Source organism: Cervus elaphus, chromosome 13 (genome assembly GCF_910594005.1).
Source record: "Cervus elaphus chromosome 13, mCerEla1.1, whole genome shotgun sequence".
NCBI classification, from domain to species: Eukaryota; Metazoa; Chordata; class Mammalia; order Artiodactyla; family Cervidae; genus Cervus; species Cervus elaphus.
The window spans coordinates 36466768-36609361 of record NC_057827.1 but is presented as its reverse complement, the minus strand read 5'-3'; the positions used below and the strand labels follow the sequence as shown (position 1 = coordinate 36609361).

Genomic DNA, 142594 nt, shown 5'->3' with positions numbered 1-142594 from the left:
GCCCCCTTCCCAGGCACCCTTAGGACCAGGAAGGTTTGGTTTCTGATGGCTCCAGTCCAAGAGTGAAGGCCATTCACACCCCAGGCCAGGCTGGACTAGACTCTCTCAGCACAGAGGCTGGCTTAGCAGTGATGGTCAAAGCAGGAGCTCCCAGGGACAGGAGAGGGGTGAGGGACAGAAATGCACCTGAGGAGCACTCCACAGCACTGGGCAAGGGCTCTGGGCTCAGGCTCCAGAGGTGGGAGATGAGGACATGCTCTCTCTCCCCATTAAGCCCCTGCTGATCGAGAACAATCTCACAGAGAAAGCTCAATCAAGAACTAGAGATCGGGGCTCAGGGCTATGTTTAGAATCAGGGTTTAGGATATGCACAGGGATGGGGCTCAATATGCATCAGCATCGGTGCTGGAACTTGCACTAGAGCTGGGCTAGACCTGGGCTGTCTCTGCTCTTTCCCTGCATTCCAACAGGAAGGCCATCCCAATACCTGAAATAACTTGTCTTCATCCTTGAAATAAACTGAGTGGGAATCAGCCCCAGCTCAAGGATTTCAAAAAAAGAACTTTGAGAAGATTCACAACCTCTGGGGCAGGATCTGGAGCCAAGGGCTGGGTAATACTCCTCTTCTCGTGGGCCAGCTCAGGCCCCTCCATCAGGACCTCCCCTCCTCCTCCCAGCTCCACAGCCCTGAGCGGACCATAGTCTTGCCCGGTTACGTAGTCTGCTGTTCCGTCTAAGAGCTCTGCCACCCTCTCCATGTCCTGCTCCCTAACACAGCTGAGTACAGAGGGGAGCCCTCTCTCTGTGATCACTGGGGGCAGTGGCTTCCTGGGGGTCATCCCATGACGCTAGTCCAGCACCAAAAGAGAGGGTGTGTGGAGACCTAGAGAGTCCTGGAGATCCGTACAGCAGTGAGCAAGAGGGGGAACCCAAGAGGAGAAACAGGACGGGTCATCCCAGGACTGACCAGGCAGACATTTGCCTAGACACACCGGCAGTGCGGCCAGCGGATGCTCAGCTTTGCCTGTGTACCTTCCGGAGGCAAGGCCTCTCTGGCTTCAAAGGTGGGTGTGAAGCTGGTCCTCCCCTTCCTGGCTGTCTCTTCTGGGTTCCCAATCCCCTAGTTGAGGAGTAAGGGTGGGGTGGGGACCAGCTTGCATGACTCATGTGCCCTTTGGCAGGTGCCTGCCCATCCAGACCTTAATCCCCTGTTACTTTGCTCTTCAGAGAAGGGCTGCTATGATGGCCTGAGAGCTCTGGCCACTTGACCAGGACAGAACAGGAGGCTAATGGGAGGAACAGGGAGAAGGGTGGGAGAAGGCTGGGCCCCTGCATCCTCTGCTGAATTCTCAATTCTCCATGAGCCTCTGGCTCTCCTGCCTGGCTGACTTTCGTCCTGGCCCACTCCCCAGCCCAGCTCCAGCCCATGCCCCTCTCCACTCCCACCCCTGCCCATGGCTGCTGAGGTGGCCACGTGCTAGCTCTGGGAAGGGACAGGAGAGGCGGCATGAGAGAAGTGGCACCTTCCACTTCATTGTGCTTCCAGGGACGGTGTCCAGGCCGAGAGCGCAGCCTTAGCAAAGCTCTGCAGCTAACTCAGTTCATGCACAGGAGGGAGGGCAGACCCCTCCCCACCGTCCAGCCACTTTCCAGAGCCTCCACTTCCCCAGCTCCCTCTGGGACCCAGCCCAGGCTCCCCCAGGGTCTTGGTTTACAGCCCTGCCCATCACTGCATCACTCAGGTACCCAGGATGTCAACCCACCTATTCCAAGCATGTTGACAGGGTCAGAATCACTCTGTGAGCCCCTGTCAGGAGCAAGTGACAAGTAGAAATCCCAGCTGAATCAGGCCAACTGACTGCCTTCCTGCCTCTGGCCTGCCTCTCCCATGCTTGCCTCACCTGCTACCTGTCCTTCTGCCCTAGGAAATAACAGTGCCCATGTAGAAAACCTGGTCCCAGACCTGCTCTTTATCTCCAAAGGTGCATCCTCTAAGGAAGGTCAGGGGTCTGACACCTAATGCCATTTTTCCTGGGTTTTTCTACCCAGACTGGCCTCTCTCCTGCTGGAACCTCTGCCTGGATTCCCCCGCTTACCAAGTCAGGCTGTGTGTGGTGTTGAAAGTTGAATGAAAGGAAAATCATGGCTCTCATACAGATGGAAAAATGTTAAAGATTGTGTTTAATTCAGTATTAATGAGGGAACCAGGCAGACATTACGACCAGTTCAGAGGAGAATTCAAAGAAGCCTTAATTTATATGGAATAAAGAAATGTTTAAGTAGATTTATAAATACTTGTAAAACTGACTTTTTCTTATTTGCTTGATTATAAACAATTATTTTGCATTGCTATCAGTCATCCTCAATGTGAGATTGTAAAAAAATGTTTAAAACATACACACGCACACACACACAGTTTCAGAAGAATGGTTTTAATCAAAACAGTGCATAGTTTCCATTGGAAACATCTAGTAATTTTTTTTCTTATTCAAAATTTCCTTACAGTGGTCAGACTCTGAGCTGTGCAGCAGAGGAAGTGGGGCTTAGTAAGTGTTGGAGTTGTCAGGGAAGGCTTCCTGGAGGAGAGGGCCTGGACAGGATAGGAAAGGGGAGGGCACTGGCACAGACCACTAGTTGTCCCCAAATACTTCTCCTCCTATTTTTCATTACTAATACTATCCCTTCTTCTTTTTCTTCTTTTTTGGTCATACTGCATGGCATGTGGGATCTTAGCTCCCCAACCAGGGATTGAACCTGCATCCCCTCATTGGAAGCCAGAGTCTTAACCACTGGACTGCCAGGGAAGTTCCCAACTATCCCTTATTCTTAGCTGGGCATGCGGTGGTCCAGAATAAAGACTACATATCCCAGCCTCTCTTGTAGTAGGTGTGACCATGTGATCTGGTTCTGGCCAATAGGATAAGAGCACTATGATTTCCATTCAGTTTAGTTGCTCAGTCCAACTCTTTGCAACCCCATGGACTGCAGAGCACCATGAGGGATGTCCCCAAAAGGAAAAGGTGTTACTCTTTGTCATTCTCCTTCTTGCTGACTGAAATGTGAAACTCAAACTCTTGAACCATGAAGTAGGGACTGTAAATGCAAGATGGTGAAGCAAACAGGAAGGTCCTAGACATCCTTGAAGTCACCTGACCAGTTGTGGATTATCCACCTCCAAACTTGTTTGGTATGAGAGGGAAATAGATATCTATGTTATTCAAGCCACTGTTATTTGGGGTTTTCTATTTTTCATTGACCTAGCCCTGACTTTACACCTGTATTGGATAGAAACTATGCCTGGCCTCCCTTCTCTGACTTGGCAGCACCCGACTCAGCTGACATGAACAGAGCTCACTCAGTGGGAGCAGTGGGCAGTCTTTGGGGGCACACATCCCTTCCAGGCAACCCACAATTTTAGGCACTCTTAGCCCTTCATGATTTTGCTTTCTTCATACTTCTCTATGTCTCCCCAACAAGCACCCTCCACTTGGGCTAAATGGGAACACTCATTCTTTCCAGGTACATTTCCAACTCCATGCTTTTGCTCCTGACTCAAGGGGTAGGTACTATGAACTGCCCATTGAAGTGAAGTGAAAGTTGCTCAGTCGTGTCCGACTCTGAGATCCCATGGACTATACAGTCCAGAATATTGGAGTGGGTAGCCTTTCTCTTCTCCAGGTGATCTTCCAAACCCAGGGATTGAACCCAGGTCTCCCGCATTGCAGGCGGATTCTTTACTGGCTGAACCACAAGGGAATCCCATTAACCAAGGAAAAAATTAGAAAACCAGCACAATGTCTACCTTTAATAAAAATGCTGGCTGCAGAGAAATAGAAATCTGCATGAAGGCATCAGAGAGTCAACACAACAATGAAGAATTCCTAGACCAAGATACAAGGAGGAGACAAAAAAGGTTCAGCATTCGGAGCTGCATTTCCCATGGGGGTGTTTGTCGATCCTAAAAAAGGTAGCTGAGAAGCTGATCAGTACTTTGAAGAGCTTCTAGGTTACTATAGAGACAAAAGTTGAAGTCCAGGACCTGCCAAAGTTTGGGGTAAGGTTTGCATATGTTCTTATAAACCCATAGACCATTGGTTTGGAACACTGGACGGCTATACCCTTGGAGTAAGGGTGATCTGGAAGTAAGCCAAATCTCACATAAACTGCAGCCCAGTTTTCAGTCTCAATTCATAAAATTGGATTAAAGTGATCTTGAATTGCTCATGAATTCAGGCACTGGGATAGGAAAACAGAATTGTCTCTGGTGGAAGATAACATTATCTTAATCCTCAAAACATTTTACAAGCTAATGTTTTCAAAATGTTTGGCACACAGCTAAGGCAACTAGGCCCAGAAGGAGACAAGAAAACATGAACCAAGAATGAATGAAAGCAGCAGACAATAGAAACCCCCTCAGAGGATGGCTGCAAAACTCTCAACTTCAAGCCTGATTGGGGCAAGGACTATTCATGAAAACTAGAGGCTCTTGAGTTCTCAAACGAATTTGAAGAAGCCAAGCAAACCTCTGAGGAGGGTTTAAAGCATAAGGCAAACATTCACATAACGCAAACATTCCTCAGCTCAAAGAAGGTTTACAGATCATGGAGGCTTGGTTGGCAGAGAAGAAATGCATGAACCCTTTCAATACCCTCAATCTGTCCTGGAAGCTGGAGAGTGATCCCAGGACAAGGACACAGCTCACTGACCCTACCTACCAGGAACTAACAGAACAACTATGAAACAAGCCATTCAACCTGGACACAAAACTGCAAAATCCCTGATCATGACTACCCTACTCTCAGTGTCCTCCTCAGAGTCCGTGTGGGCAGTATGCCTGAGGAGGAGGAAGTTGTGACATCTGCACCACCACCTCCTCCCCAAAAGCAGATCAAGCCAGAGTCCAAGGAAGAAGACTTCTCCAGAGAAGCAGCAGGCACTGAAAGATAAAGAACCAGGGGCTGATAAGGAGAAAGGTTTTGACACAGCCTTGAAGTTCCATGACAGAGCCACGGGCCTGGACTCCACCAACATGATTTACGTGACCAATCAAGCAGCCATGTTCTTTGCAAAGGGTGACTCCGGTGAATGCCGGGAGCTTTGTGAGACCACTAAAGTGGGCCAGAAGGACTATCAACAGATGGCCAGAGCTTATGCTTGAATTGGCAACTCATTTCAAAAAAGAGAAGTACCAGGACACCATCCATTTTCACAACAAGTCTCCAGCAGAGCGCTGAATCCTAGGTGTGCTCCAAAAATGCCAACGGAGCACTGAACTGAGTTCCCTCTGCTACCCAGCAGCTTTCTGCTCGCTAGTTTACACATCGTAGGGCATGTATGTCAATACGACTCAGCTTGGGGCTCTGTGATGATCTAGACAGGTGGAATGGGGAGTGGGGTGGGAGGGAGGCTCTGGAGGGAGGGGATATATGTAAACACACGGCTGATTCATAGTGTTGTACAGCAGAAACTAACACACATTGTAAAGCAATTACACTCCAATTAAAACAAGAGTGTCAACAGAAAGAGAAAATCCTGAAGGAGCAAGAGCCTCCATAAGCTCTGAGTTGGCTTCAGAGAAGAACAACAGCAGTGAATATTTTCAGGACAGGGACTCTCCCCAGCCCAGGAAGCATTTAGACAGAATCCATCAAACAGAACCCAAACGATGCCAAATTGTACAGTGATTGTACAGTGTACAAATTGTACAGTGATCCAGCCTGCTATAGCAAACTCCTGTGGTTTTAGGTGGCACTCAAGAACTGTGAAGACTGTCTTCAGCCAGAACCAACCTTCATCAAGGGTTTTCCATGGAAAGTGGTTGCCCTTAAAGTGATGAAAGACTACCCACAGGTCACAAATGTCCAACCAGAAGGCACCAAACCTGCACTTCAATTGTAAAGGAGGTGATAGATGGTTACCAATGCTACATGATGGTCCAGGACAACTGACATGACAGCCTGAAAGTGTGAAGAGAGGGGCCACGGCCACCTTAAGGTGCAGCAGATAACAGGTGACCCTGCATCATCCTGGAACAGAAGCAGAAGTGCCTCTAGGAATGTAAGGTGGTGCAGCCACAATTCACAGTGGGAAACACTATGGAGGTGCCTCAAAACAAAAAAAAAACAAAAGAGTTGCCATATGACCCAGCAATCCCACTCCTGGGCATGTACCCTGACAAAACTATAATTAGAAAAGATACATGCATAGGAATTCCCTGGTGGTCCAGTGGTGAGGACTCCATGCTTCCACTGCAGGGGGTACGGGTTTGATCTCTAGTCAGGGAACTACAACCTCACATGCCACACAGCATGTCCAAAAAAAAAAGGATAGACACACCCCTATGTTCATAAGCAGAACTGTTCACAATAGCCAAGACATGGAGACAACCTAAATGTCCATCAACAGATGAATGGATAAAGATGTGGTATATGTGTGTGTGTGTGTGTATGTATATATTACATACATATAATGAAATTTTAATCAGTCATCAAAAAATGCCATTTACAGCAACATGGATGGACCTACAGATGATCATACTAAGCAAAGTAAGTCAGAAAGAGAAAGACATTTATAATAGCCAGGACATGGAAGCAACCTAGATGCCCATCAGCAGATGAATGGATAAGGAAGCTGTGGTACATATACACCATGGAATATTACTCAGCTGTCAAAAAGAATTCATTTGAATCTGTCCTAATGAGATGGATGAAACTGGAGCCCATTATACAGAGTGAAGTAAGCCAGAAAGATAAAGAACATTACAGCATACTAACACATATATATGGAATTTAGAAAGATGGTAATGATAACCCTATATGCAAAACAGAAAAAGAGACACAGAAATACAGAACAGACTTTTGAACTCTGTGGGAGAATGTGAGGGTGGGATGTTTCAAAAGAACAGCATGTATACTATCTATGGTGAAACAGATCACCAGCCCAGGTGGGATGCATGAGACAAGTGCTTGGGCCTGGTGCACTGGGAAGACCCAGAGGAGTCGGGTGAAGAGGGAGGTGGGAGGGGGGATCGGGATGGGGAATAAGTGTAAATCTATGGCTGATTCATATCAATGTATGACAAAACCCACTGAAATGTTGTGAAGTAATTAGCCTCCAACTAATAAAAAAATTAAAAAAAAAAAAAGAAAGAGAAAGACAAATACCATATGATATCACTTATATGCTCCTTGGAAGAAAAGCTATGACAAACCTAGACAGCATATTTAAAAGCAGAGATATTACTTTGCCAACAAAGGTCCATATAGTCAAAGTGATGGTTTTTCCAGTAGTCATGTATGGATGTAAGAGTTGAACCATAAATAGGCTGAGTGCTGAAGAATTGATGCTTTTGAACTGGGGTGCTAGAGAAGACTGTTGAGAGTCACTTGGACTATAAGGAGATCAAACCAGTCAATCCTAAAGGAAATAAATCCTGAATATTCATTAAAAGGACTGATGCGGAAGCTGAGGCTCCAATACTTTGGACACCTGATGTGAAGAGCCAACTCATTAGAAAAAAACGCTGATGCTGGGAAAGATTGAAGGCAGAAGGAGAAGGGGACGACAGAGGATGAGATGGTTGGATGGCATCACTGACTCAATGGACATGAGTTTGAGCAAGCTCTGGGAGATGGGGAAGGACAGGGAAGTCTGGTATGCTGCAGTCCATGGGTTTGCAAAGAGTTGGACATGACTGAGCAATTGAACAAAAACAATATGTGGAATCTAATATACGATATAAATCAACATATCTGTGAAACAAAAACAGACTCACAGATACAGAGTACAGATTTTTGGTTGCCAAGAGGAAGGTAGGTGAGGAAAGGATTGGCAGTTTGGGTTAGCAGAGGCAAATTCTAATATATAAGATGGATTAACAACAAGGTCCTACTGTACCATACAGGGAACTATATTCAATATCCTGTGACAAACCATAATGGAAAAGCATATGAAAAGAATACACACACACACACACACACACACACACACACACGTATGTGAGATAGATCTAAGACCTGGGACCCTTTGCTGAAGTGCTACAATGCTTGCCCCTGAACACACATCTCCTAGAGCAACAAGATACAAGGAAACTATAAGGGACTAAAAATAACTTATTTTTAGCAAGTTTGCATGCCCTGTTGGGGCAAATTCTGGACAAGACACAAAAAGACCAACTGCCAATTCTGAAGAGCTGGGGGAAAACATAGGGGCTCAGGAGCAAAAGCAGGGTACTGTGCATGCCCCCTGCACACGCCACCACCTGAAGGGTGGGTAAACCACCTAAGCCACCCTTGGACACACCCCTACCCTCACCTCACATAAGGAACCAGCTTGCCCACTCCCCAGCGAGTGAGAAAGCAAGGGAATCTGTTACTTGTTCTTGCTCCTCCCTGCTATAGCAGGGGCCCCAATAAAGCCTTGCCTGAATTTTTTGTCTGGCCTCTGATCAATTTCTGTTGATTAAGGAGACCAAGAACTCTGGTTGGTAACATATGTATAACTGAGTCACTTTATTGTACATAAGAAGTTAACACAGCATTTTAAATCAACTATGCTTCAATCAACACTGAATATTCATTGGAAGTACTGATGCTGAAGCTGAAGCTCCAATACTTTGGCCAGCTGATGTGAAGAGCTGACTCATTAGAAAAGACCCTGATGCTGGGAAAGATTGAAGGCAGGAGGAGAAGGGGACGACAGAGGATGAGATGGTTGGATGACATCACTGACTCAATGGACATGAGTTTGAGCAGGCTCTGGGACATGGTGAAGGACAGGGAAGTCTGGTGTGCTGCAGTCCATGGGGTTGCAAAGAGCTGGACACGACTGAGTGACTGAACAACAGTGCTTCAACAACATTAAAGAAGTACATTTAGGCGGCGCTAGTGGTAAAGAACCCGCCTGCCAATGCAGGAGGCACTAAGGGGAACATTCAAGAATATTGTCATGGCACAGAAGATTCAGAAACTGATGGATATGTATCTGATTGAAGCTTAGGGATGATGTACTCAGGATCCCCCATCCTTTCACCCTCATGTGGAAAAAGGAGCCGGGATTGCAGTAACCCACATGAAGCAGAAGGGAGAGAGGGCAGGTGGGGAGTGCCAACTTACCTTTAAATATTTATACAGATCTATGTGGAAGACACAGAGATGTGTACTCGTGTTATTCATGGAGCTACTGCCTCTGGGCCCTCCCAGCACATGCATGGTCTCTTCTGCTGCCCTGGAGTTCCGTGTCTCTTTCCCCTGACTCCCAGTCACTGCCTCAACTGCTCCTTCAAAGTTGGTTATTTTTCACTCGTGCCAGTGGGCATGTATAGGGAGGGGAGGATGTTTTTCCTAACCTCAGATACTGAGGTAGGAAACAGATGCGCCCCTAGGCTGGAGAGCTGGTATTTGTCAAGTGGAGTAAAATTGAAGCTTTGTTCTCACCCAGACAGTCCAAGGACAAAGCTAGTGGCAGAAGCTGAACTTTGTTGAAGTAAAGAGATAAGATGACCACTCCTGAGGTCAAGGAAAACTTCCCTGTCTGCATATACACAGGGAGACTCCTTGGGTGTCAAAAATGGAGGGGACACCACCCCGTAATAAGTGTACCCCCATAATAATAATATCCCCACAGCCTTCTGCGGTGGAATCATATTAGCAAAATGTTGTGCATGCATGTTGGGGAGAATCCTAGAACAGGTCAAGGGTAGGAAAAGAAAAAGAATGGCCAAAGATAAACAAAAACCCTGAAGAACTGTCCTATATAAGGGATTTAAATCACCCCTTTACTGCACTCTTTCACATTAGGAAGGACACCCATACCCTTCCTCTCTAGGTGTGTACTTCTGCCTAGCTTCTGTCTTAAATAAACAAACTTTCTCTGTGTGCTCTTCCACTTGTGCTCTGTCTCTAACAAACTTTTTGTACCTATTACAGTTTTTGCCTCCTTGAAATATTTTTGCTTTCAGTGGGGCTAAGAGCCAGGGCAACTTTGCTTCCAGCTTCTAGCCTCTGGTGTCTAGTGACTAGAAGTCCTGATTTTCATCCAGGTTACTCAGGTCCAATTCCTGGGCAGGGAACTAAAATCTCTCTTCAAGACTGCTCATTGCTGTCTCTCTGAAATAAGAACCAACTGTCTTCATATTGTTAATTCTCTGTTCTCTTCCAACAAAATAAGCCAGTCAGGATTGGTTATTTAAGAGAGAGAGAGAGAGAAGAAAAAATAAACACCCCCAGAGAGACCAGATATTGGAATTATCAGACACAGACTAAAAAATAACCATGCTTACTATGTTAAAGACTGAGAAAAACTTTAAAACTACCAAACTATTAAAAAAAAAAAAGAAGGCACATCAGGTTAGAAAAAACTCTAAGTACAATAATTAATGGTTTTCACAGTCAATTAGACAAAACTGAAGAGAGAATTAGTGAGTTTGTAGATAGGTCAGAAGAAAATATTCTGAATTAAACATGCAGACTAAAGAATAAAACATGTGGAAGACAGAATAGGAGATATGGAGGCTACACTAAGTAAATCAAATATGCCTTCAATTAGAGTCAAAGAGGGGAAAGAGATCATGAGGTTGAAGCAGTATTTTAAAAAATGACAGGATTTTTTTAAAATAATGAAGCTTTATAAATTCCAAGCAAGATAAATAAAATTAATTATACTCCTAGCTACATTATGGTAAAATATCAGAAAACCAAAGACAATTCTTTTAATCTTAACAGAATTTGAGAGGAAAAGTCAACTTGCCTTCAAAGGAGCAAGAATTAGGTTGAAAGCTGACTTCTCAACAGAAACAGCTGGAAACAGAAGACCATCAATGGCCTTCAATGAGCTAAAAGAAAATAGCTGCAGTGTCAAGTTCAAGACATAGCAAAAACGTATGTCAGAAAAGGAGACAAGGAAAGAAGATATTGAAGCAGTCTGAGCACAGGTTGGAAAAGAATTTGCAGACACAAAGTATTTCCGAAGGGAGTGAGTTTATTAAGAGCAAGGAGCAGAGATAACAAAGGAGCTACTAGCACAGCATGCCAACCTCCTGACAGACCCGGGAAGGCCAACCGTTTTTGTGGGTTAGTAGCCAATTTTTATAGCCCCAAGGCAAAGAAAATTCCTGATGGGACATTGGCATTAGGTAATTGGTTAGGGTGCTATAGGGTGAGCATTTTTGCCTAATATGGATCAGGAAGCCTGCTGGTGATGATCAGGAGGCTTTTGGCAATGGTTACAAAGGGGCTCAGTCAGCTTCAGAGGTGACCTGGGTTCTGAGCTCCGCTTCTGCAGCCTTGGTGCAGGACTCAACAGAAGATACTTGTAGATATATAAAAACTGAATTTGTCATTAGCAGGCATAAGAGGTACTTTCAGGCAGAGGTCAGATATGCAATAGGGAATAAAGATTAGATAGGCAGATGTAGAGAAAGATTTGTTTACAAATTAACACACATGTGCATCTAAGTGAATATTTTAACCCTGCTTTAATGAAAATTTTCTACCTATATAGAAGAAAATAATACAATAATCCCATTACACATCTTTAATAATTATCAACATGGGATCCTCCAAAAGCTTATCCACAGATTTCTCTTCAGAAGATTTGGAACCAAAGAAGACAGTGGGCTGTTATACTCAAAGAAAAAGGCAAACTGTCAATGGAAAGTCCTATGTCCACAAAAATGGTACTTAAAAAGAGAGGGAGAGGAAGTCCCCTGGTAGCCTAATGGTTAGGATCCCAGGCTTTCACTAGGATGGTCTGGGTTCAATCCCTGGTTAGGGAATTGAAATCCTGTAAGCTGCACAGTACAGCAAAAACAAGAAAGGAAAAAAATGGAGGGGGAGGCAAGAAATCAAGACATTCCCAGATAAACAAAAGCAGAGGGAGTTGGTGACCACTAGACCTGACCTGATCAAGAAATGCTCAAGAGAGTCCTGCAAGGTGAAATGAAAGGAAACTAGACAGTAACTCAAAGCCATGCAAATAAAGATCACAATGTAAGTAAATACATGGTGGTGGTGGTTTAGTCGCTAAGTTGTGTCTGACTCTTGCAACCCCATGGACTGAACCCTGCCGGGCTCCTCTGTCCATAGGATTTCCCAGGCAAGAATACTGGAGTGGGTTGTCATTGCTTTCTCCAGGGAATCTTCCTGACCCAGAGATCGAACCCAGGTCTCCTGCATTGCAGGTGGATTCTTTACTATCTGAGCCACCTGGGAAGCCCATAAGTAAATATATAGGCAATTATAAACCTAGTATTATTGTAACAGTGGTTTGCAGCTATACTTTTTGTTTTCTACATGATTTAAAAGACTAATACATTTAAGAGAATTATTAGCTTTTTGCTTAGGGGCTGAGCGCCAAAGGATTGATTCTTTTGAAATGTGATGCTGGAGAAGGCTTTTGGGAGTCCCTTGGACTACAAGGAGATCAAACGAGTCAATCCTAAAGGCAATCAATCCTGAATATTCATTGGAAAGACTGATGCTGAGGCTCCAATACTTTGGCTACCTGATGTGAAGAGTTGACTCATTAAAGAAGACCCTGATGCTTGGAAAGATTGAAGGCAGGAAGAGAAGGACGACAGAGGACAAGATGGTTTGAGGGCATCACTGACTCAATGGACATGAGTTTGAGCAAACTCCAGGAGATAGTGAAGGACAGGGAAGCCTGGCATGCTACAGTCCATGGGGTCACAAAGAGTCAGACACGACTGAATGACTGAACAACAACAACAATACTATGTATATAGATTCATTTTGAGACAAAAACTAAAAGAGTTAGGACAGAACTGTAAAATAACAGAGATTCTGCATGTTATTGAGGTTCAGTTCAATTTAGTCACTCAGTCGTGTCCAACTCTCTGCGACCCCATGAACCGCAGCATGCCAGGCCTCCCTGGCCATCACCAACTCCCAGAGTTTGCCTAAACTCATGTCCACTGAGTCGGTGATGCCATCCAACCATCTCATCCTCTGTCATCCCCTTCTCCTCCTGCCTTCAATCTTTCCTAGCATCAGTGTCTTTACAAATGAGTTAGCTCTTCAAATCAGGTGGCCAGAGTTTTGGAGTTCCAGCTTCAACATCAGTCCTTCCAATGAACACCCAGGACTGATCTCCTTTAGGATGGACTGGTTGGATCTCCTTGCAGTCCAAGGGACTCTCAAGAGTCTTCTCCAACACCACAGTTCAAAAGCATCAATTTTTCAGCACTCAGCTTTCTTTACAGTCCAACTCTCACATCCATACGTGACTACTGGAAAATCCATAGTTTTGACTAGACGGACCTTTGTTGGCAAAGTAATGTCTCTGCTTTTTAATATACTGTCTAGGTTGGTCATAACTTTCCTTCCAAGGAGTAAGTGTCCTTTAATTTTATGGCTGCAATCATCATCTGCAGTGATTTTGGAGCCCCCAAAAATAAAGTCTGCCACTGTCTCCCCATCTATTTGCCATGGAGTGATGGGATTGGATGCCATGATCTTAGTTTTCTGAATGTTGAGTTTTGAGCCAACTTTTTCACTCTCCTCAAGAGGCTCTTTAGTTACTTCACTTTCTGCCATAAGGGTGGTGTCATCTGCATATCTGAGGTTATTGGTATTTCTCCCAACAATCTTTTCTTGATTCCAGATTATTGAGGTTAAACTTGTATAAATTTAAGTTAGAGTGTTATAACTTTAAGATGTTAAATATAATCCCCACAGTAGTTAAAAGAAAATAGCTGAAGAACATACACAAAAGAAAACGAGAAAGGAATTTAAACATTTCACTATAGAAAAAGTTGACTGAAAAACAAAAGACAGGAATGCAGGAAATGAGAGACAAAAAACATATAGAAAACAAATAATACAGTGACAGAAGTAAGTCCCTTTTATCAGTAATTACTTCAAATGTAAGTAGATTCAGTTCTCCAGTCAAAAGACAGGATGGAAGAAGGGAAAAAATACATGGCCCAACTATATACTGTCTATAAGAGACTCACTTGAGAATCAAAGACACAAACACGTTGAAAGTGAAAGGATGGAAAAAGATATTCCCTGTGAATAGTAAAAAAAAGAGAGCAAGACTGGCTATACTAATATCAGACAAAATAGACTTTAAATCAAGCAGTTTACAAGAGACAAAGAACAACATTATATATTAATAAAATGTTCAATACATAAAAATATATAACAATTATAAAATTTATGCATCTAATGACAAGTCAAATATGTGAAGCAAAACTGTCAGAACTAAAGGGCAAAATAGACAGTTCTACAATAACAGTTGGAGACTTCAATACCTCTCTCTCAGTAATAGAACAACCAGACAAAGGATAAGTAAAGAAATCAAGCGTTTAAACAACATAATAAACCAACCAAGTGTTCAACCTGTTATAACTGAACACCCCACCCAACAACAGCATACACATTCTTTTCAAGTGCATATGAGATATTTTCCAGGATAGATCACATGCTAGGCCAAAAATTAAGTCTCATTAGGCTCTAAAGGATATAATACAGTGTATCTTGTCTGACCAAAAATGGGATGAAGTTAGAAATCAAAAATATAAAGAAAACTGGAAAATTCACAAAATTGTAGAAATTAAACAATACACTTTTAAGCAAGCAACAGATCAAAGAAGAAATCAGAAGGTTTTCCATTCCATTCTAAGTTTTTAGAAAATACTGAGTCAAATGAATATGAAAACACAATAACCCACACTTATCATGATAGATTTCTAATTTTAAAAATAGATATGCAACAAGCAACAAAGGTTTACTGTATAGCACAGGGAAAAACAGCCAAGATTTTGTAATAACCTATAATGGAAAACAATTTGAAAAATAATATATGTGTGTATATATATATAACTGAATCACTATGCTATGCACCTGAAACTTTGTAAGTCAACTATACTTCAATAAAATATACATATTAAGAAAAAAAACAATAACCAACACTTATGGGACTCAGCAAAAATGGATACAAAGGGGGGAATTTATAGCTATAATTGCTTACATTAGAAAACAAAGAGGGAGACTTCTCTGGAGGTCCAATAGTTAAGACTCCAAGCTTCCAGGATAGGGGCCGAGTGTTTGATCTCTGGTCAGGGAATTATAATCCCACATGCAGCATGGCCAAAAAAGAGATCAAACAAACCAAACAAAACAATAATGATCTCAAATCAATAACCTAACTTTACAATGTAAGAAACTAGAAAAACAAACTAAATAGAAGAAAGGAACAGAAGGAAAAGAAAATAAAAATAAAGGTGAAGTAGAAATAGCTAATACAGATTAGAAAAGCAATACAGAAAAATCAGTGAAACCAAAAAAATTGATTCCTCAAAATAATCAACAAAATTGACAAAAATTTAGCTAGCAGACTAAGAAAAAAAAAAGACTCAGATTACTAAAATTGGAAATGAAAGTGGTGACATTACTAACTCTACAGAAATAAGAAGGGTTATAAAGGTACTGTGGACAATTGTACGCCAATAAATTGGATAACCTAGATGAAATGGAAAATTTCCTATAACAAAATCTACCAAGATTAAATCATTAAGAAACTTAAAAATCTGAGCAGGTCTACAAATAGTAAGGGGATTGAATGAGGAATCAAAAGTCTATTAACAAAGAAAAGCCCTGGACCTGATGGACTCACTGGTGAAAGTTCCCAAATGTATAAAGAACTAATACCAATCTTCCTCAAATTAAAAAAAAAAAAAAAATTGAACAGGAGGGATATTTCCTAACTTATTCTGAGGTCAGCATTACCCTGATAAAAAAGACACTATTAGAAAACCACAGAAGTGGAATTGCTTATGAACATTGATGCAAAAATTCACAACAAAATAGAATTCAGCAGCATATTGAAAGAATGATACACCAAGACCCCATAGGGTTTATTCATGGAAGTCAAGGATGATTCAACATATGAAAAATCAATCATTAAGCCACATCAACAGAATGAAGGGAGAAAAACCACACAATCATTTTCATTGATGCAAAAAAAAAAAAAAAAGCATTTGACAAAGTTCAAACATGCTTTCATAATAAAAACACTCAACAAAATGGGAATAGAAAGGCAAGGATGACCACTTTCACTACTTCTATTCAACATAGTACTAGAAGTTCTAGGCAGAGCAGTTTAGCAAGAAAAAGAAATAAAAGGACTTCCCTGGCAGTCCAGTGGTTAAGACTCTAAGCTTCCACCACAAGGGGTACAGTTTCAACCCCTGCCCAGAGAACTAAGATCCCCCATCCCAGGCAGCACAGCCAGGACATTTTTTTTTTTAATGCAAAAGAAAGAAAGAAAAAAAGAAAAGGCATCCAAGTTGGAAAGAAAGCAGTACCATTATCTCTATTTCTAGATAAGCTTATAAGTTTAAAATCATAAAGATTCCACAAAAAATCTGGTAGAACTAATAAATGAATTCAGCAAAGTAGAGGGATACTAAGTCAATGAACAAAATCAGTTGCATTTCTATATGCAATGAGTAATCTGAAAAGAAAATCATAAAAGCAATCCCATTTACAGTGGCATTGAAAAGAATAAAATACTTAGAAATTGATTTAACCAAGGAGGTGAAAGAATTATACAGTAAAACATACAAAGCATTGTTGAAAGAAATTACAGAGATATAAATAAAAACACATTCCATATTTATGGATTGGAAGACTTCATATTGTTATAATGTCAATACTACCCAAAGTGATCTATAGATTCAATGCAATCCCTATTAAAAATTTCAATGACTTTTTTTGAGAGATAGAAAATCCCATCCTAAAATTCATATGGAATCTCAAGGGGCCCCAAATAATGAAAACAATCTTTAAAAAGAAGAACAAAGTTGGAATACTCACACTCTGATTTCAAAATCTACTATAAAGCTACAGTAATCAAAACAGGGTAGTATTGGCATAAAGACAGACATTTAGACTACTCAAATAGAAAAGAAAACCCAGAAATAGACCCTTGCATGGTAAAATGATTTTTTAAAGGGTGCCAAGATTACTCAATGGGGAAAGGATTGTCTTTTCAACAAATGGTGCTGAGAAAATTAGATATCCATATACAAACAAGTGAAGTTAGATACTTATCTAACACCATATAAAAATAGTTAAAAATAGATTAAAGACATAAATCTAAGACCTAGTGCAATAAATTCTTAAAGACAACATAGAAGTGTCATAGCACTGGATTTGACAATGATTTCTTAGATATGACACCAATGGTACAAGTTTAAAAAAATAAAAAATAGGCAAGTTGAAATTCACAAAAATTTAAAGTATCAGAACACACTATCCGTGGAGTAAAAATGCAAAAGCCACAGAATGGGAGAAAACATTTGCAAATCATTTATCTGATAAGGGATTAATATCCAGAATATACAGAAAACTCCCCAAACTCAACAAAAACCAGATTCAGAAATAGGCAAAGGAACTGAATAGAAATTTCTCCAAAGAACATATACAATTGGCCAACAAACATATGAAAGATACTCAACCTCACTAATCATTAGTGAAACACAAATCAAAACTATAATAAGATAACTAACTCACACCCATTAGGGTGGCTGTTATTAAAAAACAAACAAACAAAACCCCAAATACAGCAAGCATTGGCAAGGATGTGGAGAATTTTTTTTCTTTTACTGAAGTAGATATACAAAGTTGTGTTAGTTTCTGATGTACAGCAAAGTAATTCAGTTATATATACATATATATTCTTTTCCATTATGGCTTATTACAGGATACTGAATATAGTTCCCTGTGCTATCCTCTTGTTTATCTATTTTATATATGGTCATTTGTATCCGCTAATCCCAACTCCTAATTTATCCCTACCCACCTTTCCCTGCTCTGGTAGCCGCAAGTTTGCTTTCTATGTTTATGAACCTGTTTCTGTTTTGTAAATAAGTTTATTTGTATCATATTTTAGATTCCACTGTAAGTAATATCATATGACATTTGTCTTTCTCTTTCTGACTTACTTCACTTACTATGATAACCTCTAGTCCATCCATGTTGTTGCAAATGGCATTATTTCTCTTTTATGGGTGAGTAGTATTCTATCACATGTATATACCACATCTTCTTTACCTGTTCATCTGTTGATGAACATTTAGGTTGCTTCCATGTCTTGGCTATTGCAAATAGTGCTGCTGTGAACTCTGGTGGTGGGGGGGCATGCATCTTTTCAAATTAATTTTTTTTCTGGATATATGCCCAGGAGTGGGGCTGATGGATCATATGGCAACTCTTCTTTTAGGTTTTTTTTTTTTTTTTTTTTTTTAGCAAACTCCATACTGTTTCCCATAGTGGCTGCACTAATTTACAGTTTCCACTGACAATCTAGGAGAGTTCCCTTTTAGGATGTGAAGAAGTTGGTGTCCTTGTTCACTGTGCGTGGGAATGTAAAGTGGTACAGCCACTGTGGAAAATGGTATGGTGGCTCCTCAAAACCCTGTTCTCTCGCCCCTGGAGAGTAGAATAGCTAGAAAATCAGACACGGAATTGAATCATAAGGGTGGCAGAACTGCAAAGGAGGCTGTATGATCAACCACAATTGATCTCCTGTCCTAAAGACAGGGTCCCTGATAGAAAACTAATGGGATTCAGATTACTGCTATGGGAAAATTTGTATGGATTCACCCAAGAAACTTGAACCTCCAGTTTTCCCTGGAGGCTAGGCTATAAAAAACCCCTCATCTCAAACCTTAGTAAGCAAAGCAGCCTCCTGCTGCCTGCAGACTAGGCAAAGAACTTCCCCGAGGTAGAATCTTCCCTTGAAGAATGATAATGTGTCCCCTCTTCATTGCTGCCCCGCACTGCCACCAGACCAATACCTAGAGTTAGTCCTCATCATGGTCCAAGATCAAATGTACAGTCCTGCTCTGGATGAAACCATTTATTTCCCAAAAGAGTTGCAGGAGCTATTATGTACTGGAAGAATCTGGGAGAGGAAGTATAAGAGAAGACATGAGAATTTATTTACCTGGGAGCACTCTCCCGTGAATTTAATATCTGTCAACAACATCTGGAGCTCCAACATCCTGCTAGAATGACTCCTTGAAGCCTGAACATGACATTTGCTACAGTAAATTAAGTGGAGATCATATAACTACTTTCTGAAAGTATCAAGGAAGGACATTCCCATAAACTGACATGAGAGACTTGAAGGCTATGCTTTGGGAGTAAGGAAGATTCCCTAGGAACAAGGACAAAATAGGAAAAGACACACCCTAACAAAACCTAAAGCCAAGCCATGACATACACGGTCAAGTTAATTCATTAACTGCTGACCAGAACAAAACTCAACATATTTAGAGTGAGATAACACAAGCCAAATCTCTACAGTGTATGTTCAAAGTCCAGCATATAGAGAAATATTTACTAAATATATGAAGCAGCAAGAAAATGTATCCTAAAATTAAGAAAAAAACCAGTCAACACAAGCAGACTCACAGATGGCTGAGATATGACAATTAGAAGACAGGATTTAAACAAAAATCTCTGGAATTAACCAAGTCCCATAGCAACTACATTCCACTAGTCATGTACAGATGTGAGAGCTGGACCATAAAGAAGGTTGAGTACTGAAGAATTGATGCTTTCAAACTGTGGTACTGGTGAAGACACTTGAGAGTCCCAGCAAGAAGATCAAACCAGTCAAGCCTAAAGGAAATCAACCCTGAATATTCATTGAAAGGACTGACGCTGAAGCTACACTACTTTGGCCACCTGATGAGAAGAGCCAACTCATTGGAAAAGACCCTGATGTTGGGAAAGATTGAGGACAAGAGGAGAAGGGGGTGACAAGAGGAAAAATGGTTGGATGACATCTTTGACTCAATGGACATGAGTTTGAGCAAGCTCCAGGAGATAGTGAGGGGCAGGGAAGCCTGGCGTGCTGCAGTCCATGGGATGGTGAGAGGGTAACAGGCAGGAAGGCCAGGGGTCTCCAAAGGAGGAAACAGGCTACAACTGTCAGACATTTTTTATCTCTCCCTTAAGCGGTAGGAGGAAACAAACTACAAGTGTCAGATTTTTTTTCTCCCAGTGTATGCTTCATGAAGAGGCAACAGCTTGTGTGGCTGTTGCTCAGCCTCTCTGGCTGTTTGGCGCATATGATCCCAGGGATAGATTGGAGAAACCTGTTTTTCTTTATCTCTTTGTCTCCTGTCCTCCATCTCACCCTGTTTTTAATCACCCTTAGTTTTTGCTCTCTGAGCTTCTCTTACTTCGATTGCCTGGATTTCTCTTGAAACCAGAGTAGTCTGAGGTCGTGCTGAGACAGGGGTTGTTTGGCCCTCTACTTGGGCACTCTGAATCTCAGTTTGGATTTTTACTGAGATCAAGGCAACCCTTCTGGTGGGGGGGGGGGGTTCCCCTGACTTTCAGTTTGGAGCTCCAGATATGGGGGCAAAGTAGGAGGACAGAAGGGAGCTGAAGGTTTCATGCCCAAATCTATACCTGAGGAAATAAATCTGGCATGTCTTGCAGAAAGAAAAAGGGCAACACATATGCTACTTCTACCCATTTCCCATGTTTTCTATAGAACCACTCTAATTGTAAAATGGTATTAAAATTAAGAGACCCTCCAACCGGTCACGGTTCGCCATCCTCCAATGGATACCATGGCCATGGTATCACATAGGAAGATCAGGCATGTCTTCTTTAAGCCCTGGGGATCAAATCTACCCCAGTTTTTCAGAATACAGTTCAAAGGCATGAAGCTGGAATTGTTAGCTCCCATCTGTAAGAGAGGGAAAAAAGCGATCGGCGCCATCTTTCTACCAGAGGCGTCCCTCCCCGCTCTGGATGGGGGTATAGACAGACTTTATACTGAAGCTTTCCTTCCTGCTCGAACTTAGTCTGTCCCTTACCGGCGCAAGCGTCTTACTCATCCCTCCCAGCTCTACCACCAAGGCGGGGTGGAGAGGCACCAGGGGGACCTGATGGCATCCCAGACTAATGTCCAGCTCCTCACCATTAAAACCTTGCGTGCCTCTGATGCCACCCGGGGTGCAATCGGAGTAACCTTCTGGAATGCCTCCCAAGCTAAGACCACTGGGGGAAACATTCATCTCCTGAGTGCTTCTGCACGACCCTGAATATATTTCTGACCACACTAAGATGGGTACAAACATAAAACCAATATGTTCCTTCTGAGCGTCACTACACCAGTATTCCTACAGATTCCACGGAAAGAATATCCACGGAGTTGGGACAAAAGCCACTGGAGAGTCTCCTCTGGTCCACTAAGAGCTAGCGTTACCAAAGGAAGAAGCCCGCTGCACTTCCTGAGTAACCTTTAACCTGAGAGATGCTCTTGGAGCTAGAGCTCCATCTATCTTCTGAACTTTCAACTCCTAGTGAGGCTAGGCGCTTCCTGATTACCAGTCTAAATTTGGGACCTAAGTAAGAGTACACAGTAACAGCATAGATCCCAAGTCCCTTGAAAGTCTATAATCCAACAGAGTAGCTTAGTAGTTCCTTCTAATTCCCAGAAGTTATGAAATGGTCAAAGAGACCAGAAAGTTTGACCAAGAAAGGAGAGTTTGGCCCACACACTTCGTCCATCTCTGGCCGTTCCCTGAAGGAGACATTGGGTGCCTCTTGACATTAGCAGGTCAGTATAATCCCCTGACAGGGTTTCTGCCATAAGCCATATGAGGTCACCTCAGAATCGCAGATTAGGACACAGCCCTTGGTTCACATTTGTGTCTCTTTTAATTGATCACACACACAAGCACACCGTAGAGTTAGTAAAATACAGCAGAAAACGTGTTTGCCAGGAGAACAAAGGACTAGAGCTCGAAGCGTCCTTAACTTGTCCTGAAGAATCCCGGGCGAGCCCCCAAGATGAAAGGTTGTTGTTGAGCCATGAAAGACGCCTCCGGGATTCTTGGCCTCCGGAGGAGAGGAATTCAATACAGGGCCAGTGACAAGGCTTGATCGCGCAGAGCTTTTGTGTAATAAAGTTTTATTCAAGTATAAAAGAGATAGAGTGCCGGGAGCCATTATGGGAGATCCCACCCATGACAAGGTCATGAGGAGAAGACCTGAAATGCAAGGCTATTCAGGCTACAAGGGACCCTCCAGGTTGACCCCGGCCTCTACCCCACCCTGTTTCCACCCCCTCTTGCTGTTGTCCTTGTTCGTCCTGTTGCGGATCTTTGCGTTGCCTGCTGAGAGCTCTCCTGCTCCTCTTTCACTAAATAAAGACCAACATAGAACCCTAATTAATAAATCTCCTGGACGCTGGTTCCCTATGAAGGGGCCAGGGATGAAGGAAATGTTTCAAGTAAAAAACCCTTTTGCTGGCAGTCTGGCTTGTTTGGCAAATGCGTACTAATGCGCATGACTGCTCACAACACCTTAATCATAAAACAGCATAAAGAACCTGATCACAAAAGGCCCTGATAGGCACAGAGCCCTTCGGGGGGTGAGAAAGCCCTATTGGAAAACACAAAAAATATTATTCTAAAAGTGGTTATTGGATCAATGTTTGATTGCTGTTATTGTGCTGAGGTTGTGCAGTAAAAACTATTGTTAATATAGTTACGGATTTAGAAAAATAAGAGTTTAGCCCTAGTGTGGAAACAATAAGATAATTGTTAATTTTAATCAAGAGTGCTAAGACAGGCTGCCTCACCAGAACCAGAGTCTTTGCAAACTTTTTAGATAAATTTAGCTGAGAACTTTTGCAAAAAAGGCTGACATTTGCGTTAACAGGATTATATTTCTATTATGTTGCAACCTGCTGTACCATGAGACTGCAACTTTTCTGTTTTCTGCTAAAGTCAAGGCAAAATAGAACAATAAAGAATAGACTACAGAAAACAGTTTTGCCTTCTCCTAGGTCATAAAATGTTAATAGGCCCCAAGGCCAGAAGATAATGTACAAAGATCCACTATGAAAGAAGATTCTCATGAACAAAGAAATATGCAGAAAACACCCTGGTTTCATGAAGGACAAAACTGACATAATGTTAAACTAAACTTTGTATACTTATCTTTCACCTCCCCTTAGAAATGTACTAACTTAGAGTATAAAAGCTATGGTGAAAAATAAAACACTGCCTGACTCTGCTGCACACCCAGGTCTGGTCTCTCTCTCTCTCTCTCACTCGCCAACGCCGTTCATCCTGAGAGTACCCCTGGATCCTGCTGGGGCTGGACCCCGGCAATAGAGAAAGCTTCCAACATAGACATCAGAAGGGGGCAGAAAGAGTGCCCCCTTGCTAGTCTTTAGCCGGATGTTTTATGTCTGTTAGGAAGCTATCAATCAGATAAGAGACACATCTCAAGGCTGAGGGAGGTTCACCAGGCCCCTCTCCCACAACTTGCATTTTTGAGATAGGATGGTACAAGATGTGTCATCCCCCAGCCATAAAACAATTGATATGAATACTGGTTTGTTGAGCTATTATCAGCCCAAGGTTTGAGAAAAGAAAAAAAGTTAGTCTTAGGTAGAACCATTTTGAAGAAAAGCAAATTCCAAAGCAAATACATAGTTTCATTAACAGAGCTTAAGAAAAACATTTCCAAAAGAAAAACCCATCGGTTAGCTCAAGTTTTGAGAAAAGTTAAGTTCGGGTGGAACCAGGTGTCGTCATGGCAACAAAGAAATTTAAGAGAAAAAAATCTGACACGTGTAGTTTGTTTCCTCCTGCCGCTTAAGGGAGAAATAAAAAATGTCTGACACTTGCAGCCTATTTCCTCCATTTGGAGACCCCTGGCCTTCCTGCCTGTTACCCTCTCAGTGGCAAAGAGTTGGACATGACTTAGCGACTGACCAACAACATAGCAACTACTGCCATGAGCCTTCTGATCTAAACCAGCCAGCTCCCTGACTCCACATTAAACATAATATCCCCCCTATAGCATCATAACTAATCACCTACTGCCACCCTTCCAGCATGATTTTTCTGTCTTGAGGCCATAAGAATTGGCTTCTAGCCTGCAAAAGGGCTCTCCATTGAGCCAACACACTGTTCTAACAGCATCTCCAGCTCTAATAAACTCCAGTCGCTCTCATTCTGCCTTGCGTCTCCAATCCACACAGAGACCATGACAAATCCTTTTTCATTTTTTAAAAACTCATTTGAAATCATTATAGATTCAAAGATTTCAAAGATAGTGCAGAGAGGTTCTGAGTACCCTTCACTGTGTCCTCCAGCGATTACATATAATACAATATCCAAACAATGTCAAAGGTATAGTTCTATCATTTTATCCCATATAGATTCATGTAACCACCTATGATCAAGATTCAGAACTACTCCACCACTATAAAAAGCTCCTCTGCCAATCCTTTTTTTTTTTTTTGGCCAATCCTTTATAGTCACACTTTATCTCTCCTCTCCCACCATCCCTGTCCCCTGGCAGCCACTGATCTTTTTTCCACCTCTATAATTCTGTCATTTCAAGACTGTTATATAAAAACGTATGTGATGTGACTTTTTGAGATTGGCTTTTTTTTCTCCTATTCAGAACAATACCCTTGAGACCCATCCATGTTGTTGCATGTACCAGTAGCTTGTCCCTTTTTACTGCTGAATAGTGTAAAAAAGGGATTTCCAGGTGGTGCAGTGGTAAAGAAGCCATCTGTCAATGTAGGAGGTGGAAGGGATGTGGGTTCGATCCCTGGGTCGGGAAGATCCCCTGGAGGAGGAAACAGCAACCCAGTCCAGTATTCTTGCCTGGAAAATTCCATGAATACAAGAGCCTAACAGGCTACAGTCCACAGAGTTGCAAAGAATTGGACATGACTGAGCAACTCCCGGCAGTCTTGACTCCAGTTTGTGCTTCCTCCAGCCCAGCGTTTCTCATGATGTACTCTGCACATAAGTTAAATAAGCAGAGTGACAATATACAGCCTTGACGTACTCTTTTTCCTATTTGGAACCAGTCTGTTGTTCCATGTCCAGTTCTAACTGTTGCTTCCTGACCTGCATACAGGTTTCTCAAGAGGCCGGTCAGGTGGTCTGGTATTCCCATCTCCTTCAGAATTTTCCACAGTTTATTGTGATCTACACAGTCAAAGGCTTTGGCATAGTCAATAAAGCAGAAATAGATGTTTTTCTGGAACTCTCTTGCTTTTTCGATGATTGAATGGATGTTGGCAATTTGATCTCTGGTTCCTCTGCCTTTTCTAAAATCAGCTTGAACTTCTGGAAGTTCACAGTTCATGTATTGCTGAAGCCTGGCTTGGAGAATTTTGAGCATTACTTTACTAACATGTGAGATGAGTGCAATTGTGCAGTAGTTTGAACATTCTTTGGCATTGGAATGAAAACTGACCTTTTCCAGTCCTGTGGCCACTCCTGAGTTTTCCATATTTACTGGCATATTGAGTGCAGCTCTTTCACAGCGTCATCTTTCAGGATTTGAAATAGCTCAACTGGAATTCCATCACCTCCACTAGCTTTGTTCGTAGTGATGGTTCCTAAGGCCCACTTGACTTCACATTCCAGGATGTCTGGCTCTAGGTGAGTGATCACACCACTGTGATTATCTGAGTTGTGAAGATCTTTTTTGTACAGTTCTTCTGTGTATTCTTGCCACTTCTTCTTAATATCTTCTGCTTCTGTTAGGTCCCTACCATTTCTGTCCCTTATTGAGCCCATCTTTGCATGAAATGTTCCCTTGGTATCTCTAATTTTCTTGAAGAGATCTCTAGTCTTTCCCATTCTATTGTTTTCCTCTATTTCTTTGCATTGATCGCTGAGGAAGGCTTTCTTATCTCTCCTTGCTATTCTTTGGAACTCTGCATTCAAATAGGTATATCGTTCCTTTTCTCCTTTGCTTTTCACTTCCCTTCTTTTCACAGCTATTTGTAAGGCCTCCTCAGACAGCCATTTTGCTTTTTTGTATTTTTCTAGGGGATGGTCTTGAATCCTGTCTCCTGTACAATGTCACGAACCTCTGTCCATAGTTCCTCAGGCACTCTATCAGATCTAGTCCCTTAAATCTATTTCTCACTTCCACTGTATAGTAATAAGGGATTTGATTTAGGTTATACCTGAATGGTCTAGTGGTTTTCTCCACTTTCTTCAATTTCAGTCTGAATTTGGCAAAAAGGAGTTCATGACCCAAGCCACAATCAGAGTAAGCACAAGCTGGAATCAAGATTGCCCAGAGAAATATCAATAACCTCAGTTTTGGAGATGACAGCACCCTTATGGCGGAAAGTGAAGATGAACTGAAGAGTCTCTTGATAAAAGTGAAAGAGGAGAGTGAAAAAGTTGGCTTAAAGCTCAACATTCAGAAAACTAAGATCATGGCATCCGGTCCCATCACTTCATGGCAAATAGATGCAGAAACAGTGGCTTTTTTTTTTCTGGGCTCCAAAATCACTGCAGATGGTGACTGCAGCCATGAAATTAAAAGACACTTACTCCTTGGAAGGAAAGTTATGACCAACCTAGATAGCATATTAAAAAGCAGAGACATTACTTTGCCAACAAAGGTCCATCTAGTTAAGGCTATGGTTTTTCCAGTGGTCCTGTATGGATGTGAGAGTTGGACTATAAAGAAAGCTGAGCACAGAATTGATGCTTTTGAACCGTGGTGTTGGAGAAGACTCTTGAGAGTCCCTTGGACTGCAAGGAGATCCAACCAGTCCATCCTAAAGGAGATCAGTCCTGGGTGTTCATTGGAAGGACTGATGTTGAAGCTGAAACTCCAATACTTTGGCCACCTGATGCGAAGAGCTGACTCCTTGGAAAAGACCCTGATGCTGGGAGGGATTGGGGGCAGGAGGAGAAGGGGACGACAGAGGATGAGATGGTTGGATGGCATCACCAACTCGATGGACATGGGTTTGGGTGGACTCCGGGAGTTGGTGATGGACAGGGAGGCCTGGCATGCTGCAGTTCATGGGGTCGCAAAGAGTCAGACAAGACTGAGCGACTGAACTGAACTGAGCTGAGCTGAGCAACTGAGCCTGCAAACCTCACTAAAATGGAGTCTAGAGGCCAGAAGAGGGAGCTGTTGCCCAGTACCACTCTGGGTCAATTACAGAACTTGGGTGAATTTGACCCCAATGGGAAAGATATATATTGCATCTTCTACAAGAAATTTACTACCTCAGCAACAGCCAGCAGAAAACCATCATCAACCCTGAACCCCCATTTTTCTCCAGTGGACTTTTTTTTTTTCTAGTTATCAACATCTTTATTTTTTTTTTCAATTATTTTTATTAGTTGGAGGCTAATTACTTCGCAACATTGCAGTGGGTTTTGTCATACATTGACATGAATCAGCCTCCAGTGGACTTTCATTCAAAACAAATCCTCTCAACTTCTCCTCTTTCTCTATAAAATAACATTTCTCTTCTTTCTTTGTTGGACTTGGTTATGCCTTTTGATGTAGCTTGCTTATCCAGAATTTCAGTTCCTTTGCCATTTCCGAAGAAACATATTTTCTGCTAGTAAAATAACTTTTATTTTTAAGGTGAATAATAGTAGTTTGTAATATGGTTGTAAAACACTTTTCTTAGCCATCATTTGAGGGATATTTGGCTGTTTCCAGCTTGGGGCTTTTACAAATAAATCTGCCATGAACACTCATATAGATTTTTGTGTAGATGTAAGTTTCTATCTTTCTGGGATAAATGCCCAGGAGTACAATTGCTAGGTCATATTAAGATGTATGTTTAGTTTTTAAAAGAAACTGCCAAACTGTTTTCCAGAATGTTTGGACCACATTATATTTCCACCAGACGCATATGACAGAGTTTTATTCGTATTTATATGGTCACTACTTTTCAGTTCCCCTCGTTTTAGTTCAGTTGTTCTAGTAAGTATGTCGTGTTCTCTTACCATGGTCTGAATTTGCATTTCCTTAATGGTTAGTGATGTTGAACATGTACTCATTTTTAAAAGCTAAACAACTGTATTACAAAGAAAACAATTTGGTAAGTGGTTCTCAAAGTGTGGTCCCTGAACCAGCAGCAAAGCATCACTTGGGAACTTGCTCGAAATTCAAATCATCAGGCTCCACCTCTGATCTACTGATCAGAAACTCTGGGGAGGAAATTCCCTGGTGGTCCAGCAGTTATGGAGTTTCCCAGGTGGCACTAGTGGTAAAGAACCTGCCTTCCAATGCAGGAGATGTAAGAGATGTGGGTTCAATCCCTGGGTCGGGAAGATCCCCTGGTGGAGGGCATGGCAACCCACTCCAGTATTCTTGCCCGGAGAAGCCCATGGACAGAGGAGCCTGGTGGGCTATGGTCCATGGGGTCGCAAAGAGTTGGACATGATCGAACGGGCTCAGCACACACACCAGAGGTTAGGACTCAGTGCTCTTACTACTGAGGGCCCAGGGTTCAATCCCTAGTTGGGGAATTAAGATCTCTCAAGCCGCACGGCAAGGCCAAAACAAACAAAATTGTGGTTTAACAAGCTTTTCAAGTGGAAAGTCGGTATCGTTCACTACAAATAGAAAGTAACTATAAGAAGGAATGCATTTGCATACCACCTAATATCATCTTGTGTACCAACAGGTTAACACACCACACTTTGGGCAGGGCCCATTTATTCCTCAGCTCTGGGGGCTCCCTTCGCACATATTATGACAAGAATACCCCCCCTTCTCCCCCTAAAAATGTGCAGTGCACAGCCTGCCCAGCTTTACACGGAGTTCTGCCTTTCAGACACTGACCTTGTACTACCCACACTTTTAATCTGACTAAGAAAATGGAGGCTCTGAGGATGGTAGAGGCTTACCCAAGGTCACCCAGCAGCATGGCCAGATTCCTGTTATAGCGCTCTTATCCCTGCTGGAACCCAGGGCAAGGCCCGCACAATTCCTAGTCTGTTCAAAGCCTGCCACTAGTCACTGCTGGGTGAAAACTTGGATTCCAAAATAGACTATGGTATACCATTTCATGAAGTTCATATTTATAGCCAGTAAAAGGAAAAACTATTCCTCCACACACTGAATACCCCGACATCAAAAGTGTGGTTTTCTCCCCTCACCAACCCACTCTCTGGCTGAAAGTCCTACAATCCTGTTCTGACACTATCTACCTGCGGATAGCATCAAACCACGCAGGAGAAGGGCTCAGTCCCCAAGATTTCCCCTTACCCCATACACCAGTCCCAAAGAGTTTCCCCCACCACCCCCAGTAAGTCCAGGTTGGCTACAAATCAGGATTCTCACAATTGCCTCCTCAGGTGAAATAATTTGTCATAATGGTTCACAGAAGTTAGGCAAACACTTATGCTCACCAATTTGCTATATAATAAAGAACATGATAAAGGATACAGTTAAACAGTAAGATGAAGAGACACATTGGGCAAGGCCTGGAAAGTTCCAAGGACGGGAGCTTCTGTCCCAGTGGAGTTGGGGTGTGCCACCTCCCAGCACACCAACCTGGAAGCCCTTTGGTTCACAGATCATTATGGAGGCTTCATCACAAAGGCATAATCAACGGTTAATTCACTCATCGGCCCCTCTCCAAGCTTCTCTTTTTAAAAAATTAATTTATTTGGCTGCACTTGGGTGTCAGTTGTGGCAGGCGAACTCTCAGCTGTAGCATGTGGGATCTAGTTCCTTGACCAGGGATCGAACCTGGGCTTCCTGTATTGGGAAGTGCAGAGTCTTAGCCACTGGGGGAAGTTCCATCCAAGTTTCTAATCATGGCCCGGTCTTCCTGGTGACCAGATGCCATGCTGAAGCTATCCAGGACTCCACCCAGAGTCACCTCATTAGAGCAAAAGAATCTGCTACTGCCCAGGAAACATCAAGGGATTTAGGAGCTCTGTGTCAGGAACCCATGGTAAAGACCAAATGTATATTTCTTATTAGGTCACAGTTACACATGTGTGGGGAAAAGTTGGAACAGGCTGTTAGAGCAGTTTTTTGGGGGGAAAGAAAGGGTTTACAGATTTTTGTTTAACTTCTCTGTATTTTAGAATTTTTTAAAAAATCTTTTGGCCGCACCACATGGCGTATGGGATCTTAGTTTACTGACCAGGAATCGAACATGTGCCCCCTGCATTGGTAGTGTGGAGTCTTAACCACTGGACCACCACAGAAGTCCTGTATTTTGTGATTTTTTTGTTAAAATTATCATGTTTAGTTATGTAATTCGAATGTACTAAATATTACTTCCCAGGTGGCACTCATGGTGAAGAATCCCCCTGCCAATGCAGGAGACACAAGAGAAGTGGGCTTGATCCCTGGGTCAGGAAGATCCCCTGGAATCGGAAATGGCACCCCACTCCAGTATTCTTGCCTGGAAAATTTCATGGACAGAGGAGCCTGGTGAGCTACGGTCCATGGGGTCATACAGAGTTGGGCACGACTGAACACAAAAAAATCAACATGAAGCCTTTACCTGTGATCCAGCCAGGGCCAACTGTTGGCAAGTTCAGGAGGCCTTCCAGACAGAGCAGCGCCTGCCCCCACCCCAGTTTCACAAGCTGAGCTCTGCCTGGACACCCTTGGCCTGTGATCGCCCTCACACCCTCCATATTCACACCCACCATCAGCTCTTGTGGGTGAGGCCCTCCCCTTCCCAATCCTGGGCGCCCACACAACCGAAGCCTGAGAGTCTGCCTGTCTGTCTCTAAAGAGGGGAACTCTTTAGGGCATGCACCCTGCTCGACCTATCACCCTAGAGCTTGGCATAGAGAAAAAGAGTATTTGGTAAGTGAATGAATGAAGGTGGAACTAATCCTAAAGAAGCGGATTTCCTAAGGCCTTTCTCCAGCAGGTGCAACCAGTTCCCCTTTCAGCCATCTCCTGGGCAGAGAACCTGGTGTGAGGAGTAGGGGGTACAAAACCGAGTGTTTCTGAGGTCAGGAGAAGCAGACTGGATGGACACGGGGCTTGTGTGGGACTTGGAGAGGGAGTGCATAGCTGCTTTGGGGCTGCAAGGGAGTGGGCAGCCTCAGTGTGGGGGACCCCCTGGCCCCCAGCGGTGGCTGTGTGTGGGGCAGGAGGCCCGGCTGAGGGTGACAGTGCACAGAGACAGGTCTGGGACTGGCCCCCGATCCAGCCCAAGCCACTGACCCTGGGCCTGCACCCCTAGCCCCTCAGACCACCTCAGAGAGACACTCACCTTCAATGCGGGGCTGCACGAGAGTGGCAGGTGAGAGAGAAAGGGAAGGTGAGCCTCGGCGTTAGAAGTCAAAGAATCGCCTCATGGCCAGAGGCTGGACAGGACTCCCATGATGGTCTGTGGGGCAAAAGGCGGGGGTCTTCAACTAGCCAGAGTTCCAGAGTTCTGGCCAGGACCATCCCCTACTTGCTCAGGACCATCCCCTACTTGCTCAGGACCATCCCCTACTTGCTCAGGAACGCGGGCTGACCCTCCCACTGCTGACCTGGGGCTTTCTCTCAGGCAGACAGATGAGATCCACGCTTGTCTGCTTGCCTCCACCTCCTTATAAAGCCTTCTTCTCTCCACCTGTGGGGTGTGTGGGGCTGGGATGAGCAGGTGCTCACCTGTGGGCCTCTGACTCCACTACCCCAGGTGGGTCTGGAGAGCCTGGTCTATACGCAATGTTCCAGCATCCTCCCCTAGCCACCTGGCCATCTTTTCTTTGTTACTGGGGACTATCTCATGCCTTGCAGGCTGTTTAGCAGTGTTCCTGCCCTCTGTCCTCTGGATGCCAGAATTCTATAGTTATGACAACTAAAAATATCTCCAGACATTATCAAATATCCCCTCGGAAGGCGAAATCACCCCAGTTGAGAAGCCCAGGCCATAGCACCTCTAGGATAATGTTGGGTCATAATGAGAGTGCATTACTGCTCCTGACTTTAAGGGGAATACATCTAGTATTAAAATATAGTATCTATATACTCCTGTCCAGGGCTAGTATACGAGTATACTGTATCAAAGTTTAATTTGCAAAAAAATGAAAAACAAGACTTTCATACAAGTGGAGGGAAGCATGTCAAATATTTAATTAATGAGGGAACAGTAAGATGGTAAAGCTAATTCAAAGAACTTTTTTAAAAAATCTTTTGGCCACACGGCATGTGGAACTTTAGTTCCCAACCAGGGATCCAACCCATGCCCCCTGCATTGGCAGCACAGAGTCTTAAACATTGGATCACCGGGAAAGTCCCCATGGAACATTTTGAGAAGTTTTGTTTTTTTTTAATTGAAGGATAATTACTTTACAGAATTTTGTTGGTTTCTGCCATACATCAACATGAATCAGTCATAGGGATACATATTTCCCCTCCCTCTGAACCTCCTTCCCATCTCCCTCCCCACCCTACCCCTCTTGGTTGATACAGAGCCCCTGTCTGAGTTTCCTGAGTCATACAGATAATTCCCATTGGCTAATTTATTTTACATACGGTAATGTAAGTTTCCATGTTACTGTCTCCATACATCTCACCCTCTCCTTCCTCCCCCACCCTCGTGTCCTTAAGTCTGTTCTCTATGTCTGTGTTGAGAAATATTTCTAGTGCACAGGCAGAGGCATTTCAAAGTGTGTGCTGAGAGACAAAAACCTGATAATTACATATGGGGCAATGAAATTGTAATCTTTGGGGTTATCTTTTCTAACAGACAGAAAATCATGAGTTAACATATAATTTTCAGATACATTTTCCTACATTAGTGGCTTTCAAAGTATAGTCCCCAAACTGGATTTCTCAGTAGACCAGGGAACCTGTTGGAAATGCAAATTTTCAGGTCTCATTCCAGAGCTAATTAATTACAAAAATTCTGGGGGTGGAGCCCAGTACTGTTGTAACAAGCCCAGCAGGTGATTCTTAAACACTCTAAAAGTTTGATAACTACTGGTCTAAATAGTCAAATAATCTTTATTTGTAAAACAAATCTGTGAGACAATGCTCCAGTATGACATTAAAAGGACATGCCACCTGCCTTTTGCCTTATTTCCAAATTTAAATAAATTGTCTGTTTGATGTTTGCTGTTTTGTCTTTCAAATACCCTATCAACTTAGGGCAGTTTTCACCTATTTCTAATTTTTTTCTTTTTTTAAATAATGATTTCCTAAATGCATCAATTCATTTCTTCTTTTGGAACTATTCTTGTCCTCTTTAAAGAAAAAAAATTTTGATATGGTATATTGCAACACTATTGATTTCATTGTACTGAAATTGATTTTTAAAAAGATCTTTTTAAGTGTGATCAATTTTAGCAAAAATTAACTTTCTATCTCTTTGTATTTATGGAGTGGTTTAATTGTCATGGGCTCTATCTGTCCTTTGAAAGCTTGAAAGTCTGCAACAATAAAACAATCAGGGTCTACTGTATAGGTGAGAGGCATGGAACTAAAGAGAGAAATCAAACTGTTCAATTTCTTTTTTGGTCATTAGTTTATACTCTAGTGTATTTTTGTTGTTGCTATCTTTTGTTTGTTTTTATCTATTTAAGCGAATACTGGAAACTTAGTTTTCCTGGCCTATTCACTACTTCAAGCTCACCAGTAAGCAGACTATTGTATACAACTTAAAGCAACCTTTTTTCTCTCCCACTAGATTGAGAAAAATTAAAATAAACAGCTGATGTTGGTGAAGCTGCAAAAGCATTCTGAGCATATCAACTGTTACAGGCTTTTTGCTATGCAACTAAAGGGATTCATCAAAATGAAATAAAATACCCAGGCACTACCAGGCACTTGAAGGCAGTATCTGGGGTACTGGTAATGTTTCCTTATTTGGGTGTCGGTTACATGGGGCGTACGGTTTACGAATTCATTAAGCTCTGTACTTGTACTATGTACAATTTCCTGTATGGGCATTCTATTCCAGTAAGGTTTTAAATTTTTATCTGTTGTCACAACCCACACCTGTTAGGGATTCCCTGATGGCTCCTGATGGCTCAGAGGTTAAAGCGTCTGCCTCCAATGCAGGAGACCCAGGTTCGATCCCTGGGTTGGGAAGATTCCCTGGAGAAGGAAATGGTAACCCACTCCAGTATTCTTGCCTGGAGAATCCCATTGACGGAGAAGCCTGGTAGGCTACAGTCCACGGGGTCGCCAAGAGTCGAACACGACTGAGCGACTTCACTTCACACCTGTATAGTAAGGGAGCTGTTTACTGATGCAAAACACGGAAACGACCTGAATACGACTGCAGAAAGGAAGACCTCCCCTGCCTTAAAGAGAACAAATTAAACGGCTTCCACTCCCTCTTCCTGCTGCTTTGGTTCTGCTTTCAGTTAACCTGGGGGTTGGCGCTGGTCCTTTCCGGAGAAAGGTTCTGGGGACTGACAAAGGGACCCCGTGTCTCGCTCCAGCAACTCGGGGTTGGGCGACTCGTGATCCGAGGAAGCCCCGCCCCAGCGCCACGTGACCGCTGCATCAGCTGACCCGGCGCGACAGGAAGGTGAAAGTCCTGGGCGCGGGCTTCCTGGAGCAATGGTGAGGGATGAGGGTTGATATGAGGCTGTGGTTGCTGGGGGCGGGCACGGTAGGAACCCCCAAATCCCCCCGCCGCTGCTGCGGGAAGGGTGGGGCGCTGGACGCGAGGAGATGGGGAATCTGCCCGGGCCGCGGAGCAGACACTTGGGTGCGGTCGTTAAAGCCGAGGGTCTGGTAAAGAAAAGCCTCGCTCCGTCCTCCTCCAGCAGGGCGGGACGGCAGGCTTGGAGTGTCTTGACTGGAAGGAAGGGCCCAAACTCCCAGGGGCAGGAGCTGGGTCTTGTCTCTCCAGGCCTTTTTCTGCCCTACTAGGACGTCCCAAAGGCGCCCACCTCCCAGCCTTCCTGTGGAACTTGGAGAAACACTTATGACAATTTGGCTCAATCTCCTGCACTGTTAGGAAATCCCTTTGTTCTTCCCAGAGGCACAGAGGAGTATATACGGGGTGGAAACTTCTCAACTTATCCATTCATTGATTCCTTTAACAGATTGTGAGTGTCTCTGTATATCAGGCACTGTGCCAGGCATTAGGACTTGGGCTGCAGGGGGGAAGGGCAGAGTTGGAGGCTTGAATGGGCAGTCATAATTAAGACCTGAGCCGGGAGGGACTAAACTCACCTTGTGCATAATGCCTGAAGGCTTCCCAAGGATGACATCGCCTGAGGGCCTGGGAGCCGGGAAGAAAGCTTGCTGGGGCAGAAAGAAAGCAGCTAGTGTACCAGGAATTGGGAGGCATGGAAGAGGGCTGGTGGGAGGCTGTTATCTTCAGAAAGGGGACAGTATTCAAAGACTTAAGGTGAGTGAGAGCTCGGAACCCTAGGAATGAATACATTTCATCACCTGGAAGAGTAGAAACTAGAGGCTAGTGAACGACTGATAGGCAAAGACCACAGCTTGCTGGGTCTTCAGAGAGTTTCGACTTTTAAGAAAGGACAGCAGGGAAAGGAGGAAGAGCCTGGGGCAGCAGACACTCCCCCACCCAGGAGATGGTAGTGACTTGAGAGAGCGCGGAGATAGAGGTGGACGAGATCAGCGGGGCTCAGAGGCTAAATGCTTGAGGGAGAAGGGGGAGGGAGGGAGCTGGGCTTGGTTCCCAGGTGCTGGTGCTCAGTGGTGGCGGGGCAGGTTTCAGAGGGAAGAGAACCAGTCACTGTGATACATGCTGAGTGAGGCCTCTAAGCCTCCAGGTGCACCTGGGTAGGAGACAGTCTGGAATTTAGGGTATGGAGCTCAGAAGAGAATCTACAATACGATGGCAGTTATAAATTTGGGAGTCATCTGCAGAAAGATGATCTGTCTCAGCCACAGTGTGAGTTCAGAAGAGAGGGCCTAGGACAGAACCTAGAGAAATGCCGGTATTTTAAGAAGTTAACACAAGGCGTCTACGGCCATACCACCCTGAACGCGCCCGATCTCGTCTGATCTTGGAAGCTAAGCAGGGTCGGGCCTGGTTAGTACTTGGATGGGAGAAGTTACACAAAGAACACATTCTTATAGTAGAAATGTAAATAATATAGAGATGGTAGAAGTCAGAGAAAGTCCAGAGATGATAAAATAGTCCAATGGGTAGAAGTCAGGGGCCCATGAACTTAGGAAAAATACTATATCTCAACTTTCACTAACTTCAAACTGAAATTTAATATTTCCTCCAGTTATGATTGTTGGCAACGGACCTCAGTATTATTAGCAGCACCTCTGACTTTGTCACTAATGGAAATCAGATATTTTCATGTCACAGCTGTTGGGATTATTTACATATTTATGCTCATTTCCAAATTACTGTCATCACTTGAATTAAAACATATGTCACATCACCAATTGGTTTTGAATATTTTGATAACTTTTTTTTCCCGCCACACCATGTGGCTTGAGGGATCTCTGTTCCCCGATCAGGGATTGAACCGAGGGCCACAGCAGTGAAAGCCCAGGATCCTAACCACTAGGCCACCAGGGAACTACCTATTTTGATAACTTTTAATTAGTGTCTTTTACTATGTAGTTTTCCCTGTGTACTTTATTCATTTGAAAACATTGTTTTGAGAGAGGCCTGTAGACTTCACCAGATGCCTGATGAGTCCTTGCCACAAAACAATTAAAAATCCCTGAAGTAGGGAAAGAAGCCCCAGACTTTGCTTAACACCCCACCACCTCACCAGCGGTCCCAGTGCCTTGCCTCAGAGTAATGACAGCAGGCAGTCTGCAGAGATCACCATTTGGGGGCTGCGGTTCAGGAGGGGTGGACCAGCAAATGAGACAGAGGCCAGGCCAGAGGGAGAAATCTAGAAGAGTGTGTGGCTTCAAGAAGAAGGATGGGTTTGTGTCCGCTGTTGTTGATGAACTAAGGAAGGAAGACTAGGTTTAGTGACAAAAGTCATTTGTGACCATGGCTAGAGGACTTCACTGGGGTCACGTGTGATCAAGGGGGTGGCAGGCCAGAAAGGTTTGGAGGTGGAAGGGTCTGGAGCAGGTCTGAAGTGACTGATAAGGTGAACAGTGGGGCAAAGTGGAAGACATGGAGTTAATGGGGCTGCCTTGAGGGCCCGACAGAATCAGGAGAACGTGGATTCACGGTGTCTCCAGTTTGCGGGTTTTGATCCCAATATCTGAAAGCAATGCAGGTGGAGGCGTGGAGAGATGAGCATGTACATTGCGTGCATTAGAGCTTTGCTTCAGAAACAGGGCAAAGGACAGTGGATCAGGCAGGTGGAGGATATTATCAATATGTGGTTGACTGGGTGGGTTTGCATTCTAACAGAAGACAGACCTTGAATAAATAATAAAATGTGATATGTGGTGTGATAAACGCTGTGGAGATCAAAAAGGAAGAGAAGGAGCTAGAACATGATGGTGAAGAACGGCTTCTTTGAGATAAAATTAACATAAATCATACATGTGTAAATGTATGGTTCAGTAAGTTTTGATGTGTATGCTCATGAAAACATTATCACGATCAAGATAATGAATACATTTGCTGACCTTCCCAAATTACCTTGTGTGAGGGGCTATTTAAGAAAGCAAATAGAGAAAGCCCATCAGAAGAGGTGTCATTTGGGCAGAGACCTGAGTGAAATGAGAGAGCAAGCCACGTTTAATTTGCAACAGAAGCAACAGGGAGGCCAGTGTAGCTGGAGCTGGAGAGGGAAAGAGGAGGAGGTGAGAGGGTCATGTGTTCCATGTGGCACCCCCAAGCGCTTACAGTGGGTTCTCCCACAGAGCAGGCACCCAGGCTTGTCCACAGAGCAGGTGAATGCCTGGGACACGCATCAGAACAAGGTTTGGTGGCAGGAAGAATCAGGGAGAGTGTTCTCTAAACAGCCTGGTAGTAGGGGAGAACAAGTGGCCAGAGCTCGTCCATCTTGGACAGGGAGCAGGAAGCCGGAGGAGCAGTAGCTCAGGAGACACCTGGGCATGTGTCGGCCTGCCCTCCAGCCTGACCACCTACCTCACTCTCTTGCAGAGGTTCCGATTCTGTGGTGACCTGGACTGTCCTGACTGGGTCCTGGCAGAGATCAGCACGCTGGCCAAGATTGTTGAGTGCAGGGGCTCTTGGGGGTGGGGGCAGGGAGGGATTGCAGCTGGGGGCTCTTGCGGGGGGCGTGGAGGGTGGTGAGGTCACTCTTGAGTTGGGACCTCAGCCCTCTTGGGCCATTCTCACACGCTGTGTGACTGATCATGCGGCCAGCCCTTTCTGAGCCAGGCCGTCAGCGTGCCTGTGTAAGGTGGGTCAGTCCGGCTGATACAAGGCTTCCCCCTCCAGTCCTCTGTGAAGCTGAGGCTGCTGTGTGGCCAGGTGCTGAAGGACCTTCTGGGAGACGGGCTTGACGTGAGTACAGGCCCCTGCCCGCCGTGGTCCCATGACCTGGGGACCCCACTGCCCTGAAAGTGCACCAGACCGAGGGGGGTGGGTGATCAGCTCCCACCCTCCCTGGATACCTCGTGTCCTTACCACAGGGTCCAGGCCAGGGGGCTGGTGAGCAGGGGACCAGCCCCGCCCTGAGGGCCTCCTTTCTTCACAGTACGAGAAGATCCTGAAGCTCACTGCGGACGCCAGGTTTGGTGAGCACCCCACTGGCTCCACAGACCTTTGGGTGACCCTGGGTATTCGGCCTGGGGCCTGGCACAGGGGCCCCTCCTCCCGGCCCTCTCTGACCCGCTGGCCTCGGCGGAGGAGATAAGGAAGGAAAGCCCTGCCACCCCAGGGCCTCCACCAGCTCCCGGCGGCGCAGTGGCAGTGCTCGTGGCTTTAGGAGGCCTGGGGACTCTGAGCTGAAGATAGTGGGGCCACAAGGAGGTGTTTGGGGCCGCAGTGACACCCCCACTCCACCCACGGCTCCCCCCAGAGTCAGGCGATGTGAAGGCCACGGTGGCGGTGCTGAGTTTCATCCTCTCCAGTGCAGCCAAGCACAGCGTGGATGGCGAGTCCTTGTCCAGCGAGCTGCAGCAGCTGGGGCTGCCCAAAGGTATGGGGACGACCTACAGGTGGGTGACCCCTGGGCCGAGGGGTGCTGGGCAGAGGTCAGGCTGTGTGACCCTGGGACGCACCTTGCCTTCTCTGGGCCAGGAGCCTGAGACCTGCGCTCTGAGCCACCTAAGCCCGAGCCCCCACCTGCTCGCTCAGGGGACCTCCTTTCGTCCCCAGAGCACGCGGCCAGCCTCTGTCGCTGCTACGAGGAGAAGCAGAGCCCCCTGCAGGAGCGCCTGCGGGCCTGCAGCTTGCGGGGTGAGTGCAGGGTGGGCCCGGGTGGGGGCTGGGCTCCATTCTGGAAGGTGCCTGTGGCTTGGGAGGTGTTTGTCCTCAGAAAGGATACTTAACCGCATCACGTCAAGCAGTCACATGGCTGGGATTCCTGGCTCCAGCCAGTGTCTCTCCTCTGAGACCTGCTCTGGGTAATCTCTGAGTTCCTGGGTCAGCGGGATGAGAGCCTCTCAAAGGCCACAGAGCCCTGGAGGGTTCAGGGCTGAGCCAGGGTGAGGGCTCGGGTTGCCTGGCTCCCTGGCCTGTGACCTCAAGCCCCTCTTGGTCTCGCAGTGAACAGGCTGGTCGGCGTGGGCTGGCGGGTGGACTACACCCTGAGCTCTAGCCTGCTGCGTGCGGTGGAGGAGCCTTTGGTACACCTGCGGCTGGAGGTTGCAGCTGCCCCAGGTGCCCCGACCCAACCTGTCGCCATGTCCCTCTCAGCAGACAAGTTCCAGGTCCTCCTGGCAGGTGAGGCTCAGCTGTATCAGGAGGGTAAGGGGCGCCCTGAGATCCCGCCTAACTGCCGCCTGCCTGCCCGCCTCTCCCCTCTGCAGAGTTAAAGCAGGCCCAGGCCCTGATGAACAACCTGGGCTGAGAAGAAAAGCACAGGGCCCCATGTGGAGCTGCCCTTGAACTTCTCATTAGGGGGCATCCCCAGCTCCAGGACCCTGAGGGCCTGGTCTCCTGGATCTCTGGCTTCCTAGGTTACCACCTGAGAATCCAGCCTGGGATCCTGAGAACACTTCCAGCATTGCCTTCCCTCCCCCGTGAAAGGCACTTATCAATGGTTTTCCTGAGAAGGAACAATAAACAGAAATGTGAAAAGTGTAAAGCAGTGTGTGCGTGGTTTCTTTAGGGTTCAGATCAGAGGTTTTCGTGACAGAGACAAAGTGATACACTGACCTATGGTACATTTTCTTTTCTCAGCTGCTGATTGAGGCAGGTCAGGGGTAAGGCAGAATGAGGACCAAAACAGGACAGCTTGTCTGTAGACAGGAGAAGCAGGGCTCCAGCTCCCAGTCCTGGGATGCTCTTGGCTCTGCCCTGTCTGTGCTGGCCTTGTCTTGAAGCTGGCAGCAAGTAAGTGGCCCCAACACCAGATGCCCCAAGTAGAGAAAGGAGGGAGCCCGTGACTCCCTGTCATCTTCTCTAGGAAGAGAGAAGGCCCGTGCCTGAACCACTCATTGGCAAGGGGAATGGGATATGGGCTGCATGATTGTGAGCCCACCCCTAAATTCCTATGTCCAAGCCCCAACCCCAGACTCTCTCCCTACAAACATGTACTGAGGAAAGGCCATATAAGAACATAGCAAGAAGACAGCTGTCCAACAAAGCAGGAAAGAGCCCTCACCAAGAACTGACTCTGACTTGAATGTGGACTTCCCAGTCTCTAGAACTGTGAGAAATATGTCTATTGTTTAGGTCACCTAATCCATGGTATTTTGTTATCACAGCCTGAACAGACTAAGATAAAGGGCTTCCCAGGACTCTTAGGCCATCCAGGGCTGCTTGTAGAAGAGACTGATCCTGGGTCTGGGGCAGGGAGAGCACAGGGGGAGCCTAGAACATCTCAGGGTCCAAAAGTGAAAGTGAAGTCATTCAGTCATGTCCGACTCTTTGCGACCCCATGGACTGTAGGCTCCTCCGTCCATGGAATTTTCCAGGCAAGAGTACTGGAGTGGGGTGCCATTTCCTTCTCCAGGGGATCTTCCTGACCCAGGGATCAAACCTGGTTTCTCCCACACTGTAGGCAGATGCTTTTACCATCTGAGCCACCAGGGAAGTCTCAGGGTTCAAGGAAACTGTCAAAAATGAGTCATGTCAACAGGCGCAAGCTTGACCCACTGGCTAAAGATGGGACAATTTAAAGAGATAAGGCCTGACTCCCCTCCTGGCTTCTGGAGAAATGGAACAGATGGGCTTTTCTCTGTTCCTCCTCCTAAGTGCGGCTAGAAACCTTGGACATTTTTTATAAAACAAGCATGAGACTACAAAAGGTGATGAGATGGCAGACTGGCTAGGATCCTCAAGACCTGAAGAACAATACAGCAAAAAACTCCTTAGATTTTCTTTTTGTTTCATGTATCCCAAGCTGAGGGATAGAGAAGCTTACCGCCTAGAAACACCAACACACAAAGGAAGCCCCAACAAAAGCCTGCTTTCTCTAAGCAGTGGACGAGGAAAAGGACAGTCCAGCAGCACAGAAAAGTTAGAGACAGTAAGGGCTGTCCTCCAGCCACACCCTGCAGAACCGCAGCCCCCCTTCCACCCCTGCCTACAAAGGCTGAATAGGAGCTTAGACCCTACCCCAGCTCGCAGGAGGTGGCATAGCCCTTCCCCAACTAGCCGCATGTCAGAGAAGGCCTGCTAAAAGAGAAGATTTAAATACGGTCCAGTCTCATAATACCCAAAATATTTAGAATTCAATTTTTAAAAATCATTGTACCCCCATCAGCAGACGAATGGATAAGGAAGCTGTGGTACATATACACCATGGAATATTACTCAGCTGTTAAAAAGAATTCATTTGAACCAGTCCTAATGAGATGGATGAAACTGGAGCCCCTTATACAGAGTGAAGTAAGCCAGAAAGATAAAGAACATTACAGCCTACTAACACATATATATGGAATTTAGAAAGATGGTAACGATAACCCTATATGCAAAACAGAAAAAGAGACACAGAAATACAGAACAGACTTTTGAACTCTGTGGGAGAATGTGAGGGTGGGATATTTCAAAAGAACAGCATGTATACTATCTGTGGTGAAACAGATCACCAGCCCAGGTGGGATGCATGAGACAAGTGCTCGGGCCTGGTGCACTGGGAAGACCCAGAGGAATCGGGTGGAGAGGGAGGTGGGAGGGGGGATCGGGATGGGGAATACGTGTAAATCTATGGCTGATTCATATCAATGTATGACAAAACCCACTGAAAAAAAAAAAATCATTGTACCAAGAACTGACAAAATTTCAACTCAAATGAAAAAAGACAAATGCCAACACTAGAATGTCTCAGATGTTACAAGTCTATGCTAAGGATTTTAAAGCAGCCATCCTAGAAATGCCTCAAGTCTCAGCAGAGAAATAGAAGATATAAAGAACAAGAGAAACATTTTGGAACCGAAAACTACAATAGCCCAAGTAAAAATCTCAATGGGTGAACTTAACAACAGAAGAATGAATCAGTGGATTTGAAGATAAACCAATAGAAATTACCCAGTCTAAACAACAGAGGGAAGATAACTTGGAAAACAACAAGAACAAAAAAATAAATAAAATAGAGCCTCAAGGACCTGTAGGAATGTTAACAAAAGATCTAGTACGTGTGGTGTCAGAGTCCCAGAAGATATGGAGAAGGAGGGTAGAACAGAGAAATACTCAAAGAAATAATGACCAAAACTTTTCCAGAATATGGCAAAGGACACAAATGTATAGAGTCAAGAAGCTGAATGAACTTCACATACATTGAATCTAAAGAAATTTATGTCAAGATACATCATAATCAAACTTATGAGAATTAAAGAAAAGAAAAAAAATCCCGAAAGCAGCAAGACAGAGATGACACCTTACATATAGGTGGAAAACAATTTGAATGACTGAATATCTCATCAGAAACCAGAGAGGCCAAAGACAACAAACACAACACGTTTCAGGCCCTGAAAGAAGTGTCAACCCAGAATTCTATATTCAGAGAAAGTCACCTCAAGAGTAAAGGACAAGGGACTTCCCTGGGGGTCCAGTGGCTAAGACTCCACACTCCCAAAGCAGGGGGCCCGAGTTCCATCCCTGGTCAGGAAACTAGACCCCACGTGCTGCAACTAAGAGTTCACATGATACAACTAAAGATCCCACATGGGGACTTCCCTGGTGGTCCAGTAGTTGAGAGTCCACCTGCCAATGCAGGGGACATGGGTTTGATTCCAGGTCCAGGAAGTTCCCACATGTTGCAGGAAAATTGGGCCTGTGTGTCACAATTACTGTGTCCGCAAGTTGCAACTACTGAAGTCCACCATCTACAGCCCGTGCTCCACAACAAGAGAAGCCATTGCAATGAGAAGCCTGCACACTAAAAAGAAAGCCCATGCAGCAATGAAGACCCAGCACAGCCAAAAATAGATAAATAATAAAAATTAAAGATCCTACATGCCCCAGCTAAAGATCCCACATGGGACAACTAAAGATCCTGCGTGCTGCAAGTAAGACCTAGCACAGCCAAAGAAATATATATATATTTTTAAGAGTAAAGGGCGAGTAAAAGAATGAAATTAGAACATTTCTCATACCATAAAAAAAAAATGGATTAAAGACCTAAATGTAAGACCAGATATGATAAAACTTGAAGAAAACATAGGTAGAATACTCTGACATATATTGTAGCAATTTGGGGGAGGGATTTTTTTTCTTCCTAAGGCAAAGGAAACAAAAGCAAAAATAAACAAATGGCATGTAATTAAACTTAAGAGCTTTGGCACAGCAAAGGAAACTACTGACAAAAAAAAGTGTACAGAATGGGAGAAAATAATTGCAAATGATATGACTGGTAAGGGATTAATATCCAAAATATATAAATAGCCCACAGAACTCAATATCAAAAAAGGAAACAACCCGATTGAAAAATGGGCAGAAAACTTGAATAATCATTTTTCCAAAGAAGACATAGGAATGGCCAACTGGCAATGAAAAGATGCTCAGCATCGCTAATTATTAAAGAAATGCAAATCACAACCGCAATGAGATATCACCTCCCACCTGTCGGAATGGCTATCACCAAAAAGACTACAAATAACAAATGTTGGCAAGGATGTGGAGAAAAGGGAACCCTTGCTCATTGTTGGTGGGAATATAAATTGGTACAGCCACTGTGGAAGCTATATTGAGTTTCCTCAAAAAAAAATAGCAAAAAAAAAAAAAAAAGCAATAGAACTATCATATAATCCAGCAATCCGACTTCTGGGTATTTGTCTGCAGGAAATAAAGACACTAATTCAAAGAGATACACGCACTCCAATGTTCATAATATATTATACATATCACTCACTCATTCATAAAAAATAATGAAATTTTGCTTTGTACAAAAATATAGATGGACCTAGGAGAGTATTATGCTTAGTAAAATAAATCAGAGAAAGACAAAACAGCATATGATATCACTTACATGTAGAATCCAAGAAATGAATGAATAGAAGAAAACAAACAGATCCATAGATATAGAGAATAAACTAATAGTTACCAGTGGAAAGACAGAAGAGGGGAGGAATAAGACAGGAGTAGGGGATTAAGAGGTACAAACCTCTTTATTTTATGTGTAAAATAAATAAGCTTCAGGGACACATGTACAGCACAGAGTATATAGTCAATATCTTATAATAACTTTAAGTGGAATATAACTATAAAAATATTGAATCACTATGTTGCACACCTGAAACTAATATAATATAAATTAACTATATTTCAATGTTTAAAAATGACAAAATTGTAAGACATTTTAAAGAGTAAAGGGGGAGATCAAGACATTTGCAGATGAGGAATAACTAATAAAATTGTCACTAGCAAATCTAATATAAAAATAAAAAGGCTAAAAGGAAACCATAAATAAAAAGACAAGAGAAAATATTTGCAAATGATGTGACCAACAGATTCATTTGGATGAATCTCCAAAATACATAAACAACTCATGCAGCTCAATAGCAAATAAACAACCGAATCAAAAAATGGGCAAAAGATCTAAACAGACATTTTCCCAAAGACATACAGATGGCCAAAAACCACATGGAAAGCTATGCTCAACATTGCTAATTATTAGAGAAATGCAAATCAAAACTACAATGAGGTAGTCAAAATGGCCACCATCAAAAACTCTATAAACAATAAATGCAAACAAAAAAGAAAAAGGAACCCTCATGCACTGTTGGTGGGAAAGTAAATTGGTACAAACACTATGGAGAACAGCATGGAATTTCTTTTTAAAATTAAAAACAGAGCTACAATATGATCCAGTAATCCCATTCCTGGGTATATATCTGGAAGGAAGCATGATTTGAAAATATACATGCACTCCAGTGTACATGGCAGCACTATTTACAATAGCCAAGATAGTAAGCAACCTAAATGTCCATCGACAGATGAATGGATAAAGAAGATGTGGTATATATACACAGTGGAATATTACTCAGCCATAAAAAATGAAATAATGCCATTGCAGCAACATGGATGGACCTAGATATTATTATACTAAATGAAGTAAGTTAGACAAAGACAAGTGTCATATGATATTACTTATATGCAGAATCTAAAAAAAGTGATACAAATGAATTTATTTACAAAACAGAAACAGATTCACAAACATAGAAAATACACTTTTGGTTACCAAAGGGGAAAGGCTAGGAGGCAGGGATAGATTAAGAGGTTGGGATTACCATATAAACACTACTATATAAAATAAATAGTCAACAAGGACCTACTGTATAGCATAGGGAACTCCATTCAATACTCTGTAATAACCTATGTTGAAAAAGAATCTGAAAAAAAATGGATATATATATATATATACACATATGTATATGTGTATATATGTGTATATGTATATGTGTATATATGTGTATATGTATATGTGTATGTGTATATATAAAACTGAATCACTTTGCTGCATACGTGAAACTAATACAACATTGTAAATCAACTATATTCCAGTATAAAATTAAAAACATTTTTAAGTCTAAAGGAGGATCTCTAAACAGAAAGAACATGATAGAAGAAATCTTGAAACATTAGGAATGAAGAATAATGGAAAGAATAAAAACATGGATGCAGTAGGCTTTCCTTCTCTTGAGTATTCTGAAATATGTGCAATATATTTGAAGCAAAATATACTGTTAGATGTGGTTCTCAATGTATGTAAAGGAGATATTTAAGGTTGTTATAAACTAGTGAGGGAAAAAGGAGATAAGGTTTCTACACTTTACTCAAATTGATAAAATGTCAATATCAGTGAACTGTGACAAGTATATACACACATAGAGTCCATAAAAGATAAACCCCCTCCCCGTAAAAAATCAGCCCTAATTTGTCACCATTGGACTTTATTGCACCAAATTCTTAGTCTAAAAATTGATAATTGAAGAGAAGTGTTTCAGAATTTATCCTGTCTTTTTAGTATTTCAGAATAACCCTAATCAATGAAATAAAGCTCTTCTTTACAGAAGAATTCAAGTTAATGTAGAGGGAATGACAGCATTAGAAAATCACCATTTTGTAACTCCCGATTAAGTACTTGATTGAGGCAAGAATCATCAGTGATAAGAAAGCCGTTAGGTGAAAGGCTGATGTGATGTGAAATTGGGTATTTGCATGGTGCTAAAGAATAACCTCACGTAATGAACTCAGTGTCCCTCAGCTGGTAAGTGGATAAACGTGCTGGTATGTCTACACAGTGGAACACTACTCAGCAATAAGAAGGATTGATAAGCATCACAACATAGATGGATCTCAAATGCATTATGCTATGAGGACAAAAGCAAACACAAAGGCTACATACTAGAGATTCTGTGTACAGGCACACCTTGGAGATACTGCAGATTCAGTTCCAGAACACTGCAGCACAGCGAGGATGGCCATAAAGCAAGTCACATGAACTTTTTGGTTTCCCAGTGCATAGAAAAGCTTGTTTACACCTTACTGTAGTTTATTAAGTGTGCAATACATTGTGTTTAAGGGCTTCCCTGGTGGCTCAGATGGTGAAGAATACGCCTGCAATGCAGGAGACCTGGGTTCAATCCCTGGGTCCGGAAGATCCCCTGGAGAAACTCCAGTATTCTTGCCTGGAGGATCCCAAAGAATTCCATGGACAGAGGAGCCTGATGGGCTATAGTCCCTGGGGTCGCAAAGAGTTGGACATGACAAGCAACTACACTACTACTACATTGTGTTTCAAAGCAATGTACAAGCTTTTTTGTACATTGTGAAAACTCTTTTGTAATTAAAAAATACTTTATTGCTGGGGGTGGTGGGGAAGATGGATTGGGAGTTTGGGATTGGCAGGTGCAAACCATCATATACAGAATGAGTAAACAAGGGCCTACTGTATGGCACAGGAAAATATTCAATATCCTGTAATAAACCACAATGGAAAAGAATATGAAAAATAATATATGTAAATATATAACTGAATCATTTTACTATGCAGCAGAAACTAATACAACACTGTAAACCAATTATATTTTATAAAATAAATTTTAAAAATTCTTTCTTGCCAAAAAATGCTAACCATCATCTCGACAAAGCAGGATTGCCTCAGACCTTCAATTTGTTTAGAAAAAATGCAATTATCTGTGATGTGCAACAAAGTGGAGTGCAGTAAAACAAGATATGCCTGTGTATGACGTTGGCAAAAACTATATGGGCAGAAAACAGATCAGTGGTTGTCAACAGGTACAGTGTAAATATTGACTAAAAATGCATGGGCAAATTTTGGGGTGGGGGGGTGATAGAAATGTATTATCTCTTGATGGTGGTGATGATTAAGTGTATGAATTTGTCAAAAGTCACAGTCTAGGGACTTCCCTGGTGGTCCAGCAGTTAGGGCTCTATACTTCCAATGCAGGGGGCACAGGTTTGATCCCTGGTTGGGGAACTAAGATCCAGTATGCCTTGTCATGGCAAAAAAAAAAAAAAAAAGAGAGAGACAACAACAACAAAAAAGCCCTCACACTCTCAAACGGATGAATTTTACTGTATAACTTCATTAAACAAACAGAACTAAGGAAACAGAAACCGCCCATAGATTACTCAGTGGTCCCAGGGTATGAAACATACCTTTACAACACGGAAGTCTGGCTGTCACAGCCTCACCGGTGATCAATTTCATCCCCACTAAAGTGAGACAACCAGAGGCTGGGTGTCTCCTGGTGTCATGCAATTTGGAGTACAGAACAGCATCTAGGAGATACTGGGGCTTCCTTGATAGCTCAGTTGGTAAAGAATCCACCTGCAATGCAGGAGACCCTGGTTCGATTCCTGGGTTGGGAAGATCTCCTGGAGGGGGATAGGCTACCTACTCCAGTATTCTTGGGTTTTCCTTATGGCTTAGCTGGTAAAGAATCTGCCTGCAATGCGGGAGACCTGGGTTCAATCCCTGGGTTGAGAAGATCCCCTGGAGAAGGAAAAGGCTACCTACTCCAGTATTCTGGCCTGGAGAATTCCATGGACAGTCCATGGGATCGCAAAGATTTGGACATGATTGAGTGACTTTCACTTCCACTTCCAAGCTTTTAGATCTAATTTCTGGGATGCAGGGAGAACTAGAGACAGAGGAACAAGTTAACAACACCCAAGGAAACAGCAAACAAATCCAGAATGTTGATGGGGCATCTCAAAGAACTCTTCAGAAAGGTAAGTATCATGAAGACCAAAAAAAAGGCAAGTGAGGTGGGTAGGAGGTGGGAAGGGTGGTTCCATCTAGATTGGAAATGATTGAACAGACATACAATCCTCGTTTGGTCTCTGCTTTGAACAAACTAGCTATAAAAGACATTTTGAGGACAACTAGGGAAATTTGAATGTGGGATGTATTAGATAATATTAAGACATTATGTTGGGGACTTTTCTGGTGGTCCAGAGGCTAAGACTCTGTGCTCCTAAATGCAGCAGGGGCCTGGGTTCCATACCTGATGAGGGAACTAGATCAGGGAATTAGATCCTGCATGCTGCAACTAAAGAGTCACATGCCACAACTAAGACTCCCTGCAGCCAAATAAACAAATACATATTTTTTTAAAGTTATTGTTAACTTTACTAGGTTTGGTAAAAAGTATTATCTAATGAGGGCTCCCTGGTGGCTCAGAGGTTAAAGCAGCTGCCTGCAATGTGGGAGACCTGGGTTCCATCCCTGGGGTCAGGAAGATCCCCTGGAGAAGGAAATGGCAACCCACTCCAGTGTTTCTGCTTGGAGAATTCCATGGACGGAGGAGCCTGGTAGGCTACAGTCCACGGGGTCGCAAAGAGTCAGATATGACTGAGCGACTTCACTCACTCACTCACTATCTAATGAGTTTCCCAGGTGGCGCTAGTAGTAAAGAACCCGCCTGCCAATGCAGGAGATATAAGAGAGGCAGGTTCTGTCCCTGGGTTGGGAATCCCTGAAGAAGGGTACGGCAACCCACTCCAATATTCTTGTCTGGAGAATCCCATGGACAGAGGAGCCTGGCAGGCTACAGTCCATAGGGTCACACAGAGTCGGACACAACTTAAGTGACTTAGCATTCCTGCATGCATTGTTTAATTTACTTTAAAGTACTTTTGGCAAGATACACGAATAAATAGATGAAGGGAGAGGAAGGAGAAGTAGTATGAAGGGGGAGAATCGGCTGTGGGTCAGGCACCGAGCCTGCTGCACTTAGAATGAAATGCCAGCTCCTTATGGAGGCCTCCAGAGGTTGGAGGGGACTGGCTCGTGTGTCGGTCCTCCCCTCTCAGCACTCCCCCTAACCACTCCCTAGCAGTTCCTTCCACCTGCCCTATAGACTGGTCCCCTCTCTTCTCCGGATGACTCCTTCTGAGGTTTCAGCCTAAACGTCACCACAGAGAGACCTTTCCCCACATCGGAAGTAGGTTCCGCTTCTCCGCCCCTGCTTTTGGTTGTCGGGCTGCACTCTACCACCCGCGGTGACGGTGTTTATGTGTTCTGTCTGACTAGCGCTGAAACGTAAGGCCACCACCGGGTCCCCAGAGCCCGCACTGATCGCGCACCTGTTCGCGCCCTGCGCACAGCTGCAAGGGTCTCTGTTTCGGGAAGTTGCTGCTGTTTACCGCTGGGATTGCCCACCAGGTCCTGGACTTAGCCGCGGGGCTTCTCACAGACAGAGTCGGCTGCAACCCAGGACCTCACACCTGACCCCGGAACCCGCCGGCGCCAGGCAGCGGGAACCAGGTTCTTCCGCCACCTCCCAGCCAGGTGACTGACCGAAGCCTTTCCCACACCCCAGGGCCGCCTACTCTGGAACTCCACCCCGTACAGGCTTTACCACCTACAAGAGGAACTACACTTCCCAGCAGCGCCCGCAGCTCCCAGCATGCTCTTAGGCGCCGCTCCGCCTCCAGCATTAACCTCTTGGTGGCTGCAGGCTTGCGGGAGCGGCGCTGGGCGCAGGTAGCCTGCGGCGGGACGGGGGACGGGGTTTGTGTGTGTGTGCAGCAGAACTGAGAAGAGGACTGGAATGGGGGCCTTGGGGAGGAAGGGAGCCAGGGTTAACCGAGGGCAGGCAGCGGGAGCTGGAGGAGGGGGATGGGTAGGAGGCAAGACATTGAGTGTCCGCCCCTCGCGAAATTAGGAACCTGGAAGTTCACCTTTTCCCGCAAAACGAACCCTTTCGGGTGCCAGGCCTGGAGCGGCGCCGAGGTTGCGGGTGGGGAGGGCAAAGGAATCCGCCCTGGCCAAATGCTTCCCCCTGCCCAACACCTACCTTGGCCTCGGATCTCCAGACACTGGCTTGAGGAAATTGGCAAACACCCTGCCTCGGCCAGATGGGAACCCATGAGGGTGAGGAAGGGGGACACCCCTCTTGGCCCGAGACGCTGACCCGGGCATTTCCTATGTCCCCCTGGACCATGGCCTGGAGCTTCGGGAGCCCTTCCTGGCGCCCCATCCTTCTCCCTCAAAGTCGTGTGTCCCTGACTCTAGCTCTAATGTACCTGAAGACAACTACATTCCCTCTTACTTGGCCTCGGCCTCGGTCCTGACCAGTGGGTGATGGGCAGGCTCCTCCACCTTGTCTGCCGGCAGAGCCTGTGAGCCACCGTTATCCCAGCTCTTATCTTCCAGGCTCATTCCCTCAATCATTGTGGCAACGGAGGTGTTGCCTGATTCTTGGGGAGATGAGCGTGCACAGTTCCCATTCTGGGGTGGGAGTGGAGCCAGAGGCAGACAGGAGCTAATAATTTCAGGCTCTGGGAGTGCCATGAAGGGGGTCAGGGAATGGAGGATGCTGCCTCCGATATAGCGGTCAGGAGGGGCCTCTCTTAAATGTTTCTAGACGGAGGGGGACGGCAAGGGCCGGGGATGGGGGTGGGGGGCAGGGAGAGCTGTGTGCTTGGAGCAAGGGGTTTGGCGCACAAGGGAGGAAATGAGATGACAGCCTGGGCCCAGGAAGGATATGGACTTTATTCTAAAATCAGAAAGTGTTCCTGGAAACCCATGGAAGGTGTTAATGAACAAGGCAGTCATGTTTCCCTAGTCAGAGCTCTCCAGTGTCCTGGGCTTTCTCAGCATTTTCAGGGATGGGAAGGGGGTGGGGCGGGGGAGGGACAGAGCAGGGGCTGTGGCCAAGCCAGCTGATTTCCTGCCAATTCCCATGACCATGCCCTCCTCTGACCCTCTGGGTTCTCCTTTGAAAACTGGGAGTGATATTGCCACCTCACTGGATGCACACCTGGCCCAACCTGCTGTCATCCTCCCCACAGGGCCTGGCCGCCCCTCCCACAGAATGCCCGAGGGCCCTGAGCTGCATCTGGCCAGCCAGTTTGTGAACGAGGCTTGCAGAGAGCTGGTGTTTGGTGGGTGTGTGGAGAAGTCACCCGTCAGTCGCAACCCTGAGGTGCCCTTTGAGAGCAGTGCCTACAGCATCTCGGCGTTGGCCCGCGGCAAGGAGCTGCGCCTGACCCTGAGCCCTCTGCCTGGGGCCCGGCCCCCACGGGAGCCACTGGCCCTTGTCTTCCGCTTTGGCATGACTGGCTCCTTCCAGCTGGTGCCCAGCGATGCGCTGCCACCCCACGCCCACCTGCGCTTTTACACAGCTCCACCTGGCCCCCGACTTGCCCTCTGCTTTGTGGACATCCGCCGATTCGGCCGCTGGGACCTCGGGGGCGAGTGGCAGCCAGGCCGCGGGCCGTGTGTCTTGCTGGAGTACGAGCAGTTCAGGTGGGGCCAGCACCAGGTGGGAGAAATACAGTCCGGGCTCCAGATGGGGCTCGTTGGTCCTTGTTGGCCAATGAGAAGCGAGTTCCAGCCCCTCTGGGCTTCAGTCCTTTCATCTGTAGACCAAGGCAGTGTCCTTTTCTGGGGACAACTCCCTGAGCTAATGGATGTGGAAACCCAAAACCTGTAAGAGGAGGTGGGGCAAGAGGTGGAGGACATGGCCGATTGTGTCAGAGCTGGGGCTCTCATCAGCATCCCACACTGCTTGGTGCCCGCACAAGGCTAAGAAAAGTAGAGAGGCTTTAACAACCCAAGAAGGGAGGCTGAACAGGAAGGAACTGCTTCAAGGCGGTGGGGAGAGGACCACTAATGACACGGCTTCTGAATCAGGTTGTGGTTTTCCACATCGTGCCAGCCCACTGGTCTGTCTCCCCTGGTCTCTCTGCCTGTCTTCTGCCTGAGGCGGGGTAAGACCCCACCTGGGGTGGGATGCAGGTCACATAAGATGGCCCAGTGTCAGCCACTTCCTTTCCTCTAAAGATAAAATATGCATGTGTCTGCTTGGTGCCAGGCCAGTTCTAAGTGTTGAGGGTTCAGCAGTGATCAAGAGGGATGTGGTCCCTGCTCCCACAGAGCTATTTCAGGTAGGGCAGGGGGAAGGGAAAGTGAAAATGAAGTGAAAGTCACTCAGTCATGTCTGACTCTGTGACCCCATGAACTGGGGCCCGCCATGCTCCTCTGTCCATGGAATTCTCCAAGCAAGAATACTGGAGTGGGTAGCTGTTCCCTTCTCCAGGGGATCCTCCCAACCTAGGAATCAAACTGAGGTCTCCTCCATTGCAGGTGAATTCTTTACCAGCTGAGCTACCAGGGAAGTGCAAAGCTCTAAAGTACAAGCATTCTGACAAGACTCACAAACAGGAAGGCATGGAGTGGGACTTGACAAATCCTTTCTTGGGGAAGGCATGCCTTCGGCTGCCCATTGGGGTGGGTCAGGGCATCTCTGGCCCACAGAAGGCAGCAGACTCCTGGCCTTCCCAGGCATGACCCCAAGTGCACCCCCAGGGAAGTATCTGTGTTTTAGATTTCTCCCACTTCACCTTTCCTAGGGGGTCAGGCCACAAGTTAACTCTTTGCCAGCCAGTTCTGAAGTTTCTCTCGCGTGATGGGCATTTTGGCTTGTTCGGTCCTCCAGCTGCAAAGCCTGTGGGGATATGCCTCCCTCTGGGAGCTGACCACCCAGACTGACCTTCCACTTTACTTTTACCCCCAAACTGTCTTCTGGCCCCTATATCATTTGCTTCTCATGCCCATCACTGAGTCAGTCTCGTCATGACCCTTTTCTCAAAGGAGCAAGATTCATTTCCTCTTCATGGTGGCGAGGAGATACCCATGGGGGTGCTGGGGGCACTCACCAGCCAGGACTTGCCCCCCTTCACTCCTGCTAAACAGAGCCAGTGCCAGCTTCCTGGAAGACATTCAGCATCTTGAAAAGAGCTGACCCCACCAATGTCGAATCTTCATGTCTAAGCAACTGGAAGTCCTAGACAGGGAGTTCCAGACTGCAGGCCCACCTGAGGTCCTGTGATCACCTTGTTCCCAAAAGTATCTTGAATCTGAGCCACTCTGGTGACATGCAAATCACATACATAGATTCAAGTGTTTTCTTGAGCATGTTCCTTTAGATTGGCATTTTTAACCTTTTGTAATGAATTGAAATCCCACATTGTTGTTCCCATTTAACAGAAAATGGAGGTTCCTGCTGCCAAATACCACAGAGGCTAGGATAATGGGAAATTGGGACTTCTTGTTTCCTTCCCTTGCACCCAGAAATTTCTTCCCCCAGCTCCTCTCCCCTACCCCACTGAGAGGCAGGGAGGCGCGGGGGTGGGGGGCAGGCAGACAGAATGGGTCTTATGTGCCCGGGCTGTGTCCCTCCAGGGAGAATGTGTTACGAAACCTAGCAGACAAGGCCTTTGACCAGCCCATCTGTGAGGCCCTGCTGGACCAGAGGTTCTTTAATGGCATTGGCAACTATCTGCGGGCGGAGATCCTGTACCGGTCAGCAGGCAGGCCTCGGGCATGAGGGCGGGGGTGGCTGGGTATGCTCACATTCCCCTCTGCTTAGCACCCCTCTCCACCTCCCTGCAGGCTGAGGATCCCCCCCTTCGAGAAGGCCCGCACAGTTCTGGAGGCCCTGCAGCAGCGCAGGCCGGTGAGGGTGCCAGGAGGGATGTGCCTGAACCTGTCAGGCAGGCGGACAAGGGTCGGGGCTGGGTCAGGTGTCTGTGGCTCAGCTTGAGCAGGTCCCTTCTCAGTTCCAGCCTGTGTCTACAATGTGTGTGTGTGTGTGCGTGTGTGCGTGCAGGTGATAGGGGCTGCTGATGAACTGTCCGTGTCCTGCCAAGCCCAGAAGGGGCCTGTTCCTTGAGGGATCAACTGCCTTCTGAGCAGCCTTGCTTCATGCTGACATCCAGGTCCTACCCCTGCCCCTTCTCCAGAGCCCGGAGCTGACCCTGAGCCAGAAGATCAGGGCCAAGCTGCAGAACCCCGACCTGCTGGAGCTGTGCCACTCGGTGCCCAAGGAAGTGGTCCAGCTGGGTGAGGCCTGGGAGGCAAAGATGGCTGGCTAACTCTGCTTTGGCATATCATGTAACCCAGGACAGTTCCTGCCCCTCTCTGGGCCTGGTTCCCTACCTGGAGAATGGAAGTTTGTCGACCTAGTCGTTTCTAAATGGACTACACCTCCTTCACAGATCTTCACTTGTTGGGTGTCTATGTCTCCTGAGCTGCCCATGAGGCAGGCAGGGCAAGGATTCTTAATCCGACTTCAGGATGGGAAAGCCATGGCCCAGAGTGGGGAAGACACCAGCTTGAGGTCACACAGCTGGAGGAGGGAGAGCCTTGGCCCCCTGACTCGTTCCATCAGCTTTGAAGCTGATGTCTGAGCCAGGTCTAACTAGGCTCCCCCTCCTCCCAGCCTAAGTCAGCCCTCTGATCTCCGCCTGGTTCCTCTGTCCGACAGGGGGCAAAGGCTACGGGTCGGAGAGCGGGGAGGAGGACTTTGCTGCCTTCCGAGCCTGGCTGCGGTGTTACAGTGCACCAGGCATGAGCTCCCTGCGGGACCGGCATGGCCGCACCATCTGGTTCCAGGTTTGGGCTCTAATGCTTGTACAGGCAGAGACCCAAGGAAGCTGGTGGGATGGAAAGACCTGGGGTCACACTGGTCCTGAGGGTCTAAGCCTTCCCTGTGCTATGCTCCGCCCCTCCTCTGAGTCCTAGGGTCCCCACTAGTGGCGCAGCCCCAGAGCAGGGGGACCTTGCTGCTGGCGCTGACCTGGGGGGTGGGGAAGGGACAGTCAGGCTTCCTTGGGGAACGGCTTCACTGATCTGGAAGGACAGGTATGATTCTGCCTCTCCAAGGAAACTACCCCTGCCAGGCTGACTCCTGAATTCTCCTGATTCCATTTTAGGGGGATCCTGGACCCCTGGCACCCAAAGGTAAACTCCTAATGTAACGAGAGCAGAGAGAACTAGTTGTGCAAGGGCCAGAGCACCCTTCTCCATCCCAGTCCCCTGCTCTGATCCTGGCAGTCACTCCAGAGTGGGAGCGTGGGAGTCTAGACAAAGGGGGCCGAGGCCACAAGACCCTCCAAGCCCATCAGCATCAATGTCCTGCAGGGGGCAAGTCCCGCAAGAAGAAGTCATCCCAGGGAGCACAGCAGGGTCCTGAGGACAGAGCAGAGGTATGGCTCCCTGCTCCTCCCTGTCCCTGCGCTCTCTCCTAGTCCAGCCACACCTCCCAGGCCAGGCTCTCAGGCAGCTCCTTTCCTTGACAATGGAGGGCAAAGGTGGGTCCTCACCCACCTGACCTGCTGGGCTCCTCGGGGACCTGTCTTCTCCACCCAGGACCCTCCATCTCCAAACAAGGCCCCTTCAAGGACACGAAGGGCACAGAGAGGCCTTCCTAAACAGACTACAGCCCAGGTGCCCAAGGGGACCAGCCTCCACCAGGACCCAGAAGCTCCCCCAGTCCCTGACACAGGGAAGAGGAGGCGGCGACCAGCACCCTCAGGTGGGCTTTCCTCAGCAGCTTCATCTGGGGAGGGACGGACCACCACAGCGAGCGCCCCAGGAGAAGAAGGGATGGCAGTGTGGGTGGGAGGAATACATGGACAAAGGCAGGAGGGGGGCTCTTGGGGAGTCCTCGGCCAGGGACTGCCATCTCACCTGTCCTTCCCCAGGCCGCCGCAGAACCCGAAAGACCAAGGCTGACACCCCATCCTTGGAGCCTGAGGGGACCTTAGCCTCCTAGCAAGAGGCTCTTCTTGCTTGTATCCACCCTTCCTCCTGGCACCCTGGATCTGGGCCTGTGTGGCTTCCTAGAAGTTGCAGGGAACTGGATGCTCCAACCCTATGGCCATTCCCTACACAATTACGTTTTTAATTGTACCCCACTATCCTCATTTTTTAAGCCTATGTGACAAATGCTAATTTTTAGTAAACGCATAAACTTGAACCTCTTGGCACTTCTTGGGCTGACTGCAGAAGGTCTGCGAAGGCTGAATGTGAAGGGCCTGCTGCCCAGTCCTGAGGACAGGAGGTCACGGCCTCTGCAGGGACGGCCCCTCACAGGTGGTGCAGAGGCCCCCCTGCCCAGCTAGCCCAGACTCTACAGCTCCTCCAGTCCAGGACTCCTCAGGGCCTGTGGCTGCTCCCCTAGCCTGGTCCAGACTAGTCAATGCTTCCCTCCTAGTCAGGGTCAGTCAGAACCCACCCACCAGGCCTTCTCCTCAGCCCCAAGCCCTCTATCTGTGGGTACAGGGGGAAGTGCTTCTTTTTTTTTCCCCCCATGTGGGATCTAAGTTCCCTGACAAGGGGTTGAACCCACGCCTCCTGCATTGGAAGCTCATAGTCTTAACCGCTGGACTACCATGAAGTCCCAGAACACCATCTTGCATCATGGTCTTTCAGTCAGCTTATGATCACCAATATCCCGGGTCTCTCTCATGGGGGCTGCAATCCAGGCGCTGCATGCACAGATAACCTTAGGTCGTGCCCCTGCCCCCAAATGCCTGGGGTAAAAACTGTCCCCTCAAAGCCTAAGGATGGGCCCTGAGGGGACTGAGCAGGGGCTACCAGCAGGGTCCTGAGCCAAGGGTTTATTGTTCAAGAGGTAACTGACCCTTGCTTCAGGCTCAGGAGGCAGAACTGAGGCGCTGCCAAAGCCTTCCACAGACAAAACCCCACCCTCAGGAACTCAGTTCGGTGGGGGCTGCAGAACGAGCAACAGGGACTGCACTTGGAAGGGAGTAAAGGTGAGCTTCAGGCGGTTGTCCCGGAGGAGTAGGGGGCCAGTAGGGTCGCGGCGCTCCAGGAGGTCACAGCTGGAGAACAGGAGGTGACCATGAGGGCCCCGCGAGGGCAAGACCCCCACTGCTACCCTGCACCCCCACTCACAGGACGGCCTCCTGAACCGGCAGCGACGTGTGCAGCCAGCAGTCGGTGTGACTGCCATGGGCCTCGTAGAGCCGCAGCAGGAGTGTGCGGCCCTGGGGGCTGGTCTCCGCCTGCGGAGGGAGGTGTGGTGGTGGGCGGGGTCTATGGCAGGCCCCGCCCCGAACGCGCCCCTGCCCCGCCCCGCCCCCGCCCCTTGCCTGCTTGACAGTCTCCAGCACGACCGCGGGCGAGGACACTGAGAAGGCGCTCCAGGCAGCGGCGGGCGCCGGGCCCGGGGCCGGCAGCGCCAGCAGTGGGAAGTTGAGGCTGTAAGCAGCGGGGATAACGCCAGCGTCCTGGAATGAGCCTGGACGCAGACCGGAAAAGGGACGTGTGGTGGAACATGGGGTCAGGGCGCGGGACTACGGGCGTTTTCCCCCCTTACCGTAGGGGCAGCGGAGGCCAAGAAGGGCAGAGGAGTATGGGGCGCAGCACTCACCCTTGTGCGGCATCAGCGCGTAGGTGAACTCGTGGCGTCCCATGTCCACGGTGGCGTCAGGGGACTTAGGCGCTCGCAAGCTGCGGTGGGGAGGGTGGGAAAGGACAGGCCGGAGCTGCTGCAGTTCTGTCCTGGCAAGACCGGGATCCCATAGCAGTCCCTGGGGGGCACCCCACTCACAGCGAGAGGCTGAGGACGTTGCCCCGTACTGACGCGCCATACTTGCAGTCATTGAGCAGAGCCAGCCCAAAGCCGTGCTCTGACAGATCCATCCAGCGGTGGGCCCACACCTGCAGCGCAGATCAGAGACCCGCCTGGTGGCCCCCCTCCTCCATGTGCTCCAGAGCTCCCTGTCCTAGGCTGAGGGATGCTTTGGGACCTCACGACTGATTGAATTCCAGCTCTCACCTCGGGAGGCCCTAGGCACACCACATAGCCTGTCTAAGCCTTAGTCCCTCATCTGGGAAAGGTGGATTAAGAATCCTTACCCCATCAAATGGGCATGAATATCAAACTGAACATAAAGCGTTTGGCACAATGCCTGGCATACATGCCAGGAACCATCATGTTCCTCCTCACCCCATACCACACAACGAGTCGTTCCCCAGCCAGGGAGGAGCCAAACCTTCCACCCCACACCACCCCATGGCAGACCTCAAATTGAGCCCAGTCCCAAGAGGTGTTGTAGTGGGTGGGCCGCTGCAGATGTCCAAATTGGACCTCATAGGTGGCCTGGGGGCTGCGCACACGGGCAGGGAACTCCACCTTCAGGAACTTGTGGGCCTCGTGCCAGTGCACCTGTGGGGGGTGGGGGACAAGGGGCTGGCCCCTCCTCACCAGCCACACCCAGGGAAGATACCCACCACCCTGCCCCCTGCTACCTCAGTGTGGAAGCGGACATAGGGGCAGCCAACATCCAACACAACCTCCTGGCTGAGCCGACTATTAGGGCTGATCTGCAGCAGGAACCAGGCGCTGCCCCGCACACCACCCTCAGTGCCCACTGCCAGGGTCCCTGCCTGGCCCAGCACTGGCTTCCTGTGGAATAGGGGGGAGAAGCGCTGAGCCAGGACAGCCTGGCAGAGTGGGCCCAGTACACTTGTTCATATTCCCACTACCACTACCCTGAGTCCTGCCCACCCCTCACCGTGTTTCTAGGTGGTAGTCCATGACGTCCCATGCATCCCAGTACAGGGGGACATCGTCAAACAGCACAAACTGGTTCCCCATGGCACCCTCAGCAATGGCCTCCCTGGAAACACATGGACATCAATACTTTATAACCGAATGACCTTGGTCTCCCAGCTGTTTGAGGTGGGTGGGGTGGAGAGTAGGGTGAGTAGGCCCTGCTCCATGTGTGGGTCCCAGTCCAGAGCCACTCATGGGCTACTGTGGTCAGCTGTGGCCAGGGGACAGAGGGAACGAGAGGTCTGGGGTCCACCTGCCAGGCACTGGGAGAGGGCAAGGGGTGAGCACCTGCCAGAGGCCACCAGCACCAGGGATGTCAGGCGGCCAGTTGGGTCCAGCCTCACTCGGATGATGCCGTTGTCCAGAGTCACAGAACTGTCAGTCTTGGTGGGAGGGGGCCTTGAGGCTAGGTCTGCAGGGGCTTCCCGCAACCAACAGCCCACCTGACCTCCAGCCTCAGCCCTGCCTCGCCACTTGCTCCAGATTGGGGAGCTCAGAACTTCCACGTTGTTAGGGACAGCCAGGACAGCCCCTGCCCCACCGCCACGTGCCAGCACTCACCTCTTGCACTACGAACACAGGCTGCTGGGGCAGCAGGGGCTGCAGTGAGGTGGGGGTGGGAGCAGGAGCAAAGCCCATGCTGGGGACGGTGACCAGGGCTGGGGAGGAGGCTGGGCGTCAGGGCAGCCTCCTTGACCTTTCAGGAACCATACTTGGGGCAGGGTAGGGTGGGGTGGAGGGGGTAAATACTACTCCTCCTCTCTAGCCTGGGGCACCCTGGGGCAGAGACCCCCAGGCGAATGTCCCTGACTCTCAATTTGGCCTTGATCTCTCCTGCCACAGTAGACACCCTTCTCCCCAGCTCATACCTAAGGAGTGGGCCCCGCCAGACCGGGGCAGGGCCAAAACTTCGGTGCGCTTCCAGGGCAGCGTGTTGACAATGAGAAGGCCCTCGGGACCTGGCTCCCCAGCACACAGGGCTGCAGCTGCAGCGCTGAGCAGTGTGTTGCCATGGGAACGGATGTCTGGGGAGAGACTGGTTGGTTATGGGTGGGCAGGCGGTCGGGGTGACCCCTGAATGTCCCATGGGGGACACTCTGGGCGCTGCACTGGGTGCTGGAAAGCTATGGAAATGTTATCAGCCTCACCTTCGTAGTGACATATGGCTTCCTCTGCCACCAGCTGGATGCAGCTCCCAGTCACCACATCATGGAACTGGGTCAGGAGCAGGAGTCTGCGGGGGCCAAGGGCAGGGCTGAGAAGGATGGGAGGCTGGGGAAGGCTGGGAGGCTGGGGCAGCCACAGAGGCGTCTAGGTGAGGTTAGCAGGTGGCAGAAGATGTGCCGACCTCCAGAGATCCTGCAGCAGGGCAGCCGGGTAGAGGAACTGGGCACTGCGGGCCAAGGCCAGGCTGCTGAGCAGCTCCACGTCATGCAGGATCCGCTCACACTCCCGGTTCCCCTTCTTGATCTGAGCCCAAGGGAGGGGGACTCAGTCTAGAGCCTGGGCAAGCATCCCAGGGCCCCCCTGCCAAAGCCTTCTCTTGCTCAGAACCCCTGATGCTCTCCAGGAACTCCTGGATGAAGCCTTGTGTGTTATCTGCCCCAAAAGCCTGCCTCCTCTCCCCTCTGCCCAAGACCCTCCCCGCTAAGAGATGCTGAGTCCTGCCACCTCCAGGCTCCTGAGCACCCAGCTCTTACATTCCTCTCAGCTCTTCCATGGAACACAAGCCTCTTCCCCCAGGTCTGGGCCACTCGAGGGCACCCCCCCTTCGCTGGTTCAGCAGCCAGTTCCTGACCTGGGCATGCGTGGTATAGGTGCCGTTGTGTAGCTCCAGGAAGAGCTCCCCAACCCAGGTGCACAGCTGCTCCGAGTGGCCCTCCAGCGCCGAGAAGAGTCGCTCCGGAGAAGACAGCTGCACCCTGAGGGAGACTGCAAACCTGGGTTTCCCAGCCTGGGCCATGTGACTCACCCTTCTTCCATGCAAGTGTGACAAGAGGTCCAGCCCCAACAGAATGGAGCCACCCCCAGAAGACTCCCTGTCCAGACAAGGCCAGGTCTGGACACCCCCCCAGGAGAGTTCTGTTTCAGTGGCTTTAAGCTCCTTCCCACCTTCGGCTTTTCTCCTACCCCACCTCCAGGGTAGAAGTTGGGAGGTGCCCCATGGTCTGGGATCGGAGGGAACAAGGTTGAGGGGAGGCACTGGGTCCAATGTTTGAGCAGAGGCAGGGCTCAGGGCAAGGGCAGAGGGTGGGGTGGAGTGAATCCAGGCCTGACCTGGGCAGCCCATCGGTATTGCACAGCCGCTTCAAGCGGTCCACCATGGTCTGGGTGGGGCCTCCACCTCCATCCCCAAAGCCAAAGAGGAAGGCACTGTGGTTGGTCCGTCCCTTGTCCCGGTTTTTGGCCACCGTCTTCAGCACCTGGACAGGTGGGGGCAGGTCCACACTGGTCAGCTTAGGCTGGATGCCCGGCCCCCTCCAGCCTGCCTCCCTTCCCAACCTTGGCCACGAGATGCCTCTCACCTCCTCCACACTGCCCTGCATCCCATAGGAGTCACCAGGCGGGAAGTGGGCCAGCACCTGGGAGCCATCCAGCCCCTCCCAGAAAAAGGTATGGTGCTGCAGGCAGGGAGACAGGTGGAAGAGTGAGGCCAGAGTCAGGGCTGAGGCAGAGCCGGGCCTCCCTCACCTGTCCCTCCTGTTGTGTGACCCTGGGAGAGGCATGTCTTCCCTGGGTGGGGGCTGGGTGGTTTGTCCAGGACCCCTCAATAAGCCTGGACGAGATGTTCAGGCCAGGAGGGACCCAGGCCCGCTCCAAGCCTGGCCCCCTGGGCCTGCTCACCGGGAAGGAGTTCACCAAGTTCCAGCTCAGCTTTTGGGTGAGGAAGCGCTTGATACCACAGCTACGCATGATCTGGGGCAGCTGCGCAGAGTAGCCGAATGTGTCTGGCAGCCAGAACTGCAGGGAGAAGGCCTCTGGGGCATGGGGACCCAGGAGCTCGGCAGAGCAGCCCAGTCGCAGCCCCTCCTCACTCAAGGGCGAGCTCCAGCCCCCTCTGCCTGCCGGTGTAGCAGCTCCCCGCCTACCTCCGAGCACATCTTCCCGAACTCCTGACGGAAGAAGTTCTGACCCTGCAGGAACTGCCTCACCATGGACTCTCCACTGGGAAGGTTCCCATCCTGGCCATGAGGGAAGAAGAGGGCCGCTGGGGTCAGCACCAGACAAGACGGGCAGGGACTCAGGCAACCACCCCATCCTGAGAAGCCAGGGCTCTGACACTGGGGAAAGCCAGTGCCCCGGAAGCGTCCATCTCCTCACTTCAGCCTAACCATCTGTCTGCCAGACAGGAGGTATCCGGGGCCGGGTCACACAGATGGCCCGTCACAGTGCTTGAGACCCCCACCCCCTGGGAGTCCTGAACCCTAGGATTCCAGGGACTGATAAGAAGGCATAAAGGACCTGCAGAAAGTCACCAGCACAGCCGAGGGCAGAATACTTGATGGTAAGGCCTGAGGCTGAGGGGCTGCAGAAGGCACTCACCATTTCCACCCAGGTGCCCCCCACGGGCACAAACTGCCCACGGCAGGCGAACTCCTGGAGCCGGGCATGCAGGCCAGGGTAGTAGCTCCTCACCCACTCAAGCTGCTGTGCCTGTGGGGCAGATGGGGTGGGGGCTGGCCAGGAGCAACATGAACCCCACCCAGGGCTGAGCGCCTGGGGCTCAGTAGGTGGGCTGCGAAGCCCTGGGAACCCCACACTAGCACCCCCTGGGGTCCAGGTACCACTCACACAGCCGTCCCTCTGACCTGGGAGCAGGCAAAGATGAACTCGGGGTTCCGCTCCATGAGCTGAACGACTGTCACCCAGCTCCGGGCACATTTCCGCACGGTCTCCTTGAAGGGCCAGAGCCAGGCTAGGCGGGGAGGAGGGTGGAGATAGAGGAGAGCAGCCAGACCCTCACAGACCTCCAGCTGCACCACTGTCCCCTAGCACCCAACCAGGCCCCTCCTGGGCCACCAGAGGGTCACCGTAGCCTTCCTCCCATCCCATCCCATTCCCTGCTGAGTCCTGTGGCATCTCTCCTGAGCTGTCACTTTTACATGGCTGCGGCTAGTGAGGCAGTTTTATAGTCAGGAAGTGGGGACCCCAGTCCCTGGATTGGCCTTATTCTGCGGTTTAGAGAGGATCCTTTAGGAAGCAGCAGGGGTGGCCCCTCCCCTACACACACGGAAGACATCCAGGAACAGAGGGCACCGCTTCCCTGGATGGACCCGCCTGGGCCAGCTGTCCTGCCTGAGGCACTGCTGCCTCTCATAACCTCTAGGCCTCCTCAGTTCCTTCTTTACCAGCCCAGAACGCCACATCCCATGCTTTGGCACAGCAGAGAAAGCCCCGGTTCTTTGGCTCAGAAACTTCAGCTGCATCAGAATCAATACCTTGGGAAGTTTGTTTAAAATGTCATTTCCTGTAAGCCTCAGACACTGGAGACTCATCAGGTTCCGAAATGAACTCCTGATCCTCCCCAGGAAGCCTCCCCCTGTGCTTGCGTCCCCATCTCAACTACTTCCACACATCACTCCTGTCTGAGGATTCGGGCACCCTTGTCAAATTCTTACTCATCCTCATTCTGTTCAAAGGTCACCTCCTCTAAGAAGCCCTTCTTGAATCTGCCAGACCCAGCTGGGTTAAGTGCCTCTTTTGGGCTCCCCATCTCCCCATACTTCCCTCCATCATGGCAGCAACTGTCTCTGCCTATTTTGTGATCATCAGCCTCAATAATCCTACCCCCTTCCCCCAATATCTAGCATGATGCCATCAAGGACATCAGATTTTGCTGAAAGAATAAATGAAGCCACATTTAGCAAAAGCTACAGTCCATTCCCCTTTCCCCATTTTACACATGGGAAAAACTGAGGTCCAAGAACCTGAAGTGCTTCCAGGGTGCAACAAGGTCTTCAAGACCACTCCTGACCCCCCATGCCGAGCCAACCCGGCCAACTGCTGCCCTACCTGTGTCAATGTGGCAGTGCCCCATGGCGTGGATGGTATGCTGGCTTTCACCCCCACGTTGGCCAAAAAACTTGGAGGCCAGGGCCTGGGCCACTGGGAAGGTCTCAGGCTGGGCAGGGTCACATACGTTCACCATCTGGTTGGCAGTGTATAGGGCCTGGAAGCTGCGCTGGTTGTCCTCCCCGAGGCCCTGCAGCAGGGTTCTGCCACTTAATCCCCATCTCAAGCAAGCAGAAGCTCCAAAATTAGACCCCAGTTGATCTCCCCGGGGTTCTCAGCAGAGTTCCTCCCTACCACCAACCCTGAGCTCCTGCTGGTCCCCCTGCTCAGCACTGTCTCCCTCTTCCCCTTTACACAGGGAAGTCCTCCCAACACTCAGGCAGGCACAAAACTCTCTCTATTCTGGATTCCTGGAGCCCCAGCTATCTGACCCAAGAAACAGCCTGCCTGAAACAGGGCTCGAGAGAGTATACAGGTGGGGTGGGGGTGTTGAGTACCTTGGCGATGCCCAGCAGGAGCTCCAGGTCCACCAGGAGCTTGTAGACATCCCGGTGGAACACGGCCAGCTCAGCCCGGCTCACCTGGAACATCTTCTCTGGATCAGGGGCTGCGATCATGGATCCCTTTCCGGCCCCCAGGAGCCCATTGCAGGCTACTTCCACATAGAGGGTCAGGCTACAAATGTGGGGAGGCAGCCTCAGGCCAAGGGACTGGCAGAGGACTCTGGGGCTTGGGCAGGGAGGACCAAGGAGGCATCTGACAGACCCCTCCTCATGTGCCTGCAGGATCTACCACCCAGAGGATCTCACAGTTATGTCAGGTACGTTTGACAGAGGGTCATGGTGGAAACAACAGACTAAACCCACATTCTGCCTCGGCTGGGGAGGATAAGTAGCCAAGTTTGGAACTGTGTGAATTATGTTGTTTAGACTTCTGTTTCCAAAGCTGTCTATACAAAGCACTGCCTGGGTCTCAGAACCCTCTTTGCACATTAAAAACATGTTTGGATCTCCCAGGTCCAGGTTTCAGAGCAACGATCTGTCAGCCAACAGATGCAGGCCATTGTTCGGAGCAATGTGATAGGCTGTGGTGCTGTTATGCTCAATCTTCAGAGAGCAAACATGACTTCCTTCGGGAAGTCTTCTGGGACTCTTCCCCTAGTGCTCTCCTTAGTCTAGAACAGATTTCTCCCATTCAGAGTGCTTTCTTTCAGAGCCCTCATCAGTTTTGTAATTGTATATGTAAGTCTCCCTTGCTGTCAAAGATCACATCATTCACCATCATAGTCCCCATGTCTGGAAACATCACATACACAATGTTTAATAAATACTGAATATAATAAAATATAACATCTAAGCAGAGTTTTTTGATGGTGTCATAAAATGCACATGTTACAATATGGAATTTTAAAAAGTCAGGATGCAAAATATCAAAGAAATACCACCTCAACTAATAAATGCCACCTCTGAAAAAATTCCTGGGAAGAATGCTGAGCTGTTAATAATGGATATCTCTAGGTGACGGGGTAATAGGAATTACTAATATTTACTTCTTAGTGCTTTTCTGCATTTAATGTAGGAACTAAAATGCTATCTTTTTGGTCAGAAAAATCCTGCTTTTTAAAAACAAACTATGAGGGTTGAAGATGGTGGTATTGAAAGTGGGTGTGTTTCTGAGATCACTCTGGACCTTGGCACCTCCTCACCCTCTGGTGCCCCCTTCCCCTACAGCACTGGTCAGCCATAGTCCAGGGACTCACTCACCTGCGGGGGTCTTTCTCCCCCAGCTTGTCAGTCAGAATGTAGCTGGTTTTCTCTCCCTCTTTGGTCAAACCCTGGTGGGGAGCGGAGTGAAAGAGACAGGGCCTGAGGCTTGTGGACGGTTCTGGTGAAGTATAAGCTGAAGGGGGCCAGGCCCCTCTACTGGACCTCTAGCACTAACTCCTCTCTCCCAAGGCCAAGACTGACAAATCAGGGACCTCTGGTAGCAAGTGCCCCTCACCCCCCACGGCAGTCAGCACCATAACCACCAAATGGAGCCTGTTGACCAGCAGAAAAGCCACTGGTCTTGTGGGGTCTTAGGTAGGTGTCAGGTCCTTGGTGGCTTCTGATGGCCTCTGTACGCCGAATAAGCATCTGAAGGGAAATGCTATGAGGTCAGGGAAAGGTTTGCTTCATTCTCCACTACATCCCAGTGCTTAGCACAGGGACCTGTGCAGAGACGGCACTCAGGAGACATCCACTGAGCCAAGGAAGGGAGGGAGGAAGGGAGGGGTAACAGTCCTAACCCGAGACTGAGGATTAGTCAAACTGAAATGGAAGCTGTGTGAACCCAAGCAAGTGTGCTAACCTCTACATATCTGTTTCTGTCTGTGAAAAGTGAAAGTGTTAGTTGCTTAGTGGTGTTTGACTCTGCAATTCCATGGACTGTAGCCCGCCAGGCTCCTCTGTCCATGGAATTCTCCAAGCAAGAATACTGGAGTGGGTAGCTTCCCTTCTCTGGGGATCTTCCTGACTCAGGGATCAAACCCAGGTCTCCTGCACTGCAGGCAGATTCTTTACTGTCTGAGCCACTGGCCATAAAAACCTATCACATAGGATTATAAAGGTTAAACCTGATAAAGTTGGATGCATAAACAAGGTACTTAATAGTGGCTCTATCTGAGGAACTGAGGGTGAGGTGGTAGGGAGAGACCCATTATTTCAGGTAAAGAGGACTTTGTAAACTTTATACTATCCACAAAACAGAAAAAGAGACACAGAAATACAGAACAGACTTTTGAACTCTGTGGGAGAAGGTGAGGGTGGGATGTTTCAAAAGAACAGCATGTATACTATCTATGGTGAAACAGATCCCCAGCCCAGGTGGGATGCATGAGACAAGTGCTCGGGCCTGGTGCACTGGGAAGACCCAGAGGAATCGGGTGGAGAGGGAGGTGGGAGGGGGGATCGGGATGGGGAATACGTGTAAATCTATGGCTGATTCATATCAATGTATGACAAAACCCACTGAAATGTGGTGAAGTAATTAGCCTCCAACTAATAAAATAAATAAATAGAAACAAAAAAATGTAATACCTATTAATAAATCTCAATTTGGGAATACAAAAAAAAAAAAAGTGATATAGTCTGCAAAGCCACTAGTCTGGCACCTAGCATCTAGTAAAGGCTTAGTAAGTCCATCTGCTGTACATATTATTGTATTTGATTAGTAACTAGTTTCATTCTAGAATGGGAGGGTGACCAGTCAGTGGCAGAGTTGGCTTAGCATTAATTAGCTAAGAGACCTTATTATGTTGAGACCTTAAGTGATCTGCTTAAATGTAAGAAGGAACAGTTACACAGGGGCCTAAGCAAAAACTCATCCAGTCCTGAAATCCTGATACCACCCTGCAGGCATAGCCACTCAGCTGTCGTTTCGCCAGAGACCAGGGCTGAAATGTGGCCATACCTGACCCAGGACGGGGCTCCTCACCTGGACAGGTTCCCCATCACGCCACACCAGGCCTTCTCCATCACTTTCCCAGCGAAGGTGAACTTCCTGACCCACCCATGCCTCTGGGATGGTCAGCTCTACGCGGAACCAACAGGTCCACCATCTGCAACAGAACCACTAAGATGAGCCTAGGGGTCAAAGCCCTGTCCTTTCGACATACTTCCTATGATTAAGGGTCAGCAAAGGCTTGAGACTTTCTGCCAGAATCTGCAGCACCACAAGATACTCAGCTTTGATCCACAAGAAAGAAGCAATGGGGTGTGCAGCAAGGTGAGAGAAGGAGGCAGAGAGTCAGCGGTCTGTGATCTGTCCTAGAGTGCCCTTCCCAAGGGATGTCACTGAGCAGGAAGGAGTGAAGTGGAAGTCACTCAGTCGTGTCCGACTCTTTGTGACCCCATGGACTGTAGCCCGCCCTCTGTCCGTGGAATTCTCCAGGCAAGAATACTGGAGTGGGTTGCCGTTCCCTTCTCTAGGGGATCTTCCCAACCCAGGGATCGAACCCAAGTCTCTCGCATTGCAGACGGATTCTTTAACATCTGAGCCACAGGGAAGCTCGTGGGGAGTAGTGGGGAAGAGAAAATTCTTCCACGAAGGCTTGAGGAACCAGGGAGCTATCTCCAGCAGAGGGTGCTGCTCTGCCCCAAGTGACTGTCTAGGGCAGAAAGCCGACAATGGAGGCTTATAGGGGAGTCAAACAAGCTGGGAGGCGGGGCCCAGGGACTCCGCCCTCTCTGGAGCGTTACGCACGTGGGTCCGAAGCTGTCGCCGACCTGCGCGGGGCGGAAGTCCTGCTGGACTGCCTCCTCGTAGGGAAGTCTTTCGGGCGTCAAGAAGCTGGAGAGCTCGGCCACTGGGCAGCTGTCTCCAAAGAGCCTGGGCGGGAGGGGCAGGTGGCGCGCGCTCGTGGGCCAGCCGGCGGGTGGGGATGCGCGTTCCCTCCATCCACCGCCGGGAGGGCTGCCCCATGACACAGTCTCTCCCCACTCCCTCCTCCCGGGCCCCAGCACTATCTGAGGCGGACACTTTGTCCCTCGGCCCACGTGGCCGAAGCTTGGGTTTCCCCCCGGAAGGGAAGACGCGTGGATGCGGCCGGCGGGTGCCCTGGGCGAGGGGGCCACACCTGCCGCGGAGATTACAATCGGTAAAGTAGAGCGGCGACACGAATTTCTCCACCCGCTCCAGAGTAGTGCGCCAGTGCTTCAGGGCCGGCGCCGCCGCCGCCATCGCCTCGCGCTCGCTCCTCTCTCCTCTCCCCGGAAGGCCCCAGGCGCTGCCGGCGCGGTCCTCGGCCTGGAACCAAAGGTTCCGGCGCCTTCCAGGCCCGGGCAACTTTCCGTGGAACACCAGCGGCTCAGGGAAGCCCCGCTGCTGCGAACTTTGAGCAGCGAGCTGAAAGCTAAAAGCTGCGCTTCTGAGGCTTTACTCTTATCTCGGTCCGAGCTGGTCGCCACTGGGCAAATCCTTAAGTAAAATAGGAAGTCTGACGTTTCGATTCTGAGAAAAGCCTAGGACAGAGATAGACCGAAGGCGCGACTGGTGGGAGCTTGGGTTGCTGCAGATCCAGGTCACTTAAGTCTCAGAAGCTACAAGAGGAACCTCCTTGCCTATGGTCCTGTGTCTGCTTAAGGTGGCGCCAGGGACCGGCGCTTTCAAGCCGTTCGGCGGACGTGTGTTAAATAGGGAGTGCTTTATATCCCAGTAACCTCAGCTCCCTCTACTACGTGTTCTATTTTATGTATATGGCTAATTGCTGCCCATTGCCAGAAACTTAAGACTTTGAGACGGCAGATCAGACATAGAATTTATGAGCCTAACAGAATAATGCATTTCTCTATAGGGACTGATGAGTTCAGAGAAGCCATAATACCAGAAACACCTCCAATTTCATCCTCATGTTACTCTGGTAGTCTATTGGCAGCTTTCCCCCACCTCCCTCCTGGGAATGGGATGAAATCTTCCTCTATAAAATCATTAGGAAGAAAAGTATATACACAACATAACGGACCCCTGATGTTTTAATAGAAATACTGACCAAGTTTACAACATTTCAAATGCAAATGGTAGGGAAAGGTGACTTAAGTACAGAATACCAAACATGACTTAAAATATAACTTGCTGCTGTAAGATAGGCTGAGCTGAGCTTGGAGCTCAGATGTCAGAAGGCAGGAGACATAAAAATGCTGTTTGTAAATCCTGGCTGTAGGTGAAGCTCCCTTCTTTTGGTTGCACTAGTAGGATTGGTCCTGAAACCCTATCCTGACCAGCAGGCAGCTGCTCTGGACATAACCCTCTGCAGACACAGCAATAGCTGGGGCTGCCTGGGTCACGTTCAGTCAGTTCCCCCTATTAACTCCAAGTCAACAGGATCTTTCTTAAGCAAGCAGATGGGGATGGGTTGAGTTACTGGTGGAAAACCTGAAGATCCTACCCAACCCATCAGTATCACTCCACCTTCCAAGTGAGGCAGTGCTGCAGCTTCACCAGAATCTCCTCCCACAGCCTTTGCTGCCACCTCACACACGTGAGCTGAGTCTCCCCTAACTGTCCCGTCCCTCCACTGCCCCCCTCAACAAAAAAGTCAAAATCAGATAACCTTACCATTCGTAAGGAAAGTCCAGAGCAAAAAAATTTGTGGTTTTGTGGTGGTGATATTAGGGATTTTTAATTAAAAAGCAAACAAAACCACACAGGAACACTGTTGTTTACTTTGACTAGAGTAATGGTTGCTGGAGAAAAATTCACCAAAGTCCTGGGAGATGCTCAGTTGGTGTTTGTTCAGAAAAGCCAGGCTGCCCACATATAAAAATCCTAATCACTCATGTTTAAATATCTGCTGCTTTAAATTTACGTAATTAAAAAATATATATATGTATATATTCCATTTGCAGTTGCTAATGTATCAAGTCTTCTCCCTCCTAACCCCATTTATGTCACACACTGTGTACACACTTCTTTCAAACACTAGTTTGGTATTTAAGCTGTTCACTCCCATTTCCAATAAAGGTTAAGAAAAAATAGAGAAGCACAAACTATACAGCTGCACAACATACCCATATGTAAAATATTTCCAAACAGCTGAAGTAAGGGGGTATAATATGTACCAAAAGAATGAATAACTCTATTTTAAAAATGTGAGATATTTTGATTTGGGACAAGCACAACTGACTGCTAACTATTTAAAGCAAAATCCTGTTTTTGTACTGTATGTATATAAGGAACCAAAGCCCAAATCCCTGCTTCACAGTATTCTCTGGTGAGGACAAGGGACTTGTGTTGAGAGTTTATTCCTTAAGTAAGAACCAAGCTTTATTTATTTACAAAAAAAAAAAAAAGTTGGGGCAAGAAGGAAGACAAGTTTTACACAAAAGTACTACAACGGTAACTCCCTTTGGTAAAAAGTGTAATAAATGTCTTGTACATCTGTTCATAGGTACTAAATCTGAAGCCACATAGAACTATGGTACACAAGAAGCTAGAGCAGTTATGCTAGCACATCAAAGCATATTTCTTTTAATAAAAAATTGACAGTATGTACATTATTTACAAAAAAAAAAAAAGAAAAACCAAGTTAAAATTGTGTGTGTGTGTGTGTGTGTGTGTGAGTAAAGCTGGTGGATGGCACTAGGGTAGACTAGTAAAGAAGCAGGTACAAAACAGTTCCACGGGAGCTAAAAAGGACGACTGATTTGAACTTGTTGAGGCTAAGAACCAGAGGAGAGAAGAAAGGGTGGGCAGCAAGGTATTCATCAGGAATCAAATCCACAAGATGATCAATCCCAAAGCCAAACTGCAGGTCCCAGAGAAAACCTAATGGGTGATCTAGATGTGCTCAAGTGACCAGGAAAAAAAAATCCAATCCAGTTTGTTTTTTTTTTTTCCTTTTTGGGGGGAAGAGGAAAGGAGCAGTGACCATCAGAGTTACAATCCATCTAAGCGATGACTCTTCTCGGGTCTGTCAGTCGATGCTTGCCCATTCAGTCCAGGTGTGAACAGCATCTGGTTCCCTCACCGAAGGTCGCCCCAGGAGGCTCCAGTCTCCACTCTGCTGGTGTGTGCAAGCTGCGTGTCCCTGTGCTTGCGTGGGTTTCCTCCCCTCCAGGGCAGGCTAATACCCAAAACCCCTGGGAAAAGTTCCAACTCCGGCTTTGTAAGGGATCACACGTTCCTTGTATGTAGCCCACTTGGTGCCAGGTTGCACCAGCCACGCACAGATCAGGTGGCCATGTCCCCGAGAGGCCCAGTGAGGCTTGAAAGGCATCTTCCTTATTTCTTCAGTGTGTGTGAGTACACGCGCCCCCCCACACACACCACCCCCCTCCAGTTATCTGCTCTGGCTTTGCAGTTATGGGGTTTTGAACACTGTGCCATATTTGACACGGTACTTGTTAATGCTCACGAAGTGCAGGGTCTCTGTGTCACAGGTGGTGGTGCAGGGCACCAGGCCCTCCAGCCCCTCACCCATAAGCCACTTGCTGGTCTCCGCTGCCATTTCACGGGGCACATGCTCCTTGGTCCATTTATCTACCCAGGCCTGGAACCTCTGATGTAGCCGCTTGCTTACACGCTCATGGGACTGCAAGATAGAACAAAGAAGAAACCACCCATGAACTAGGACTAAAAAACCCTTCAAATACAAAATCCAATGTTCTTCTAAAGTAGCAGAGGAAAGATGTGGGCTCAAGTTGAAGATCATTAAGCCCCCAGAGAAATGCCAACCCAAGGTCTGGTCAGAATTAGCTCAGTGCTTCTCAATTTTAGTCTGCAGCATCACCATGTGGTGGCGTGTTGGGGAAGAAGGTCTTGGAAAAAACGTGTACAGAGTTTCTTGTTTCCATCCATCTGTATTTATAAATCAGCAACTCAGCCGATTCTAATGTACCCTGAGTGAGACAATGAGCTGAGGCTGTTGGTCATTTCTGTCACAGCGCAAGGCAAAGGGTTTAAAACCCACTATCCCTTCCTGCTATTATCCCCCTCTGTCCAGCAGATTGTTGGGCACAGCAGATCTTCAGTGGAGGTTTTTTGTTCCTACCTCCAACATACTTGTTGGTGCCCATAAGCAAGGAAGGGAAGGTGATACAAAGATGAATTAGGTGTTTCCCAGCTCCCTACATCATTTGAATCAGACATGCAGACATATAGCATACAGCACTGAGAGAGAAGTAGATTAAATTGCCCACCCTGTGCTTCCCACTTGAATGTTCTGTAGTCCTTTGATCTGCCTCCCAAACCTGGTAATAACCCTTTCCTTAATGTTCTCCTTTCTCTTAACCTCCCCACATCCAATCATTAGCACATCCGAACAATTGTATCTCCAATCCTTTTTTGGCACACAGCATGGCATATGGGATCCTAGCTCCCTGACCAGGGATCCTAGCTCCCTGACCAGGGATCAAACCCAGGCCTCTTGCATTGGAAGCTCCAGGGTCTTAACCACTGGACCACCAGGGAAGTCCCTCCAATCTAATTAAAATCCCTCTACAACCCTGGTAGTCTGGGCAGTTATCATATCTCATATGGATTAGAGCAGTCTTTTGAGTGGTCTCTGCCCGTCCAACTTGGTGCGCTCACTCACTCCCATCAGTCTACATCTTGGTCAACAAAGTCTCAATGTATCTCAAAATCCAAACCACAGCCTGTGAGAATAAGTAATGTGGCCTCTGCCCACCTTTCCAACTTCATGCATCCCACTTTCCCTATGGCTCAAAACACAATGATGTTTATTTTTTAAAGGCCCTGCCATGTGGCATTTGGGATTCTAGTTCCCTGACCAGAGACCGAACTTGCACCCCCTGCATTGGAAGTGTGGAGCCTCAACTACTGGATCACTAAGCAAGTCCCCCACAACTGATGTTAGTTTTTTGAACACGTGAAGTCCTTTCCTCCCTCCTAGCCTTGCACTTGCTTGTTTCCTTTGCCTAAAAAGTACTAACCCAACTCTGCACCAGGCTGGATCCTCATCATTGTACAGGCCTCAGGGTCACCTCCTTAGAGAGGTCTTCCCAACAAAAGCAGGGCCCTGTGTGCCAGTCACCCCTGATCACCTCACCTCGATACTTTCCTTGGAAATGCACATCATCACACTACCTTACATGCTCTATCTCGTGGCTGGCTGTAGTCTCGGGGCCTGGCACAATACCTGGTACATGACAGCACTAGGACTTTCACATGTGAACACAGACAGGATTCACACAAGCAATACTATCGGAAATGTGAATGCTGGGAGTAGCTTCACTAGAAGGTGCCACCAGCTGTTACTAAGTTGTCCCCCGACAAATTCACAAGTGGAAATCCTAACTTCCACTCCTCAGAATGTGACCTTATTTGGAAATAAGGTTGTTGTAGACACAATTAGTTAAGATGAGCTCATACTGTCGGAGGGTGGACCCATAATCCAGTATGGCTGGCGTTCTTTAAAAAGGGGGAAATTTGGACAGACGTGCACTTAGGGAGAATACCATGTAAAAACGAAGGCAAAAATATGCAAGCCCCCCAATGCCAGTGATTGCTGGAAAACCATCAGAGGCTAGAAAAGGCAAGAGATTTTCCCTCACAGTCCTCAGAAGTTTCAAAGCAACTCTGCCAACACTTCAACTTTGGACTTCCAGCCTCTACAAGTGTTAAGATAATAAGTTTTTGATGTTAAGTTACACAATCTGTGGTACTTTGTTACAGCATCCCGGTATTGGTTAAGGAGGGAGACGTGCAGAAAAATTCCAAATACTGGTTCTCACCTGATGAGCCCGCAGCAAGGCGGTCCTCCGATACATGTAGTCCTCTGACTTGATCACATATACCATCTTGTAGGAATTCAGCTTGAATCTACACTCCAGTTTATCCAGGCTGTCTGCATTCTCCATGGTCTTCTTGCTGTTTCCTTCCTTCCCTTCCTTTTCCTGCTGCTCTCGACCACGCTGACACTTCCGGATCCGCCGCAGATTCCTACAAAGCAGCAAAGCCCTGCAGCGTAAGAGTTCCTCCAGATGCAGATTCCTATGACTGCCCCCCAATTTTTCCTTATTATACGCCTTTATGAAGCTGATCACAACTACATATATCTAAAAAAATGTTCAATGGTTTCATTGTTAAAAAAATCTTTTTTCAACTGCAGAGATATATGGAATAAAAAGTAGAAATTGCCAACTACCCCCAATTCTGAAAATCCCACTTGCCTTGGCAGGGGTAGCCACTGTTGGCAGTTTGGGTTTTTTAAAATCTATTTATTTTTGGCTGTGCTAGGTCTTCGTTACTCCACGTGGGCTTTCTCTAGTTGCAGCCAGTGGGGTCTGCTCTCTAGTTGTGGTGCGCCGGCTTCTCATTGTGGAGGCTTCTTTTGCTGTGGAGCATGGGCTCAGTATTGGTGGCACATGGGCTTAGTTGCCCCTTGGCATGTGGGATCTTCCTGGACCAGGGATCGAACTACTGTTCCCTGCATTGGCAGGCGGATTCTTAACCACTGGACCACCAAGGAAGTCCCGCTGTTAGCAGTTTTGGCTTAAAATCTTCTAGGTCTCTCTCAATTTTTCACTTAATGCCATAAAGATTTTTTTTTTTCATTTCATTAAACATAGATTTGTGTCATTCTCTTTTAACTGCTATAGAGAAATATGTCTTAATTTAACATTTCCTTAACAGGAATCAATCAGGGCTCTTCACCTGAACCACAGAGCACAAAAAATTATTCAAATGTCTATTTTTTCAGTTCTCTCAAAGACGGTAATCAGTGCCATTCTACATATGAAAAAAGATAATTCACATCAGTGGATGCCTTGGCAGGTATTTAGAGCTTAATCTTCTCAACAACAAGCAGAGAAAGGTTGTCAGCTTGACAATTCTATTGTTTCCTATACTTTGCTATTAAAAACTGCTTCAGTGAATATCTTTGTTCATGTACATTTCCGTAGGACAGCAGTTCTTTGGTCCAAGGACTGTCAGAGGGTCCAGGACCTTTTTGAGGAAGTTGAGATCAAAACTATTTTCATAATACTAAAACATTGTCTTTCTTTCTAAAAAAACAAAACAAAATACAAAGTACTAACATTAGCATTCGCGGTATAAAAATAATGGTGATTAAAAAAAAGCTGATGGTGGCACCAACCTCCTCAGGTATCCTTGTACTCTTCTCTGGCCACACACCAGCAGTTAAACAAAAAGGAAAGCTGGTCTGACTTAAGAATGTCCTTGTGAAGCAGTAACATTTCTTATGACACTAAAGCCCCTTATTTCACATCTTTTTAATATGCTGGGTGATGAAATGGAACTACATATAAAGCACCTCTGTGTGCTAAAGTACAATGGACTCATGAAGGAAAGCACTTGAGCACCACTTGAACTGCACTTTTTACCCGAAAGAATAGCTGACTAGCCAGTCTGGGATGTTTGGCAGATATATTCTCAAAAATGAACAACAGAGCCTAGTACCTCAAGGAAAAACAACTGAATGTATTTGTTGTTAAAGATAAAATTTAAGATTTCAAGTAAAATTACGAATTTTGATAAACTGGTACTGGCCAGCATGACAAGTGACAACTTCCCACTACTTAAAGATGTGACTGATGAAGTCAACGGCAATATTAGTAAATGTGGCTTTTTTCAGGGGTGGTATGGAGGTAGGGGTGGGAATATTGTAAAAAGAAAACATGTCAACATTTGGTAGGTCTGCATACCTCAGTGAATTCACATTTTCCAAATAACTGACTGTATGAAGTTATAAAACCATGCAAGAAAAAATTCAAAGTATAAGATAAGCCAATGGATTTTGATAAGCTCGTTGATATTTTCATTGATACTGCAACTAACCTTTAAGAAACTACTACTTGGAGAGTTTTGTTGTCATATCAAATATCTATAATTATCTGAAAGGATATGAAAATACTTCCTTTTCTAGCCAGATTTTCTTCACATAGTACAATCAAACAAAACAGTGCAACAGACAGACTGAATATAGGAGCAGCTATGAGAATCCAGTTGTTATACTAAGCCAGACATGAAACAGATTCACAAAAATGTAGAGCAATGCCACTCTTTTCACTAATTTGAAGTAGTGTTTCATTAAAACACTATTTATGATAATAACATGGAATGCATCTAGTGTTTTTTTAATGAATTCATAAATATTTTGCAGTTTTAATTTCTAAATGTGATAAATATTACTAAGAGCTTTGGGGGGTATTCAATCTCTTAAGAATTTAAGGGTTTCAAAGAAAAAGACTGAAAAATAACCCCAGCTGTAATAATAACTGTAAGGCAAATTATTAAAAACCAAAGGTCCAGGGTAAAGTCTTCTGCATTTTAATTGCTCTGACCTCAGAATGATTGTATCAATGTTTCCCCTTAAAGTATGTGAAGGTCGCTCCCCTCGTTCCCACACCTGCTAAAATACAGTTTACAAATCTTTTAAGAATTTTGCCAATCTGGTGAGAAATATACAATCTTATGTTTATTCGTACTGTTTCATAAGCATGGAGACTAAATCTGTTTTGTTGAGAAAGGGGCCTGGCACAGAGCAGCTGCTTGAAGTCTGCTAAATGACTCAATGAGTAGAAGAAGCTGGCAGCGTCCTTCTGTTCACACCTCTTTCCATGTTCCAATCAGGAAAGAGTCTAATCACACTATGATAATACCTTTCTGGGAATGTAAGACATGAGATTTCAATTCCCAAACTTTGGGAAGGGAAGAAAGCCGCTCAACTGTAGCAAAACCTGTTTTCTACTTCTGAAACTTTGTTTTCATCTTCAGATAGAGGTCGTCCAACATACACAATTTCCCCATATACAGGGAGGAAATTTCAAAAATTCTGCTAACCCTGTGCTAACAGTGTCCTGTGCTAACAGTGTCCAAATTTACCCTAAACATGAACTTTCTGGTCTACCTGCTGGTCCAAAATCATAGCAGGTTTTATTATTTAAACTTTGGCATAGATTGTATAATATTATACAGTTTAATATAATTCGTTTGTTTTTAATTAAAATTAAAAAAAAAAAAAAAATTCTGCTAAGAGTAACACAGCCAGCCTAAGACTGCCATCCTTTGGAAACCTTGCTTACAAGGTTGTCCCCTGGGTGGGTTCTGGGACTGTGGATCGTGGGAAAGTTTCCACCATTCTCTAAATGCTAAGAGTGCCTCACTTGTACAAAGTAAATGGAAAGCTGAAAACCTGCTTTCCTTCTGGAAGTCAAGAATTTTGGTACAAGTTAGGCAGAGGGTACCCACAGGACTAGCAACCAATAAAAAAAAACTCACAGCACCAAGTCTCCAGCAAGCTTCTCTGACAGGCAGCATTTCAAACATACTGTAATTTGTCCTTGTGACTCCGATGGAAGCCACAGACTCTCTAGAAGCTTGCGCTTGCCTTCCTCTGATTTTTGTCACAGGTACCTTCTGACTTTGCTGATTTAGCTGTGTATCCTTTCATTACGGTAAATCATCACTGTAGGTATGACTGCATCCTGTGAGTCCTCCCAGTGAATCATCAAACCCTGGAGACTCTGACACATATTCCTAAAGGGAAGTTATTACTGATTCCTAAAATTCTCACCTCCCTGATGCTTGGGCATACGCTCCAGGTAAGAGCATGGTGTAAAAGCCACACAAACCTCAAATTACTGTCTTCGGTAAACAGAACCATAGATAAAATGAAAACCAAGACCCTGAAAGTGAGCTGACCCCTCGTTCCCGGACACGCAGAAGTGCCCTGTTGCCGCCACAGGACGCGGTTCACTCACCGTGGGAGAAACACTGGCTTCCGTGCCAGGTGCTCACGAAGCTCAGGAGAGGTAGTATCAGAATTCATGTATCGCTCCACGTAGTCTGACCAGCGCTAGAATTGTAAACACAACATGGGTGTGGGGAAGGAACCAAAAACTGAACTCCAACCTCAACAGGTGGGTTAGCAAATTCTGACTGAAATGTCTGAAATACTTAAAATTTCAAGATAAAAAAAAAAAAAAATCTCTTCCCATAATGACATGCTTGCTAAGTGGTACTGAAACACAGCTTAAAAAAAACTGTGAGAATGCAAAACTTAAAGCTTCTCTGAGATACTTTAGAGTTATCAGAAGTCATAAATGGTTAGAAGGTAGCTCACTGACAAGTTTTATTTCCCCACAGAGGGTTCTGTTAAAGAACAAAGTGTATAGTGGCAAATGTTTGAAAGTCAGTACCTTTCACATCAAAATCTGAATTTCTGGAACCTTTTTTTTAAAAAAATTAAAGATTCGGCAACCATATTCCCATAAAACAACAGTCTCCTCCCCTCCATATGCCATCAATGTCATACACGATGCTTGCCTCTCTCATTAATATTATCTGCTAGACCCAGCTGTGATAACCAACTCACTCTCTATCTACTCTGTGGGGTTGAACTCCTGGCTCCATCTATCCCAAAAGAAAGTAAACATGACACAAAGAATCAAGATGATACTGGGCAGAGGGCACCTCATTGTTGTTTCTTATGCTTTAGGAGAAAAACAAAGCTGCCAACCATGAGTTTCCTCTGAGGAGACGGCTTTACTGAACGCTAGATGAGACTGCCATTAACTCTAAATATCTACCACTAGGCAGTCTCCACTAGGCAGCTGAAGACATGGCTGACATGACCTATACTTTAAGCATCAGGTCTTGACCCTTAAACAGGCTAACGCTGGCTGGGCTTCTAGTAGACAGTTCCTACGCAGACTCAGCACAACACACTCTCAGCACAGTTTCTGCAGTATGTTCATCCATACCTCTGCTTCTACAGGGTCATCCGAGTTCTCCTCTTCTGTGTCCAGAAGCTCAATGGTCAGCTGAACCTGGCCTTGGCTCTGAATGAACATAAGCTGCAAATAAGAAACCTGAGTGTAAACCAAAGACCATCTCCAAAGCTGTAATTAGATTCTCAAGGGTTGAGAGGTGTGGGGAGGCAACAGAGTTGTAAAAAAAATTTGCTCCAGTTGAAGAGATGAGAAAGATACTCAAAAGCTTAAGAGGTGATTAAAAGGCAAAGGTTGTTCATCTTGCTACCAGCAAAATGAAATGTAAGAGCTTCTTGCTGACATTTCATGTTTCATACTTCTTGAATTAGCTAAAACAGTAATCAATATCAGAAAGAGTGCTCAAAAGTCAGAACCATAAAATGTCAATGCCATTTCACTTGATAATCTCATTTATGGGACTTAATGCAAAGATGTAAACAAGTCTACAATGCTTTCTTGTATTTTTTTTTTTTTAAAGAAACTTCCCAAACCAAACTGAAGTGGAAAACATCAGAGAGCAGCAGTCACATTTTCACCACAATAAAGACTACCCAAGAAATCACACATACCATGGGGTAAGGAACACAAATCATCAACATTAAGAAGTGATCTGTTGCAATGAAACCAATGATATTTGAAATTCTGAGTTTTGTTAATATTATTTGTGTGATTTTTTTAAAAATTCATATTTAAAAGCAATACACTGATAGGGGCAAAACCAAGTCATGTTTTGCACAAAAGAAGTATCAAGTGGTGATGGCACACAGAGCTCCCCGTTGGGAATCCCAGGACTCTCAATGCCCTTATCCTGAGGAATTGCTGCAGATAAATCACTATCAGATTGATCTCTTACCTAACTCCACAGTGATAAGAGAACAGACTCCATGCTTTCACTGCCTTTAGACCATCAAAGCTTTGCACCTTGTTTTATGTCCCTGGATATACTTCAGTGTCTCCAAGATTACAGTCTGTGGGAACCTGAATAGAATTTGTATCCTACTACGTGAAAATTGTATAAATTTTAATTATGTTGAATTGGTTCACAGTGCTTTTCAGGTTTACTATATCCTTCTACTTCTCTGTATACTCATTCTATTAATTTTTGAGAGTTTGACACTGAACTTATCTACTTAAAAAATAATTATATAGTGGAACTATATGTAACCTTGTCCTGTATTTTCCAAGCTTCCTGTAAATGTGTTATCATACTTTCATAATTCAAAAAAGTTAAAATTAATTGTAAAGAAATTAGCCTCCCAACTAACAAAAATAACTGAAAAAAAAAAATTTAAAAAGTAAAAAACATCACTATCAGAATTACATGGTAAAGAATCAGAGATTAAAGAAAGCTTGAGAATCATTTATTTCAACATTCTTCATTTTACATAGGGAAAAACCTAAAACTCAGAGTTCTGATTTCTCAAGGCCACATAGCTAGTCAATAAGCAAACAGAACCAGAAACCAGTTCTGGTTCACAGTTCTTCTAGAGCAGCCTTTAAAAACTCCTATTAGCTAAGAAATTTTTAAAAATGACAAAAATATTACACACACACATATAAACACAAACATAGTTACTTTCAAAATAGATTTGAAAACACCTGTTCCGAGGAGTGTGCTAAAACCTCCTGGAATTTAGGATGAATGACCTACAGTGTTAAGATCTGTCCTATGGCTGTAAGGAAGCCACCCTTCAAAGCAATACTGAGCAGAGCGTCCTCTGCACGCCTAAAGCTGACCTCGCTGTCACCCGAGGCTCCTCACCCGTCTGACACGTACCTCGCTAGGTCTTTTACCATGTGCTCACCCCAACTCCGACCTCTGCAACCACTCCACGCCTTGACTAGCTGTATTATTAGACTGCCCACATCCATCACCCCAATTTGGTAACTGCCTCCAGTTGGAAATATGCCTCGATTCCTCCCCTTCTCCTTACTCAGTGCTACTAAACTGATCTTCCTGAAAGCTCCAATCCAGTGGGCTATTTAGTCCTTAAAAATGCCTCACTGCTCACCAACCACAGCAAAATTCACACCTCGTCCTTACTATGGCTATGAAGATCCTCTGCCATTTGGACACAACCCTCCTCTCCTTTTTCTACATACCTCTTTTGCTTCATTCAACTAACACGAAGTCAAGTCACTGGAAGTTTGTCATTTATCTGTCAGGGGTACACTCACAAGAGAGTACGGTTTCTTGCCTGTGTGTGCATGCATGTGCGCATGTGCAGTCAATTGTGCTGACTCTGCGACCCCATGGACTGCAGCCCACCAGGCTCCTCTGTCCGTGGAATTCTCCAGGAAAGAATGTTGGAGTGGGGTGCCATGCCCTCCTCCAGGGGATCTTTCCAACCCAGGGATCGAATGTGCGTCTCTTACATCCCCTGCATTGGCAGGTTGGTGCTTTACCAGCTGAGCCACTGGGAAGCCCCCGTTTCTGCCTGGAGAAGCTTAATTCAGTAAAGGAAAAGGAATACATACAAACAGCTATATTTACATTACAACAAAATAACTACAAAGGTACTATTCTAGAAACATGAGCAATATGCTATTCCCCGCTCAGTGAATTGAGAAAGATTCCACTTCACTGAAGTGACACCTAGCTGGGCCCTGAGAAACATGACAAAGGGGAAGACCAACTGATTTCAGAGAAATCATAACAAAGAAAATCAAACAAATAAATCATAACAAAAATATTTGAAAAAGTACATAAAAAGAACTACAATCCTAAAAAAAAAAAAAAAAAAAAAAAGAACTACAATCCTGCTCCCCCAGAAACACTGAAGGATGCGAATGCGAGTACGCAATACACAGAAGAGGAAAAATGGGTGACAGTAGGAAACAGGGAAATATAAATTAAAATATTTTTCTAATCATCTAATTGTCAAAAATGAGCTTGATAATACTAAGTGTTATGGAGAAATAAATGCTCTTATCAAAGTACATACTGGTATACCCTGTCACTTTGGGAGAGAAATGAGAAAGTTTAAATTTTAAAACATGCATGGGCGTGCATGCTCAGTTGTGTCTGACTCTTTGCGACCCAGTAGAGTGAAGTCCACCAGACTCTTCTGTCCATGGAATTTTTCAGGAAAGAATACTGGAATCGGTTGCCATCTCTTCCTCCAGGGAATCTTCCCAACCCAGGAACTAAACCTGTCTCCTGCAACTTCTGCACTGTTGGGCGGATTCTTCACCACTGCACCAGGCTTCCCTGAGAGCTCAGTTGGGAAAGAATCCGCCTGCAATGCATGAGACTCTGGTTTGATTCCCGAGTTGGGAAGATCCCCTGGAGAAGGGACAGGTTACCCACTCCGGTAGCCTAGTATTCTGGCCTAGAGAATTCTATGAACTGTATAGTCCAAAGAGTCGGACGCACCTGAGGGATTTTCACTTCACTTACCACTGCACCACCTGGGAAGCCCTAAAATATGCATACCTGACCCTTTTAACTCAGTAATTTCATTTCTATGTCTCTACCCTTAACACTACCACATGCACACAAGAATATAAATTGTAAATGCTGTTCAATGAAGCACTATTTGAGATAGTAAAAACGGAAATAGCTTAAAACGTTCACCCACAGGGGAATGGTATTAAAAACACACACACACTACGGCACAGGAAACTCCCTGGTGGTCCAGTGGTTAGGACTCTGTGCTTTCACTGTCGGGGGCTCAAGTTTGAGCCGTGGTAAGGGAGCTAATACCCTAAAAAAACAAACAAACCACAAAAAACTATGGTACATTCATAGTATTAAGTATGACACAGCAGCTAAAAAACATGAGCTATGTCTATATAAACCAAAATAGAGCAAATTCTAAGACATATTAAGTGGAAAAAAGTAAGATGTAAAGTACATAGTTTAATTCAAAAATTTTATTTCTACATAAACACATATGTATGTGTAAGTGCATAGAAAAGGGTTTGAGTGGTTATACGGAGAGTTAAACATGCCTAATTTTTAAAAAGCACTAGAGAATATGCCTAGAAAAAAATGAAGGGAGAGGAGGCTGGAGGTGGGACTGGGTAGGGGATTTGAAGGGCTACTTATGCTTAGCTTAATGCTTATACTATGGACTTTCATTCTCTATGTAAAACATTTTAAAGAAAAAGGTCACTGTGATGACCCACTATTCCTGGTTACCAAACCTTCTGTCCCCTCTGCTATTCTGACCAATGTGTTATCTGCAGGGTGAGCCTACCCATTCCTTCATAGGCCCTCACCACACAATCTATTAACTCACTGTAGGTGGGGGTGGTAATTCTGTCACCATGAAATAAGCACACATTAAACTCAAGATAAACATGTATAGATTTAAAACTATGAAAAGCTTAGGAACTCTCCTCTGTAGTGGGAAAGTCCTCAGGTAGTAGAGCATCACAACCTGTGACTGAACTAGAAAACGCGTTTCCAGGTCTTTGATTCTAAATTAAGCCTACAGTAGGCTGAAAGTAGAAGCACACACAGCTAAGCAAACAGTTTGAGGGTCAGATCATTAAAGTACACGGGACATGCTCACTGAGGTTAAACTTTTGTTTGGCTTAGCTCTCTCTGCTTGGCCAACTACAAACCATACTCTGGGCCACCTAAACCTGTCCTTACATTAATACATACAGGCTTTGTTCAACTATACATATTACACAGCTGCAATAGTAATACACATCATTTTGTGTCCTTTTATTTGCTTCATTATTTTTATTAACATATAATTAACTTTTAAAGAGCTGCAAAATATGCCATCTAGCAGTCACACAATAGGCTGCCATTAACCATTCCCATTAAGGGTTGGACATCTAGATTGTTCCCAGTTTCCAGCTATTTGCTTTTCTAATTAGCTATTATAATGGTGGAAAACTGGAAGCAACCTAAATGTCCAAATAGACGGGCATAATTTTCTATAAAATACTGAACAGTCAAAAAAAAAAATGCTCAAGACCCAGAGGTGTTGCTAATTGAGCAAAATAAGTTACACAGAATGCTTTGCCCAGTATAATCTCTTTCAAAATATATACAAACACAGAAAAGTTTAGAAATGCCATCAACAATTATTTCTGGGGAAAACTGTAGACAACTAGTTTTTCTTTTCTCTACATTTCCTATCTTTTCTACAATGACTATGGATTACATTTTTAAACAATATTCACAAAGCATTTAATACCAAAAAAAAAAAAGTTCAGAGAAAATGAAAATCATATATAAGAACTGATTTTTTTTTTAAAGGCAAGAAACAGACTGCCTACAAGACTTTACTTTTCCATGTTTTTTATATTTCTTCTAATGAGTTCAAAGGAACTCCAAGGCATTCTAGGAGTGGAGACACTGGGTCGAAGCACCCTGGTACGGCTCTGACTTCTGCGGGGTAGAGTCCCAACAGTTTACACTGTCATCAGCATGTTCCCTGACTGACTGAGTAACTCTCACCTTAAAGCAATTTTCATCTGACATGAGCTGCTCAGCTTTCCGCTGATATGTTGACTCCAGGAGGCTCCTTGAAGTCTGTGTGTTCAGCTGGCCTCCTGTGGCCCCATTATTGTTTTCTGCCAGGTACAGGTCAGTCACTTGTACACAGATCTCATCACTCACGATATGCTGCAGCTGGAATCAAGCAAAGGCAAGTCATCAGGAACCAAAAATACAGTTTTACCCGTCATACACTCAGCCTTCCTTTGGTGATTCCAATCATTCAGTTAAAAAAAGGGTTTTTTTGTTGTTGAAAACTTTAGAAAATTAATCATATAAAATCACTATCTTATTATCTTAGAGAATAGCCAAGACAAAATCTTCAACCATATCATTGGTCCACGAGTAAAATGTTCATATATATTTAAGAGCAAAACCATGGGTAACTCAGGTTAATGTGCTACTTATTTAAAGTTCTAGCACTGGTCACTCGGTCGTGTCTGACTCTTTGTGACCCCATGGACTGGAGCCCACCAGGCTCCTCTGTCCATGGAGTTCTCCATGCAAGAATACTAGAGTGGGTTGTCATTTCCTTCTCCAGGGGGATCTTCCCCACCCAGGAACTGAACCTGGGTCTGCTGCATTGCAGACAGATTCTTTACCAACTGAACCACCAGGGAAGCCATTTAAAGTTCTAAGGTACTTAAAAAAGCTTTTTTTTAAATTTTTTTTTTTTTTTAAAAACTTTTTACATGAAAGAAAATTTCTATGGCTTGCTAACCTTTATGGCACTTCTTTACCATTTATAATTTGCTTTCACACATATTCTCATTTGATCCACACCACTACCCTGGGAAGCAGTCTGGACAGGGGTGCCCTGTTATATATAAGAAAAATTTACATTTTAGACAAATTTACACCTGTGTGCTAAGGTGAGGAGAGGGAACTTAGAGAACCATGAAAACAAGATCCATTCCTATACTCAAAGCCCTGGTACAAAGTGAAATTCAATAGGCACTGAAGAAGCTGTTGCTGAATTAATCTGTCACTGGCACTCAGCTGAAGGAGCTGAGTCAGAACGAATATTCAAGTTTCTGGACCCCAGGCCAATATTCTTTCTAACACACTCCCTATTTTTCCACATCTGACAATAAAAGCATGGTATGTAAATTTTATGCAAATGAACTCATTTTCAATACATGTCAGTCATGTTGGACTAATGGTAACTTCTGTGACTATCTTATTAAACTCTCTGATGACTAGCAAGTTGAACCCTTCCGAGATTCCATTCTTATAGGTCATGACGATATCATCTATCATAAAATAAAAACTCCTTCAAATGAAATTTTACCCCTTAAAACGCCACAGGATGTGAAAAACAGATAAAGAAGAAAGCAAAACGTTAATTGCAATAACAATTTATCTATTTTACTTTAAAATTCTCATAACCGCTAAGCCATTCTATTTTTAGGAAGATACACTCTTTTTGAAGCACTAGTAACTATGACAACTACTTATTTTTAACATTTGAAAAAGTCTTAAATGACAAGTATATGTATTTGTAGATAAATGGACAAAATGTAAGGTCAGACGGTGAGTGACCTGATGGGTGGTAGAAAGGCCAGCAATTGGAAATGGTTAAATTACAATTAGGCCATACAACAGCTTTTAATGTGACTGTTAAAATAATGCTTATAACTTGAAAATACAGTGGAAAGCTTAAAACACAGTGTTTAAGAGAAAAAAGCAGTGTAAAAAAAAAGTATACAAAGCATGGTCTCTACTATGTAGATACATCTTTATACTTTCCTGGTAAAGGTCACCGACTCCTTCCACACCCTCTTCTTGGATTTCTGGCCCCACCCAGTCTTTGGAAAGGGTAGCATTATAAATCTAGGCACAACTAGACAACTCCCAACCCAATGCTAGGCTTGTCAGAGTCTCTCTCCTACTAAACTGAAATGACACAATGAGTGTGTCTGGTAGACAGACATTTTACAGAGGAGCACCTGGATTGGAAAGGTTGGTAATATCAGCGCTGAAAACACTCAGGGGGCCGGATGTTCATCTGCAGAGAGAAGCATGAGGATGGGGGAGATGTCCAGAAAAGAGGCATGCCAGAGAGTTAACCTTCCCAGGCTAGTCCCTACCTGGTCTGGCCATACTTTCAGCCCCACACTAGACATTTGTGAGACTGCCTACTATATTCTTGAGCAAACCCATATTAAACTAGTCTGGAAAAGTAAGCTAAATATATGGTTTGACCCTGCAATGTATATTCCACCTCCAGTCAAAAATGAACTCTGGGAGAACAGCAAAGGATTTAAGGAGAAATGTTATGCCTCCAATTCAGGAGCTAAGCTGAGAGGCTTAAATGTACGTTTTTAAAACACTAGATTTGGATTTCCAGATACAATCTGTCTCCATAAAAAAAAGACTGGACCTTACTTATTACTGACTCAAAATCATCACCAGGTGCTTCTAGTAAATGGACTAATCACTAATCTATTGTTTAAAAAACCAACTGTGGGCCTACAAAAAAAAAAAAGCTGGCAGTATTGGATTTTTAAAGTTGAGCTGATAGTATGAAAACTTTACTTCCAGCTACAGCAACAGCAAACCTGTGAACAGAACATAAGCATGTGCTATGCTAAGTGGACTCTTTTATATAAATTTAGGGAACATTAATAGGCATTAGTCTCTCAAAAGTTATGACCATAGCTGATTACATCCATGTAAAGATTTCTGTCTTTCAACATAAAGACCCCTTAAGGGAAGGCCTAATAACTGCTTCAACTTGCAGCTCCCTCCCTAACAATTTTTGTTAAGATGCCAAGATTCAGTTATTCCTTGACTTTGAGTAGATCCTCCGAGAGGGGTGCAAAGCCACACATCCTTCTAAACTCAAGACAAAAGCAAGAGTACCTCACAAAGGATTCCTTTGTGATTTTACCTAAGGAAGGCACTTTCCACTTTAAAAGAAAAAAGTGGGACTTCCCTGGTGGGGCAGTGAATAGGAATCTTCCTGCCAACACAGGTGACACAGGTTCAATCCCTGGTCCGGGAAGATTCCATGTGCCTCAGAGCAACTAAGCCCTTGTGCCCTAGAGTGCGTGCTCTGCAACAAGAGAAGCCTGATCACCGCAATGAATAGCAGCCCCCCGCCCCCCGCTTGCCATAACGAAAGAAAGCTCATGTGCAGCAACACAGACCCATTGCAACCAAAAATAAATAAATTCACTAATTAAAGAAAAAAGAGCACTAACAACAGACTGATACCTTTGAGAACTCAGAACAAAAGGCAAAGGAATGGAAACCTATTACATGTTATTTGCTTTAAAATTATCATTGTTGTAAAGAACAACATATCTACAAACTCCCAGGGTACCCCAAGAATAAACCACAAAACCAACTACAAACCTAACTCAGAGGGGAGTCTCAGATAGTGAGGCAGACAGAGTATTATAAAAGATGTTATACAAAACCCTTCCTGTAAAAAGAACTTCAAATGTTAAATGAGGAAAGTCCATAGAATTACCAACACCTATTCAGACAGTAAAAAAAAATCCACCTGCAATGCAGGAGACCAGGTTTCGATCCCTGCGTCAGGAAATCCCCTGGAGAAGGAAATGGCAACCCACTCCAGTATTCTTGCCTGGAGAATTCCACGGACAGAGGAGCCTGGCAGGCCACAGTCCATGGGGTCAGACAGGACTGAGTGACTAACACTTCCACTTTTCAGAGAAGAGGAAACAGCTCACACTGGGTACGGGACATAGGAGCTGGGAAGGTAGGACGGGAGCTGGGGGCAAAACCTCACGGCTGAGGTAGGCTCCTCCTCCCAGGGCACACTGAGCAAAGCAGTCGATCACACGGCTGAAGCCCTTCCACTCCGTTAACAGGAGAAACGCGACATCACATTAACCTCTCCCTCCCCTCTATAGAACCACGTGTTTGTTAACATTATCACATGAGAAAACTGCCTGCCCCTTCCCCAAAGAAAACTTGCCCCGTCTCTTTCCTGACCCACCTGCAGATGAGGACTGTCTCCCTCCCCAACCCTCGCCCGCACCACACCCTCACCTGTCTGACAATGCTCTGGATGAGTTTGTCCATGGTAAAGGCAATGTAGGCATGAATGGTGAACATCTCTCTCAGCGAATCTTCATACTGGGACGAGTCTATGTTGCCATCCAGCAGGCTCCGCACCATGTCCAGGAAAGCTGGGTAATAATCTTCTACATCAACATCCACTGTGGGAAAGAGGGGAGAGGTGAGGCCTTACCCTGTTAAGAAAAGATGGAAGAGAGGGCAGGGCAAATCCCACAGCTGGCCTGAAAAGCACTGGACAGAACAAACCCTCAGTATTCAGTCTGCTGCAGACAGATGAGATCTGACAGGTGGCCACAACCCCAGCACTGTCTATCAAAGGAGAGTGACGCTGCAATTTCAACAGCGGCTTCTAACCCTCTGACTGACCAAAACACTTATTTACAGTATGGCCTGGCAATGCATGACAGGAAAGCAAAATATTCCAAGGAAGAAGTTTCTTCAAAAAGCTGTCAGCTCCCTGCTAGGAGAGGAGCCTGCAAAGGGAGTATCCCCCACATGGGTCGCTTGCTCAAACAGCTATTTCAACGAAGCATAAAGGGCTGAAGAGAAAAGGCAGACAGAACCAAACACTAGCACTGAGAAACCTCTCAGGAACAGGAAACTAGGAGGGCAGATTAAATCCTTTATGAATAATGAAGTATCTGCATTTGTCAAAGTCCTTTTGTTTAAAAGTGGATTCCCAACATTGTACTTCACAAATTACATCAAATGATCTATACTTGCTGCATATGAATCACCACAACCACCAGAGAGAAACCTTATCAGTTGTTACAGAGACATTTGGCAACTAATAGAGTGCACAAGGAAAGGTGAAAGGACTCCACCTTTAGCTTACTGAAATAAGACCTATTGACATGAAGCTGAAAAACTGGCAAATCTCATCTCCAGTGCTGGCAATTCAGACAGCAGTGCAAGGGGTCTACTGGTTATGTTGTTTCCTGATCTGGGTGCTGGTTACACAGGTGTACTTGCTTTGTAAAAATCACTGAGTTACGCAATTCTGTATATGTGTTGTATTTCAACAAAAAGTTCACTACAATGAGAAAAAATTACAAAGAGAACTCTTTGTCTTTGACATTTAGCTACCTCTTTGTAAAGTTTGTACGGGGGGAGAAACGCTCTGAGAGCAAAAGTTGGGTCCATTTCCATTTATTTGAAGTGTGACAGATTCATTCAAGACAGGCAAAACAGGACAACTACTCTTTAAGAGAAGCAACTGGCTTGAGTTTCCTGACAGAACATTACCTTGTTCAGATCCACAGCAGAGACATGGGCTGTGCTATTACTGTGAAAAATGCTCTCACATCAATATAAAGCTATGAGTTCTACTGGTGCAAACCACGTGAGCCATGATCAGTGGAGGCTTGGCATTATTACTGAAGAATGAACTGTTAGCCTCAAAAATCAGGTTAAGTCAATAGTCAAGCCAAGATCAGGTCATCTTTCTCATTTCTACCCAAGCAGAGGGAATCACCACACTGAAGTCTAAAATATGTCTCTCTCAAGCTAGGATTAGTCCAGATAAAGGCTTTTAGAATTAATTTCCAAGGTCATCAGCTCTCCAATAGATAGATGGCCAGGGCTTCACCTGGGCTTCTTACATTACTAACAGTTTAAAAAAAAAAGAGATAATTCACTCCAAAAAGGGGTTATTTCCTAAAGAACACACAAGGTTTCACAGAAGAGCTTTGGCTAACAGTTTAAGCACCTAACTTACAACCTGAAGGGAGATCTAGAAGCAAGCGGCACAGAATCACATACAGCATGTGGAGGCTTCCTTAACCTTCACTTATTTTCCTTTTTCTGAGTTTTCTATCTTCATTCCTGTTCTGCTGTCTCAAACCATCTCCTTTTTTGCAATTGTCTAAGGCACGAACAGTTGTTCTGTCATGGAGTGGAACCAACTATGCTGCTTCAGTCATTCTCTGTCCTTTCAAAGAGAGACCTTCCATTTGGGAAACTGACGACAGTAACTGACACCCACTTCCTTGGTGTCCGCAGTACCAGCTACTAAGGATTTATGATCTAAGAAAGGCACAGGGTGCTTTGCGTATTTCCCCCAATTCTCCCAGCAGCCCCACAAGATAACAAGTAGCACCTCCAGTTTACAGATAAACAGGTTCAGAGAGTTTAAGTAAGGTCACACAACCAATAAATTGCAGTGCTAGGATTTGAACCCAGCCAGCCTCTAAGGACTGCCTTGCTCTACGCATTAACATAAAAGAAAGCAGTCCTGAGTCTAACTAGGTCCTGCATCCCCGAGCTCTCACACCTTCTGCAGACCACAACCCTAGCACTCACTAGGTTCTTTGAGACGCAGCTGGATGGCAGGGCTGTCACTCTTGTCTCGCTTGATGCCCAGCACTTCCCGTTCCCACTCTCTTTCTCGGTTTTCTTCTTCAATTTGCCGTTCAGCTTGGGAACAGATCCGCAGCAGCCTCAAGCAGAGTATCTGGTGCAGCCGCATAAAGATATACCAGTTATTATTAACATAGAAGAGGTTGTACACTTCATCCATCCCTCTTAACTTCTGAGCTGCTGTGTTACTAAACAGTAGCTTGGACTTAGGGGGACTGCCCCCAACACCATTGTGCTTCTTAGCCGCCCCTGTGGCTTCATCTACATCCATCTCTTCTTCTTCCTCTTCCTCCACATCTGAGAGATCACCTCTCTGAGCAAAGAGCAGATCTGGAATAAAATGATGCATGATTTGCTTGATTTTATATTTGTCTTCCTTCTGAATGCCTGTCTGCCTCTTCACGTGGTGGATAATCAGAGCAGCAGCATCTTCCAGAATCTGTTTGTCTTCATAGGCAAGTGAAAGGTGTGGGCCAACAGGTACACCAGCATTTTCTTCTGTAGCCTGCTCTTGCCTCTACCAGGAGAGAGAGACAGACAAAGTATTATGTGACAGCTACAAAAGCAACAAACAGACCTCCGAGATTACGCCAGTAGTACGTTCTATTAACCATAATGGCCACTATTTTCCAATCGAAAACTTCCAGAAACAAAAAGGTAATGTGCAAGATGTGGTTTGATACCAAAATGACTGGAGGTACCATGACTGGCACCTCCCAGACACTGTGACTTTTAAAAGACAATAGGAAAGAAAGGGGACCATCTTCTAAAATTTTACATTAGTACTTATGGAGGATACGATATGAGGTTTAAATTTCCTTTAAAATACTTCTGGGAAAAAATAAATAAATAAAATAAAATACTTCTGGGAGTGAGGAAGGTGGCAGATATAACAAAACTGGCAAGACAGAGAGGAAATTAAATTTATGTCAGTTCATTTTACTCTTCTCTCCCTTTTCATGTACGCTTGATATTTTCATAATAAAGTTTAAAATTCAAGATCACACCACTTCTAGAAATTCTCAATCATACTCTATTTGTTTCTATCCATCCCCTAAGACTGTGAGCTCAAAGAAAGAAGGATTAATTTCTTATTCATCTCTGTATCCTAGCTCCCAGTACTCTACATAATCCTGAAGGATGCCGAATAAACAAGGATTAGAAAAAGTCTGGGGGCAATTCTCTGGCAGTCCAGTGGTTAAGACCCCACGCTCTCGGTGCCAAAGGCCTGGGTTCAGTCCCTGGTGGGGGAACTTAAATCCCACAAGCCACACAGCATGGTCAAAAACAAAGAAAGAAAGAGTGTGGGGATTGAAGATAGTATTTTAAGTTGTGGAAAGTTGAGATAGGCTACAAGAAGGAATACAAGGTACTGCTGGAAGGAAATATGGAGAGAAGTGGAAGAGGGTGGCAGTGGGCACGAACTATAACCAGGATGGAAAACTGGAAAACCAGTAAAACAGCTTAGTGAGCCTTAGATTTAAAATGGTAGAAGAACTGGGAATAGAAGTCTATCCTACGAAGCAACAATCAACAAACCTTGGAGGGTCTCATGCTCATATAACAAAGATAATTTGCAGGAGTCAAAGCTATGCTGAACATATACTGGGACTTCTCACAAATGTTGAGACCCCCAACTCACCTCATCATAGATACTCTCAATCTCGTTGAGTAAGCTCTTGGACCTTAGGACCTTGGTGTCATTTTGTTTAAAGTTGATGCCTTGGTGGTCCAGAGATTTCAAGTAGTATTTCTCATTTTGCTCTCTCCACACCTTGTTAAAGCCTCTCTGAGCTTCTCGCCATTCTTCCTCTTTCATCTTCAACCTAGCAGGGTAGAGGGTGGAAAAAGAAAGACACGGGAGTCCAGAGGAGGGAGTTTTAAGGCAAGGAGTCATATTAGAATCGCAGACTGGAATCCTGACTCTGCCACACTAGCCACGTAAGACTGCTTCCTTATCCGTAAAAAGGGGATAATAGCACCTCATCTCACAAGGATTTAGAAGTAAGAAATATTTCAGGTTTACTTTATTTCAAAGGTCAAAAGGTATAGCAGATCTGTCAAATCTGTTGGCAACTTTGGGGTAAATTTATTCAAACTAGTCAATCTCTGATACATGAGAAAACTACTCATTCAGGACTTACTATGGGGAAGTAATTTATTCCAAAGTCAGAAATCTTGCTAAGAACAGTTATTTCTCAAACAACATTCCACAGAATACCCTAGAAAAGTAGATTCTCTTCCTTGGCCAGCTAAAACAAAGTGAAACAAGTTTCTTTACTATAGGACTTCTGAGAATGTTTATTATGCTAATGTAAATGCAAATGTCCAAGAGCAGAGAACTAGTATAACAATGCTCCTCTGGACTGAGGTTGGAAGTTCCAACGAAAACAACTGACTCTGATCCTCTGGAAGAGAGGAGAATAAAATCAAAACCAGCACTAGAACTGAAGGATATCCTCCACCTTGAAGACAAAAGTTAAATGCCACTGGCAGGAAGACAAACACCTTCTGCCAGCTCTTGAGAGGAAGACTGGGGAGGAACAAGAAAATCTGGGCATGTGTCAACTGTGCAGTGGATAAGTTTTCACCAGGTGATACAGAGGGAGGACCAGATTTATAGTAGAGCACAGATCGCCACGGACTTCGAGGAGCCTGGGGCTCAGCCCTAGCCTCCTCCTTGATACCTACAGCCTTATTTAGGTGGGTTCAATGGCCCCTCTATACCTTGGTTTGAAGGTTGGTTAAGAGAAAGAAGACATTCTTGGATTTTTATGGGACGCTAAGGCTTTTTAAGTAACATATCAATTTTATAGAGACAAAGTGATTTTTCTTATTAAAAAACAAAAGATGTGAACATCAGTTAGTACTGAGTGGCAAGAACGTGGGTGGCTGTTTTCTTCTTTGTTCTCTATTTTAAAATATCCCCCTAAACACACAGAGCATTCCAGTGTGGACTGGAAAGGTTTGTTCTCTGCTGTTGGTGACCCAGAACCCCATCAAGAAGCTCCACTATCCCACACTATTCACCTGACTTCCTACAGCCGAGGTTGGGAAGAAGTGGAGGTCTCATGGAATAACTGGGCCGAAAAGGAGAACCTTTTTTAATGGGACACTAAATCTGTTGAAAAGCACACTAAAACATGAAGGGCATGTGCACTCAGGTACCTTTTAAGGACAATTGGGACGGCAATGGAAGGGTTCTTCCTCAGACCATCAATGATGTCAGCTGCTTTGTCAGCATATATCCTTTGGAGTGCTTTTCGGTGGATGACTTCCGATGTGCCCCCGAGGGTGTTGTCCAAGCGAAATTTGGCTTGTTCTTCAGCAGACAAGCGGGAAAGTTTCTTCTGTATTGCTTCCAGAACCCGGATAGTTGCCAGATTGGTCTCTAAAACTACATCAAGCTAAAAAGAAAAAAAAAAAAAAAGACAAAGGATGCTCAGGACCCAAACCAGAACAGAATAGCTGTCTGGAGTAGAAGGTGGAAGTCAAACTTCCTGGATTTGAATGTGGGCTCTGCCATACCATGGCCAAATAAAACTGTTAGCTTATCAGTAAAACAGAATACCACCACCTATTCTCACAAGGTTGTGTTCTGGATTTAACAATACAACCCACATGAAGGATTCAGCACAATACCAGATACACAGCAAACATCCAAACCCTGAATACTCATTGAAAGGACTGATGATGAAACTGAAGCTCTAAAACTTTAGCTACCTGATGCGAAGAGCTGACTCACTGGAAAAGACTCTGATGCTGGGAAACATTGAGAGCAGGAGAAAGGGTGCAACAGAGAATGAGATGGTTGGATGGCATCACCGACTCAACAGACATGAATTTGAGCAAATTCAGGGAGATAAGTGAAGGACAGGGAAGCCTGATGTGCTGCAGTCCACGGGGTCGCAAAGAGTCGTCTTAGCAACAGAACAACAACAACAAAGTAGTAGTTAATACTTCTAGCACCACCAATGTGGAGTTATTGAGGACTACTGGCCCCCACGCCAGAGGGATCTAAGAGGAGGCAACCTTACTGGCACTTTTCCCTGAACTTTTGTGAATTACTCAGATCTGTTACAAACAATAACAATCACTACCACCAAATCCCAAAAAGACCATTCAAGATAGTAAATCAATCTCATGAGTAAAGTTTTTCAGAGTAACTTAAAATGCTTAAATGTTCAATGTCTTGTTCCACATCTACTAACAATAAGAGCATTTCTTGAGGGCTTCAATGTTCTATCTGTGCGTAACCATTTAGATTCTCACTGAATATTCCCTAACCTGGTTAAAGACACGACTAGCAACCTTGAGTTAACTTTTTTCCAAAGCTTAACACAAAATTTTCTAGATGAGAAACAGAGAATAAAGGAAATGAGCAGTCTCAAGGGTCTATGACTCTGTTTAAGTGTTTCCTAATTTTCTAGTTTGAGGACTATGGTAGTCATTTTGTCAAAAATTTTAATGCCCCCTTTCCCCACTGATGATAAATGATGGCTTGGACTTCCTGGCTGTCTTGAGATTAGCTAGGGCCATGTAACTAGTTCTGGCCTATGAGCTGTTAACAGGTGAGTCAAAGTAACATCATTACTTCTAGGCTAGAACATTTAAGGGTGCAAGATCCATCTGAGCTCTTCCCCTATAGTCCCTGGCACTGTTCATGATGGTGGCACTCTGCCAGCCCAGGCCCCCAAGCAATTCTGATGAACAGAATCTTCGGCTGAACATCAATGCGCATGCAGTATGACGAGGAAATAAATCTGTCTTTTTCAAGTCAATGGGATTTAGGGGTGACTGTATTGCAGGAATATTAACCAATCCTGATGTACAAAGGATTCAAATTAGTTTATCCCATCCAATCCTCAGCACGTACATATGCATACATAAACACATTTCTTTCATCTTCACTACTGCAATAACAAGCAGGAAATGAGGCTGATGCCTCTCCTCTGCAGGCATACTAGTTGAGAATAAGAATATCCTGTCAAAAACAGGCGTCAATCTCTGCTAACACATCATTGAAACTGACTAAACATAGGTTAAAAAAAAGAAATGCTTTCTTCAGCTTGATAAAACTTTCCATAGAAGTTAACATCTGTCATGGCTGAGTTTTCTGCAAATGGTTGAAGCTCCTAATAAACACTGGGGCCCAGCGGACCAACCAACATGTGGCTCTTCATTCAAAACATGCCAGAAGCAGAGGAAGCAAGTGTGAAGGGGGATAACTGGCAGAGGGCTAAATCAGTATGGGTTAAAAAAGGAGCAAAACATCTCCCATCCATAGGAAGAGCAGGGACAGTCGATTTTATATAATAAATATGTTAAAAAGAAGGCATGTAATTTTCCTTCTCTAGACACATTTAACATTCCCTTTTTGTTGATATCAGCAAACCAGACACTGGGAACTGAGTCTGTTTCCAGTACTTCCCACTCCTGGTATCAGGGCTCTAGACCAGCCCATTTCTTCACTCTAGCTCTTCCCTTCCCAACTACTTTAAAATGAAGTCCCTAACTCAACTTTCTTTCAAAAGGAGACAAATCAACACCAGAAATATGACAGAAGAGTTCCAGTTCTCACAGGAGCACTGGTTTGCTAACCATGTTAGTAAGATACCTGCTAAAAATAATATACGCTTTAAGATAAGTAATTTAAAATAGCTGTAAGAAAGCCCACTAGGTCTTAAGATACTGATTTTAAATACTACGTAGGACACAATAACCTTTAAAATGTCATTAAAAATTCAAAGGAGTATTATTCAGCAAATGGAGTAAAAATCCCATTATTTATATTTTAATTTCAGTTAAAAGGGCTAAAGTGGCCTAGATAAGTCACATTTGTCATGAAAATATTACTAACATATCTGACAAAGTCATAAAACATGGTAAATACAACAAGCATTTACCACAGAAGAAAATGAGCCTCTTGCTCTTTGGTCTTAAAAGCCAGTCCTCTCAGGTTGGTATTTAAGATATCCTGTCTTTCCGAATCTCTCATTTCCCCAAACTTCAAATGATAAAGGAGCTTGTACCTCAAAACGTTCATCTTCACAACGATAGATATGTTCTTCATACTGAGTTTTCTTGGAACTAACAAAGGTGGAGTCCTCAGACCAGGAGGGGAAGGAAACCCAGGTATCATTTAAAACCTTTGGGTAAAAGAAGATAAATTGAAACAAAAATGTAACAAAGTTTTCTGGTGATTAAGCTTTCTCAATTAAAAAAGAAAACTTTAGGGGAGGGAAGAAACAGTTAACATTACAAGTTTCACCTGTAGCAAGTTTAAAAAGATAGTTAAAAAAAGGTTCTCAATATAAGTACAAAACATTTTCTTTTGAAAAAAGACAGAAAAGGATTTTGATTTCCTCATTCGTATGCATCCTCCATTCCAGGTACTACTCCCTTCTGGAGGAAGCTGAGGACTCAGGGCTGATACCTTCCCTGGAAGGCCTTACCTCTTTACAGAGAGGAGTCCGTCCTGTACATTTGGGCTGCTGGTAACTCTTTGGTAGGGCTCGATAGCTGGAGCCCAACCGTTTACAAGAGGCATAATCTATCTCCATGGCAATGCCCTCTGTGGCCCGTTCCTTTGGAAAGGTTTCCAGATGTACAGACTCCTTATAGCCCAGGAAGTTTTTAAACCAATTAAACAATTCTGGGAATTTCCTAAAGAATCAAACCAAAAACTGGTGAGCAAGTAGAAGCATTATGCAGTAACGCTGAGGTGTGACTACCACTGTTTGATGTAGAGTCAGAACTCTGCTATCTCTGGACAAATCCCAGTGACAATTATCACTTCTTACCTAAGAAGTACTGCTTTTAAATACCTGGCTTCTCCTTTTCTTACAGAGTGCTCTAAGATCAGTTAAGGCAGTGACGCAAGAACTATACCGCAACAAGGCGAGAACCAGCCATCCTTCTAATCAAGAATATTGTTTCAAAGTTCAGATAATTCTTTGGTTGTCAAAGTCAAGATTCTAGAACCCTGGAAGAGACTGGTCTATGTAAAACATCCAACATTGGTCAGGGGATCAGGAGACCACTAGTCTTGGCCAGCGCGCCGTCTGCCAATTTTTTCATTTCCAAAGTTGAACTAGAAGACTTTGCAGAGGACTCTCTTAGCACTGACATTTTATGAGTCAACTGACCCACCACAATCAAATTATTTTTGTCTATCATATACTCCCACAAACTTTTATTTCACCTCCATATCATGCATCAGGGCCAAACTCCTGATTCCACTTACCCCAGGAATGGAGAGACTAACTGAACAAGCTCTGCCCGAGAGATCACCTCCTGGTTAAAGATAACAAGACAGCGCAGGAAATTTTCATAGGCCTCTGCACTCCGCAGAGCCTTTCGGACCTTGTGGAGACAACCAAAAGAAAAATAAAGTGAGAAATCAAGAGATCCTGGATCGCTTTTAAAAGCCTAGGGAAACTTGAACTGTTATCTGACAATATTAAGAACCAATTTTGGTTTTTTTAGATGTATTAATGTTTATGTTTGAAAAAAGGAGTCATTTAAAAAGGAAACTTAGGGACTTTCCTGGTGGTCCAGTGGCTAAGACTCTGCGCTCCCAATGAAGGAAGACCAGGTTCGATTCCTGATCAGGGAACTAGATCCCATGTGCCACAACTAAGACCAGGCGCAGCCAAATAAACAAATATTAAAAAAAGAAAGAAAACTTAGTAAAATACTTATGGGTGAAACAATATATTATCTGAGACTTGTCTCCAAATAATCTGGGGTAGGTGAGAGTGCACGTGAAACAAGCACACCAGCTAGGAGCTGAGACCTGCTGAGGCTGGACGACGGGTCCATGCGGTGCCATTGTACCATTCTCTTTAATTTCACATATTTAAAAATGCCTATAATAAAAACTCTGAAAAAAAGAGATCCTGGAGTAAATAAGACATTTACTTCTCACAAGCCTGACTCTCTGAACCATGAGTGTTGCCCAAGTTTTTGTTGCTTCTCCTAATGCATGTTTACAGACTCTTTTCAACACTCTTTTCAAACTCTGGTAATTCTAATAACCTTTTAAAATAAGGTATTTTTGTCCTCTGACTTGATCTGTTTCCATTCTCCATTTCTCCTTTCTTTACAGTGCTGATAATTTTAATAACCCAAAACACTAATCATTTCCCTGAATTATCAAGCGAACTCCAGACTTTTTTTAGTGTGTCTAAGAAATAATACCTTAAAACAATAACAACGAACACCATCACTATTATAAAAATTAACTTGTTCAGTCCCCCTCCCTCACCCTTTCCTTGCCATCTTTTGGCTGTGACCTGGACTTTTACATTTGCCTCAAAAGCACCAAGTGCCCAGGCAGCCCTCAGAAATGGTTCAGATCAGAGCCATGGACTCAGGAGGCACCAATCATGGAGATGCTAAATCATCTGCCCTTTTGCAAAAACCCAGAGGTGCAGGACTTTCCTGGTGGCTCAGTGGTAAAGAATCGGCCTGCCAGTGCAGGAAACATGGTTCGATCCATAGTCTGGGAAGATCCCACATGCCTCAGAGAAACTAAGCCTATGGGCCACAACTACTGAGCCCACGTGCTCTGGGGCTAGTGCTCCAAAACAAGAGAAGCCACGGCAATGAGAAGCCCATGCATCGCAACTAAAGAGTAGTCCCTGCTCATAATTAAAGAAAAGCCCTTATGAAAACAAAGACCCAGCACAACCAAAACTTAAAAAAAAAATCACCTGGGGAGTTTTGACAACATACAATTAAATCAGAATTCCCATGAACCAATATTTAATACCACAATAAGTTTCACAAGTAATGAGAAGGTTACAAGTCATTTTAAGTCCTCAACAATTGGTGTACTGACATGCCTCACTATATACACCTGGGTATCTACAATAGGAACGCAATAGTTTTAGAGTAATATCAAGCACTTCTTGTAAAGCTTTTTTCCACAAGGCAGATTGCTATATTTTGCTGCAAACTATTTCACAAAACTAAAGCAAACAGTGCTACCATTTCTCTAGCTGTGCTAACAGTTCTCAAAAATGGCAAAGAACTACAATTTGAAATCTACGTTAGAAAGTACAAAGTCCTAACCAGCTTGATGCCTCTAAAACAAAATCTTGGGGACAAGGTGATTTTCTTTGGGCACTAGTAGCCAATATTAGGAGTCTTCCAATTTAACGCATTGTCTTTCAAAGTGATGCAGGGCTTCCCAGGTGGAGCTAGTGGTAAACAACCCACCTGCCAATGCAGGAGACATGAGAGACACGGGTTCAATCAAATCCAATTCATTGATTACTCACCTTATCAAAAAATAATGATTCTGTTCCTACACCATGCTTGCTGGCATCTGCCATAGAAGAATCTTTGAGGCTGAGCAATTTGGGTTTCTTCTGTAAAAAAGGAAAAATATAAACATGTAAGATTCAAAGAGAGGGTTTCACTGGGCTTTATGTTCTTTTCTGTTTTTGCTTTTTTGGCCATGCCCCGTAGTGGGATCTTTGTTCCCCGAACAGAGATTGAATCTGGGCTTCTGGCAGTGAGAGGGCCGAATCCTAACCACTGAATTGCCAGGGAATCCCCTGAGTTTTATTATCATCTCTGTTCTAAGGTTCCATCACTGACCACCACTGATTAATAATTTGCAACAAATCAGAGAATTCAAGTCACTAACTTGCTTTACATCTTAAAAGATTTCCACTCATCTTCCCTATTTTTCAGATTGCCTGTCATTTCCCCCCAGAGGTTCACAGGTCATTCTACTTGCCAAGAACTCTTTCCATAAATGGTCACAGCATTACTGTGATGTTAGAATTAATATCCTTACTTTTTTCCATGGGCTAAAAGTAACTATTAGAAACCAAATGCTATTGTTTTATTTTCCTAGCTGTGGAGGCAGAAGAGGCTATAAAAATATCTGGAATACACAGTAATCAATCTTCAACCCTTACCTTTAAATGGTTCAACTGAAAAAATCATGAAAAAAAAGTTTATTTTCCTAACAGAAGGAATAACTACCTTGTCAGTAATATCCACTCAGACCAATTTAAGATTGCTCTTTTAAAGCAAATGAATAGATCATATATAACTCCAGGCAGAAAATTTACTATAAAGAAATCACCTCTCAAATGCCTGTGAAGAAATGCACATTCTGGGAAAAGCAGCACATTTACCTTTGCCACTATGGACTGCATTCTCTTAGGAGTCACAGCCTCTGCCTATACTGCCTAAGGAAAAGGCAGACAGGGAATCCTAACCTCCCAATATAGGATTTCCACTTGCGCGTAATCAAGTGTGGGAGGAGACCAAGATTGGCGCCTATCTGCTGACCTGATTCTTGCTATTCGTATTACTAAAATTCCTTACTAAAGTGAAGAAACATACATGATTACTATGTTCAGCTGGCTTTCAAAACGAGAAACCATTACAAACATTGAAAAATATTTCAACAGTCCTTCCAAAGTGTCAACACCTTACAGGTCAGTCTTAGTGGTTATTTGCTTATTTACCAGTCACTTCTTCCCATAAGATATTCCACTAGTTTTTGTTACTCTTTAAATTCTGAAGACACATCTATGTCTTCAACATCATATACAGCTTCAGAATTCACTGAAACAATATTCAGTACATACACAGAGCCCACTCCCTAGCACTGCTGCCCCACATCAACGAGGGTGAGAGTGGGCTCAGCTCTCTGCAGGCAGACCATCAGTGTTTACCCTAACACGGAGCACCATGATAAGTCACTAACAGGAGTTTAAGACCGCCCTCTGCTGCACCCCCCCAAGGTCCTTCCTTGGAGATTAAGATGATGCAGATAAGATCTGGCAACCCAACAAAGAACCTTGGGCAGGATAGGCCTCTAGACCAAGGAGATCCCACAAAGCATTTGCACTTTACTCACAAGAGGACCTCAGAGAACACTGACTTATTTTGAAACAATTATCAATTTAATCAGCTTCTTTCTTAGTACAAGGTAGGAAAAATTAAGTCTCAGAAACCCTTGGCAGGAAACAAAGAAACAGATGAGAGCTAACAGCAAAGAAGGGAGAAACTATAAAGAAAACCTGTAAGAACTCAAAAGTAATCGGAGCAATTAGTAGTCTAACATTCCTTCTCAAAGCCAGGTAAAAAGATTTGCACTGAGTTTCTGTGACACACACCAACCAACTTCAAATATCCAGGATCCAAGCGTCAGCCTTGTGCACTGTCTGCTACTACCGTTCCTGAAAGTCACAATGAGCAGTTGCGACCTCCTCACCTTCACTGGAGGGGTGGCCCCCGTTCCAGAGTGCCTGCGAATCTGGCAGCCATTCTGGCTGGGCCTCTGCGGCTTGTTGTTCAGCTGAGGTTTCTTCACCGTGCCTCCGTGGTCATTTCTCACGGAATCGACCTTCTCAGCAGTTGTTTTGCTTAAAAGCTAATTAAGAACACATGAAAGAGATGAGTGCTCTTATCAAAGCAAGTTATTTCGAAAGAGTATCCTTCTGATTCCAGCTTCCTAACTTCTCACAACCATTCTCAATTGTGTAGTTCCTCTACATAACTTACCACAGAGCTGTTGGCATCTGGTAGGAACTGTCCAAATTCTGACAACAGATCTTCCTGATTTTTAAAAAGACGAGCCACCTGGGCATACACCTCCTGCTCAGTCAACGCTGGAGTGTAGTTTCCTCCAGCTTCCTTGGCATTTCGCTGCTCTTTCTGATAGGAAATTGCAAATGGGAAGAGATCATATTAAAGGGGCACTGTTTTGAATGACCTGCTTTTGCACACTTTCTGAGAAGCCTGGTAGGGGCTTTGTATGTTATCTATTTGGACTGCAGTTAAGAGGAAAGTCTATGTTCTTAGCACCTGTTTTTGGCTTCAAGCTTTGAAGTTGAGAAAGAAGTGGAAGATGGTGGCTGACAATTCCTTTTGAAAACCAGGGCAGTATATGTGAATGCTCAGGGGATCACTACCGACTGATAAAACACAAAATATTAGAGAAATTTCTCCTTCTATTGTACTTTAACTATATTACACAAATCATTCTTTAAACTTCCAGATAAATAGCACTGTTTCACAGAGCAGTGACTTTAAAAATCCTAACTGGCTGCTATAAGGCAATTAAAGTCAGGTAAATCAAACTGGCTTTACAAACACACATCACAATTTCTAACTGACTAACTACCAGTAAGAATTAGTGGACACAACTGTGTCCACAATAACTAGTTCTTCTCAGACTAGTTGTCCTCAGAAGGCAACCTGGTTAAGACAGGCTGAAAGGGCAACTGTCTTACCTGATATGTGTGCAAAATCTCCAGGAACGCTTTGTAGATGTCTGGTTGGCCCTGGAACCTGTTCTTGATCTTATTAACATAGTTGATGGCATGGTTAAACTCCACAGGCTGATTGTTCTGCAAGGGCGGGGCTGTTCCCAACGAGATTGTCACTGGTGTATGAGGCTGGACAGGTGGAGAACGTGGGGACGCGTATGGTGGGAGTGGGGGAGTCTGCTGACTGGCTGGAGTATGTGCTTGTAGTTGGGAAGGCTAAAAAGAAAAAAGTCTTTATTCTCCTCAGGAATACAGATGGTTTAACACAGGAAAGAAAGTTCAAAGTAAAGAGAAACAAGGTGTCTGATTAACATATATACTTTATTCACTCTGGCTAGGCCATCTTAGCCCAGCTCAAATCACACTGAGCAGGGGTGGCAAGAGCAGAGGGTTCACACATTCTAATACAAAAATTCCAGCCTTAAATTTTCTAAACACAATCTTAAAAGTGGGCGACGTCTCCAATTACAGGGAAGAATTTTAATACGCAATTTTTAAGCTTCCTTGCTTAACAGGTGCAAACAGAATAGGAAAAAAACCTTATTCTACATAGATCTTTAATGTCAAAAAAGACAATTCAATTGCTACAGTTAATGCCACATAAAAAAGTCTTCTAAACCAGCTCTGCCCAGCAGACTCTCTGAGGTGATGGAAATGTTCTTTATTTGCATTATTCTGCACAATAGCCACTAGCCACATGAAACCAGTGAGCGCTTGAAATGTAGCTGGTGCAACTGAAAAACTAAATTTATTTTAATTAATTTAAATTTAAATATAGCCGTATGTGACTCATGGCTACTGTATCAGTAGAGTTCTGTACTAAGGACACCTCATCATCATCATCATCATCATCATCAAGATCTTCTGCTTAGCTTGATATGGCCTAATCTGGTAAACAGAGTAACTTTTGTAAAATGATGACCATACAGAAAACAGTGTAATCTGATCATAAGCTGACCGTTTCTGCCTGTGTTATCAAAGTACTATTACACAAAGCTGTCACTTCTTGGGATGCTCATGGGTTCAAACAGCAGAAGTTGGGGGCAAGAGAGTCCATGCAGGTTGCTGATGTACAGACCTAAACAGATATATGTGGTGTGTAAATGTGAGCCACTTTATAGGAATGTGACTTGCATCTTCTCTGATGAAATTTTAACTTGTGTTATCTATCTAAGCCTTATATACGAAGGGAAAATGTCAAAGGAGGGTGCTTTCTAGGGATGCATTTCACATGGTGCAGAGTATTCCAAGTGCTCACCTTGCTGACTTTGGCAGGTGGGGGCTGAGGAGCTGGCTGGGCAGGTGCTGGGGCTGACTGGGCTGAAGGCTGGGAAGGATGTTGGGGTGGTGGCTGAGGCTGGGGCTGGATGCCATGGGTTGGGATCTGATGAACCTGGCCAGGAGTTGTCACATTCACCATGTCATTGGTTTGCACCTCAATCTTGTAGCCAGGGGGCAAGAAGGTATTGAAGCCCATGATTAGGTCAGGGTGGCCTTTGAACAGCTGGGACACACGACTAATCACTCCTGGAGTGTCGATGCTGATTTAAAAAAAAAAAAAAAACACACACACAAATATTAAAGTTGCAAGCTTGACAAAGCACCCTGGCAAGACAAAATTCAGATTCCACTAGGTTCTCTATATAGGAAAATAAAAATCAACCTGAATATTACAAAATTAACCACACCCAAAGACCTCTGAAATTCAAAGCCATTTATCTTCATAACCAAAGAGGCTTGGTCAGAATAGACATTCAAGTATGCTAACAGTCCCATGAAGCAAATACTTAGGCAGTAAGTCTCCAACTCCAATTCCCATGCAAGATCCAACCCCTGATACACCAGTATAAGTTATCGTGTATCTATATACATTGTTCAGATGAGTTAACTCTTTTATCATAGTGAACCATGCCAGAATATTAGGGTATCTTAAGTTAATCCAAAAAGCAAGTAGCCTAATCATTACCAGTTTACTTCCCTGACTGAGATTAAGTACTAAGAAAAATGTATCAATATGCAGAAAATAAAGGTGTTGGGCCTTCAATTTTTATATAACAATATATAAAACAAAAACATGACCCATGGAAATAAAAGCACAACTCCCTCCAAAGAGCCCTTTATCGTTTAGCAGATGAGAATAAGCTATATCCTCCTTCCAGAACCAAAATAACAAGCAAAATTCTCACGTACAACTACATATATCTTTTACCTCTGAGATTTAAACTCCTTCATGATGTCAAGGAAGTCATTGTAGACCTGAGGCTGACTACCAAACTGCAGCTTCACTTGGTCAAGGTAGGAGAGTGCATCCTCTACCTGAGGCAGGAACAAATCTCAAGGTTATTAAGAGAAAAGCCAGCCAAGAATTACTTCTAAAAGACTGATTTATACCTAAATAAAATCAGCATATTAAATGAAATAGAAACATATAGTAAACATACATTAAAAACACTAAAAATTAACATGGGTACCAGTAATATAACTCAAGCTTAAAATAAAAATTAACTCATAAAATCTGTAACCTTGCTTTGAATAGTTCTGCATAGAATTATTAGTGAAGAATAATCACATCCATACGTCATTCACTTATTCATTCATTTATTCATTTCACAAATATTTACTAAGAAGCAACAACATGCTAGGCCAGGCCCAACGTGAGGTCCTAAGGAATTAATGATAAATAAGCCACGGTATGCCCTGCTGTACAGAGAAGTTCATTTCACATCCAGTTGGGAGTAATAACACAGTGGGAAAGTGGGCAATCACCAAATGCCCAGAGAGCACATGGGAAGGGAACCCCTCCACACACAGGAAAATAAACCAACCAACCAACCTATGGGGACATACCAGAGGGCTTCCTAAAGAACTGGTGTCTAAACTGAGTCCTGTGGATGAGTACAAGTTAGCAAAAATGAAGACCCATGAAGAAAGTCAGAGGAAGCAGCATGGGCTAAACTGCAGACGCGACACCATCTGATATATATGGAAATGTGAAAACAGTTTAGTTTGGCTAGAGGATCTGTGGTGAAAAGAAGAAATGGTGGTAGGAAGAGTGATGATAGATGACACAGGAGATGATGCAAGATCTAGACCCTAAAAGGATCTAGATTTTTAGATCTAGAAAGCAATTCAGATTTTTATCATCTGCACTTTAGTGTATCAATTTGGCTACAGTACTGAGAACGAGTTGGTGCAGGAAAAACAGACGATGAAAAGGAGGTAGGAAAACCAGTCATGCTATGAGGTTAACTCATGTGTGAACAGGAGTGGCGTAAACTACAGTACTGACCAGACAGAGAGAGAACTGGGCAGACTCAAAGGCTTTTTAGGAGACAGAAGCGACACGGTTTGGGGGCTGGCTGACTGTACATGGAAGATGAGGCAGAGGGGGCATTCACTAAATTATACACCATGTGGGCATTCACAAAGAGGAATAAGTTTGAAGGGCCAGAAAGTTACAAGTGTGATCTAGGACAACTTGAGTTTTAGTTACTCAGGAGATATCTAAGGGAACTGCCCACTAGGTGTATCCTACATACTGTGGGATTATTTTTAATTCTATGTAACAGCAAGTTTAGGAAAGTTTCACAAGTAAACATCTGATTTGACAAGCACTACTCTTGTGACATGCTGGAAACAGAATCTTTATGATCAAATAAGCCCTTAAAGAGTAGTAGCTCAAGAGTTGCCCAAACTTCCACTATAGCCATGGTTAACAAGAGCATTTGTGTTGCCAGAGCACTGTGTGTATACCTGGTCGATACCAACTCACTGGAGGTTGGTCTTTTGGTACTTTATAAATAACATGACAATTTTTGTTGAAATTCAATATTCAGAATTTTCCATATTGAAATGTTTCATTAGTGACCAAACTGATGGAACCTAAAACTCAGTAAGTTTGCAGAAGGGAAAGACTTTGGAAGATATTTAAGAATCGTATTCACAGTCACAACAGAAGAGTTATCAAAAATAAACATACAAAAAATAAGAAACAAAAACAAGCACTCTACCGTGTAATACAATAAATACACAGAGAGAAAAAGTGCTGAAACCTGAAGAAGCAAAGTATACGTGATGTCTGTGTGTCTGGAAGAAAAAGGTACAGGTCATAATGAACCACTGTTTAAAAATTAGTACAGTACAACTCTTTTATCAAAGCATGTATACAGTTCTAGAAATCATTACTTAGAAGAACACAACTTGGAAGGAATTATTTGAAAGCTACAGGTTTAAGGAGGCATGTGGGGCGGGTCTTAAGAGTCTGCTGATGCATCTTCCTGGCTCACTTCAACAGGCATTTATTAGTAAGGTCCCCAACCTCCTGGAGTTCACGACGTTGTTGGGGAGACAAGCAGATAACTATAAAGAGAACTTGCTAAATATGTACGCCGCTGGCATTCAACAAATAATTATTCAAATCTTCCTTGTCATTAATCTGCCAAAGACAAAGAAGTATAGACAATGTCGATGCATGAAATAAGCTAAGAGTTCTCACTGAACACTTCCTTATTATAGAATATAAATGGTTTATTGAAGTTGGTTCAAATGCTTGTAAAACATTTTAAGACTGATCCAAAAATGGCAAGCGATGTGAGAAAATTAAATGAAATTACATGGAGGCACAAGAAACCATTTTACCTCTCCTTGTTAGAAAGGAAATTCAACAAGTTATTACGTCCAGGAATCACATTCAAGAGCTTGTAACCAAGAGAACAGAGCAAGAAAACCTAACTCAACCTGTGACTCACTCTATAACCCCAACTCTAAAGCCCTTTCTTGCTTCCTTGACAGCACCTATAAAGCATACAAAGCACTCTGTATACTTGTAGCCAAGTGAGGAAGGAGAATAAAATAGGTGCCATGCTTTGACACGGCTGACTGGAAAAAGGATATAGAAATAAATGTATATTTTTTGTTAGTTTAATAAGTAAGTTATAAGTGCTTTTGCAACATTAAGGCATCAATTGCTAAATACAGTATTAATATGGAATTTAGTCACACCAAACCAACTTAAAAATTTTTTTCAGGACTCAGTGAAGTGCTAAGTTTGTAACAATAATACATTTTGGTATACAGTCACCACTCTACAAACAGAGAGTAAAAATGTTTTAAGGAAAACATTGATATAGCTTACAAATATTTTCCCAAACACAGAGCCCAGAGTAAAGTTTCAGGCCCAAATAATTTCTACTCTCTTTAGGACTATGTTTATGCATAGTCAACTCGTAATTACTTAAGCTAATATACAGAGTAAATTGTACAAAATCCCTCTAGCTTTGGTGTGCTTTTATTTATGTAACATTTAATTTCTTTAGGCCAATGTTAAAAAGTTCTTGACAGCCCAAACAATGAGGGCAGGAGTCAGGGAGAACTAGATTAAGTACCAAAAAAAGAGATGAAATATCTGCTACACACAGATGTGTCCTTTAAGGATACATTGTTCATTCCTACTTGCAAGCTACTTGATATAATTACAATTGTATGACCAAATAAAGATACAACATCTTATCTCTTTATATCTTCAGTTTTATACTTCTTGCACTTGATTTCAAATTTTATATAAAAACTAGGGGGAAAAAAGAAATCTGGAAAACTTACTAACATAATCACACATTTGGAAAAGTAACACTCAACTAAACAGAGAGAGAAGGTTAGCTGGAAATGAAAGTTTCATTTCTCCACGGATGCATGAATTTCAAACTGTTGAAAACCTACAGCATACACTCAGTAGATCAGATGAAAACACTGACTTTTTACTCACAATGATAGCCTTTCCCAAACTTCATAAAGGTTTCCCGAAAGGAGCATGTGATTTACTGAGGATGGACTTGATGATGCTAGCCAATTAAGCTAGTCATAAAGAATAAGAAGATTAAACCATAATACTTGGGTCCATTTACCATACAAGACTATAGTCAACCATGTGTATGTTAATAAAACCTTATTCCACGCTAAGAACTAAAGAGTTCAAAAGCAGGCATCCAAAAAATGGACTTTATTTCATATGAAAATAGCTCCTCAATCCTGGAACGTTTGAACACCACACATTCATTCCAAAAACATCTCTTGAATGTATTCTCTGGATCAGGCACAAGGTGCAAAGACAGGAAATGTAAATAGGTTTCAAAACAAAAACAAAGTAAGACTTCTTGTCATTCACCCCCCAGCCTACAGTAAACAGCTGTAACACCACTAGTAACAAGCTGAAGTCAATGATGCCTGCTAAGAGAGAAACGGAAGGGGCGGAATACCACCTTGAGTCTCTGAAACTGCTGCTGTCCCTGCACTGGTGCAACTGGTGGAGCTGGATGAGCGTGACTCTGGACCACCTGGCCTCCATGGGGCTGCACGGCTGTGGGGTGATGATGGCTGCTATGCACCGCTGCGATGGCGGGCCCATGACTGCTAGAGCTCTGCGGCACTGCTGAAACCTAGAACAGACAAAACACTGATGAGAAGCTTCAAGGCTTGTGCATTCTTCCCCAAACGCCTCCAAAGAACACACACACAGAAAAGATTACCAGAAACCCAAATTTCCCACAAAAGAGAATTGGTGAAATAAATTATAGCCCACCCATCTTATAGCAGAATTCTACAGCTATTAAAAATTATATAGCTCGGTATATCTCAAACTATCTGTGGCGAAGGACCAGTTTTTCTCGTTTCTTAAGTTCTGATCCTTCATGGACTACTACTTTTATGAAATACAATAAAAATGAATTACTATATATAATGTGAGATAAAAATACATAAGCCCCTATTTTTTATTACAAGGTTTTACAGACATAAAATTACAATGTCCAATTGCTAAAGAAGTTTCTAAACACTCCATTTCTGTTCTTATCTCATTACAGACTAGTATGAAAGTATTCGTATCAACCATCTGTGGACCACAGTTTGAATAGCATTGATAGGCAGGCAAATATTTTAACACTTAAAAATGTTCACAATCCATAAACTGAATGTATTCATGTGTTGCATATGGATTTAAACTTTTAGATAATTTTTTAAAGCCTATTACACAAAGCAGTATATATAATACACTAAGGATAAATCAGGAGTTTGGAATTAACATATACACATACTATATATAAATCAGATAACCAACAAAGACCTACTGTATAGCACAGGGAACTATACTCAGGATCTGGTAATAAACTGTAATGGAAAAGAATCCTACACACACACACACACACACACATTGTGCTGTACATCTGAAACTAACACAACACTGCAAATCAACTATACTAGAATAAAAAAATTAACATTCAGAAAAAAATACAATAAAATTTTAAATCCTAGACAACAAATATATAGTAAAATGTGACTATTTTATTTTATGACGGTAGGGTTAGAGAATATTTTTATTTTGTTTTATTTATTCTGTATATTATTATTTGTTCCTGGAGTGAAAGCTCCAAGTCTCGAGCCACTGGACTAGAACTCAGGGAATTCCCCTTATTTGCTACTTTTAAAATAAAAAACTTTTAAATTTTCTGTCGGTGGTCTAACATGAAACATATTTCTTATCTATTCCCTCTTGTCCTCTTAAAAGTTTAGGGTTAAAATAAAAGTACAAGCCCATTTCCTTCTATCTCTATTGCAAAAAGTGTTACATAAAATTTCCAAAGCTTTAAAAATGTTCCTATTTCAGAACTTTAATCACTACAGAAAACAACTAAGGACAATACACCTGATATGCCACATCTCCAAGGTAAGGAGACTAAATAACATGACACTTTAAAACAATGTAAACTAAGTACTACAACTTAAGAATGTTTTTTTCCCCAAGTCCCCACAGATTTACAAAGACTACCCTGGGCAGAGCAGAAGGTGGGAAATAGAGCAACTATTTACAAATCCACAGAAACAATAAACATTAGGAGTAAAAAGAAACTATTTAGACGATTCGAAAAGTTCTAATACTTGTAAGAAGAGTTATATGTTTCTGAGCTTTTTATATTACAACATGCATATACCGAACGGGTTTTTGTAAGACTTAACTAGCATTTACAAATATTTGTGACGGCTGGTTTTATAAGAGCACGTTATAGTTTCTAGTATAGGAATAAATGTAATTATCCCAGGTGTAGGAGAAAGTCGTGAACTAGTTCAGACAAAAGTAATCAGCCAAGGAAAACACACTACCTTTCTTTCCTCCAAGTCCTAATCTAGCGATCTGATCTGTAGCAGTCCTCTGACTGCCCCATCTGGCCCCATAGGAAGGCACTATATTGCTTCAAGGCGGGCTCCAGTGGGGGAGTGACACCTGAAGAATTACCATTTCCTACTTCATCCAGGTTTCCCTCTTTCTTGACTGTTTTCTTATAATTCCTAGATAAGGAATTGCTAGGTAAAAAATAACAACTCTGATACAAACTATCAAATCGCTCTCAAGGAAGATTAAACCAATTTATATTACCAGTACCAGTCAAACCTTTTTATTTTTTCATTTTTACTTTATTTTTTCTGGCTGCCCCACATGGCTTGCAGGGGCTAAGCTCCTTGACCAGGGACTGAACCCGTGCCACAGCAGTGAAAACCCAGAATTCTAACCACCAGACTGCCAGGGAACTCCTGTGCCAGCCCAACCTGTGCCTCTCTAGACTAGTTACGTAAGTTATGGTTCTGACTGACCTGGAATGGAATACTATATATGCAATGATTTCTTTAAAAATTACTTGGGATGTATACTGGTGGTCCAGTGGCTAAGACACCAAGCTCCCAGTGCAGGGGGCCCGGGCTCAATCTTTGCTCAGAGAACTAGATCCCACATGCCACAACTAAGAGTTCACATGCCACAACTAAAGATCCCGCATGCTGCAACTAAGACCTGGAGCAGATGAGTAAATAAATATATATATATTTTTAATTACTTGGATCTATACATATATTCTGGAGAAGGAAATGGCAACCCACTCCAGTATTCTTGCCTGGAGAATCCCAGGGACGGCGGAGCCTGGTGGGCTGCCATCTATGGGGTCGCACAGAGTCAGACACGACTGAAGCGACTTAGCAGCAGCAGCAGCAGACATACATTCAAGTGCAAAGTTGTCCACTACATATTAAGTGAAAAGAAAGAACAGTATACACTGTATGGCCTAAATTATGTAAAGAGAGAAGTGCATCTAGATAATTAGAAAAGTAAACAAACATGCCTGCATATGCAGAGAAAACTCTGAATACCCGAGAAATGCACCCAATGGGGTTAAGTCTGAGGGTTCAGAGGAAGAAGTCACATTATATCCTTTTTTTTTTAAACGGTGACATTTACTTTCATAATTAAAAAGGGAAAAACATAAATTTCTTATATTTTTGCAAAAAAGAGTGAACAGAAAAGAGATGAATGATCAGTGTTGATCAGGATATGCAATGACAGGAATATACAGTGCTGGAGGAAACAGAAATAAACTGGGACAGCTCTGAAAAACAATTTGAAGTTACCTGCTAAAGGTGAAGATATATGTATCCTATGGCCCAGCAAACCCTCTCCTAGACACTCAAGCTTCCTACTATGTCCTCAGACCTGCAGTTCAGTTCAATTCAGTCGCTCAGTCGTGACCTAATCTTTGCGACCCCATGAACTGCAGCACGCCAGGCCTCCCTATCCATCACCAACTGCCAGAGTGTACCCAAACCCATGTCCATTGAGTCGGTGACGCCATCCAACCATCTCATCCTCTGTTGTCCCCTTCTCCTCCTGCCCTCAATCTTTCCCAGCATCACGGTCTTTTCAAATGAGTCAGCTCTTCACATCAGGTGGCCAAAGTATTGGAGTTTCAGCTTCAATATCAGTCCTTCCAATGAATACCCAGGACTGATCTCCTTTAGGATGGACTTGTTGGATCTCCTTGCAGTGCAGAGGACTCTCAAGACTCTTCTCCAACACCACAGTTCAAAAGCATCAATTCTTCGGTGCTTGGCTTTCTTTATAGTCCAACTCTCACATCCATACATGACTACTGGAAAAACCATAGCCTTGACTAGACGGACCTTTGTTGGCAAAGTAATGTCTTTGCTTTTTAATACGCTGTCTAGGTTGGTCATAACTTTCCTTCCAAGGAGCAAGCACTTTTTAATTTCATGGTTGCAATCACCATCTGCAGTGATTTTGGAGTCCAAAAAAATAAAGTCGGCCACTGTTTCCACTGTTTCCCCATCTATTTGCCATGAAGTGATGGGACCGGATGCCATGATCTTAGTTTTCTGAATGTTGAGCTTTGAGCCAACTTTTTCACTCTCCTCTTTCACTTTCATCAAGAGGCTCTTTAGTTCTTCTTCATTTTCTGCCATAAGGGTGGTATCATCTGCATATCTGAGGTTATTGATATTTCTCCCAGCAATCTTGATTCCAGCTAGTGCTTCCTACAGCCCAGCAATTCTCAAGATGTACTCTGCATAGAAGTTAAATAAGCAGACCTGCAGAATGGTCTGAAAAAATAAGCAGCTTGCACCAGAATGCAAACCAACTACTTCACTAATAAATACACTGCTTTATTCCACTGCCTTTTTTTATTTCCATAGCAAAACCTTCTTGATAAAATATGTAGTGCACCGACTCATAGTCTGGTGCAAGCTTATCTTGCCAGGGATTGCCACTGTGAGTACTACTGTACTAGGAAAATCTGCAAACACTCACTGCAGCTCCTGTCTAACAGGAAAAGTCTGGAAACAGCTTGATACTCTATCAACAGAAGAATGGATAAATTAATTGAATATATTCATGTAATTCATAACCGAGTGAAAATTCTACTTAATTCTACTTAACATATATGAAAATGGGTAAGTCTTAGGAACCACACTGGATGGGTTAAAAAAATGAATCCAAGACGAAAATATACATTTTTACTTTAGATACAAGTTCAAAAATACCCAAACTAAACAATTTTATTGTCTGTATGTATAAATAAAATGGTTTCATATAACACAGGGAATTCTAGTCAATACTCTGTACTGGCCTGCGTGGGGAAAGAAGCTAAAGCGTGGATGCATGTACACACACAACTGATTCACTGAGCTGTACAGCAGAAACCAACACAGCACCGTCAGCCAACTACACTTCAACCAGTGAGAAGAAAGACTTTAGAGCACTAAGGGAAGTCATGGAAACAATAAGTACAGTTTAGATTAGTGGCTACCTCTAAAGGGATAGGAAAGCAAAAGGGACCAGGGAAAGACACAATGAACTCCAAAGGTTACAACAACACTCTAAAAAAATGTGTGTGGTAAATACACAAGTGTACATTGTTTACATTACTTTTAATACCTTACATATATCCCATAAATAGATTTTTAATACCTGAACATTTAATAAAAACTCTGCAACTGGATGAATCACCAGTGTTCTTCCTTCACCCCAGTCCCTTGCTGGGCTCCAGCTTACCTGATAACTGGGAGTCACAGAGTACTGAATCCCTGTGGCTGACTGCATGGTCTCAGACACCGCTTCATACACGGGAGGGGCAGGGGCAAGCACCCGGTGCTGGTGAGGAAAAGCCTCTGCACTACCAGGAATCCGACGCTGCTGGGCCGCATACACCGGTGACTCCTGGTCATCCAAACGTCGCTTCATTCTGCGCTCATGCTCAGGGAGGCACTACAAAACCTGCAGAAACCAAAAGCAACAACATGCAAACCAGTTCACACTCCAGTGTAACGTGCACAACCAGGCACCCAAAAGCTCAACTCCTGGAGTCAATGACCATCGACTGCATCTGGAGACGATCACTGGGTAGGTTAAGTGCATGGGGGACCACACACTCCCAACAGTGGACAGATTATCATAACTGAGAGACAAAAATGTAAATAATAACCCAGTTTGAATTACCTTGATACTGCAAAGTTGAAAAATAGCCTCCAATTTAGAAACACACAAATACACCTTTCTTTACTCTCTGGTTTTCTCAAGTGCCATCATCCCTAATATTAATTATATTATTCACCGGCTATAAAAACATTCAAGTGTTTCTTCCTAACTCCTCTCAAAAGCTAGTACTATAATTGTGGTCTAATTTTTAAAGTATGAAATGTTCCAACAATTAAATGGTATCATAGAAAGAATACTAGGCCAGTAGTTAAGACAATGGTTGTAAACTTGCCAATGTAAAAAACTATGTACATCCCAATAAGCTCCTCCTTCCATGTAAATTTATTTCTTCAAAAATAAAATAAGGTTGAAACTGATCATTAATAAGTTTTCTCCTTATACTCTCAAATCCTAAAGTGATTCCAGAACCCCCAAGTTTAATAATCCCACTGTACGGGAATACTTCCTTTCCCGCAGCACACAAAGTCTAGTAACACTCTGGCCAGGAATCCAGATGGGTCTTTTCGGAGCTCTTCCAACGTTGGTATCATTAATACAAGCATATCAATAAGAAAGAGAGCTCTAGTCAGCCAAAGACAAAATGGGGCCAAGCCCTACCACTTTTCTGGTCACAAAAAATAGCTTAAGAAAGATACCACTGCTGTGGTGAGAAGATTAAAAACACAGTAATATACTTCACAAGCCACTCCCTTTCCACCTAAAGCAAGATTCTTTTTAAAATTGGGGGGAAGTGGGTTACCTACTTTCTAAACACATCCAAATCTCTCTCATTTCCTGGGAATGTGCATGCCCTGAGGGGAAGCAATCCCCACAAGGACTCCTCGAGGCTGCTTCACCTCTTCTCCAGCCTCGCCACCATCTTCAGCATGCCTGTCACTCGGGTGCTCAGCCCTGAAAGAGCATCTTGGGTTGTTCTCACACTCTCACAAACCTAAGTTAGACTCTGACACAGGAGCACAACTGTTTCATCTGCAAGCCAGCCATTTTCAATATTATCTTTCTGTAAATCTCAAGCCATAATTAATCTTTCTGCAGATTATACTATATTTTTTGCTGTGAGGGATACAAGATCTTAGTCCCCCTACCAGGGATTGAACCCAAGCCCCCTGCATAGGAAGCGTGGAGTCTTAACCACTAAATTGCCAGGAAGTTCCTATTGACTATAAATTTAGATCAAAGGACTGTCTCCCAAATTTATATGATAATATGTTGAATTCAGTTAACTGGAGTTGAAAACAAACTGCTGATGGCTGCCGAGGGGAAATAATTTAGAATGTCTTAACTGATTATGTCTTCCTAGGCTTTTCTAGTATGAAGTAGCATATTTAGCACAATATTTCAAAATTTTTCAGACATATTAAGAAGTTAGAAATATAGATTTACACATGCTATTTATACTTAAGAACTGCCAGTCAACTGACTATGAACACTCAATCTCAACCTATTTGGGAGTAAGTCTAATAAATGAACAGAGTGAAAAGTCTTAAAGACTTCTTGGCTGTTACTTCTATGTAAACCCATGATCTAGATCATAGCTTGATCTTGGGTTCTACTGGCATGGAACCTAGATGCTTAAACACACCTGAGATTAATCGCTGGAACCAAAAGCCAGTCAATACCTCATAAATGGAAAACCAAATTTAGATCAGAAGATCACGGCACAGACTAAGGAAAAAAGACTAGAGTACCTGTGAAGACCTGGATTCTAGTCTGAACTGACTTGAAGCTATGTAACTTTGGTCCTGTTTTCTTATTTGCAAAAGGATGTAATTAGACTACTCTGTGTGCATGCATGCTAGTCGTGTCCAACTCTTTGCCATCCCATGAACTGTAGCCCACCTAGCTCCCTTCTGTCCATGGAATTCTCCAGGCAAGAATACTGGAGGGGGTTGTCATTTCCTTCTTCAGAGGCCCTTTCTGACTCAGAAATTGAACCTGAGTCACCTGCACTGGCAAACAGCTTCTTTACCACCGCCCCACATGGGAAGCTATTCCCAAATGCTGGTCTACGGACAAGTCTATAGGAAGATGAAAAAGAAGGGTGAGGAGGCTGCAGTGAGTTTTCCAAAGGTTAAGTATTAGAGAACTATGCTTTATTCTGAGATCATGTCCTATCTTTTAGCTATTAAAATATCATTTCCTTTATAAAGTGTGATTTTATAAAGTAGTTAACTGCATTTGCCTCTGGAGTTTGCCTTCCAGACCATCTCTATGACACTGAAGAGGCTGCCCGAGGCCTGTATTTTCTGTGAACCGCCCTTTACTTCTTGAACAATTACCACTCTTAATTCTATTCCCTAAATGATTCTCAAATCAAATGCTTCTCCCCTAGTCATACAGGCAACTCCTCATTTTGGGACCTTATCATCCTTCATTACCAACACCTTCCAGCCTCCCTCCCATCCAGTCTACACTGCTTTTAAAATGGTTGGCCTCAAATGCAAATCCAATCCAGTTGTAAATCCATCAATCCAGGATTTCCCTGGTGGTCCAGTAGTTAGGACAAGGCACGCTCACTGCTGAGGGGCCTGGGTTCAATCCCTGGTTGGGGAACTAAAATCCCACAGGTCACACAGTGCAGCCAAAAAAAAAAAAATCCAAATTCCTTAAGTTAGCCTTCGAAATTCTTTCTCACTGATTGTGGGGACAATTTAACTCACCAATTATATCCTTGCAATCCCACCCTATGATGCAGGTTATCAAAATGTTTTTCCACTCCCCTAAAGAAGCCTGAAGTCTGTAAGCTTCTTCAAGGTAAGAGTCCTTTTCAACTTTGTCTGCATTTCTCACCTTCCAGACACTCATCACCAATGCTCAAATACTGCATATGCAGAAGGGAAAGATAATAATTAACATAACAGCAGCATATATTGAGTGTCCAGCACTATTCTACACAATTTACCAGGAATAATTTAATCCATTCAACAACCCTGTAAGCAAGGTGCTACTATTCTCTATTTTACAAATAAGGAAACTGAAACACAAAGATTAAGTAAACTGCCCAATGTTGCACAGCTATGAATCCACGAAACCTGCTTCCAGAGCCTGGATTCTTAACCACCTCACTATCCTACCTCACACAGAAGAGAAGACAAACAACAGGAAAAAAGAGTTCCTTTACTAATTTAACACACACACACGTCGAGCAACTTCTGCTTTCTTTAACTTCTCACACACTTACCTTATTCATCCTTTCTTCAGCCTTACCCAACAGCAGGAATGCTCTGGCAGCACTCATTCATTCATTTAGCAAATATTTAGATATGAAGGTGGTAGAAGATTTCAACCCTTGCCCTAGAAAAGTTTGAAAGCTAGTTGGAGGGACTTTCCTGATGGTCCAATGGTTAATTAAGACTCCATGCTCCCAATGTGGGTGGATGGTGGGGGTGGGTTCGATCCCTGGTCACGGAATCCCAGCTAGCTGGAAAGATCATATACAGCCTCACTAGTAATATAAAGTAAAATGATTACCCAAAGGAACTAGCAAAAATTAAAAAGAGAATGATGATATTCAGTGTAGGTGAGAGTACAAGGAGACACTACTGGTGCTAACTGGGAAAGACTATTTGGTTGGCAACTTCCAGGGTTTTATTAAATTTTTAAATCAAACTGAAAATGTGCATACCCTTTAACTACCTAACAATTCCACTTCTAGGTCTCTATCCTATATATCTGCTAAGTATATTTACTGCAGCAAAGTATGAAAATTTTAAACATCTATCAATAGCTAAGTAAACTGAATCCATCCATACTTAGAAAACTATGTAGTAATTAGAAGGATTAGGGTTCATCTACAGGGAAAGGCAGAATAGTGAAAAAAATGAGCTACAGAATATATACAGTATGCTCTCAACACATACACAACGTACTCTTTTAATATTTCTGCATTTCATTGTGTGCAAATTCTAGAAACAAGTATTGAACTCTAGATAAGGAGATGCATGCTCAAGCACTTAGATAAAAGTATAGAGAATTCCCTGGAGGTCCAGTGATTAGGACTCTGCACTTTCACTGCCAAGGGCCCCCCCCAAAAGAGTGTACCAATGTCTGAAATGTACTTAGAATATCACCAAGAAATTAGTTTGGATTAACAGATGATGGAATGGAAAGGTGGATATATAATAAAACAAGTACTGTAAAAATGGAAACAGTAAAATCCAGGTAGTGTGTGTATGTGGGTGTCAACTATAAAATTATATCAAATCGTGGGAGGAAAAGCTAATAATACAAACTAGTTCACAAGTGATACAAACAAGCACTATCAACTGGGAAGGGAGTAGAAATGTGTACACTGAGAAAGATCCTATACGGAGAAGGTAGTTATAGTTTGAAAATTAGGAATGAATTAGGGTATGGGAGTATACACGATGAATTAAAATACTATAGTACCTTGGACTTATAGGCAGTAGATAGCTGTATAAAATTTTTGTCTATTTATCCATCCTACAAAGAGTTCCCGAGCGCCAAGCCCTGTGCTCAGGGTGGGGGCCCCAGCACTGAAAGGGACATTCCCTGTTCCACAACAGCCAAGTCCTGCGATCTGATTGCCACCAGATTGCCAACACTCCTGTCGGCTGAGCACACTCAGAAACCTTCTATCTGGAAGGAAACTGATGCTCCAAGAAATTAAGTGACTTATTCAAGGTCACATGGCTGGTTAAAGGAACAAAAGGGTAGATACTCTTTATCCTTGGAATACATGATATATCTGGAGTAGAAATACTGGACAGACCAGAGCATCCTCCTTAGAGAGAGGTACAGTATAATTCGAAACCATAAAGTATTTGAACGCCAGATGATGGAGCCGCAAGAGTTAGAAAACTACTTTCAAGCCCTGATTCAGTTGACATGATTTTCATCTCTGACTATGGTCTCCAACTGTTTCAGATTTGGAGGTTACCCTGTTATCAAAACTCTAATCTAAGAAGGCAGAAAAAGCAAAAAAAAAGCACTCTGAGGGATAGAAACTAGTAAAGAAAGCCTAATGTGAACAAACAATAGCACAGAACACTAAAAAGTCATCAGGTCATTCATTATAATAAAAAGTGGGAATAGCTCCAAATCATCAGGCAAAGTTATCATAATTCCCAAATAAAGTAAGTAAAGCAGGATAATTCTATGGAGTCTTCTGGAGTAGGACAGAACAACTGAGGAGCGAATGGGACACATTTCAGACAGAAGGGCAGGGTAAAAACTAACCCATTCACAACAAGAAAAATAAAAACTAATTTTCTAGTTTTACAAACTAAATGTCTTTAACCACAATAAAGTGTTGGCCTCCGAGAAATCCAGAAACTTCTCCATAATTACTAAAATCCAAATGGAAAAATCCAACTTTAAAGAATCTTTTAATTTAGATTAAATTTCACACATTGGCTTAAATGGAAACAATAGAATTTTTTCAGTCAAGATAAGCTCAAAGTAATAGTGTGCATGAAACATACCACCTTATTATGGAGGGTTTTAACACACAACTTTCTTTATGAAATGCATTTAACTTATGGCTGACCCTTTAGTGCCTCTTGCTTTTGTGTTGGTATTATCTTGAATTAGGCACACTTTAAAGATCTTTTATTTATGTAGTAAAAGAAAAATCTGAAATTATTCTCTCTTACTACATCACGTGAAATCACATAAAATGTGTCCTGGTCAGTTTTATTTCAATGAATACTCTTGAAAAAATGGAAAGCTTCTCTTCAAAAGTAAAGAAATTTTTGTCAAAGCACAAGTGACTATAATTACTTCAACCCTGTAAAACTCCTGTCACAGTCTACTTCAAAATCTGTCCAAAAATCCACTTCTGGATTTAAATCTGCTAGAAAGTGAAAAAAAAGAAAAATGTTTCCAGAATGAAAAAGTCAATCCATTTAGATTTCCCACATTACCTAGAATAATTGCTCAACAAAATTAACAACCCATTTTCCTCAAAATACCACAAGATATGATACCCAAGCCTCCCCTCAAAAGTAGTTTCATATTTTTCCGAAGAGGCAGTCCTCCAACCTGGGGAGATTTTGCCCCCCTCCAGGGTGCATCTGGCAATGTTAGAAGACATTTTCTGTTGTCACAATTCCAGAAGAGGGGTGCTACTGGCATCTCATGAATGGAGACCGGGGATGTTACCACACTCACTGCAGTGTACAGGACAGTCCCCCACAACAGAGAATGCTTCAGTCCAAAATACTAATAGGGCCAAGGCTGAGAAACCTGGATTAATATAATGACAATCCCATTTGATATATACCTTTTGTGAGCTTTGATGAAGTTATGTCATACTACAGTGTGACAACAATTTTTAAAAAGGTGATTCAGGATAATCATCTTGTATGTGCAGATGGTAACGCTGCTTTCTTTACAACACGTGATTCACCTTTAACCCCAGTATGCCAGAAAAACTTATCATTAAACATTTGAGCTAGAAACATCTTTATTAGAAATTTTAGTGAGAATTTAAGCTGCAAATCCAAATTTTTATTCCACATCTCCCTGACTTTGAAGATACATATAACCAAAATAAGCAATATCCTTTAAAATGCAACTGACTAGTCATCAACTGTCATGCACAGACTTATCTCAAGTAAAGTTCTAGCTTATTACTTTGGGGTTTTTATTGGTTTTTGCCCTCACATCATCAAACACAACTTTGGGCATCTGTCCATTTACAAACTGTGTCAAGTAAGTTTTAGCAGAATACCATTTTACATCCTTTTAGCAAATTGTAATGGTTTACACTCTTGTTGAAAATGCTGCATTCCTAAGTTCTTCTAGTTGAATGAGTCCTGGATGAGGACATCATATTCCAGCCAGCATCCTACCCTCAGAAATATATTGTCCACTCATAAATTCTTCAGTTTGAGAAAATTCATCTAGGATATTATCATCTAAAGCCTCAAAGTCATCAGCTTGTCTTATGCAATCAGTTCTACCATCACCATCACAGCCAAGAGTGTTGCTATCTGTTGCATTGTTATTGTTTATTCACTAAGTCATGTTCAATTCTTTTGCGACCCCATGGACTGTGGCCCGCCAGGCTCCTCTGTCCATGGAATTTTCCAGGCAAGAATACTGGAGTTGCCATTTCCTTTTCCAGGGGATCTTCCCGACACAGGGATTGAACCCACATCTCCTGCATTGGCAGGTGGATTCTTTACCGCCAAGCCACCAGGGACGCCCATTACTTTCATCTAATAGTTCCTCTGACAACTGTGAAATGTCTTCCTCTGTTAGTTTTCCTCTTTGCCATTACTGGAGGAAAATAAAAGATTACAGGTTATGAAATATGTTGAATGAAAGCTTATAAAAAACTATAAAAATAGTAGCATAAAGAACTGTCATCTACTCTTCACTCATAACTCAATTGGTAACATCTTACATAATGTTTCAGATGGCATCCCCCAACTTCTTTTTTCTTTTTTTTCCCCCAACTTCTTTTATACATTTTTGAAAGATGCTGTAATGCTTTGGGCAAAGCAGTAAGAAAACCGAAGAAATGATGACTTAAAAATTTACTATTGCATCACCCTTCTAGGGTTTCCTAGGTGGTATAGTGGTAAAGAATCCACTTGCAATGCAGGAGATGAAAGAAATACAGATTCTATCTCTGGATCAGGGAAGATCCCCTGGAGTAGGAAGTGGCAACCCACTCCAGTATTCTTGCCTGGGAAATCCCATGGACAGAGGAGCCTTGTGGGCTGAAGTACATGGGGTTGCAAAGAGTTGGATACAACTGAGTAGGCACGCATGCACACAACACATCCTTCTAGGCAATTCATCATTCTTCCACTTATTATTTCAGGGTTTTTTTTAGCATCAGTTCAGTTCACTCGCTCAGTTGTGTCCAACTCTTTGCAACCCCATGAATCGCAGCATGCCAGGGCTCCCTGTCCATCACCAACTCCCGGAGCTTACTCAAACTCATGTCCATCAAGTCGGTGATGCCATCCAACCATCTCATCCTCTGTCATCCCCTTCTCCTCCTGCCCCCAATCCCTCCCAGCATCAGGGTCTTTTCCAATGAGTCAACTCTTCACATGAGGTGGCCAAAGTATTGGAGTTTCAGCTTCAATATCAGTCCTTTCAACAAACACCCAGGACTGATCTCCTATAGGCTGGACTGGTTGGATCTCCTTGCAGTCCAAGGGACTCTCAAGAGTCTTCTCCAACACCATAGTTCAAAAGCATCAATTCTTCGGCGCTCAGCTTTCTTCACAGTCCAACTCTCACATCCATACATGACCACTGGAAAAACCACAGCCTTGACTAGACAGACCTTTGCTGGCAAAGTAATGTCTCTGCTTTTTAATACGCTATCTAGGTTGGGAATAATTGATCAGTAATAATAAAGTAATTCCTAAGATGATGAAAGACCAAAATGCTTCAAGACATAGGATGACTAAGATCATCAAGATCCTACAATGTAGGTCAGATGTATAAATGGTAAAAGCTAGAACCAGTTTATTCATTAAAAAGAAAATAAGTAAATTTCCATTCTTTTGAAGACCTCTAATAAAGAATAAAGTCATGAAATATAAATCTTCACAGGTAGTTAATACTGCTCAAAAAAGAAATTCAAAAACTAAAATTGGGTCTAACTAACACTGATGTTATAGACAAAAAATGGACAAGAAACTACTTAGTTCAATTCAAAAGATACTAACAACTGTATCAATATTCACTTTCTGATTTGATCACTGTATTGTAGTTTTATGTAAGATGCATTTGGGAGATCTGGGTGAAGGTTATATGGCAATTCTTTGTATTACGTTCTCAAGTTTTTTAAGCATAAAATTATTTCAAAATGAAAAGTTTAAAAAATTAAATATTAACAGTAGAGGAATTTAAAAACAGGAAATCACTGTGTATCCCTCTTCTCAAGGACATTAACATTTACTTTGTGTGACAAGCTTTCTATAAATTAACTGGCAAGTGTAAAACTACAGATTAAGTTTAACAGAAGTTATGTTAGCTGCAGCTTTAGTAAAGAAAGTCTTATAAAGAACAGAACGCAAGGTGGTTCTGTGGATGACAGATGTGCCACTCACCTCATATTCCCTCTATTTTATTAGCTATATTTCTGCCCCCACACAGACATGGGCACACAAACCTTTAAACATCTTTGTATCCTCCACTGTGCTTAGGATAGTGTTTTGCTGTGATGGAAACCAAATCATTCATTCACGCATGTATGCATCCTCTAATATTTAGTAAGCACATACTATGTGTCGGGCATTGTTCTGGGAGCCAGGAATATAGATGTAAACAAAATAAAACAAACTTTTCCTTCCTCAGGAAGTTTACATGTTTAAAAAAATGTATTTATTTATTTACTTGCCTGCATCAGGTCTAACTTGAAGCAGCCAGGATTCTTAGTTGTGGCATGCGAACTATCCACTGCGGCACGCGTGATACAGTTACCTGACAAGGGATCAAACCCAGACCCCCTGCACTGGACCACCAGGGAAGTAAGTCCCAGAAGTTTACATTTTAGTGGGAGAAATAAACAAGATAATAAACAGTGTTCAAAATATTAGACAGTGACACATGCTAAGAAGAAAAAGCAGAGGAGAATTTTTGAAATTTTAGGTAATAATGACCAAAGAATATCTCACTAATAAGGTAACTTATGAAATGAAGTTAATTAAGTAAGGGGCTGGCCATGTGAGGATCAGTAGAAGCAGCATTACAGGCAGAGGGGACAGCAATGCACTCTGATGTACATATGTGCTTGGCATTTTCCAAGAGAAGGGAAAAAGCCACGCACTTGAAGCAGAATGGAGGAAAGACAGACTAATAGGAAATGAAGTCAGAAAGGTGATGGAGTTGGGGGGTAATAGGTAGAGAGTACATGTTTGTTCTCATAGGTCATAATAAAAACTCAGACTGAAATGGGAAGGCATTGGAGGGTTTTAAGCAGAGAATCACTTGGGTTGCTATGTTAAGAACAGACTGAAGAGTGGCAGTAACAAAACAGAGAGAACAGTTAAGGGGCTACTGAAATAATCCAAGCTAGAAAGAGAGATGTTAGTGACATTCACTGCTGTAGCTGGGGGTAGAGGGTGGAATTAAGTGGTCAAATTCTGGATAGTTTTTTGAATATAGAGCCAACAGTATTTATTTGCTGTGAATAAGAAAGAAGTCAAAAATGCCTGTTAGCTATCCAAGAGGAAGTATGAAGTGGGCAACTGGATTTGTTCCTCTACAGTAGAGAGGAGAGGTTTCCAGTGATAGAAATTTGAGTTATCAGTATTGCTTAGATTTTGGAAAGGCATATGGTTCATAGTGTAGCTCTCCATAATCAAGCACATTCACATTTCTGCACCAAGTGGGACAGCTTAGATCAGGTTGTGCCTCTGAATTCCTTATTACCAAATTCCAAACTTACCAAAATTTGGAAGTTGTGCCTCTGAATTCCAAACTTACCGAAACAAACAAACAAAAATACTTGTATTTCAGAGCTGAAAATAAGCTGAAAATAATGTGTCTCTGTATATCCTTCAACAGCCTGCAAGTCAGCAAGCCTAGCCCTGGAGGATATCAACAGGACTGAGGAAACATTCGGCACCATGATGCCGGTAAATCCAACTAACATGCAGGCACTCACACAAAAGAGTGGGTGAGGAAAACAGAAGCAAAAGGGAGGAGCAAAAAGGAGATGGATCAGTTAGAAATTCCTACCAATAAAAGCCTAACTAATTTTGAAGCCAACTGCCAACTAAATAGAGGTATCCTCTAGTTTAGTCGCTAAGCTGTGGCTTACTCTTTGCAATCCAATGGATCACAGCACGCTAGGGTTTTCTGTCTTCCACTATCTCCCAGAGTCTACTCAAACTCATGTCCATTAAGTCAGTGATGCCATCCAACCATCTCATCCTCTGTCACCCCCTTCTTCTCTTGCCCTCTATCTTTCCCAGCATCAGGTTTTTTTCCAGTGACTCGGCACTTTGCATCAGGTGGCCAAAGCATTGAAGCTTCAGCTTCAGTTCTTTCAATGAATATTCAGGGTTGATTTCCTTTAGGATTGACTGGTTTGATCTCTTTGCAAACCAAGGGATTCTCAGTCTTCTCTAGCACCACAATTCGAAAGGATCAATCCTTTGGTGCTCAGCCTTCTTTATGGTCCAGCTCTCACATCTGTACATGAATACTGGAAAAATCACAGCTTTGACTAGATGGACCTTTGTCAGCAAAGTGACGTCACTGCTTTTTAATACACTGTCTAGGTTTGTCAGAGCTTTTCTTCCAAGGAGCAAGTGTCTTTTAATTTCATGGCCGCAGTCACCATCCATAGTGATTTTGGAGCCCAAGAAAATAAATCTGCCTCTATTTCCATTTTCCTCCCCATCTATTTGCCATGAAGTGATGGGACTGGATGCCACAATCTTAATTTTTTGAATGTTGAGTTTTAAGCCAGCTTTTTCACTCTCCTCTTTCACCCTCATCAAGAGGCTCTTTAGTTTCTCTTTGCTTTCTGCCATAAGGGTGGTGTCTTCTGCATACCTGAGGTTATTGATATTTCCCCCAGCAATCTTGATTCCAGACTGTGTTCCAGTCTGGTATCTTGCATGATATACTCTGCATACAAGTTAAATAAGCAGGGTGATAATACACAACCTTGATGTGCTCCTTTGAGAATTTTGAACTGGTTCATTGTTCCATGTGTGGTTCTAACCGTTGCTTCCTGACCTGAATACAAGTTTCTCACGAGGAAGGTAAGATGGTCTGGTATTCCCATCTCTTTAAGAATTTTCCACAAAAAAAAAAAAAAAAAAAAAGAACTTTTCACAGTTTATTGTGATCCAGTCAAAGGCTTTAGCATAGTCAATGAAGCAGTAGATGTTTGTTTGGAATTCCCTAGCTTTCTCTATGATCCAACAGATGTTGGCAATTTGATCTCCAGTTCCCCTGTCTTTTCTAAACCCAGCCTGTACACCTGGAACTTCCTGGTTCATGTACAGTTGAAGTCTAACTTGAAGTATTTTGAGCATTACCTTGCTAGCATGTGAAATGTGCTCAACTGTGCAGTAGTTTGAACATTCTTTGGGACTGGAATGAAAACTGACATTTTCCAGTCCTGTGGCCACTGCTGAGTTTTCCAAATTTATTGACATATTGAGTGCAGCACTTTCAGTTCAGTTCAGTCACTCAGTTGTATCCAAATCTTTGCAACCCCACGGACTGCAGTATGCCAGGCTTCCCTATCCATCACCAACTCCCAAAGCTTACTCAAACTCATGTCCATCGAGTCAGGGATGTCATGCAACCATCTCACTTTAACAGCATCATTTTTATGATTTGAAATAGCTCAGCTGGAACTCCATCACCTCCACTAGCTTTGTTCATAGTAGTGCTTCCTAAGGCCCACTTGACTTCATACTCCAGGATGTCCTCTAATTATCAAACTATAAAATGTCATTAGAGTTCAGTTTGTAAACTACTGATCTATGACCTATTGTATGCCAGGACTCCCCTAGACACTGAAGCTATGGAGAAAATACAGTCCCAATCTAGACAAACTGTGAGCTGCTGGTGCAGCTCTCCCTGAGGAAAATCAGTATCAGATTGCTGTCCTGCAAATACACAAGGACAAAAAAAATCTGCATGTGGTTATATCTGACAACAAATCCCACTGGGCAAATCTTTTGGGACTTTGGGGGAGAAGGGCTTGCCTTTTGAAGAAACAGACCCCAAGAGAAAATTACATAACTGAAGAGAAGTTAAAGGTTTTTAATGTGTTGTTAAAAGACAACTGGACAGATAATTGTATAAAGACAATTAAAATTCAAATTTAAAAAGATGTCTGTCAGAAAAGCAAAACTCCTTGAAATATTCAGAACTCAGACCACCCAAGTATGTTGCTGGATGCATCTCATTATTGACCTTAATCTCAACAAAAAACAAAAACCAGGAATTAATTATTTAAACTGTACAAGAAAAATACTAAAATCCTAAGATATTACTTTGACCACTCACTTACTAAAGTAACAGAAACAGGAAGGTAGGTGGAGGGAAAGAAGTATTAGGAAGTAACATTTGACCATATTAATAAAATATCTTGATCTTAACAGAGTAACAAAAAGTTACCCCAAGTTCATAATTTCTTCCCTGTGCTTCTTAACTACCTTCTTAAGCAATCACATCTGCCAACTGAGGAGAAAAGGATTCACAAACTCTGGAAGACAGACAATCCATGTGCCATTTTCAATACAATGCCACCCTTTCTAATACTCCAAAGCATTCTCTGGGTTATTCTGAGAGATGTCTAACAACTCCCTTAAACTGGCTCTGATTTCAGACTCCTCCCTCCTATTTCTTATTCAGTGTCCCTTCTTCCTCTTCCCACCAAAAGCTGGGCTCTCCCCTGAATTCCTTACAGCTCTCGGTACTTGACTCTTACACATTCAACCTATACTGGCGTGCAGTAAAAATCCCATTGTATGTATATCTACCTTTCCTTATAAGAATGTAAACTTTTCAGGGACAAAGACTCTTCCTGTGTCATTCCAGAGCTATTTAAGAAGATGCTCAATAACCTTAAAAAAATTGTGAATCATTGTGTTGTACACCTGAAATTTATATAATACTGTACATCAACTATACCTCAACTTAAAAAAGGTGGTCAACAATGCATGTTGACTCATTTTACCTTCAGAATCTGAAGCTCAATCTTCCCCCTCAAATGTGACTTCAAAAGCACATTGGTGCTTCTTCCAAAAATTAAACATAACATTATCATGTCTTAGCAATTCCACTTCCGCGTATATACCTAGAAGAATACGAAGTAGGTACTTGAAGAGATATTTATCCATCCATGTTCACAGCAGCATAGACAAGAAGTGGAATAGATACCATTCCAGTTAGACAAGAAGTGGAAACAACCAAACATCTATCATATGGATAGATGAAATGTGGATGGAGGTGATGATGGCACAACAATGTGTATGCACTTAATGTCACTGAATCACACATTTAAAAATAGATAAAATTGTTAGTTTTATATGTTTTACTACAACTAGAAAAAAAAAAAAAACACCTCCACACTACTCCTTCTTCATTTACTATCCTTAGACCAGAGGCAGCTGGAGTGTGGCATTAAGAGCCTGGATTCTATAACCAGAATGCCTGGGTTCAGATTCTGGATTAGCCATTTACCATATGTCTAACTTCTCTCTCCCACTGTTTCCTCATCTTTAAAATGGATTTCATAGTACCTACTACACAGAGCTGTAGTGAGCATTAAACATTAATAAATGTATAATACTTAAGTCAGTGCCTGGGGCATAGTAAAGGGCTCAGTAAATGTTAAGTTCTTATTATTACTCAAGAAGAGAGACAAAGTGTAGTTTGAACAAGCATTTAACATCATCTTTATAAGACTCTACAGAAAATAAAGCTTAACAAATTCTTGATTGATAGAGTTATCCAGAAGAGTAAGAAAGCCTTTGAAAGCACTGCACTAGATTACTGAATGCCATGGATACAATCTTTTAATTCCAACTAAAATTCACAGCCATTAACATCTGCCTGGCAAAGCTCTTCAGCATTTTGTCTGTTTGCACGGAAGATGTAAACAGGACTATGTATTGCCAGGAATCTTATGAAATTACTACATATTCCCTTCCAATTTTGACTCTTTAGGTGAAACCTTAATTACAAAATGCAAATCTATCTAGGGTCTTGACAAAACTATAGTATATGATACTGATATTTGATATTAACTTTCTTAATACAGCATTATTTAAGCTCTTACTTGAATTCTTAAAGTCTACGCAGGACTTCTGACCCTGGCTCACCAAAAGACCACACAGTCTTCAAGGGCATGAATTAGGTCTTCCGTGTTTCCCAGCACACAGCATTACAAATAGTGGGAATTATGTGCTAACTTTCCTCAATGGAAATTCTCCACTATTTTCACCAACTTTATCAGTTTATAGAAACAGGGAAAAATACCCAGGTTTCCTGTCTCCACACCAGTTCTACTACAGTCACCACTAACCAAATTAAAGTTATTGTTGCCACTGCTACTTCTTTAGCTAAGAAGGTGGGACAGTCTCTTCACATGAGTAACACCAAGCTCTCAGTCCCAAATGAGCAAAGCACAAATCCAGAATTGAACTTCAGTTCAGCTAATTAGCCAGAGGGCTTGATAAGATATTAAGGAATAAATAAACATATTTGTCCCATGTTTATTTTCTCATGAAAAATATCGAAAACACAAGTAATTTCTCTTAAGAAAAGAGAATGACTCAGGCGCTCAGGGCCGGTGCACTGGGATGACCCTGAGAGATGGGATGGGGAGGGATGTGGGAGGGGGGTTCAGGATGGGGGACACATGTATACCCACGGCTGGTTCATATCAATGTATGGCAAAACCCACTACAATACTGTACAGTAATTAGCCTCCAATTAAAATAAATTTTAAAAAAAAGAATGTCTCAACTCTGAGCAAAATCCTCAGTTAAAGTGGTTCATTAACCTTGAAATGTCCCAAGGCAATTTCCAAATACAGACTGCAGGGCAACAGTAAGTCACATACACAAGGCTCAATACACTAGCCTCAAATTCACCCTTCTCTAATAAAATAGGGCAAGAACATTATGCTTTATAAATATAAATAGAAAGTGGTCTAGATATTCTAACAGAATTACATAAAACCAGACTTTTCAAGAACACCTAAAGTTACCTAAACTGCAACTTACTTATTTGTGAAATTAGGTAGCAGACCACCTGTACAATTAGGGCATTCAAAAAATGCAGGAGCTGGAGAAACTGGAATATTTTATTCAAAGTCTCAGGTTTTTATTATCACCTTTTATAAAAATCATTTAGTAAAATGGAAATCCAACACTTCCTTTTCTAAATCTCAGTCTTGTGAAGAGACGCTTTCTCAGCCTTTCCTTGGCTAACTGTATTTGAAGTTCTAAGGCAAAGAAACAGGCCAAGTCTAACTACCTACCCACCATCCCATTGGCTTAGAGAAAGCCCCGCCCCATACAGCCTCGGCAACCCAACATCAAGGGAACTCCAGGAAAGGTTGTCCCCGGCCACATTTCTAGTCTCTGATGACTCTCCGCCCCTCCCCCCAACCAGCACCGCTGCGGAAGCACGGTCTCAGTACGAGCAGCCCTCGACCGCAGACTGCAACGAAAGGACCTTGAGCACCTCGGCCCAAGAACTGCAACCAAGAGGGCCGTGAAGTGGACCACGCTCCCGTTCTCCAGGCTGCACAGTGCCATCCATGCTGCACCGAGTAAAGCAGGGACAACAAACAGCTCTGGCACCTGACTCCCGGGCCCCAGGCAAAAGGCTTGGCCGAGCCACAAGAGAAAGTCCTGACACCTCCACAGTTCGCAGTCTGGGGGCTCCTCCCACCCTATGGAGACGTAGGGCGGGGCAGATCTAGGCGCCGCGACTCTCAGCCAGACAGGACAGCGGGCTTTCCCGAGCCCCGCCTCGCTTGCCAAGGAGGCGGAAACCCGGGAAAGGGGGAGGACGGTCAGGGGGAGTGGCACTACCGCTCCGTACGGCCCCTCCGGCCAACCGGATCCCAGGAAGGCGGAGGAAGGCAGATTTCACGCCCCCTCCCTGCCGCGCCCCGAAGCCACAGGCGGGAGACCCCCAGCCCGTCCCCCAACCCCAGCAGGCCAGTGCTAGGCCGCCCAGCCGAGGCCCCGCCCAACCAGGGAGGACTGGAGGGGTGGTCGGCGGCAAAGAAGACTCAGCATAGGGCCCAGCCCCGCCCCTTTCTCCACAATCGCACGCGCGCGCCGGCCCCGCCCCTGAGCGGCGGCGCGAGAGCCCGCCCCCTCCGCGCGCACCGGGACTACGCTCTCCTCCCCCTCCCGCACCGAGAGCTACCCCGCTCCGCCCCCCACCCCCCTCACACATCCACACGCCTCCCGCCCTCCTGCTCTACGGGAAGCCGAGGAGGTCAGCCCCCCCCCCCCCAAATACACACCCTCGCTCCGGCGTTACCCGCCACTAGGCTCCCCGCCCCGACCCCAGCCCAGCGTGCTCTCACCGCAAAGCTGCTTCGGCCGCTCCTCACTGCGTGTCCCTCTCGGCGTGAGCCTCTGGGGCAGGGAGGCCCCAAGAACCGCGCGGGGCACAGGCCCGCCAAAGCGGACTGGCAGCCGCCCCTCCGCTAACGGAGCGGTCACAGGCCCCAGTGCCCAGACTGGGAAGGAGGGAGGGAGGGAGGGAGGGAAACTCCGAGGGGGGAAGGGGAGGGGGGGAAGATGGAGAAACCGTCTCCGCCGCCTCTACCGCCGCGGCCGCTTCTCTGTTACCCGGGAAATCCCGCCCACTCGCCCGGCCCGCCCCGCAGAGGGAAGACTCAACTTCGCTCCGCACAGGCCGTATTATCCGCCCGTCAAAGATACAGCCAATCGCTGTGCTCTGCCTGCTGATGCCCGCCCCTTCCCCCCCGGCTGGGAGGGGAGAGGGGGGGAGCCGCTCACCTTCTCCACGCCCCTATTGGCGGGGAGCTTCCCTAACTCAACCCCGCCTATTGGAGACGAATTGCTGAATCCCACCCCCAAGCCACAATACTATTGGAGGAAGCAGGGAAGCTCTTCGCATCTCATTGGAGAATTCTACATGTCCCGCCCCGTGCCGTCTCAGCTACAGGCCCAAAAACTCCGCTCCCGCCCTCGCCGGTCACCGCATTGGAAGGCTACCCCTAGCTCTCCGGCTGCCCCAGGAAGGTAAGTAACCGATGTGGGGTAAAATGTCCGTGAGCAGGCTCCTCCTACCGCACTGCCGGGCCAGGCCCCGCCTCCAACCATCAGACTGGCTATCTCGGCGCCGGTAGGAGCCTCTATTGGTCAGAATGCCCGTCTAGGAAGCAGCTGACTCCGCCCTGCGCCAGGAGGCTGAACCTTAGCAGTCCTTTTGTGGAATGTTTACACTAGAGACTGAAGCGCAGAGAGTTCCAGGGCCTGTAACAGGAGGTGATGCGGAGCGCAGCAGCGGGAATCCGATGCCTTGGGATCTGAAAGGGAGAGGCAGCAGCACTGCCACCGTGGAGGACCCCCTTACAAAGAGAAAGAGAATCTCATCCTTCCCATTCAGTTCTCTACAATTTACATTTCTGCAGACTGCCTCCTTGTAGACACAAATATGCGGAGCAGCCGACAGCTCCTTTCAGTAAGTAGAATACAGAACTAAGGGCTGGAGATCAAAGTCGAGGAATAGCTCCAGCGGTTGTTCAGCCCGCAGCTAGGGGTGGCTGCATACTTTTAACACCGACACTCCCTAAACCTGAATATGCAGTCCTAAGAGGGCGGAGATAACCAAAATGAGGGCAGGGCCCTAACAGCCAACGCCCTGGCAAGCCTCTGAAAGGCGGAGCGTGAAGAGTACGGCAGTTGCGATCTCCAGGGTAGATCTGGACTCGACGAACTGAGAAAGGAGACCAAACAGGCCATGGCATAAATGAATCTTTCACCACACTTCAGAGAAATGATAAAAGTTCCAGAGTTGGAAACGGAATAAGAACAGCTGTTCCCTCCTCCTTGGTCAGCGAGTGTTAATGACAGTTCCTAGGCCCTCTCTGTGTAGGTAATATGGCCTTGAACACAGACGAGGTGCTAGCGATATCTAGGTGGCTTTTATTTATTCACTAAATAGGGTGAACTGACGCTGGCCTTGCTTTGGGGGGCGCTCACGGAGCGCCAGGAGAGGAGGGGGCGGGACTAGAGTTTTCCCGCTCTCTTCCGCATAAAGGATACTCCCCTAAGAGAGCGGAGTCCCTATCCAAGAGGCAGGCCCCAGGTAGCTCACTCCCAGGTCCTGGTCCGTCTTCCGTAATCCGCCGAAGACCACAAAAAATGAGCGCTGGCAACAGGTGGGCCAGACTCCAAACCGGAAGGACAAGGCAGCGAACTGTGAACTTCATCAATAGCCGACAGATGGGAACAATCTCCCCGGGAGCCAAACCCTGCCCCAGGACGGAGCTCAAAAAATAAGTCACACGGACCAAACAAACGAGACCCCCAGGCCAAACCTCTAGGCGGTTACGAAGAAGCGGCAAATATGCAGAACTGGGCCTTCCTCCGCTCCTTGCACTGGGTGCCACACGGCGTTCCCACCTGGACATCAAGAACCATTTGGAACTCTAGCAGAATTGGGCCGCCCTCGACTTCTCTGTCAGCAGGGGATGAGCTGCACTGGATATTGCCTAAGGCATCCACGGCAATCCTAGGTTGCTCAGAGGTTTTGATAAAGCTTAGTAAGGACAGCGGCTGCCTTGTACGGGAAAGAAAACACACTGGCAGCGTCCGCAGCGTTCTGAAGCTTAGGTTTACGGCAGTCTCCGGGTAGTTGAGTCGCGAGAAAAGCTAGGATGCAGGGTCAAAACTTTTGTACTTGGCGAGGAAGGACAGACCACACCCCCTCCTCCCAACCCTTGCAGAACCGCGAGAGCAAAGCCCCCCAAAGCCACCCTACACCGTCAGCCCCTAACTTCAAAACGAAGGCTACCAGATCTCGAGCCTTGGAGGAAACGTCGTGTGCCTTCTCGGCTCTCCCCGCCCCCCTTGCCAAGGGCTCCAAGCCCGGGACTTCCGGGCGGGAGGACTGTTCGAAGGAGCAAGGCGCGCCTTACACATGTGCTGAGCGCGCACACACACGCTAGGGGAGGGGGCGGGGAACAGGGGTGGACTTCCCCCTCCAAGCTCGCTCCCCCGTAGGGGGCGGGACTATCCACCCCACCAATCAGAAGTAGGGGCGGACCCTTGCGCCTCACGTAAGCCGCCGGAATCCTCCCTCCGCCCTTTACGGAAAAAAATCCTAGCAACTTAAACTCCAGCCCGGCCTCCGATAGGCGGAGCTGGGAAGACTGTCATCCAATCAACAACCGAGCAGGAAAAAAGGGAGCCTCGCCCAGCCAGTGGAAAACAAGAGAAGGCGGGCCCTCTGAAGAAGCCCGAGACGGGTGGAGGAGAGAAGGGAAGGCCCCGCCCCTCAGCTCGCCTCCAGGCCGGTTGCACAAGCCGTCGCCGGAGTATAGTAAACAGGCTAGGCCAAGGAGTGGAAGCAGGGGTATTCTGGCGCTCCAAGGGCCGGGCCCCTGCTCCTCCTCTCCTGGCGTCGCCCCGCCCAACCTCCGCGGTTCGCGCCGGCGCCCCGCCCCCCAGCCCGCGACCGCCATCCCGGCTGACAGGCGCGCCCCCCGCGCCCCTCCCGCCCGCTGATGCATTTCCTTTTCCCGATCCGAGCGTGGAGACTGTTTGCCCAGTTTCCGACCTTCACTGCCTCTTTCAGGCTACCCCCTCGTGGGCGCGCTCACTCGCCGGTGCCCCCGCCCCCGCCCCTTCCGCGGGCGAGCAGCACGGCAGGGGGAGGGGAAAGGAGCCGCCGTCGCCGCCTTGGGGTGGGCGGGGAAGGAGGCAGCTCCATGTTTGCAAAGGGATCAGCTGGGGCTGCGGGTCGAAGCCGCCGAGTTCCTGGAGGTTTTCCACACCCCCGGGCCGGGTTCCGGCGCCGAACGCTGGCTCTCCTGCCGCGGCCCGGGAGTTCGGAGAGCCCAGACCGGCGCATGGGTATACTGCCGAGGCGCTGGGGCTCTTTCCGGTGGCCTCCCCCGCCCCCGACCGCCCCTCCCGCAAGTCCGGCGTTGCCCCCGCCCCCAGAGTCCATAACAACCGCGGGCCCAAGGAGCCCGCGCCTCTTCTGAGCGCGCCCACCGCCCCCTTCGACAAGTTTGCGGACAGAAACAAAACCCTTGGGCGGCTGCCGCCCTCGCCCAGCGTGGTTAGCGGGGAAAGCTGCGGGCCTGGGCTCGCTCGCTAACTCCAGCTCTCGACCAACTCCGGGCGGTTTGGTGGGCCCGGCCGGCTAAGCTCAGGCCGCCGCCCCCTGCCGAGCCCGCGCGCCGCAGCTCGGGCCCGGTTCCAGTCGGTGTACGAAATCTCCCCATTTTTCTTCTTTACAATAATTTTTTAAGGCATTCCAGGAGCGCGAGGGATCTCCTTCTGCCGGCCCCTTACCCAGCCCACCACCGAAACCTACCGAAACCGACCGCTCGGTGAAATAAACTAGGCAGCACAGCCGGTACACTGGCGACCCCGGGTCGGGCCGACCCCCTCCCCGCGGATCCGGCCCGGCTTGGAAACACACACTGGTGAGCGGGCGGCGCCAAGAGCTCTCCTTCCTGGCCTGCCCCTCGCCTCCCTCGGCCGCCGGACTTCAAGCCTCCCCTAGCTCCGTCCCAGGGCCCGCGGCGCCTGCACCATGGCTGACTGGTCAAAGGGACCGGCCGGCAAACTAGCCCCCCAAACGCCCGAGATTGGGGAGACCAAATTAAAAGCAGCTGTTTAACATACCTTCCGAGCCAGGCGAGGAGTCCTGAATGGGGGGGAACGCCCCCTACGGGCCATTGGCTCCCCGGTGCTCGCGTCAGTCATCTTGGGCCCGCCTCCTCCCCTTGCTCCACCTCTTCCCCTTCATTGAACGCCCCCTCCCTCCAAAAAATAGAAATAAATTAATTAAACTAGCTGTGAGTGGGAGGCGCAACCATGGCAGAGGGCCCCATCTCTACCGCACCGCCGCTTGGAGTTACTTGAGGCCCTTGGACTGGAAGGAAACCTCCTGGGACTCGAAGATCCGCTGGGTGAACCTGGAGGAGGAGCTATTGGGGCTACCCGGCCCCCACATCCTTCTTACACACACCCCATTTGGAACTGGGCAGAGGGGGCGGGTAAGGATACCCTAGCGACTGACTGGAATGTCCCGACTCCCCTGGCTGTGTAACCTAACCGTGTCCGGCGCCTGCCTAAAAAATGAGCGGTGTAAGCGGGAAGTCCTGCCTTCGGGGTAACAGGCACTTGCCTGAGCACCTTCAGGGGTGAGGCAGACACATTCATACCGCACCTGCTGCTTTTTGCCATTACAGAAACTGAATGAGATGCTCACTCTGTGCCCTCTTAGGGCTTCAGACCTAGCTGAAGAGAGGATACAGAAAGAGCTAAGGCAATTTGGAAATGTATATAGAGACACCTCCAGAGGCTCAGAGCAGGAAGATTCTTATAGCTGAGGAAAACTGGGTGAAGACTTCATGGAGGAGGTGTCACTCAGGCAGAAACGGAGGGGCAACTATCTCATTTTCAGCAAAGCACACAAAATGATAAATGCAAAGCAGTATTAAAAGCTTCTTCAAGTGTGGCTATAGTAATGAAAACCAGAGTTGCAAAGATGGAGTCAAAGAAGACTTTTCCACCTTGTTAAAATTCTTAAAGACTTGTATAGCAGAATGTACAAGCAGCATGCTGGGTCACAGGACCACAGGCCCAGAACTACCATTTAAGATGCTGAATATCCCAGCAGCTGGATGAATTCTGAGGGTGGGTTGAAAGAAGGGTGCCTACAAGCAGCAAGGTGAGGCAGAAAGGCTGTTGTAATGAGCGGTTTGAAGACTACAGAGGTACATCTTCTGGTGGTAGGGGTAGGTGTGGGGAGCCAAGATGTTTCTTGTCTCTCCTGGTCCCCCAATCCAGAAACCCTTCCTATTTTCAGCAGCCCTAAAGTCAAAACTCTGACTCAGATGCTTCCCTGGATCATTTGAATTTTTTTTTTTTTGTGGGGGGATGGTGAGGCTACCCCACATCCCTGTGCTCAACAGAGCTGACCCTGGGGCCAGGTTACACAGTGAGTGAGCAAGAAAGACCAGTTGAGATATTCAGGAAAAGAAGCTAGTGTGGATGAGGTGGGGTGTCAGAATGCGAAAGGCCTTTAAATCCTGTGGCAGAATAGGGTAGCCTGCTGCCAGTTAGGCTATCCCAACAATTCAGGTGAGATCTAAGGAAGACTTGACTAGGGCAGTGGCAATGGGTAAGCAGGAATAAAAATGGGGCGATGTGTTTGAGAAAGACTCAAGAGGACTGGGTGACTGATCATTGTGGGTTATGGAGGGAAAGGAGTTGTCAGTGGCTGGTGTGTGAAGAGGTAGAAGAGCTTGAGGCTAGTGGTTCGGCAATCTGGGTAGCATGGCCAGTGATTTAGCAGTATATCCTTAGGCAAGTCCCTTCCTCCCTCTGGATCTGTTTCTCTTCTGCAAAAATAGGGGTGAAAAATTGGAGTAGAAAGATAGTCTGTAAGGACCCTTCCCTCCCTCAGAGTCCATGGGGATGGGGGGACTCTAATGGGGAGGGAAGTTTGCTACTAAGGAGAGCAGGTGGGAAGGAACACTGATTTGGGAAGGGAAGTAGGTCAGGTGTACGGACTAGAATCTGGGTGGCAGCTTGGTTGGAATTACTGAAGGAAAGGGAGTAAAGAAGAAAAAACCAGGAGGTGAGGGTTGTGTATTCTGTGGGAGGCCCAGCATCTGGCAAGGCCATGGAGGCTGAAGTACATTCCCAGCCTGGGGGAGCCTTAGACTGAAGACCAAGGTTTTCTGTATCAGAACGGAGATCTCATGATGTTTGGAGCCCTATCTCAGATTTGGGCTTTATTTCCCAAGATGCTCTGCCCTAAGTGAAAGCATAACAGATACTGTGTGAATGTAAGATGAGGGAGAGTAATAGAGCAGAAAGAACATTTATCTGGAAGTTGAGCCCCGTGGTTTCCACTTGGTCTTCTTATTTCCTGTGGTTCAGCCTCCTGTCCTGTACAAGAAGTTCACAGAGCAGTCCATACTGTTATGTAGATCACATGTGATGATAAAAACGTGTTTTAATACCCCTAGTGAGGTCCCAAACTACTGTGGAGGCCAAAGGCCCAAGCATCTGACTGTAAGCCTCGACTACAGTGGGTGTACTGTAAATGAGGTTACTTATGGAGCATTTGCAAACTAGCACAGTTACTCCTGCTCAGAGAACCAGACTTCACTGACACTCCTTACCCTCCTAAGTGCACCACCCTGATGGGAATTCCCTCTTGAACACCCTCTAGACTGAGTTCTTCAAGGACAGTAACTAATTCACCCCTGAGTCCCCAGTGTCCCCAGCAGTCAGGCAAGGGGGCCCCTTGGAAGAGGTCCTGTGATTGTTTCTGGCTCGGTACATTGATCCCTGCAGAACACAGTCACTCCCAGACTCTGAGAAATTAGTAAGTTTGATTTGGAGACACTGGCCCTCCAGCTTCATTAACAGTTGCATCCACCCCCACCTCACCCCTACTCTGATTATCAGTGAGAACGAAAGAGTGAATGACTCTGTGTGAAGGCCTTCCTTGGAGAAGTCACAGGGGGAAGCCAGGTTCTGATTCCCAGGAGTCCTCTTTTGTGTTGAACTGTATTTGTAATTGAGCAAACTGAGGCTCACAGTACTAGAATGACTTGCCCAAACCAAGCTGCCAAATCGAGTCTGCCTGAGCTTTGTCCATTCCACCACGTGCTATTTCTAGACATACTAGGACCTGTGATTCAAGTTGGGACTTCTGAGGGAAACAGCCTCCCCTCTTGTCCCACACTCCTTCCCTTCCTGACTCCAAGAGCAGCTTGTGCCAGTTTCAAATGATTTCTGGCCCTTTTCAAAAAAAATTCTCCGAAGAAGCAATTTGTCTCCCAATCACATACATGCATCCTCAACTCACAACACGTAGACTCAAAACTGTCACATTTTCTGACACCCTGCCTCCTAGGCATCACACACACCCTCAATCACAGTTTTTAGGGTGCTTATGGTAGGTGGTGATTGAGAGATATTTAGGGTCTGCACTTTAGTAGCTCTGCCAAAAAGATGTCAGTGCTGGGGCCCTGCTGACACAATTTCTGCCAGCTAAAGACCATTGGCAGTTTGGGAATATCCAGGTGAGGGGCATCTAAGGCTTGCTTCCCACTCCCAACCCAAATCGTCTGATAGGTTTAAGGGGAAAAGCTTAAGGTATTGGTCAGAATTCCAGTTTAGCCACTTCCTAGCTGGGCTGTCTTTAGCAAGTCATTAATCTTTTCAATTTCCTTATCTGTAAACTAAGAATAGGGCTTCCCTGATTGCTCCGTGGTAAAGATTCCGCCTGCAATGCAGGAGACTTGGGTTCCATCCCTTCCCAGGTTGGGAAGATCCCCTGGAAAAGGAAACAGCAACCCACTTGAGTGTGCTTGCCCGGGAAATCCCATGGACGGAGGAGCCTGGCAGGCTCATTGAGTCACAATGAGTCCAACACGACTTAGCAACTAAACACCACCAAACTAAGAATACCTACTGCAGTTGGTTATTGTGAGATTAAAAATAAAGTATGCCTAGCACTCAAAGGTTGTCAGATCCTTTTTTCCTTTATTTTGTCAACACTCCCTCTTTTCCTGGCCATTCAAAGTCCCTGGTGTTCCAGTTTGAGAGACCAGGATAGGCTTAAAGGACCCCAAAATTCCACTGTATAAATTAGAAACCGCATTTCTCTGGCAGCCAGATGGCTTATATGGTTGTACATATGCCATATTTTGAGCATCCCTGACTCAATGGATGTGAGTTTGAGCAAACTTAGGGAGATAGTGAAGGACAGGGAAGCCTGACGTGCAGTTCATGGGGTCGCAAAAGTCGGACATGATTTAGCGACTGAACAATGCCATGTTTTGGTTTCTAGGTGACTTTGAAAACTTGGAATTTTTAAACTGGGTTTTAAGATGGCTTTTCGGTGCCTTGAAATGTCTTGCCCTCGCTTGGCACTGTTTACCTCTCTAGGACACTTCAGCCCAAATCTAGAAAAAAGATGTAACACTATGTTCAGTTTACTCTGCTTTATGCTTTCAAACTGTTTGCTTTGGCGTATTTGCTGTTGATGATTTTTTTTTAAGGTAGCAGTTTCTTTTGTTTAAATGAAATCTTACTCAAAGGTCTAACATGTAAAAATTGGGCCTTGCTTTGGTTGAAGTGGAGCCCAAGCACTATTCCTTCACTTCCCACTCATGTCTCCTCCTTGTCACCTCCTGCCTCAGGATCACTAGTGAAGTTCCATTTCTGAATCCTGGTCATTCATCCCAGCCACTCCCCATCTCTCACCAGTGTGTGAGAAGACAGCCTGGTCTTGTCCTTGGTTACCTCTGCCTAGTAATCAGAATCTTTCCCAGGCTTTTCTTTCTCCACCCTCCCCTAAATATTGGTAGCTCCCAAGGGTCTCGCCTCTCTTCTTGCCCTCCTCATTCTTCTTGTTCTCACCCACTTCCAAGGCTCCTAGCTTCTATCTAAACTAAGTCACCAATTGCTATCTCCAGACTAGCATCTGCTCTGAACATCCTACTCTGTAGTCCACTCATTGCTGGCCACAGAATAGGTATCATTAAAGGTCAAGGAAGTAAAACAGACTTCACAGGATGAAATGGGTGAGCTGGACTCAGCTGTGCACCTGGCCAGTCGCAAGGCTAAGACAACTATTGATACATTAGCTTAGAAAAGAGCCAAGTTCTGATGGGAGGGGAATGGCAGAAGTGAGCCTAGTGAGAAGAGGGTGCTGTGTCTTTTTTGACTACTTTCTCTACACAACTCACTGTCTTGCTTTCCTACCTTCACCTTCATCTTAGTCCCCAAAACTATCAGGAACATATTACCATGTTAGGAGGATAATATTATTACCCTAAGTTGTTAAGAAGGGATCATTGTCTTCCCCTTCCATCCAACACACTCTAGGTTTCTGGCTTAGCTTTGTCCATGTTGGGTTCAGCCAGGAAAAAAAAAAAAAGAGAGAGAGAGGAGTATTTAAGACTGCAGAACACCAGACTTAGCTTAAACAGATTTTATGAAAGCTATGGTGAGAGGTAAAAGAAGGCTAAACACTGCAACAGGTTTCTGAGAATGGTAGATTTCTATCTGTGGAGCTGTTTTCTCTGTGGTCAGTTAAAAGCAGTGCAGTCTTAAAACACTTGAAATTCACAACTGTCTATGTGATGGTAACTGTAGAGTGGGTAACTCCCAAGACAAAATCTGATTCCCTAACTGGTGGATCTTTTAGCTCTTGTCCTTGGTAAGTTAATGATGGTGTGTGGATAGTAGTCTTGGTAGTAACCAAGGCTGGAGACAAACCTAAGACCTTGGTTGGGAGCTCTGGTAGCTTGGCTCTGAGTCACCCAGTCTGTCCCACATGTAGTTAACACAAAAACCTTAAAGGTCTATGGGTTGGCCCCCTTGGGAAGGAAACTGAGGGATTATAAGGAGGTGGATGCACCTTGAAAGAGGAGACTTTGAAAATAAACTAAAACTGGGGATTGCAAGTGGCAGCTGACCCAACCAGAGAAGGGTCTGATGGTTCCTTTATAGGTATTTTGCACTGTCCAGTAAAGAACCAGACCCTTAGTGTTGGAGGGC

At 44.9% G+C, this 142594-nt stretch overlaps 4 protein-coding genes, 1 non-coding gene and 1 pseudogene across 20 annotated transcripts; 4 read left to right on the top strand and 2 right to left on the bottom strand.

Annotated features, from left to right (window-relative positions):
* Window positions 1-5898, top strand: part of LOC122706399 — a 9327-nt pseudogene extending 3429 nt beyond the window's left edge.
* A 27896-nt stretch (window positions 5899-33794) lies between these two features.
* TRNAW-CCA lies at window positions 33795-33868 on the top strand. The gene has a single exon. It is a non-coding gene; the product is annotated as a tRNA-Trp (tRNA).
* Window positions 33869-34233: 365 nt separating this feature from the next.
* COMMD4 (COMM domain containing 4) lies at window positions 34234-39916 on the top strand. The gene is made up of 8 exons (XM_043922397.1): window positions 34234-34346; window positions 37804-37875; window positions 38104-38169; window positions 38363-38402; window positions 38687-38806; window positions 38986-39066; window positions 39376-39552; window positions 39639-39916. Exons 1-8 carry the CDS (start codon window positions 34344-34346, stop codon window positions 39677-39679), a joined length of 600 nt encoding a protein of 199 aa, XP_043778332.1. The 5' UTR covers window positions 34234-34343; the 3' UTR covers window positions 39680-39916.
* Window positions 39917-49920: 10004 nt separating this feature from the next.
* Window positions 49921-56513, top strand: NEIL1 (nei like DNA glycosylase 1). 11 transcript variants are annotated; one of them, XM_043922190.1, is made up of 10 exons: window positions 49921-50035; window positions 51541-51997; window positions 53936-54055; window positions 54146-54209; window positions 54472-54595; window positions 55020-55147; window positions 55468-55495; window positions 55676-55740; window positions 55904-56069; window positions 56239-56513. In XM_043922190.1, exons 2-10 carry the CDS (start codon window positions 51564-51566, stop codon window positions 56307-56309), a joined length of 1200 nt encoding a protein of 399 aa, XP_043778125.1. In that variant the 5' UTR covers window positions 49921-50035; window positions 51541-51563; the 3' UTR covers window positions 56310-56513. The 11 variants fall into 11 exon arrangements, 10 of the variants coding, with proteins under 10 accessions (XP_043778125.1, XP_043778126.1, XP_043778123.1 ...); XM_043922191.1 differs by lacking the exon at window positions 49921-50035 and adding an exon at window positions 50163-50230 and having other exon boundaries at window positions 54496-54595; XM_043922188.1 differs by lacking the exon at window positions 49921-50035 and adding an exon at window positions 50163-50230.
* A 628-nt stretch (window positions 56514-57141) lies between these two features.
* MAN2C1 (mannosidase alpha class 2C member 1) lies at window positions 57142-69120 on the bottom strand. Of its 4 annotated transcripts, none has more exons than XM_043922184.1 (26): window positions 68749-69120; window positions 68376-68501; window positions 67608-67731; window positions 65897-65967; window positions 64631-64808; window positions 64134-64323; window positions 62930-63036; window positions 62664-62774; window positions 62210-62302; window positions 61965-62081; window positions 61646-61741; window positions 61398-61543; window positions 60919-61042; window positions 60469-60590; window positions 60269-60354; window positions 59971-60145; window positions 59682-59791; window positions 59409-59541; window positions 59080-59184; window positions 58814-58970; window positions 58587-58730; window positions 58113-58222; window positions 57933-58012; window positions 57652-57800; window positions 57455-57564; window positions 57142-57381 (listed from the first exon to the last, which is right to left on the bottom strand). In XM_043922184.1, exons 1-26 carry the CDS (start codon window positions 68850-68852, stop codon window positions 57255-57257), a joined length of 3195 nt encoding a protein of 1064 aa, XP_043778119.1. In that variant the 5' UTR covers window positions 68853-69120; the 3' UTR covers window positions 57142-57254. The 4 variants fall into 4 exon arrangements, with proteins under 4 accessions (XP_043778119.1, XP_043778115.1, XP_043778117.1 ...); XM_043922180.1 differs by having other exon boundaries at window positions 59409-59503; window positions 59682-59779; window positions 59990-60145; window positions 68749-69109; XM_043922182.1 differs by lacking the exon at window positions 68749-69120 and having other exon boundaries at window positions 59409-59503; window positions 59682-59779; window positions 59990-60145; window positions 68399-68501.
* A 1788-nt stretch (window positions 69121-70908) lies between these two features.
* Window positions 70909-136794, bottom strand: SIN3A (SIN3 transcription regulator family member A). 3 transcript variants are annotated; one of them, XM_043922179.1, is made up of 21 exons: window positions 136688-136794; window positions 114921-115142; window positions 109792-109968; window positions 105747-105853; window positions 104796-105078; window positions 103502-103753; window positions 102771-102923; window positions 102481-102639; window positions 100523-100612; window positions 98482-98600; window positions 97691-97901; window positions 97268-97384; window positions 94404-94642; window positions 92878-93061; window positions 91179-91752; window positions 88848-89017; window positions 84786-84959; window positions 79355-79447; window positions 78353-78447; window positions 74363-74570; window positions 70909-72201 (listed from the first exon to the last, which is right to left on the bottom strand). In XM_043922179.1, exons 2-21 carry the CDS (start codon window positions 115107-115109, stop codon window positions 71971-71973), a joined length of 3825 nt encoding a protein of 1274 aa, XP_043778114.1. In that variant the 5' UTR covers window positions 115110-115142; window positions 136688-136794; the 3' UTR covers window positions 70909-71970. The 3 variants fall into 3 exon arrangements, with proteins under 3 accessions (XP_043778114.1, XP_043778113.1, XP_043778112.1); XM_043922178.1 differs by lacking the exon at window positions 136688-136794 and adding an exon at window positions 136374-136552; XM_043922177.1 differs by lacking the exon at window positions 136688-136794 and adding an exon at window positions 132382-132649.
* Window positions 136795-142594: the final 5800 nt, after the last annotated feature.

Excerpts from the sequence above, each read along its gene's own strand:
- NEIL1 (XM_043922185.1), top strand. The coding sequence starts at position 51,432 with ATGACCATGCCCTCCTCTGACCCTCTGGGTTCTCCTTTGAAAACTGGG. Across the intron at positions 55,741-55,903 it reads GTCCTGAGGACAGAGCAGAG|GACCCTCCATCTCCAAACAA; the intron begins GTATGGCTCCCT and ends TTCTCCACCCAG. Across the intron at positions 56,070-56,238 it reads GCGGCGACCAGCACCCTCAG|GCCGCCGCAGAACCCGAAAG; the intron begins GTGGGCTTTCCT and ends GTCCTTCCCCAG.
- SIN3A (XM_043922179.1), bottom strand. The coding sequence starts at position 115,109 with ATGAAGCGACGTTTGGATGACCAGGAGTCACCGGTGTATGCGGCCCAG. Across the intron at positions 89,018-91,178 it reads GCTGCGTCTCAAAGAACCTA|TGGATGTTGATGTAGAAGAT; the intron begins GTGAGTGCTAGG and ends TCTTTCCCACAG. Across the intron at positions 72,202-74,362 it reads CCTTGCTGCGGGCTCATCAG|TCCCATGAGCGTGTAAGCAA; the intron begins GTGAGAACCAGT and ends TCTATCTTGCAG.
- COMMD4 (XM_043922397.1), top strand. Across the intron at positions 38,807-38,985 it reads GCAGCTGGGGCTGCCCAAAG|AGCACGCGGCCAGCCTCTGT; the intron begins GTATGGGGACGA and ends TTTCGTCCCCAG. Across the intron at positions 39,067-39,375 it reads GCGGGCCTGCAGCTTGCGGG|TGAACAGGCTGGTCGGCGTG; the intron begins GTGAGTGCAGGG and ends TTGGTCTCGCAG.
- MAN2C1 (XM_043922184.1), bottom strand. The coding sequence starts at position 68,852 with ATGGCGGCGGCGGCGCCGGCCCTGAAGCACTGGCGCACTACTCTGGAG. Across the intron at positions 64,809-65,896 it reads GGGGAGAAAGACCCCCGCAG|CCTGACCCTCTATGTGGAAG; the intron begins GTGAGTGAGTCC and ends CCACATTTGTAG. Across the intron at positions 57,565-57,651 it reads TGCTGGAGACTGTCAAGCAG|GCGGAGACCAGCCCCCAGGG; the intron begins GCAAGGGGCGGG and ends CTCCCTCCGCAG.